The sequence below is a fragment of the Cervus canadensis genome, chromosome 8, assembly GCF_019320065.1.
Source record: "Cervus canadensis isolate Bull #8, Minnesota chromosome 8, ASM1932006v1, whole genome shotgun sequence".
NCBI lineage: Eukaryota > Metazoa > Chordata > Mammalia > Artiodactyla > Cervidae > Cervus > Cervus canadensis.
Window position 1 is genome coordinate 2,777,471 of NC_057393.1, and position 143,600 is coordinate 2,921,070.

At 48.8% G+C, this 143,600-nt stretch overlaps 2 protein-coding genes across 12 annotated transcripts; one reads left to right on the top strand and one right to left on the bottom strand.

Moving 5' to 3' along the window:
* Positions 1-8,402: 8,402 nt before the first annotated feature.
* On the bottom strand, positions 8,403-39,710 carry GLRX3 (glutaredoxin 3). Its single transcript, XM_043475721.1, has 11 exons — positions 39,570-39,710; positions 34,230-34,338; positions 25,975-26,049; positions 25,076-25,277; positions 20,034-20,206; positions 19,512-19,573; positions 17,438-17,495; positions 15,766-15,818; positions 13,476-13,515; positions 13,276-13,368; positions 8,403-8,663 (listed from the first exon to the last, which is right to left on the bottom strand). The coding sequence occupies exons 1-11, from the start codon at positions 39,656-39,658 to the stop codon at positions 8,613-8,615; spliced, it is 1,005 nt and encodes a 334-aa protein (XP_043331656.1). The 5' UTR covers positions 39,659-39,710; the 3' UTR covers positions 8,403-8,612.
* A 19,758-nt stretch (positions 39,711-59,468) lies between these two features.
* Positions 59,469-116,655, top strand: C8H10orf143 (chromosome 8 C10orf143 homolog). Of its 11 annotated transcripts, none has more exons than XM_043476070.1 (5): positions 59,480-60,047; positions 71,970-72,087; positions 76,587-76,760; positions 76,858-76,920; positions 87,314-92,342. In XM_043476070.1, the coding sequence occupies exon 5, from the start codon at positions 88,474-88,476 to the stop codon at positions 89,521-89,523; it is 1,050 nt and encodes a 349-aa protein (XP_043332005.1). In that variant the 5' UTR covers positions 59,480-60,047; positions 71,970-72,087; positions 76,587-76,760; positions 76,858-76,920; positions 87,314-88,473; the 3' UTR covers positions 89,524-92,342. The 11 variants fall into 11 exon arrangements, 9 of the variants coding, with proteins under 9 accessions (XP_043332007.1, XP_043332005.1, XP_043332013.1 ...); XM_043476071.1 differs by lacking the exon at positions 59,480-60,047 and adding an exon at positions 60,362-60,632; XM_043476076.1 differs by lacking the exons at positions 59,480-60,047; positions 87,314-92,342 and adding exons at positions 60,373-60,632; positions 114,499-116,655.
* The last annotated feature ends 26,945 nt before the right edge of the window (positions 116,656-143,600 follow it).

Genomic DNA, 143,600 nt, shown 5'->3' on the forward strand with positions numbered 1-143,600 from the left:
TCCCTGTAGAGCAACGACCGCGGCACACGGGCCGGGGGACGGGGGTCCGGGGGCAGGGACCCGCCCCAGCCAGGCGGGACTGGCCACGCGTTCCGACCTCTGGTTACAGGGCCGGTTTCTGCACGCGTCCTCCTGGGCAGTGCGCCCCCGACCCCGGCCAGGGACGTCCCCAAGGGAGAGGAGACCCCACACCCACCCACCAACCCCGCCAGCACGGACGCGCCCAGGCCAGCCCTTCCAGAAGGCAGGGCGCACAGGGACCCACCCCTCCAGAAGAGGGGCGCACCGGGACTTACCTCTCCAGAGGCAGGGAGCGCCTGGGGTTGACCTCTCCAGAACGGAGTGCACTGGGGTCGAGCCCTCCAGAAAGTGGTCTGCGCAGCGCCCCGCCCCCCTCCCCGCACATGCTCCACGCGCCCCTCCCCGGTGCACCCCCCAAGGGCGCACACCTGTCCCTGTCCCGGGCGGGATGGGCAGGGCCTGCACAAGTCTGGGCACCAGCCCTCGGGGATGGCCAGGGAAACAGGGTGGGAGAGAGGGGCGGCCGGGTGGGGCGATCTGCCACGACCCGGGCAGCTCTCCAAGGGCTAATTCAAGGGCAGGGCTCCGGGTCACTGGCTGGGTGTGTGTGTCAGGTTGAAAGAACACACAGGGTATCTCTGTGTTCCCTAGATTTAGCACTTCGGTGTTTGCACAGAGGGCGGGAGCCTTGCTCCCTCAGCGCCTGCTGCTCCCCAGGCTGCCCCAGGGTGACAGCACCCGGCCGGGCCCACTGGGCAGAGGGGCTCGCCCGGCGCAGAGAGAGGGCCTTGCTGACTGCAGCCACGTGGGGAGCCAAGGGGCTACTGGCCGGCTCCCCAGACTGAGCCCAGCGCTTGCTGGTGATGACCCTGCACTGCACTCCGGAGGTGTGGGGCCTGGGAGCTCAACCACCCCCTTACAGGGGCGACTTTGGCAAATTTCTGCACCTGTTCCCCCCAAGACAAAAACGAGACCTGCGGCACCCATCGGGCCACGCCTCAGCAGCTCCTAACCCGAGAAGCACCAGGCTTCCGCAGACGGGCCTTCAGCAGGGGCAGCCCCTGCGATCCGCGGGGCTCTTCTCCCCACCCCGCACCCGCTCTCCGCCCTGTTAGGCCAGCGCCGGGCCCTGTGCTCAGTCCCCCCCCACCCCCCCGGACACCCGGGAACGTGAATGGCCTCCCTCTGCGGCCCCAGAGAAGGAGCCGAGTCAGTGACTCTGCTCTGTGCAGGATGAGCTCCGGGGCCAGGTGACCCAGGGCCAAACACCAGCCCCCCGGGCACTGCGTGACCTGGAGCAGGTGGCTCACCCTCTCTGCTCAGCGTCCCCAAGTATAACATGGGGCTCATGATGCCCACCTCACAGGGTCATTGTGAGAAGTAAGTGATTCATGGCATCAGATATATAGGACAGGACTTGACACTTGACAGGTAGGTGGGGGCAGCTGTCCTTACACCACGTCACTAACTCAGGGATGCACGCTGAGCCAGGGGCCAGGACCCAGTGACCAGGATGAGGGTAATGTGTGTTTCCCTGGTGAACAGTTTCAGTCAAGTTCAAAGAGAAGACTCAGGAGGCCAGTGGTTACCCCAAGTGGTGCTTTAACAGGATCCCTAAGGAATAATACTGATGCCCCACAGAACACACCCCAAGGCTTCTTTGGCCTTTTCAGGACCCCTGGCAGGCCCACCCTCAGGGAACCCAGGCTGTTCAACACTCCCCTGTCACCTTGAAATTCATCATCACTGTACCTTTGGACTTGGGTTTGCTAAGTGAAGTCCTGTGTGGATGTGAGAGTTGGACTATATTCCTGTATGTATAGCCAGTAGTCATGTATGGATGTGAGAGTCAGACTTTTGTTACGAAAGCTGAGCACCAAAGAATTGATGCTTTTGAACTGTGGTGTTGGAGAAGACTCTTGAGAGTCCCTTGGACTGCAAGGAGATCCAACCAGTCCATGCTAAAAGAAATCAGTCCTGAATATTTGTTGAAAGGACTGATGCTGAAGCTGAAACTCCAATACTTTGGTCACCTGATGCGAAGAGCTGACTCACTGGAAAAGATCCTGATGCTGGGAAAGATTGAAGGGAGGAGAAGGGGACGACAGGATGAGATGGTTGGATAGCATCACCGACTCAATGGACATGAGTTTGCATAAACTCCGGGAGTTGGTGATGGACAGGGAGGCCTGGCGTGCTGTGATTCATGGGGTTGCAAAGAGTCGGACACAACTGAGCAACTGAACTGAAGTCCTACGGGACAAGGGTGTGTGTGTGGACAGGAGGTGCCCACGACATGCATTCATACATGTCCCCTATCCCCCGTTCATACACAGCATGGAATCCCAGTGCCCCATGCACAGGACGCCCTCAAGACTCAGAGCAAGTGCAGGGGAGCGTGTTACACCTATGACCCCAGAGCCCCGAGGCCATGCTTTCCACTCAGACCACAACTTGCTTCGTACACAGAAAGAAGGCAATGGCATTCTAAGAGCCACATGTGACCAGGAACCCTGTCTGCCTTTCTGACCTCCAGGGATTCACATGGGAAACTTGTAATTTGCTCACACAAAATGTGTTGTTTTAGATGATTAAAAATTATCTACAAATGGTATCCATTTAGATGAAGGTGGGGGAGCACAGGAGAGGCCCTTTTGGTCCTAAGTGCTGAGTCCTGGCACCTAATTTTAAAATCCACAGTACTCTTGACGGATGTAAAGTCCTGTCATTTCGGAAGCCCAAGACCTCCGACTGAAGCTGTCGTGTCGAGATGCCCAAAGCACAGTTCCCAGGGCTGGAGTCAGCGTCTTCCTGGTTCAGACCCCGCTGCCAGCGCCGGACCCCTGCAGAGTGACTTAGACACCCTGAAGTCGTCCCCAGAGGATGCCGAGGTCTCAGCTGAGCCGGTGCGTGGCAAGCCCGGCAAACACCCAACACACACCCTCCCCGCTATGGCCCGACTGAGCTGAAACCAGCTGAACTCACATCTTCCGGATCTGAACACCTGTAGATATCGGACAAACCTCTGTGAAAAAGTCCCTGGAGTTCTGAAACCTGTGTGTGGCTACGAACTATAAAACCCTGTCTTTGAAATTACCCATTTTGGTGAATGAGGCAACAACTTATATATCCATTCCAACTCACCATCTGAAATGTGGTATAAAAAATGAATTTATCTGCAAGGTGGCTCAGATGATAAAGAATGTGCCTGCAATGCAGAAGACCCAGGTTCAATCCCTGGGAAGGGAAGATCCCTTGGGGAAGGGAATGGCAACCCACTCCAGTATTCTTGCCTGGAGAATTCCATGGAGAGAGGAGCCTGGTGGGTTGCATGGGGTCTCAAAGAGTCAACACTTTCACCTTCAGGGGAAAAAATGTTTGAATTTTGGTAACATGTATCTATTGTCAAGTTTAAGAAAACTGACTTTCATTAAAAATTAAGCCAGAAATCATGTTTCATATTTCGGCCTTAAGCTTTGAACTTCTGATTTGGCCACGGGATAGGTCTTATTTCTTTAATTCCTTCCAATGAGGCAGGTAATGATCACCTGTGTCAAGTGCTTTAAATGCATTACAGCTGTTTCTGAGGTCAACTAAACTTCTCTGCAGAAGTTTAACCTAACAGAAGCAGAAGATGTTAAGAAGAGGTGGCAGGAATACACAGAACTATACAAAAAAAAGATCTTAATGACTCAGATAACCACGATGGTGTGATCACTCACCTAGAGTCAGACATCCTGGAATGTGAAGTCAAGTGGGCCTTCGGAAGCATCACTACAAACAAAGCTAGTGGAGGTGATGGAATTCCTCCACTGGTTCAGCGGGGTCTGAACCAGTTGAATTATTTCAAATCCTAAAAGATGATGCAGTGAAAATGCTGCACTCAATATGCCAGCAAATTTGGAAAACTGAGCAATGGCCACAGGACTGGAAAAGGTCAGTTTTCATTCCAGTCCCAAAGAAGGGCAATGCCAAAGAACGTTCAAACTACCACACAATTGCACTCATCTCAAACACTAGCAAAGAAATGCTCAAAATTCTCCAAGCTAGGCTTCAACAGTACGTGAACCAGGAACTTCCAGATGTTCAAGCTGGATTTAGAAAAGGCAAAGGAAACGGAAATCAAATTGCCAACATCCACTGGATCATTGAAAAAGCAAGAGAGTTCCAGAAAAACATCTACTTCTGCTTCACTGACTATGCAAAGCCTTTGACTGTTGATCACAACAAATTGTGGGAAATTCTTCAAGAGATGGGAATACCAGACCACCTGACCTGCCTCTTGAGATATCTCTATGCAGGTCAGGAAGCAACAGTTAGAACTGGACATGGAACAACAGACTGGTTCCAAATAGGAAAAGGAGTACATCAAGGCTGTATATTGTCACCCTGCTTATTTAACTTATATGCAGAGTACATCATGAGAAACGCTGGGCTGGAGGAAGCATAAGCTGGAATCAAGATTGTGGGAGAAATATCAATAACCTCAGATATGCAGATGATACCACCCTTACAACAGAAAGTGAAGAGGAACTAAAGAGCCTCTTGATGAAAGTGAAAGAGGAGAGTGAAAAAGTTGGCTTAAAACTCAACATTCAGAAAACTAAGATCATGGCATCCAGTCCCATCACTTCATGGGAAGTAGATGGGGAAACAGTGGAAGCAGTGACAGACTTTCTCTTCTTGGGCTCCAAAATCACTGCAGATGGTGACTGCAGCCATGAAATTAAAAGACGCTTGCTCCTTGGAAGAAAAACTACGACCAACCTAGACAGCATATTAAAAAGCAGAGACATTCAGTTTGCCGACAAAAGTCCATCTAGTCAAAGCTATGATTTTTCCAATTGTCATGTATGGATGTGTGAGTTGGACCATAAATAAATCCGAGTGCTAAAGAGTTGATGCTTTTGAACTGTGGTGTTGGAGAAGATTCTTGAGAATCCTTTGGACTGCAAGGAGATCAAACCAGTCAATCCTAAAGGAAATCAGTCCTGAATATTCATTGGAAAGACTGATGCTGAAGCTGAAGCTCCAATACTTTGGCCATCTGATGTGTAGAACTGACTCATTTGAAAAGACCCTGATGCTGAGAAACACTGAAGGTAGAAGGGGACGACAGAGGATGAGATGGCTGGATGGCATCACCGACTCGATGGACATGGGTTTGAGCAAACTCCAGGAGTTGGTGATGGACAGGGAGGCCTGGCGTGCTACATTCCATGGGGTCACAAAAGGTTGGCCATGACTGAGCAACTGAACTAACTGACTGTAACTTCTCTACATGACTGGAAATTTGTTTTTTTTAAAAAAATGCGATTTTCTAATTATAAAAATTGCTTTTTAAAAAATCAGTCTCTATTTCAAACTCATCAGTAGGTGTCTGAAAATGGAGAATAATTCTTCTTCCTTCCTGAGCAAGTTTTCCATCAGTCAAGATGGGCAGGACCCAAGAACAGCATGGCTGCCCCACTGACCCAGAATGACACGAGGGCTCCATCACCACCAGGGCAAGGTCACTCCCTGTCCTTTAATCTTCCAAGGACCACTGACATTATTAGAGCAAGCTTCAACACATTTGCCTACAGCCTTCTTCAGGTCAATCCTTGGACTACAGGAGTGACAGTGATGGAGGAGGAGGTGGGATGAACTGCCTGCCTGCCTGATGCTTAAGAGAGGGCCAGCCAGAGCAGAGCGTGCTGGCCGGCCACCCCACTTCTCATCACGGGCAGAAAGGCAGCCTGACTCCATCCACCTTGGTGGGGCGGCCTCACGGACGGGGCGAGCCGCAAGTCTCGGGAGTCGTACAATCCTGGAGTCACACGTAAAAGCCCAGCCCTGCACTGGGTCCTGCAGCTAATGAGTCTCGTATTTCCCTGAGTTCCTCACCTGAATTCCTAACTCCTTTCATTGGTTTCATTTTATTTTTCCCATGTCTGCTTAAAAGTAAAATCAAAGTGGTTCTATTGGGATTTTTAAAGTCCATTCCTGCAAACTGCTTCCCCAAGTGGCTACCAATCCCCCAGGAACCCGCGCCGGGAGGCCACCTCAGGGCAGGACCCACGGTCGAGCGGGGCTGCCTGCCCTTCCCCGGTGAGCCCTCCTGGTTCCCGGAAGGGCAACCCGGACGATGGGAGGTTTGCTTCCCCAGGGTCCAGAGACCCAGAGACGAAGTCCTGGCAGCAGGCGCTGCCAGCGGCCTCACACACGCGCGGTGACCCGCTGCTCCTGGGTCCCAGCCCAGCACAAGCCCTCGGCCCAGCAGGCCTCCCTGAATTCCCAAGTGAATTCAAGCACAGGGAGCCGTGCAGAGGCCGTGCTCCCTGGCGGACAGCAGTGATGCTCAGCCTTGCTATCCACACGCACACTGCTCCCCAAGTTCCTGACCTCACTAGAGCCCCCACACAGCACTGAGCCGCAGTCTGCTCCCAACAGAGTTCGGCCTCGGGTAGCATCTGGATGACACCCTGTCGCCTCCCCCACTGAGGTCTCTTGGATGCTAGGAACTACTTTGCCTCCAAAGAGAAGATACCAACTCTGACAAAAGGTGATGACTAGGGCAGGCTCGACTGTTAGGAAATCTCATCGGGGTCGACCTATGGAAGGTGAAGTTCCCCTGGGCACAGGACTCACCTGCCTTACTCCTAAAATACATCCAGAAAGTCAGCAAGGAATGCTATCGGTTTGCACGAAGGTCTCAAGGACTTCCCGACGTCTCGCTGGAAACACCTGCAAGATGGAAATCTGGTCCACTGTTACTCCAACATACCTGGAACCAACGGAGCCAACAACTAGCAGGGCTTAAGAGGTCACCCTCACGTTCAGCACAGGGACAGCTCCCCAAACACTCTCCCAGCTCAAACCGGACGCTCAACAAGGACAATACTGCCAGAGCTCTTCATCACGCCAAGAGTCCCCTGAAGGGAGTCTGTCCTAGAACGCATGCGGCATCTTACATTATCAGAGTAACACCTCTTGAGCAGAAGGGTAGCTCCCTAATTGGAGGGCAGAATTTTTGCTAAAAGTTATGCATTTTATTTGAATATGCAAGAGGAAAAAAAAAAAGATCTTTTCATGTTGCTGTGACAGCAGATACTGTTGCTTGGGATCCAGTGAGGTTAAAACCTGACTTAGTAGAAAATCCAACAGGGCAGACAGCACCCACGGAGAGTGCAGAAGTCACGAAAGTGGTGTGGGGTTTAGACGGTTTGGGATAAAGGAAATCAGGGCCCCTCCATGAGCCACGCACATCCCTGGAGCCGATGGCTTAATAAAATTTCAGTCAAAATCCATCTCCATCTGCATTTTAGAGGTTTTGCTTATACAGTTATTTTCAAAGTGGAAAAACGTAGTTCATAGACTAATGCCCAAAACAGCCGCATCTAAATACACACAGTGGCAAGAAGACACTGAACCATGAGGCGTGTCGTCCTCGTGGCAGGAAGCAAGGCCACGTGTAACTCCCACGGGCACGTCTCTCCTCTCTGCACGCGGAACGGCAGCGAGACGGCCTGTGGCATGAGAGGTGGGAAGTGCCAGCGCCCTGGTGAGCGGAGGCTTCCCTGTGCTGGAGCTGCCTGCGCATCCTCCCGTCTCTCCTGCCCCAACTGCAGCGGCTGCGCCCCTTTCCTGACCAACACCAGCCTTCTGGAGCCTTAGCCACCCAGCGCAACAGGCAGGGAAAAGTCCATGAGGATAACATGTGCCTCAGGTACCAACAGAGTCTGAGAACATCGCAATGGACTCAGCCTTCTGTTTAACACATGCCTGGCAGAGAGACCTAAAGGAGCAACTGTTTTTTCAGTATGTTAGATTCAAAATTCAGTATGTTAGAATCAAAAATACTACTGAAATGTTCATGGACTTCTGGATGTTCTCAACTTATTTAAGGACTAAATCAGTATTTTTAGTGCAAAGATTAGAGTAAGTTGTGATGCGTAACACAACCCAACACCACCATCCTGCTCTCTGCCAGGCTGCCTGTCCTTGGACAAGTTATGAAAGAAATCCGCTGAGAAGTCCCCTTCCCAGAAGGCTCCCAGGTACTACGTTGCTGGGGCTGACACAGCTCCTAAATCTGCAGACGCCAGCACGGACACAGCCATTTCACCAGGGCCCAGCTCAGTGATGCTCAGAAAAAAGCCTGCAGCACAATTTTCTGAGCTGTAAAAAGATCTTCGGCCAGTGAGGGGAGCCATTGGTTTGGTCTGTGAGTGGCTCTAAATGCTGGTGTGGTTCAGATTCTCAAGTTCCTCACTCTCTGAAGACTGTCTATTTCTTAACTGCAAGATGCCCACAGATGATGAAAAAGAGATGAAAAGTGGGGTAGTTACAGTAACTACACGCCTAACATCACTATAAAGACACACTTTTTTATACAATTATTTTTAATTGAACTTGAAGATGTTTATTGCGTTCTAGTTTTGGTGGGAAAAAAAGGTCACATACGTTATTTAGCACAGCCTTGTGAAATACACAAAGCGTAACTGGGGATGAGCATTTTCTCCTCCTAGTCCGTTTCTGAGGACTAAATCCTGAACTGCTTCGCTGGAGGAAGCCTTCCTGCAGTGGGTGGGCACCAAGTCTAACGTTCATTAATTTTCTCCTTTCAGTATAGGCAGCAACTCCCCATTTTCTTTCAGTTCCTAAAAATAAAGAAGGAAACAGTATCATGCAAACATATATATAGAAAATAAAAACATCTATACAATGGCAGATGGCATCTCTATCAGAGAACCCAAAGAAACACCTCACTGGATGCGAACTCCAGTCCCCCAGCACACTCAAACTAAGGGCACCGCCATAAAAACTGGCACACCATCACATTACAAAATTAGAGTTAAAAGATGTTCGAAAACCCACAGATTTTTCAGCATTAGCAAACAACAGCAACTGGAGCAAAACAGTGAAGCTTCCTATTTAAACAATAGCAATTAACAGGGAAAATGAACTTTAAGTGACTGAAGAAACATCAGGTCTACTCAGATACAATGCACACGACACCTGCTGCCCTACAGGTAGTAAAGAGGCTTCATGGTTTCAACGCAACCTGGAAAAGCCAGGCACTGGTATGTAAACTCAAAGGCCGGAAACCATTAAAAAGCTGAGGTATTCACAAAGGGTTTGTGCCTATCTTCCTCTTTCAGATCTAAAATTGGAACACAGCCATCAGGTTTAAAATGTGACGGTGGAGGATAAATAAGATTTTCTAGTCTAAAATAAACAATTTGACAGGACATTTCAGGTTATTCTTAAGCTTCATGAACATCAATCAATAAAACCACTAAAATCCACTGGCACTCTCTCTGGATTAAACCCAGACAGGCAGTTCTTGGGATCTTATACCCATTTAACAAGCAGACATCTGGCGACATCAAGAAGCCATGCACGACCTCGGAGCACACGACTTGGAGGCAGCCGGCCACGCAGCTCGATGGGTGGGTGGGTGGGCGGGCCTGACGTGGGACCGGGACCCAACAGCTCCCTGGCCGGGAGGGGGCACACCACTCCCCTAACTTCCCTGTGTTTCCTCACCTGCTGGGAGGGTGACAGGCAGTGGCGTACGGGAAGCACCTGACTCTCAGCTGATTCTGCATCCCAAACTCTGCAATGCTGCAGAGCCACTGATGTTACCTCTCTGCATCCATACTAACCTATCAACATTTTTATCCAGACATCAGCCTGGCAGTCGCTCAGTCACCACATAATCCATTCACTCATCACCCATTCAACCAAACCAGCACTCACGGCTCCTGCTGAGGAAGCCAGGGGTGAGCCGTCAGCAACACAGCTAAGACTTTAAATGACATAAAGATGAAGCGCCGCCCTCTGCCAGAAGAGACCAACACAGCACATAACATCAAACCCGTTATCTTCTCACAGAACACTGTTACCAATATCACAAACTTCCAGACGTGTAAGTTCTTAGCAGGAGAACACAAGAAGTCATGTAACACACACTGTTACACACCTAAAAGAAGCTGCCCACGCAGCTCAGCTTCAGAGTGAAAAGAGACATCTTGTCTGCATCTCCCCCAGGGCTGCAGTGGCTGAGGGACAGGCCATAAACCTTCAGACAAGAACAGGCTCGGGAGTGTCTGGGCTCTGAACACTGCCTGTCTCACACAAACACAAACAGATACAGAACAACAAATGCAGACCCAGTTTTGCTGCCTCAGGGCTGTTCACAGCTACTATGTTAGACGTTTTCTTCCCTCCAGGAATGAGAGTTTACTGGGGAAATGATTCACTGGCTTCCTCAAGTGTGACATCAAACCTGGAACTCAGCAGGAGACAAAACCTGGGCAACGAAACCGCAGGACCGCAGCCCTGTGACCTGGAAAACCTGCCGGCACTCCGTGCTGAAGGCCCCCAGGGCTGGGCCAGAGCTCTTTCATGGGATGACGGCATCAAGTCAAAAACTTACAGAGGCATCAGCAACCAGACAGCAGGTTATAAGACAACCTGAGGCAGCAGCACTTACTACTTGCTTTCCACTTAAAACATCAAGGACCTGACCTCAGATAACACCCCCCAGCTGGCAAGGCCGAGGAGGGCCTGAGCCCGGGCAGCCCCGCTCACCGCCTCCATGGAGGCTGCACCCCTGCAGCCGCGCCTTCACTGCCGCCCAGGCCCCCCGCCCACACTGCCACCATCCCCCACGCTGCGGTGCCGGGGCCGGGCTCCAGGGGGGCTTCGAGGGTGGGAAAGCTGCAGCTGCCCCCTGCTGTCCTGGGCTGCTGAGGAGAGCTCCAGACACATGGGTGCTACCAGGTGGGGGGCCCTAGGTTCTGGATTTGAAATCCTACAAAGTCATGTCTGTTTAAAATTCACTTAGAATTTACTTAAAGCCAGTATCTAACAGAAGCAAAAGATATTAAGAAGAGGTGGCAAGAATACACAGAAGAACTGTACAAAAAAGATCTTAATGATTCACATAACCACGATGGTGTGATCACTCACCTAGAGCCAAACATCCTAGAATGTGAAGTCAAGTGGACCTTAGGAAGCATCACAACAAACAAAGCTAGTGGATGTGATGGAATTCCAGTTAAGCTATTTCAAATCCTAAAAGATGCTGCTGTGAAAGTGCTGCACTCAATATGCCAGGAAATTTGAAAAACTCTGCAGTGGCCACAGGACTGGAAAAGGTCAGTTTTCATTCCAATCCCAAAGAAAGGCAATGCCAAAGAATGCTCAAACTACTGCACAATTGCACTCGTCTCACACGCTAGTAAAGTAATGCTCAAAATGCTCCAAGCCAGGCTTCAATAATACATGAACCATGAACTTCCAGATGTTCAAGCTGGATGTAGAAAAGGAAGAGGAATCAGAGATCAAATTGCCAACATCCGTTGGGTCATAGAAAAAGCAAGAGAATTCCAGAAAAACATCTACTTCTGCTTTATTGATTACATAAAGTCTTTGTGTAGATTACAATAAACTATGGGAAATTCATCAACAGATGGGAATACCAGACCACCTGACCTGCCTCCTGAGAAATCTGTATGCAGGTCAAGAAGCAACAGTTAGAACCAGACATAGAAAAATGGACTGGTTCAAAATTGAGAAAGGAGTACTTCTCAAGGCTGTATATTGTCACCCTGCTTATTTAACTTATATGCAGAGTACATCATGAAAAATTCCGGGCTGATGAAGCACAAGCTGGAATCAAGATTTCAGGAAGAATGCAGATGATATGCAGATAACACCACCCATATGGCAGACAGTGAAGAGGAACTAAAGAGCCTCTTGATGAAAGTGAAAGAGGAGAGTGAAAAGGCTGGCTTAAAACTCAACATTCAGAAAACTAAGTTCATGGCATCCAGTCCCATCACTTCATGGCAAACAGATGGAGAAACAATGGAAACAGTGACAGATTTTCTTTTCTTGGGCTCCAAAATCATTTTGCGGATAGTGACTACAGTCATGAAATTAAAAGATGCTTTGCTCCCTGGAAGAAAAGCTATGACCAACATAGACAGCATACTAAAAAGCAGAGACATTACTTTGCCGACAAAGATCCATCTACTCAAAGCTATGGTTTTTCCAGTTGTTGTGTATGGATATGACAGTTGGACTATAAAGATAGCTGAGTGCCAAAGAATTGATGCTTTTGAACTGTGTTGTTACAGAAGATCCTTTAGAGTCCCTTGGACTGCAAGGAGATCAAACCAATCAATCTTACAGGAAATCAGTCCTGAATATTCATTGGAAGGACTGATGCTGAAGCTGAAACTGCAATACTTTGGCCACCTGATGCAAAGAACTGACCCCTTGGAAAAGACCCTGATGCTGGGAAAGATTGAAGGCGGGAGGAGAAGAGGACGACAGAGGATGAGATGGTTGGATGGCATCATCGACTCGATGGACATGAGTTTGAGCAAGCTCTGAGGACAGGAAGCATGGTGTGCTACAGTCCATGGGGTCGCTAAGAGTCAGACACAACCAAGCAACTGAACTGAAAGCCAGTCCAACTAGAAAATCCATCATCAAACACGCAGAAGAAACAGAGTCCTTGAAATGCACTGACAGCCTGACAGAGGCCTCCCGCTTCCCAGCATCTGAGGACCAGCGGGGGACCTGGAGACGACCTCACCCAGCCCCGAGGTCCTCAGGCCTCCGTGGCACAGCTAGCAGGGCCAGGCCAGCACTGCGCCCAGGCCCCGGCCCTCAGCCCAGCACTCTTTACTCCATCACGGAGGGCATGTGAGTAAGGCAACTGAAATGACACCAGAAAGTAATATAATTATAGCAATATAAATGTAACAGCACAGGAGAACTTCAGAAGCAGATGTAAAGCAATCATTTCTGACTGAAAAAACCTAAGATTCACAGACAAGAGGAGCCTGAAGGATACAGATACAGACTATGCAAGGAAATTCAAACTACAGACAGTGGGGAAAGAAGCTAAAACATGGAAGAACAGTACAGTGCGAGTGAATCAGGGTTGGAGCCTGGCCACACCCAGAGCTGCTCTGAGCGCCGAGTCTCTCTGCGGGCCCTAGCTGGCAGCTCCTCAGAGCCAGAGCAAAGGACCTAGTGGGTAGGAGAGGCCATACAGTGAGGGGCTGATTCTGACTGGCTCAGGTGAGAGGTAAGAGACAATATATTCTTGGCGGAGAGATGGTAGCTCTGGGCTGGAGCGGTCAGACACAAGGCCAGAAAAGGACACCAAGGACAAGTCCAGTGAAACGACAGTTTTCATACACGCTCAGGCTTTCATTCCTCCAGGCTCCCAGTGATTCCTGACCTCACCTTAACAATGTCCAGTCCTCCGACAAGCTCCCCCTTCACATACAGCTGAGGGTACGTTGGCCAATTGGAGTAAGCTTTTAATCCTTGCCGAACCTACGGAAACAACAGGAACCCTGAAATCATCCTATCAGATTAGAATAAATGACAATCCTAATGGTTAAAACTAAGACAAAAGACAAAACCTAAAACACAGAACTTACTTCTTCATCTTCCAATATATCAAATGTCTCATATTCAATCCTACAAAAAGGAGAAAACATTTTAACAAGAAATACAGTTTTAGACAAAAATTATAAACTGTATTTGGTGTTTCAAAAACAGTCAAGAAAAGTAAAACTGTTTTGTTGCTAACAAAATTTGGGGGAAAACAGAAATTATTTTACTTCTTTATCTGTCTTGTACTTGACAGAATAAGTCATCCCAAGATACAAATTTTTCTGGATTTTCTGCACTTTAGGAGGATGAAACAGCCCTGCAGCGCCCAGGGATGGAGGCTGGGAGTTCACCAGCTGGGGGACACACCCCCACCAGCTCGCCCTCTGGAAATGAGCCTTCCACAGAGCATGACTTACTTTAGAACACACATGCTATTTCCACGATGCATACAACCAGTGAAAGGGTTGTGGCTTTATGCCGTGTAGTGAACGCTACTGGTATAAATGAGTGAAAATTCAACCACATCTACTCAAGAGGATTTCATTACAAGGTGGTCAAGGAATTAGTAAGCATGTGTGACTGGATCCCTGCAGGAAGACTGTGAGTATATGTGCAATTTCAAAACCTGGCCAAAGAAAATGCCACATATGAAAAAAAGAATTTTGTTTTCCATAAAACCAAAGCCATTTTCATAGGGAAATCCTGTTTACTTAATACACAAGTTCCAAAGAAAATGGTCCATAATGCAAGAAGGAGTCAAAAAAAGAACTTGACAGGATAAATCAACAAGCATCAAGAAAGTAATGTTTGGAAGAAGAGCAAAAAAGATTAAAAAAAGAAAAACAGAACCACACAGTGTAAGCCTCCCTTCAAGTTGAACTAAAGAGGCAGATCTCCTAATTGACACAGTATTATAAAAATACTGAGCTCTGGAACTGCCCACTGATATAAGGGATCTAAGAAGTGCGGGGCCGACAGGTACACAGGTATACTGAGTCACGGCTGCCAGTACACCTCCTCAAGTTCCCTGTAAAGGGCGCCTCCCACACCCCAATGCACACTGGGTGCTCAGCTCCTCAGGGCACAGGTGTCTTTCCTATGGAAGGAACAGACAAGAGCAAGGATGGAGGAAAGGAATAGAGCGCTAAAAGCACCCCCCCCCCATATTCCAACAGCTCCAGCAGGATCACAGTCTTCCACGTTAACAGACCCTGGGAGGTGTTCAGCCAGCCTGGAGTCGGGAGGGTACTCTGTCCCAAAGAAGCTCCCTGCTCTGGGGGAACCGGTGCTTTCAATCCAATCCAATCCAATCCAATCCAGCTTAGACAGATACGGGACAGAAAGTAAGTGATGGAGACTTTCCACCAAATACTTAGGCTGTAATGGGCCCAGAACTGTCCCATCCTGGTCTCAGAACCCCAGGGCACTGGCCGATGCTAAGGACAGGTGGCCTGAGGGTGACTCATGGGAGATGTGGCAAAGGGAAGGACGTGACCAGAGGAGAGCCAGCCTCTCCTGCAGCCCAGGGCGGGGTGAGGACGGGGCAGCTGGAGGCCAGAGGACAGCAGCAGCCAGACTCTCCTCTGCGAAGTGTCACAGTCACCTGAATAGAGCGACTGTTCCTCTTTTACCCCCAAAGCTGCCTTTGGGGCTGTTACTCCACCCAGCCCAAGAAGGCCCACACACTTCAAAGGTGACTTTCCCTGTCAAGTCATAGGGTTGGCGAGTCTATCTAAAGCTACAGTTGGAATCCTTACAATACTGAAAAGAGGCAGTTGAGAAGTAATAAGGAAGAAAAATAAGCAAAAACACTGGACAACACAGAACATGAGTTAAGTATCTCTAAATAAGTGGTTTGACCACAATTTCAGTTTTCTTACCTGGCAGCTTCATCGCTGAGATCAAAAGCATGAGCACCACAATCTAATTTGCTACATAACAGATCCAGATAATGGATCCAGATAACGGATCTTCTTGTGCTTCCTGTTTCACAAACTATTTGGAAACTAGAATTTTTTTTTTAAAGAAAATTAAAAACCTATAATACACTTTCCCTAAAATATCTTTATGCATGCTAAGAACTCAGTTAATTTTCCTCTGGGAAAGTAGACAAATGTTATTTCAATGGCTGCCAAAATACCTCCTTTATGTTACCAATAGGTTGACATTGGTCAAAAAAATTCTACTGTGATCTAAGTTAAAGCATTCACAAAACGCTACAGCAAAAATAAACATAAAAATACATGAACAGATGTAACAACTAAGAAGAATCAGTGTCAGAATTGAAAAGTTAGAACTTCTTAAATACACCCTCTGAAAACAAGATTTACTTACCCAGTACTATTTAGTATTTCCAAAATCTGTCTGCTGAAGCCACACTTAGCTTCCTACATTTAGGAAAAAACACAAACTTTAGGGTATACCGCATGCCCACACAGCCCACAAGCACAGCCCTGTCTGAGGCTCTGTCCAGGGGACGGCACTGCAGAAGACGGCCAGCTCCCAGGGCCTCCTCGTACCAGAGCCAACGGAAAGATGAAACCTGCCCCTTCAAGAAGGACCCATCCAGACGTCACCCCAGACGCGCAGCCCCCAGCCTGACTTGGGCTTGTCAGCACTGAAGATGACTGTGTTCTGACACTGTCACCTCGTGATCAAAAACCGCCTGAGTCAAACCCTGCTGCCTCTGCTCTACTTTACGCAGACCCACAGCCGCAACACCTCCTTTCTGCAGTGGTTGGGATCATCCTTTTCCTACTCCCACTTTTTAAACATATGTTTACATTATGGAGTACCAAACTTTTCTGAGGTTATAGAAAAGTCTAACAGTTTTTTTCATGCCAGAGGATCCCAAATCCCAGTCCTATAGAGAAGACTTGGCACCATGTAAACATCTTACCAGCACTCACAATTCCATTCCCAGAATTCATGATTACTTCCTGGGCTTCCAGGAACAAAATATAAAAATCTGCTTTAAATAACCGCCAAGGAAAAGAAAAAAAAAAAAAAAAAGGTGACTGGGAATTATTAACTTCCTCTACTTTGTTTTAATAAATACAGTGAAGCAGTCAAGGAATCTAGGTCCTAATCTAGTGACCCCAATCTGGTAAAGTGTGTATCACCACATCTTCCTAGTTACTGTTACTTCACTGTAACAGCTATGTTTACTAGTTATATAAGCTGTACTACTTATATAAATCTCCCAGAATGACCCTGTGCATACACTAGAGGGGACACTGAAGCTCTGGGGCGAGTGGCTTGCCCAACACACCCCACTGGACAGGTGAGGCAGATGGAACGGCAGTGTCGTGACCGCCTCCGCCCAGCCTTCCAGAGTTCTACTGTCCTCTGCCCAGCCCTGCCCACCTCAGCACCTGGTTAGAACAAAGGAAGGTAACAGAGGCTGGCTTCTAGAGATCACCAATCTAATTCAAATACACAGGTTAGATGGTTTTGATCAACTTATCAGTGGGGGAGAGCTATCAAACTTGGTATTCAGAATGATGCACAATCAACACAACTTTCATCCATGGGAGCGACAAGAACCACCCAATCACAAATAAACACTGTCAAACCGTTCCACTCATTCATCAAACAAGTTCTGAGCCCCCTAGATGCAGCCCTGCATCTTTCTCCATCGCCAGCACTTTAGACCATGGTCCAGAGCTGGAAACCAAGAACTGTGAGGTTCCCGGCCCCGAAGTGCAGGCTCTGGGAGTAGACAGCAGCGAACGGAACCCGTCCAGTGCTGGCAGTGCTGACCACATCCGCTGACAAAGTTTGGCAGCAGCAAGAAATACACCCCGCTGAGATGCTGATGATAAAGTCAAGGAAAATGTAGATTACTTTGTTTGATCTCCATAAGCACCAATTAAGGCCTGGATAACTTCCTGCTACCACTATAGCTTCATTAGCTAAAGCTAGGAAAAAAAGATTTAAGTGTCCCCTTGTTGCAGATGTTAACATCAAAAGAAATTACAAATAAAACCATTTTTGAGTTCTTTACCTGTTTGTTTCCTTTCATAAAGAGCATCACAGAAGCTTTATTTGTCAGTACTTTGAGCCTGAAGAGAGAAAATTGATATGAAAGGGCTCAGCTCAATTATTAAACACCACTTTTGCTCCGCTTCACGGGTACCGTGCACATTTGAGGGACGGCAGGATGAGAGTTCACAGCACTGAGTGTATTAAATAAGCAAATGCACTGACATTTCCCTTTATTTCACTGTCTCCCTAAGCCACTGTAAAACACAATATGGCTTTTTAAGGCAACAAATGTGCCTTCAAATTGCAAATTTAAGCCCATCAACTCACAGAACTAAAAAAATAATAACCAACTCAGTAAGGAATTGCTCAATAAGGGACATACAGACTGAGCCCGCCTGGAATTTCCTGAACTAGACACGTGTGTCCTTTCCCACCATGAGGCCAGCACAGCCCCACACTCTTCACGCCCACAAGGTCCCACCTGGGGGGAGACGCGCTCAGCCTCACTTGCTGAAGTCTAATGCTCTCCTCTCAACTTTATACCATCTTTCAAACCTGATCTAGCTTGCTGTCCAGAACGCCGACCATCTGCACACACCCTGGCGTCCACAGCAGATCTCAGGACCCACCCACATCAGCACCAGGGGCCCCACAGTGGTCACCGCACCGTGTTCTCCTCCTTCCACGTGCTCTGGAGCACTCACGGCTCCAAATCTCCTCCGAGAAAAAAGGTCTCACAAATGAAGTAGACAAATCAAGCACAAAGCTGCGTCACACACACTATCACATGGTGCTTCGGAAGCCAATTTTCAGAAGCCCCCTCTCACTCACCTGGAGCCCCAACTACTGGGATCCAGGGAACCGAAACAGGTCCATCTGTCCCACCACAGAGACGTGGCCAAGGCCAGGAACTTGGGCTCCGACACTGCGCTTTCCAGGAGCCCTTTAAATTATGACTCAAAATGTACTGACTATTACTTTCTATATAATTCTAGCCAGTCATCTTCTGGTGCCTGAACACAGCACATTAGGAAAGAGTGGTCTAATGAAAACAGGGATACAAACAGCAAAGGTGAACTCAACACAGAGGAAAATAAACTAAGAAAATACAAGTGTGTCTGGAGACAGTCTTCTGGGGCCACGCCCCTCCTTGAGCCACCCAGGCTACAGAGCAAACCCTGGCCGAGTGCCACAGGGGCATGCAGCTGCACCTTCCTGTCAGGAAGGCACAGAGGGTGCCCGCCATCTGAGAGCACGTGGCACCTCTAGGTCAGCTCGACACACACGCCAACTACGAGGAGCACTGTACTAACCAAAACAGGTAAGTGAACACTTGCAGGAAATCTTAAAATGTTAAATGAGAAGAAAATTACGAGAGAAAGTTTTACCTTATAAACTCAAGCGCCAACTATGAATGGTTGATATGCTGCTGTATTTCAAAATAAATTGCTTTTTAATCCTCTACATTAATATTTATTATAACTATTTATTACAATTAACATTTATTAAAATTAAAATCCTACAGACCCAAGTCCAAACTTTCTATAAGATAGAATCTTTAAAAGCAGATTGAGACCCTTCATAAGACAGCAGTTTTACAGCTCCAAACAAAAGGTCCTTGAATTTTAAGTTACCACGGTCCTAAGAACGGCAATGAGAAATCCCAGAGTCTCCACACGACCTCCATGCACAGCCTCTGCCTTCCACATTCAACACGTCTCACAGAGCTCTACCAAGATGGAGACAGCAGCCGGCCCGAGGCCACCACGCAGGATACACGAGAAAGCTGAAACCTAACACCAAGACTGGAGGCCAGCTCCAAACTGCAGAGAGCTAAAATCTGGTCATTTCATGGTGACAGTGACATTTCTACAAAAACCAAGAATATCCTCCACATAATCATTAAATTGGTGCAAAATTTTCTCTAGTCCAAATGAGATCTTTCCAAGTTTGCATGGTTAAGTCTGTAACAATTATGACCTTGGCATACAATAGCAAACCTCTGATTTCTACATAGAAAGAGTAATACAAAAATGAAAACTCAAAAATTTTTTTTTTAAATAATAGCAGACTGAAACTTTAAACACACTTACCTTTCCTCTAACTTGGGGGCTTTGGGGCAAATCGTATCTAGTTCTTTAGATGCTTCTAGCTCCTAAAATAAACACATATTTTATTTATACATTTATTATAACAAATCTCCTGGGGCATACCATTATATAAAATATTAGTGAATCACCTATTAGTGAATTCATGGGAGTGAATCAGAAATATTTTATTTATTCCAGATTCAAAAATGTAGATTCTACAAAAATGTATACTTTTGATTTAATACAGCACTTATAAAAGTATGCTTAAATATGAAAATACCAAACTGGTGGCTCAGTGGTAAAGAACCTGCCTGACAATGCAAGAGACACAAGTTCAATCCCAGAGTCGGTAAGATCCCCTGAAGGAAGAAACTGCAACCCACTCCAGTATTCTTGCCTAGAAAATCCCATGGACAGAGAAGCCTGGTGAGCTGCAGTCCATGGGGTTGCAAGAGTCAGATACAACTTAGCGACTAAACAACAATAAACATGAAAATTCTTTACAATGGTCTTCTCAATTCTAACCTTAATTATATCAAGTCCTCCTATGAGCTCTCCAGAAACATAGAGCTGGGGATAGGTGGGCCAATTGGAATAGGTTTTGAGGCCCTGACGAACTTCTTCATCTGAGAAGATATCAAAACTGCTAAACTGAATATTATGTTTGTTAAGAATTTCCACCATCTGCTTGCTGAAACCTGCACAGAGAAAAAGAAAATAAAGAAATTTATTTCTCTCTCTCACGTACACACAATTTTATGTTAATTCAGAGTGTACACTACCTACCGAACACAGACAATCTGCCTCTATTTTACAAATAATTTAATCAGCTTGGCTGACTAGTGTGTAAGGAGGAAACCAATGCCAAGAACCCCTTCTCTGACCTTGAACCACACTATATGTTCAGGTATGGCGTAACTTTTTAACGCACCTGTGGGTTTTTTTAAAAAGTTTGTTTTTTTATCCAAGTTCCTCTTCAATATTAGGTACATTTTCATAGTAGGGGAAACAGTGCCAGCCAATAGCACAGACCTCAAGCCCAGGCAGTCAGCTCCGTTCACCAAGCGGAGGCCCAGTGCAGGTCTGGAGGCCACCTCCCCCTCCCTGCACTTTGCTGTCAGTCGGGAGACTGACCTGGACACCCAGACAGTGCCCCCGCCCCCAGGCCCTGCTGTTCTGTGAATCTGTGAGAATCAGCACTAGGTGGAAGAGAAAACTCTACAACTGCTATTTTCCACTACTAGTGGACCATACTCAGAAACCCAATTCTGAATGGTTTCTATTGTCCTTTTACTACTTCCTATGTATCCATTCCAATAGTTCTCAATTTTCATCATCCCTAAATGGAATAAATTAAAAATCAAGAAAGCAATATGTTCTCTTTTAGTCTAAAATGACATAGCACATTGAATTTCAAAGCTATCTCCTCTACTGCCGTATATGAACTGTCAATAGACTGACAGTATCCTTTCTCATCCAGTGTCGTTACTTGACAGTTTCTTTTCTAAAACTATTTATATTCCCCAAAGCATGTAAGGTGATTTCTTTTTTTTTTTAACCACACTGTAGTGACAATCTTATGTTCCATGATTTTATTACACTTTTGTGACACATTTTTGTTCTGTACTTTTTTGACATCATTTTCTTATTATGACATTACTACTGAAGAATAAGAGTGTGCATATCAGTCTTTTATAAACCTATTTAGTCTTGTCTGAAAAGAGGGTATTTTTCTTCCTATAAGCTATTCTTCCTTATTGTTTTTCAACACTCTGTACTCCACTCTTTCACATTCCATCATTCTTCTTTCCAAACACAGTCGTAATCCATTGGAAAATAACCTACTCTTCAGATTAATTCCTAGAAGGTAATAGCATCTGCAATTATTTTTAAATAAAATCAAATCATGAATAGGCTTTACCTGATGTCATGCAAAAGCACTTTTACTATTAAAACGTGGATCTATTACTGAGCTCCAGACATTTTTAGATCTGCCATTCACTGAGATGAAGTACCAGTGTTTATTTGTATAGCATGTAAGTTGCTTTTCCTACAACTGAAGTGTTAAGTTCATGTACAGCCTGAAGTAAAACACTGATTCTGAAATTTTTTCATTCATCTGGGAGTTCATTAGTAAACAGCTAACGGCTGATTGCTAATGGTTATTCTGTTGCCAATATATTAACTCATTTCTACTGTAACTGACTGAGAAAAAGCTTTATTTTTGCTTTAGGCAATTACATGCAGACTAGAGAGATTGGTAGTGTTTCATTTTTAAGGGTTAAAGTGGCAGACTGAAAATGTTATGCTGAAGGATAAAATAGAAAGCTTTATTTTAATAACAAAATATTTACACACTTGTTTTTTTAAGAAAAATGCATGAATGCAGTAAAAATATTTAGAAGTAGAAAAACCATGTTTAACTGTTATAGAACCACCATTTTTCTCCACAATCATTTCCACTCATGACAGATGACATGAATAAGGAGCCTAACCACCACATTTCATCACTATCTAACAACAATAAAGCCCTAAAGAATGCTTTGGAATCTTTAATGTTTCCATGTCTGATTTAAAAAGTAAAACCCAATTAGATGACTCACTGCAGGAGAAATTTCTGTACCGTAGTTCAAATACCTTTTGCTTTACTAAAAGCGCTATTAGAGGAAACAGATATGAGAACTCACAGAAAACTTAATTAACCTGCAAGATCAAGGATTTATCATTCTGTTTTAAAAGATATGCATCTCAGTGCTCCTCGAAAATCATCCTAGAGCAACAGCCTTCTTTCCTGTCCTCCTGGGCAGCACAGAAAAAGGAAGTCTAACCCTCTGACGACTGAGACCCTATCAGCATGCCAGGCTCCTGAGACACTAACCATGCTACAGGTAGAGCCCAAAAGTTAAGGTTGAGAAGACAGAGATGTGCAATGTGCAGGGGCTGGGCTGAGTCCAAGCAGATCCCAGGGCAGACCCTGAAACGGCTTTCAAGGTTTCCTTGATAGAAAGTTTAAGCGTTATTCATTCATGTTTTTCTGTTTTACTGAAAGCAAGGTGCGGACGCGCTAATCAAAAATCAAGTGTAGCTCTACCCCCACGGGGAGTCCAAAGGGAGTAACGCGTGTCAACAACAGCAGTGCCTTCCAAGCGAGCTCTGCGCAAAGTGTGGGAACACCAGCCACCTGAGTTCATGAGAACTGACGGCCGTTCTCTTATAAAGAAGAGTTTGCCTAGGCCTCACCACTAACGTACCATCAGAAAAGCAAAAGCAATTTTCCACTAAACAAGCTCAGAAAGAAAGAGGGTAAAAGTTGTGTACGTTCCTGTAAGAGGACAATTTCAAGATAAAGACAGTGCACGGAGCCGTGCACACAGACAAGGGCGAACAGTCAGAGCAGCATCAGTGAAGGAGCAGCCGGGCAGAGTCACAGCAGAAGACTCCCGATTAAGCCTTAACTAGGTGCTTTTGTAAAGAATACCAATACTCCAAAATAATCTATTTACTATATGTGAAGAAAGACATGCTGTCACAGAAACCAAAATACTGGGAAACAGAAAAGCCTACTAAAATGTAGTTACAAAAATTCTACATAACATATATATAAAAATAATAAGGAATGAAACTATGTTTATCATATGTATCTAAAAATTGTTTTTATATCTCCTAAGTATTATGTAAATGTATATAATATAGTGTATGTTATAGTGTATAATATAGAGCAATAATATATTGCTCTGACATGTTTCAAAGCTTCTTTTTCATTCTAACTCATTATTTGACAGCCTTCTAAATGCCACTCAGGTGGTTAATATAAAGATGGCTAGAAATACCTCATACATTCAGCCTAATAAAGTAAATGGTAAGCAGAAAAATGATTATTTCTAAGTGTAATTCTATTTTATTTGAATAATCATTCAGCATCTGGATGGCTCTCCAAGGTTGACTCCGACCTTCTGACACTACCAAGGAAGAACTGAAGGCACGAGGACGGTGGCCGACTTGAAGCTCGAGGCATCAGGGCAGGCACAGCCAACAAGCACCCGCTTGCCAGCACCTGGTCTGCGCAGCTTTCCAGGACATCCCCTCCCCTCTGCCGATTCAGACCACCTTCCCCAGCTGCAGGTTCACCACCTGCCAGTTTTACCTGCCAGGTGATCTCTTCATTCAGAAGAGATTAAGAGAGTATCACTGCTCTGTTCCCAAAGAAGATAACACCCCACTGGTTTCACTGTGGGTCTCCTGTGTCTAACCTGTCACGCAGGTTCCTCCGTGCCCTAGAGCCAGTTCTGCATGGTTCAGGCCTGCTGAAGGTCCTGACTAGGACCGATGGGACTGCTGTTGTGAGGTCAGCACAGAGCGTGCCAGAAACGGTGTTCCTGCCTGATGGGGGAGGCGGGCCAGGCGCAGCATCCATTAAAAACAGACAACCAACACGCAGAACCTGTCTGCGGCTCTCTCTGGATAACTCTCACACAGACTGAGTCAGCCTTTCCATACATAAACAGCAGGCAACTAAAATGTAAATGCTGGCAAAGAAAATTTTCAAGCAGAACTAAGAAAGGAACCATTTCTTTAACTAAGACAGAATTCACCATGAAACTTCACATTTAAAACTAGACTTTTTCGTAATTTAATATGTAATTTGCTAACTATATAGGGAAGAACTTACAACTAACTTTATAGTGGAAGTTTGGCTATATTTACAAAGTCACACTGGACATGCAGTAATGATATTGATAACACATTTAATTTCCCTGCCACCTATCTTTAACTAATCCCTCCTGTGTAGTTGAAACCAACACTCTTAGGTTCTCAACAGCATCATCAAAAGGCATTAAATGCTCAATTATGCTGCATAATAATGTTGCGCGAGGCACAGTAAAAAGAAAACAACATAAATTCAATACCAGAGGGGTCAAATAACTCTGAAACTTACTTAAGGACAAAACTCCATGCATATCTGAGGTAAGACAGTAAGAGTGACTATAAGCCACAGAATTAGGAATCTTTAAATCCCGAGAAGCAATGAACTGGAAATGACAGCAATGGGTGAACAGTGTCATCAGACGCTGAGAGACAACAGGAAAGGCAAAAGCATACCGGGTGGACACTGGAACACTACCGTAATTCTGTGCATTTCTGAACTGCTGAATCTGAACCATATGAATAAAAGGAGGCTGCCAAGAAAGAGAAGGTAAGTGTTAAGAGCCAGACTAGCTGAACAGACCAAAGCCTATTAATGGAGACAGCAATATGGTGGCCAGGACTCAACCCCAACTCTGCTACTCAGTGGCTGAGCAAATCGCCTTCACTGGGAATTAGGCAGACAACAAAGGTTTTGAATTAGATGATTTCCAAGATGCCTTTTGGTTCCAACATTCTCCAAGTCTACACTGCAAACAAGTTCTCATCACCTAACTACAGAGTCCACTGGAAATTACAACCTTTCTGCTCTTCTAAGGGTGTCTGATCACAAGCATCGATATAAGATGTCCAGCACAGTCTGCACAGAGCACGTGGTCTCAAGCCCAACCCCCGTGAGGCCATGGCTCACAGCAGCCCCTTACCGCAGCGCGGCTCCTGAGGAGTTCCCTTCATGAACAGCATGCAGGGGGCAGCGTGAGTTAACTTCTTCAGGCGCAGGCTGAGGTCTTCCTTCGGGTGCTCACCACCACTTGGTGAGAAGGAGCCGCTAGACGCATGTCGCTGAACTTTTTTGGTCAACTCTGGGGCATGGGCACCATCTAATCGGTCGATTTTCTGAGAATTCTAAAGTTAAAGAAGTCATTTAGAGTATGTGTACATTCCTTCATCATTTATTTTAGGCTCCAAAATTATAACAAGCACAAGTCCATAGCTCTAGCCAATATTTAAAGAGGTCAACACTATCACGGGAGAAATTTTTTAAAACTCAGATTACAAACTGCCTGCTATACATGTCAATTTTCGAAATAAATAGTTGGTTTCCTTTTTCCTTTTTGCAAACACTGGGAAAGAAGCACTACTCCTCAAACCAGGTCAGAAAGGATCTCCCCACCCCCACTGTGGTCAAGCTGTTATGAAGTATAAAGGAGGTACCTGGGGAACTATGGTGACACCCAGGAGTGCCCTGAAACACAGATTTGCACCCACTTCCTAAGAGAATCATTAATCAAACCAGAAGCGGCCAGATGTTTCATCATATCCAGGCACATGCCCCAACCAATCAATTTCCCAACCAACCAACTTCTGACCCAACTCCAGAAACATTTTGGGTTTACAGTCATGCACTCTGGTGGCTGGACCTCCACAGACCATGTCACTTTTCCAGGACCCCCAGGGCAAGCAAGTAATGAGACTACAAGACAGTGAAGGCGATGAGCAAGCGAACACCCCGTGCTCAGCAATCAGGGGAAAGGGTAGAGGAACCGGCACAGACGGCCCCGCGGTACTGACAAAGCGTCTCCTCCCCCATCTTTATCCTTACCTTGAAAAACAGAAAGGTGGGAACAGAATTAATTTCATATTTTTCAGATACTTCAGGAACAGCTTCTGCTTCCAACTTTAAAATAAAAGAATTTAAGCGTGATTATAAAAAGGTCTTTTCTTTTTAACTACTTCAACATGTAAATCACTTTCACATGCATTATCCCTTCAGGTAGTTGACGGTTTTAAAGAGTACAGTACAAAAGTTTATGACACATTTACATTTAAATGAGACTCACTGGGCTGGCATGTCATCCACTGAGTCTGCGGTGTCAAAACAGGTTCAGAGGTTTTTATTTTGTTGCACATTTCAAAAGATGCCTGGAGGCTGTGAATAAAATTTTTGGTGCACTAGTGACCTAGTAAATTTTCAATCATATGCAGCTACTACTATATTGAAATCCATAAATCACTGACCCCAGTTATGTCATGATTACAGTGCTTATTTTCTGCCCACAGCAATTCTTGCTGTTTGCTCTATTGACTAATTTCAAGAGGCAGTACATCATGACTGACAGTTGCAGCCTTCTGCAAATTATAAAGCAAAAAGGAGTATTTCTTCAATAAACTATTGATGTCTGATAAATTTTACTTTTAACTCCTGAAAGGCTGCTGAACCCTAAGCAGATGGATATCTTGCTAGGTTACTTGCTTCTGGGTCTGTTCATACATTTGAATGCATTTTAAATAAGATGATCACATTCTATTTGAAAATTTCCTTGAAGCCCTTCAACAAGATCTGATGTGATATTTGACACATAAATTTAAACGTATTTAGTAACACGCTCTCTAAATAATGAGAATACAATTACTATAAGCTTTTTATGTGGACTTTATATACTTTGAGAAAAACCAAGATATATTGTGTTTTTCCCTCACAGGACTGTCAATGTAATATAAACTTTTAAAACCAATAAAAATCTGTATCCACATTATACCTATAGGAAATAGAGTTTATTGATAAATTATGTTATTAAAGAGTTTTAAACATATATACACTGTGTTTTTCCAAGAGTAAAAGATTTCCACTGGGCTTAAAATACTCTCTTTATCCAGAGCTTTAACCAATCCATTGTTTCTATCCATAAAAATGACCATGACACAGGGGGAGGCTATCCTATGTCTGTGGCTTGTGTCTTCCATCTCATATATTCTTGGGTGCTCTTTTACCGCCTTAATTCTATTTTCTTTAGAACACCCTTCTGAAACAATATTTTAAATTATTTTCATTTTTAATGTGAGAAACCACATATATTTTAAAATCAATGTCAAGTGTCCAATAAAACTGAAAAAAAGAACAAAGAGAAGGTTAAGCATTTGGAGACAGCTATTCAGAAGACATTCTTTCTAAAGTCTAAGGAACTTCTGTACCATATTCTTTCAGACAATTCCACACTAGACCAAAGAAGAGCAGAAAGGTGGTGACCGAGGCAGCACTAACATCTGGTGAGGGACCCCCACACTCTGGGCACTGGGCCAGGCTCAGTGAAGATCCCCATCGCTTGCACTCCGGGATTCTAACAGAAAAGTAATACAAATCAAAAAACAGGTGCTACTAAGTAGAAGCAAGATAACAGAGTCTTAAACAGAACAAAACAAGTCACATCCTGACTCATAAAATCAAATTCCTATATGCTTTTAAAAGCTGATCTCTTCTCGTATTTCTGCTGGTTTCCAGTAGGGCCCCTTACTGACAACTCTCTGGGAAGCAAATGATGCTCTCAAAATTCCTGCTGAAACCAGGAGGATCACTACACGTGCCTCCCCTCAAATGAGCTCCCAGAAGACGGAGCTTAATAAGACAAAGGCAACAGTGACAGGCAAATCCTCCTGAGTCCAGACCAGGAGGGCCATTAAAGGCAAAGCCGCTCCCCAGAATAGCAAGGGCAGCTGAAGTCTGAAAACCTTCACAGCACTAAAACTCCTTGGAAATATTTCTGTTGGATGTAAAGCAACATAACAGTTATAACAATGAAAGTAGAAGATAAATGCATAAATATTCAAAACTTTTCATTTCAATTTTCTTCTGCATTCTGAAGTGACCAAAGATGGCCAACAAGAGCTACCTTCCTTGGAGGCCTGCTCTGTGCTATACACCAGACTTGTCACAACCTGGAAAGTAGGGGCCGTGTTATCATCTCAGCTCCACAGGGGCCAGGAGAGAGGTCACTCCAGACACAGTTAATTAGCAGCAGAGCTGAGAAACAAACCCATGTCTGTTTGACGACAAACCCCGTGCTTTTCTCATTATGCTTCGGTTACCTTTTCTACCACAACAACTAAGAAACAGCAAATTTAAAAGACACGGTTATACATGACTTCAGGACCAAACAGACATGGACACGTCCGGAATGGATTCCCAGCCAGAATGCCGTGAGGGAACCACGTGCTTCCTACACCGTGAATCTCAAACTCAGACCCTTCCCACCCAGGATGCTGTGTGTCTGTGGAGAGGGGAGGAGGGCACGGGAGCACTACCACAGCAGGATGAATCCAGAGGAAAGGAATCTCCATCATCTCCTTCGATATATCAGGGGTCCCCAAAGACCACCGTGATAGTAATGGCTAAGAGCTATGGTGTATTCTAGGCCAGACAACATTCTGAGTGTGTTCACATACTGGGTTCATTTAATCCTCACAGTGAGTGTGCGAGTGAGTGTTAGTCGCTCAGTCGTGTCTGACTCTCTACAACCCTACGGAGTGTAGCCTGCCAGGCTCCTCTGTCCATGGAATTCTCCAGGCAAGAATACTAGAGTGGGTAGCCAATCTCTTTTCTCCAAGGGAAAGCTTCGCAACCCAAGGATCAAACCCAGGTCCTCTGCATTGCAGGCAGATTCTTCACCCTCTGAGCCCCAGCAGGGATCCTCACAGCAGGTGCTGTCATCACACCTGGTTTCTAGGTCACTACACTGTTGAGCAGGGGAGCGAGGCAGTCTGGCTCCAGGCACACTCCACTCTACACAGCCCTGTTAGCACCTCACCAGACCCAGCAGTTCCTCCTTGTCTGCTCATTTCACTGGCCTTTCAGTCTCACCCAGCAGGCGTGACCACAGCTGCCTTCTCGGACCCCCGCCCCTTGGCCTTCCGTGTCTTCTCTTCCTCTAATTCCGGGACTGAGTGTCTGGCTTCTTCCTTCACCTCTGCCAACCACGACACTGCTGCACACCCCAGGCCTTGGTTCTGCACCTGCTTCTCTTACCTCACTCCTTTTCCTAGAGTGGTCTCAGGCAACACCCTGGCTCTAAGGCTCCAGTATGGCACCACCACCCAACCTCTACCCCGCACAAACCTCTCCTCTCACCTCAAGCCACACACTCGACATCTGCCCACAGATCCCCACTAGATATTTCCCACTGCACCTGTTCCTCCCCAGGGCAGCCCCGATCTCATTTAATCCACCGAGCTGCTCAGATCAAAAGGAGACAACCTTGACTGATCTATTTCCTCCACCCTGACATCCAATCCATCAACAGGTCTCCTGGGTGCCCCCTCTAAACTATAAGCCGACACAGGTGACGACAGCATTTCAACAATCTCCCCACTAACGTCTGAGAAATCTCTCACCTGGCCTAGTCAAACAGCCTCCTAACTGGAAGGCCTGCTCCAAGTCTGCCCCCTTACCCACTTCAAACCATTCTCCATGTGGCAGCCACAGTAATCGACTTAGGAATCAGACTGCATCAGACTGAACTTGCAATAAAACCAAAACTCGACCACAGCCCACAAGGCCACGTGGCCCTCCCTGCCTCTGCAGCTTCCGGTCAGGGCCTCGACCCCTTCCCTCTTCTCCAGCCCCGCTGGCCGCCCACTGCTCTTAAGGTCTGTACCTGCTAAGCCTCTACCTAAAGGCTCTCTGCCAGCTCTTCCAGTGACTGATCTTTGCGTTTTTTAACTTTCACTTGGTAGACACACCCTTTCAGCACAACCTACATAAAAGCACCCCGCCTACCCAAGACCTGCTCTTCACAGCCTGCCTGTTTATTCCTTTTGTTGAACACCATGCCACCTGAAATTACCTTGGTTCTGTGTTACCCATCTACTGTCTATACCCTTACTGTCCTGTATTCCCAATAACTAGCATCCTGTGTGGCATATAATTAAGTGTTCAAGAAACAGAATTCTGAACAAACAGTAGTCACTATTCCTAAGCCAAAAACACAAGTGACTACTTGCCAGTGGCAGCAGTGAGGCTCCAAGGTAAAGGCAAGGATGAGAAAACGACATTTCAACGTAAATCAACTAGACTTCAAAAAAACAAACAAGCAAACAAAAGCACCTGACATTCTGGGACACTCTGTTATACCTCATACAGGGCTTCTTTCTACTCTGTGACGTGCTATAAAAGGTGAATCTTTCAAAGTCAAATTCTTTGTTTGTCAGAAAGTCAAATATAAATTTCAAAACAGTATTTAAATGAACATTTCTAATAACTTTTTATAACACTTTGCCAAACTTTACCCAGTAACAGCTAGTAAACTATGTTATTTTTAAGATTTAACCATCCTACTAGAATTATCTGAGACACGTTTTTACAGTTCCTAAAAAATGGAATCCTACATATGCTCTGTAAGACACCAAATAAACTGATCAATATTCTGACACACAAAAAAAACAAGTTCAGATAGTCAGCTAATACCAGTTATCAGCTGATACCAGTTAGCCGATGCTGATAGCAGTTATACAGCCAGTTAGCCAAAACCTAGTTACACAGCTAGTTGGCACCCTTCTGGAGACTGCCCTACATTTTCTGCTTACACTCACTAATCATACAGATTATTTAGAATTTAAACAGTGTAAGCTACAGAAATTATCTATACTAACTGTACAAACCTTTAGAAATTACAGTGTAAGCTGGTCTTTAAGATGGTTGCACATTTAAGAAAATATCAAACTATAGATTCCTACTTTTTAAGGAATAAAAAAAAAAAATTTAAGTATATAATTCCTTCTGTACCCGATTTCATATCTGAAAATACAATGTGCATAAAATGCAAGAACAGCAGCTACCATACAAACAAGATTAATAGTAAATTAAATACATTAATACAAAATCTCACCAACCAGCTGGTTGCTAAGTCTGACTTCAAGAATAAATTTTTTATACCAAAGTGCAGTATACGGTAAATTGAGTATCAGAGTCTAATAGGACTAAGCTAGAATTTGGGGGAGGGAATAAAGAGGAGAAAGGGCTGGCACGTGAGGTGGGAGCCACCTGCACGAAGAAAAGCAATTTAAAACAAACAAAACAAACACGGTACGGTAAAGGTCCTGACCTCAAGTGTCTCACCACCTAGTCAAGAAGTCAACCAAATAGGAATGAAACAACAGAGCCAATGAAAAGACAAGAGACTCCCTGACAGTCCAACCAATGGAACAGACTAAGTTCAGAAAAAGAGGAAAGGGAAAAAAAAGTCACGGAGGTACACAAAAAAGACATCACACAAAATGGATTTGATTTAAATCATCACGTTGTACACTTTAAATACAATCTTTACTTAAAAAGCAAAAGTCATGATAATATCAAATGTAAGAATTTAAAAATAAATTGCCACTCCTATTTTTTTTTAAATGGCTTTGATTTGAACCATGAATTTGACCAGTGGCCCCAATTTCACCACCCAAAACTATTCTTCCTCTTTCCCACGCCACCACCAGACACTGTATCTTGAAATAGTCTACTGACCAAACAATTTGATTTAATGATAAATGTGTATTCCCATTGTAGTTAAAGTACTAACAAACTGACTTTACATAATTTAAAATGCAAAGACACTTGACATTTTAATTAGCTATTTAATCTTATTCTGAATAAATGTAAGGTTTCTGTGAGACTTCAAGAAACAGAAATACTTCACTATCTCCTCCGAGCCCTTGGAGGTGTGAGAAGGTCAGGGAAAAGCCCAGCCCCAGGACCTGATGGGACGTGGCAGCCAACACAGGTGGACACACATGGCAGGCGGCCTACACGTGGCACCAGGAAGGCGAACACGTCCTTTATCACTGTATCATCTGTCCAGGAAGTGAGGGGATTCAAACGCAGGAAGTGAAAACCTTGCCTTTCAGCAACCTATTCCAATGGGCACAAACAACTGGATTAAAAAAAAAAAAATGTATTCTAGGTTTTTCTCAGATGTTATTTTACCATCTTCTACAAAATAAGGAATTGATCACAAAACTTTAGAATCAAAGTATTAAAACACAGTGTTTAAGATCGTCCTATGCAATGATTCTGTAAATGTAAGTCATAGAATGAACTAATCTCTATACCTCAAGTCAAAACTGCCAAACAACAGCAGTTGTTAAAAAAAAAAAAAAAAAAAAAACACCAAGAAATCAAATCATAAGAAACAGAGAGTTAGAAAATGTCGATTCTATAGACTGGAAGAGTCACAGAGCTCTCACTGAGAAAGCTGTGTTTAGTTGAACCACATGCCCCTCCTCTGGGAAATGCCAGCACCCCTCTTCAGGGACCTCACCTCTCCTGGGCTGGCTACTGCTCAGCACTGTGACCTTTAAATCACCTACCTACATGCAAATCATCTTTGCCTCTGAAGATGTCTAAGAAAAGAAAAACTATGCCACAGAGTGACTTCCCAGAAACTAACACCTGAGCAAACTACCCACGTAAACCTGTCACCCTCTCTGAACAGCAGGTGCAGTCAGGGTCAGGTATCCCCAACAGATGAGGGCTCCCAACCCTTGGCTTGCCGAGACACTTAAGCACTTGAACAACTTAAAATCTCACTGCCAAGTCCAGTACTGATGTGAGAAGTAATCCTATAGTCACTTTAAATAAATCATTCAAATGGCAGCTAAGAACAATGTGTTACCTGAACCAGTAACATGATACACAGAAAAGCAGACTTACAACAATTACCATTGTCTTGATTAATCTTACGATTGAAATGTTTAATCATTTATTTCACTTGTAATCGTTATCTTTTATCACTGACCAAACATGCAGTTTTAATGTCCGCTTCTATTATTTATATTGGACATTTTAAGGTTGTATTCTAAGGTTACATTACACATTTCATTGGAATTTTAAATAAGTCCTTAAATTTTAAAAAGCTAACTATTCTACGTGCTCTATCTGCATAAGGAAACACGGCAAGGATTCATACAAAATTAATACAAGTGTTACTTATGGGATGGGACGGCAGGGCTGGTGGGAAGGAGTAGGCTGGGCCTTCTCAATGGACTTCTTCCTACACTGTTTTGATTTTGAACCATCTATGTGCAATCAATACCTGTTCAAAGGACACATATTTAAACAGAAACTGTCTGAAAAGTGTATCAGCCACTATACAAATAAATTAATGTGTCAGAATTCTGGGTCTTCAGTTTACATAAAAAGTGGCACACAGACAAATACAGTTGATAATCACTTTTAACTCCATATGCTTGCCAACACATCCTCTAGTTATTTTTTTAAAAAGTAAGGCTTTGGGGTTTTGTCTGCTTTCTTAAATCCTACAGATTCAGCTTCTGAATACAGGGTATGCCTCCCTTCCCAAAAGTTCGTTTCTAAAACACTCAACTCACATGTTGGCCATGTTGCCTCAACAAGTCCTGACTGATACATTAAATGTGCTAAAACCAAGCGAGCTTGTCCTTTGTAACTCTCACTCTCCTAGTCCTGCCTAGCCGAGACAGACACCAGGAATGAGGAGCCTGGAGCACCAGAGCAAGGACAAAGAAGGCCACACGCAAAGTGAGCGAAAACAAAGGCAGCCAGGGAGAGGCTGGCTTCCTTCTCCCTCTGCTTCCCCAATGCGACAGAGAGACTCTGGTTTCCCTGCAGGCCTGCATTTACCCGGCCCCTGGCAGCAAGCTCTCCCTACTCCCGTTCCCTGTAGCCCTCACACACCCTTTCTTGAATCACTTTCCATGTCCCACTTAGCTTTTCAATGAAGCAAGTCTTGTTAACATCTCTACTGTATAAAACCACAATTAACCACAATGAGTGATCTCGCCTGCCAGTGCCGACGTAAACCCTCTCCTGACTGCCCATCCTGTCCTCCCACCCAAGCATGTATTCAGGAAAGTGTGGTGAGTTTTACACCACTCCTTGCTTGAAAAATATAAAACCATTTTAAGATGTTTAAGAATAATCTACTGTGAAAATAACAGATCCCAACACTACCTATGAATATGAGGAATCCCACACCACCACTCCTTTCTATGTCAATAAAATGTAGTCTAACCCAAAAATCAGAATTAAATTCCTAAGACAAGACACTGAAAACGCAGTACCTTCACAAACGAGACTTGTGGGTGCTCTTTGGCGAGTTCTGCCATCACATCGTTCATCTGAGCACACTGCGGAGCCCATGGTGCCCAAAAATGGACCACAAGAAGGGACCTGTAAATCCGAAAAACGCAGCTTTTAAAAACAGTAGCTTTAGAAATAAGCGAATAGTGATAGATTAAATTTTATTACCAAGAAACCTTTCAAGGACTGCCTTAATTGTTTTTGTACTGCTAGAATCTTATATTAAACACAGGCTGAAATATGATTTCAAGGTCTTCTTTCGGATGAATTTTCAAATTAATGATATTTTTTGAGTCAATATGTAGCTCACATGAAGTGGTTCTGAACATTCACCCACCTCAACTACTAGCCATGTAAATTAACTCTATTTTGAGACCCTGCAGAAACTAGATTTCTGCAGTCAGGACATAATGTTTGTGAAACATGACTGTATATGCATTACTATTAATGTTAGTATTTTTAAACATGGTATTGTAATAAAGTGATCATAGGAATAGGAATAAAATGTAGCAAATGAAATATATAAGCAGAAAACAAGGAAAAAAACAGAACCGCTTTTTACAGACAAACTTTCTTATATTATCCTACAAAGTATTTTCTAAAAATTGACAGTATGAACAGACAGAATAGTGGACTAATAAACTGCTGATAAAATCCTTAGAAATCTCAGTATGTATCTATTAACTATTTTCATATAAAATTATGTTGGCAAAGATACCTTTAAGTCTAACCTCATACTCAACTGAAAACCCTTCACTTTTACAAAGCTCTAAATTCAAACAGCTGCTTCAGTCGTATGCAAGTCTGGACCCCACGGACTGGAGCCCGCCAGGCTCCTCCATCCACGGGACTCTCCAGGCAAGAAGACTGGAGTGGGCGCCGTGACCTCCCCGACTCAAGGACGAACCTGAGCCTCTTAGGGCTCCTGCACTGGCAGGGGGGTTCTTTACCACCAGCGCCACCTGGGAAGCCCAAATTCAAATACACGCTCTCTCAACTACAAAAAGGCTTCCCTCACAGCTCAGTTGGTAAAGAATCCACCTGCAATGCAGGAGACTGGGGTTCGATTCCTGGGTTGGGGAGATCCCCTGGAGAAGGAAAAGGCTACCTACTCCAGTATTCTGGCCTGGAGAATTCCATGGACTATACAGTTCATGGGGTCACAAAGAGTAGGACACGACTAAGCGACTTTCACTTTCACCTACAAAAAATCTGAAAACTCAAGAAAACACATTGAAAAATATGTTACAAGGAGGAAAAAAACAAGGACAATTAAACCTGGGCAAGAAAAAAAGTAATCAACTGTTAAACCATTAAAACAATACAGCTGAGAAAAGAAGGGGCTTGGTACCTCCAAGTTTCTGGCTTAGTGACTTAGGTAGTGGTGGCACTCACCACGAATCACAGTCCAGAAGCTGGCAACCTGAGAGGAAAGGAAGTCAGTGGGCTGTTAGTGACAGTCGAGCTCAGGAAAGAAGGCCACGCTTAATCCGCAGATCTGCGAATCAAGAGATAGTGGGCACCACACTCATCCACGCCGGAGAATAAAGGGGCCAAGGGCAGAGCCTCTGGGGCTCGTCAACACCAAGTCAAGAGAGACAGAGGGAAAGGAGTCTGGCAGTAGACCAGAGAAGGTTCAGGGGTCTCACAGGAGTCAGGAAGGGAGGGGGACAACCATCAAACGGAGCAAAAAAAGTAATCAGCAGTGGGGAGTCATTTCAGCAGGTGAGAGAAGCAATGTGTGGACCACTGAGCTGAGGATGAGGAAGTAAACTGCTAGGAACCTACTAGGTAAGTGACTGGGCTGTTAACAAAGAGAGAGCAAGGATCCAGACAGATCAAGGGATGGGTTTTTTTCAGTGCAAGAAAATCTTCATAGTTTATTTTGTGAGGGGACAGTGCAAATGAGAGGGAGAGGCTAAAGACATGAGATTCAAGGTGGCAGGACAGGGAAATCTAGAGCAGAGAAGAATTCACCTTGAGAAGAGGACAGTTTCCTCTGGGTCAGGAGCAAAGGAATCAAGAATGGGTAAAGTGAAAAAAAGTGTTAGTTGCTCAGTCGTGCCCAATTCTTTGCAACTCCATGGACTGTAGCCTCTCAGGCTCCTCTGTCCACGTGATTCTCCAGGCAAGAGTACTGGAGTGAGTTGCCATTCCCTTCTCCAGGGGATATTCCTGACCCAGGAATCGAACCCGAACCCAGGTCTCCTGCATTGCAGGTGGATTCTTTACCGTCTGAGCCACCAGGAAGTCCCTAGAGTGGGAAAAGCTACAAGTAAATCTGTTGTGTTGGGGGAGGGGCATGTAGAAGAAGCAGTCTGATGAGGCTACTGAAGTCCTATTTTCTCAGGTAGGAAGCAAGGTCTTGTGCTGAAACAAAGGAAAATGGAGGACAAGGGTCACAGACAGGACCAAAGAAGAAGGGACAGCTGCCTGGGACACAGAAAGCAGGAGGCTCCGAAGGAAGAGCCACCTAAGGCAGGAGAGGAACACAGGGTAAGGCCCCCACTCCATGGGCCCCCACTGTACCTAGAACTCAGAGGAGCACTGGCGCATGGCCAGAGACTATGGAGGAAGTATTGATACTTCACCAATTACTGCTTCCTCTTCCTCTCACGCATGCAGCTGGACATTACCACTTCTTACCAAACTGAAAAATGATTTTTAAAATCATAATATTCAATGATTAAAAAGATAAAGTGAGACAACACTTTCATATCCCACTGGTAAAAGTTCAATTGGAAACTTTCAGAAATTTCTTGTCAAGAATCTATCCTACAGAAGTCATTAAAGAGACAAAGATGTATGTATATGAATACTTCCCCAGTATTCTACATAGCAAGTAACTGTAAAGGGCTATTGGTCAACAATATAGTTTTCTTAGTGATCATAAAATATTATAAAGTCATTAAAAATCATATCTCAAAGAACAATTAATAACAGGAAAATGCTTACAAAGAGTACATTTTAAAAAAATTAAAATAGGTTACAAAACTTTTTAACAGTATGTGCCAACGTATGTAAAAAAGAAAAAGTACACATATACAACTTAAATTCCATCACTACTAATGTGGCTTTGAAGAGTAATTTAACCTAACTTCCACATCTGTGAAACAGCAATAATACCCTGGGAGGTTGGGAAGATCAAACAAAAATATGTAAGCCCTTTAAAAACATTAAAGAATTACATTAATGTTATTTTAAATTATCCACGCTATTCTCATATTTAGATGCTTAACTTCTACTTTCCAATTAAGTGAACAATGCCTAATATCATGAGGACATAAACCTGAAACAAACATAAATGCTGTCACCCTCTCCTGACATCACACTGTTCTCTCCATCTTCATGGATAGCCCAATGTGCAGGGTGCACTGTTTAAGGAAAAACCTTTTAGAGAAGACCGAGGTTCAAACCCTAACTACTGTGCTTCTAAACAAGGTAGTGAACCTTGGTTGTCAGTAAAATAATTAGTGGTCAATAAATGGCTGTCTCTCTGTTATTTCAGATGTCCTGCTCCTGAGGTTAATCCTGTGCAAATAACACCAACTACCATGTATTAAAATCATACAGTATTAAACTATATTAGTTAAATATTTTACAAATGGGCAAAACCTTAATTACTCTGCAAATGGGTATTAATATCCCCACTGTATAGACTAACTGAGGTTTCAATAACACATAAACATGTGATTAAACGACTTAAGCAAAAACCATTTTCAATTTACATGAAATTTTAAAATTGAGAAGCGATGATCTGTCAAACAGACGTTAAATGGCATTAACAAGGCATTTCATATTCTGAAATGCTGCCATTTCCACCAAAAGGAGCACAGATCTGTTCCTTCCCCAGATGCCAAGCACCACTTCCCACGTGCCCATCTAAAGGAATCATTTCAATGTTAATACCATTTGGATGTGTTCTTGCCACTGCTCTGAACTTGGGTCATTTCAGATACAGGCAAGAATGCATCCAAATGGTATTAACATTGAAATTTTAACCGACTGTGACGTCTTACGGACTTTTACGTTAAAAAAAAAAAATGAAACATAGAATCAAAAATGCCAAACACACAAACAGCAAAATAGTCTTCACCCTCACCGGGAGAGGGTGACCGCGTTTATGTTTGCTTCAGGTTTCTGTCCTCATGACGTCAGGCGCTGTTTACTTAAAATGGGTAAACTGAGCGTTTATTAAGGACAGATCCATACAAGCCCGGCTCCTTCCAGAGGCCGCCTCAGGGCCGCATCCCTTTCCATCAATGAGTCAACGTCATTCCCCACGCACCCGCCTCCCGGGGCCCACCTCTTTCAACAATTTACCAAGTGGACCTGAAACGCCAAATGAGCTGTTCTGATGAACACTTTTCGGCACCGCGGCCAGGAAGACAGGGGCTCTCCCCTCTCACCCGCACCCCCACTCCCCCCCGCCCCCTGCCACGCTCCCAGGGAGCTCCCCATCTGTCTCCAACTCAAACTCGGGGCTGCATTCAGGTTCACACGCCCCACCGCCCTGAGCTCCGCGCAGGCTCTTTGCCCCTTGGAGCCTCCGAGCGCTCCCGCCCGCCGGCCACGCGCCGCCCACGGCCCTGACCCCTCTCATCGCAGAGGACACCGAGGCCTCGCCAGGGCGCGAGCACAGGGGAGGCCCTGGGCTAGCAGGGGGCTGAGCGGGGAGCGGGTGCCCAGGCGAGGGCTCGACGTGGAAGCGGAGAGACCCCCCGGAGGCCCCGCGCGCCCGCCAGCGCCGACCCGCAAGTTGGGGGGCGGGGCGGTGTTTCCGGGTATCCCCCAAAAGGGCCCAACGCACCCCGCGGGTCTCCTTCCGACCCCTCCCCCTAGGAGGAGGCAGGCGGGCAAAACCAGAACCGAGGGCGGCGCTCAGGAGACGGGAGAGCCCCGTCCAGCGCCCGGGCAGGCGCGCTCGGCCCGACCACGAGCGCCCTCAGACGCCAACTGCCGGCCCCGCTCGGCCTCCCTGCAGCGTCCGCCCGGGACGACACGGCAAGGGGCCGGGGTCTCCGCGCCCACCCCCGGCCGGGGGCTGGGTCCCCGCGTCGCCGCCCCCCGGGGGGCCGCCGGGCCTGGCGCGCCTTCTGCAGGGCGCCCGAGTCACGGCTCGGGAACCTCGGTCTGCGGATGCTGCTAGTGTAGAGTGTTGTCTGGTGGAATGTTTGGACCAGCTCCCTCACAGGGGCGGGGACCCGGGCTCGGGGTCCGGGCCGCCCAGGCTGGGCCGCGCATGAGGGAGCCGGGCAGTCCGCCCATGAGGCCGGCCCCCGCCGCGTCCCCTCACCCCTGCAGCCCGCCGCCTCGCTTACTTGGCTCTGAGGCGCAGCAGCTCCTCAAACTGCCCGGCTGAGCCGACCTCCACCACGGCCGCCGCTGCCTCAGCCGCCCCCGCCGCCATGCTGCCGCCGCCAGACTAGAGCAATCGAGCGCGGGCGGCCGATGGGGGCGGAGCGCGGGCGGTGGCGCAGGAAGCCCCGCCCCCGGCCGTCCCAGAGGCCCCACCCCCTGGCCCGCCCCGCCCCACCGGGGCCGCGTGCCAGCCCGGAGCTGGTGAACACCCTGGGGCTGCGGCGTCCGGCGGGCCAAGTAGGACCCTGAACCCCGGGGCTCTGGACTCTCAGGAATCCTGACCTCCGGGGCTCCTGGAAGACAGGGCTTCTTGCGATGCTAGCAGCTCCTAAGGCAGCTGGGAGAAGGGTTTATGCGCGCGCGAGTGTGTGTGTGTGTGTGTGTGTGTGTGTGTGTGTGTGTGTGATGTGTGTATTTGAGTGAGTGAAGGCGCTCAGTCGTGTCCGACTCTTTGCGACCTCATGGGCTGCAGCCCGCCAGGCTCCTCTGTCCATGGGATTCTCCAGGCAAGAGTACTGGAGTGGGTTGCCATTTCCTTCTCAGGGGATCTTCCCTACCCAGGGATCGAACCTGAGTCTCCCACCCTGCAGGCAGACTCTCTACCATCTGAGCCACCAGAGAAGCGTGTATTTAACAAGCTGACATTTTAATCCAAAAGGTAGGGATGGAAGAAAGGGAGATCAGGGGAAGGGAGGTTGCGCCCTCTCCGAACCTCACTGCTGACAAGGAATTTCGAATTCGGCCCTGAAGAACCCGAAGCCGAGTCAGCGCATGGCCAACCATCACCCACTGTGAGGTCAGGCCCGGCTCCAGTACCCGCTCACCTCGCCCCGCGCCCCTCTAACCTCAGGCCTCCCCCGGGTCCCCTCGGCATCTCCTGATGCTGACGCTCCAGGCAGTGCCCCCTCGCCACCTCTCCACCACTGCTTCGCACTCCTCTTCGGCCTGGGTGACCTTGTCCATGGTCCCGGTAGCCTTCATCGCCAAGGAAACCTCCCCCAGAGCGCCCTCCCCTGCCCCCGGTGCCCATGGCTAGGGGAGGGCGGGGAAGGATGGTCTCTTTAAGGTTCCCCCCAGACCAGCCCCGGCCGTGTCTCCAAAGCGCCCCTCCTGGATCCCAGGTTCACTACCGCATTGCTTCCACCCAGACACGTGGGGCTCCTCCAGACATGTGGGGTCTTCTGGCTCTGTACCTGGCTGGAGGACAGGCCCCGTGGAGCCACACTCAGGTGAGGGCTCCTGCGCAGCTTGTACTGCGGGCACGCCTCACCCGTCACCGTGTTAAAAGCGTCTGTGCTCTCACATCAAGGGCGGGAATTGTGTCTCCATCCCAGAGCCTGAGTGAGAGCCCGGCACGTGGTAGGTGCTGTGAACCACGCTCTCTACTTGCGACCGGGGGAGGAGGGGCGAAGTGGACTTATGGAGTTTCAGAGACTCATTACCAAAAGAAGTTCATGTAGTGTATCCCGTGAGTAGTCTTTACAGTTATTGCATGTTGAAATATACTGGGTTGTGTGAAATATATTATTAAATTAGATTTACTTCTTTCTGCCCTTTAAATGGGGCTTCCCTAGCAACTCAGTTGGTAAAGAATCAGCCTGCAATGCAGGAGACCCAGGTTCTATCCCTGGGTTGGGAAGGTCCCCTGGAGAAGGAAATGGCAACCCACTCCAATACTCTGGGAAATTCCATGGACAGAGGACCTGGTGGGCTACAGTCCATAGGATCACAAAGAATCGAACACAACTGTGCGACCAGCTTTCACTTTCACCCTTTAAATGTGGTTGCTAGAGATGTTTAAAGTATGCAGGTGACTCATTTTTGGCTCACTCTGTGTTCTCTCCTGGGCAGCATTGTGCCAGTAACTGAAAGGGGCCTTCAGTTACACCTGTGACTCAGCCTGAGAAGATGTAACTGAAGATGGTAAATTACATTATTTAAAATGTAAAAAGAGAGCAACTGTTTTGTATCCTGGCTTTGGTAGTGGATACACAAACCTGAATGTGATCAAAATAGCATAGAACAAAGAAAAAAAAAACACACACAAAAAGTAAAGCTGAGGAAATGGAGGAAGATGGACAGATTGTATGAATATCCATGCACATCCTAATTATGATATTGTACTATAGTGTTTCAAGATGCTGTCCTTGGGGAAAAAACATACACAGAATCTCTTCGTGTTATTTCTTATAAACGCATGCATGCTGAGTCGCTTCAGTCATGTCCAACTCTTTGCAACTCCATGGACTGTAGTCTGTCAGGCTCCTCTGTCCATGGGATTCTCCAGGCAAGAGTACTAGAGTGGGTTGTAACTGCGTGTGACCCTACAATTATTTTTAAATAAAAAGATTATTTTTCTTAAAAAGTAAATAAAATCTAGAGATTGCTATGAAAAATATGCACTGGGAAGACCCAGAGGAATCGGGTGGAGAGGGAGGTGGGAGGGGGGATCGGGATGGGGAACACATGTAACTCCATGGCTGATTTATGTCAATGTATGACAAAACCCACTGCAGTGTTGTGAAGTAATTAGCCTCCAACTAATAAAAATAAATGGAAAAAAAAACAATTTGAACTATAAAAATAAAGAAAGAAAAATGCAACAAAAGGGGAGACAACGGCATGTTGCAACACAAGGTGTTCGCTCTGATGACCATCTTTAAGCAGAATTCTATAAATACAACATATTACTGTATAGGTGAATGTAGCAAAGAAAAAGTCTTCAGAAGGATGTGCCCCAACGAGTTAGGAGCGCTTGCTCCCGGAGAGGGAGAACAGGGGAGTTTTATTATTCATTTATTTGGCTGTGCCAGGTCTTAGTGGTGGCACAGTGCATCTTTGCTCTTCATTGTGGCTCACAAATTTTTAGTTGCATGTGGGATCTAGTTCCCTGACCAGGGATTAAACCCAGGCTCCCTGCATTGGGAGCACAGAATCTTAGCCTCTGACCACCAGGGATGTCCTCTCCTTGGAAGATTCTGCCCTTTATGCAGTTACCACTGTTGACATCAACAAGTCTAATGTTCGGCAGGTGGATCACTGAGCTGTGCAGTAAAGACCACTCCTCGAAGCTCTGAGCCCCAGTCATGTACCAGGGCTTGTCGCATCTGAGCTACAGGTAGATAAGGTTATACACAGCTACAGAGTGCTTTTCAGCTTTCCAAAGCCCTTGCTGTTTCCAGTCCATGATGCAAAAACGTCACTGCCTGTGATACCTAACCAAACTTGGGTCCGCTCGCCTGCCCACGGTAAAGCCAATCTACCGGCCCCAGGTTGCAGGGGGTAGGGGGAAGAAAAGTGAAGCATTTATTGCAGCAAAAGTGCTGCACCCTGCGTCTGTGAATTGACCCCAGTTCAAAGAGAGATATGTAGGTGTGGTTGAGGTGTAATTACATTTAATGACAGCTAACATTTCAGCGCTTCTGAATAAGTGAGGACATATTTTAGCCATCCCATTTTCGAGAGCACATTATTCCCTCTTGGGCCCAAGGGTTACTCCCCAGCAGGGTAGAGTGCTGAGTGCTAGGTGGGCACAGATAACCCAGGCGGAGAAAAACACCTACCTGGCGGCTATAGATGAGGACTTGGAATTGAGTTCCCACCTGGCTAAATCTTTGTGTACCCTATGTCAGCGAGCTGAGAGACACACAGGTTTTTAATGGGCAAAGCACAGCATTGAAAAGTGCCGTTACTCGGGTAAAATGGCATACTTCCTTTGCTTTAAGAGAGAGTCTTAAATCCTAATTACTCCTCTCCCAAAGACCGGTTGAGGATAACCCAACTGGAAGAAACTAATTTCCTCAGGAATTTCACTGTTACAAGATTAATGGAGCCCCCCTGCAGAGAAACAGTAAAACTGTAAGTACAGTAGATTTGCACCTGAAGGATACATGTTTTAATTTCTGTTCTCAAGCTGTGATAACATCTTCTCAAGCTACTGTAAAGGCATAAATGAGCGCCCGCACCTCTGCTGAGAACCTGCCCACACGGAGCTCCCCGGGAGGCATCCTCCCGGACTGGGGCTCAGTCCGCTGGGGTGGCCCCGAGCCGGGTAGGGTGGTGGTGTGACCACAGACCACGGCTGGCCGCAGGCCTGGGAGGGCTGAACAAAGGCTCCTCCCCAGGAGCCCCAAAGGGTCACCCCCATTGGGCTGCCCCAGGGCAGAATCCTGCTGAGGGGCCCCCGGCCTGGAATGAGAACGAGGTAACTAAGAGGTGGATGGTCTGTGTTCTGCCCCTCGGGAGCCCCCAGGGAATTTCACCCCACAATCCACCAGCTTTGGGGGCTCCAAGAATGGGCCTTGGGAAGGTTGCCTCACAAATGATGTTGAGATAAACTGGACACACGGGGTTCCCACCAAGTGACCATGCCTTGCTCTCTGTGGCTCAAGGGCCTCCCCAGCAACTGAGATGCTCCAACTCTCATCCTAATAGCCAAGAACTGGTCTGGGATAGGGAGGTGGACAGGGATGTGAGGTTTCCTCTGTCAACCCTAGGGAGCCCTGCACGCGATCTTGGCAAAGTCTGGCCAATTTTCTGTCCCCTTCCTTACCAGGAACTGCTTTTATTGGAAGAACTCTATGTATATGCTGGCTATAAAGGTTGTTTATGCTGCCATAGCGAGATTTTTATTGGTTGTATTTTTGCTGCACTTGCTTGAAAAATAATTATTTCCAAAGAAAAGAAGAATTACATATCCAGTAAACTAAATAAGACTCATGTTTATTAGGGACCTCTGACAGCTCCTCAAATGTGAAAAAAGATTTCGAAGCAGTGAATGGACAATTTATGGGCAAGTTTATTTGTAAAACAGATTTCAAGACATACTTCATCTTGGCTCCTCCAATAAAAATACATTTCATTTCTTTTCAGAAGTGCATGCTCTCTGATGGTTTCATAGTAATCCCGTTTCCCCTAAGAAGACAGGACAGTGTGGATAAGTGTGTGCCCACTAACCTAATCTAGGACTGGGCTGGATGATTTGGGATTGCTATATGTCAAAGAAAAAAAAAAAAGATGTGACCACATCTCATAAGATGCACTCTAGAAGAAATATATTTATAAGAAATGAAGTTCACAAATCTTGATCTAATTGCTACAATCTTCAAAATCTCTTTAGCCGAAATCATTTTTAAACACACTTCTAGTTGTTGGCAATTTATCAGAGGAAATTCATCTTGAGAGCTGACTGCCCATTTTCCATCCCTTGCATCAATTCTAATCTGTCTTCCTCAGAGGACCAGCCAGGGCGGCAGGTGCGGGTTGTAGAACCAGTTTCCAGGCTGTAGGTGGCACCAGCTGCTTCTTCAGCCTGGGGAAGGAGCATCCTTTGTTGAGTGGTTTCTTTATTCAACCTGGAGACTCCGCAATTCAGGATTAACCCAAACTGATGCTCTATCTTGATGCTCTATCTGTAGAGGCTCTGTCGATCCTGCAAAAACATGCTTCACCCCTGACCTGCCAATTTTTAATACCTTCTCCTGCCTGCTCAGTTCAACCAGCAGTGTATGTGAGGTCCTGTAAAATGTACCGAGTCTGCCCTGTACAGATGAAAGAGGCCGGTACGGGGGCCGGGGCTGGGATGCGCGGTGAGCGAGGAGGAGAAACTCGCACACACACAGCTACGCGCGCCTTTGTCTACCCGATGGTTCCGTTTTCTGCATGACCACCCACATACAGATGTGATGGCACTTGGTTGATCATGAGTGTACAGAGTCACTGTGTACGTTTGTATGCAGCTGTGTGTTGTCTTGAGTCAAACGTTTTGCATATAAACGGTGGTGTGTGTGTGTGCGCGGGTGTGTCTGTGTATTTATTCTCCAGGTTATTTTGGAGTTAATTTTCTGTTGCTGTTTGTAATTCTTGTTTAAGGATACAAATGGCTTTGCTGTCACAAACAAGATCCCTTGTAAAATCCAAGGTAATTCTAAAGAGAGCTAAGAAGTCTTAAGCAGTCAAGCCCCTCGGGCTATGTGGTTCTGAGATGTCCTGTCTCAGAGGGGACCCTTCCACCCTGGAGTTCACAGGCCCTCCGTCCCACTGACCTTGGCACTCTCGTGGGTCGCTTCTGCCTTTAGATCTCTCCTCACAGGGTGGATGTCTGGAGTGTCCGGCAAGCGCTGTGAGCAGAGCTGGCCCTTCTTACTTGTGCAAGCAAGTCAGGGTATGCTGAGAACACACACCCCTTAAAGAATACACCCTACTGTACAGTGCTGGGGGCCAAGCCATGGCCAGTCGGTGATTCTCTCATACGAGGCAGGAGCCATCCCAACCAGGACAGCTAGCTGGTTTAACCAATGACCACAACAATCCTATGTTTGACAAAATGCCTCAAAAATCTGGTACACCTACAAAGGCCTTCTCCCCAGCCTCTCTGTTATCTAAAAGATAACGGTGGCATTTCCCCCAGGTATGGGGCAAAGGAACACCAGGTATCTTTTTTTAATCACCTGATATCTGTATTCTTTTAAGTTTATTTATTTTACGAGGATAATTACTTTGCAACATTGTGCTGGGTTTTGCCATGCATCAGTATGACTCGGAAGTCTGTACTCTTGAAGCTCTCCAGTGCTGTGGGGCAGGCTGCGTGAGCCTTGGCTGGCCACAGGCCCCTGGAGTCCAGCGGCGGGACGGCAGGGACGCTGGTGCTCTCCCGCTGAGCAGCTGTGGGAGCCCCCGGCCCCACGGTGTGGCAGCCGCCGCTCCTGCTGCAGCTCAGGGAGGCGGTGAAATAGTACAATAACCCCGGATGATGGGAGCAGACCTGGATTTGTGTCAGAGTCTGAAAGCCTTCCCAGTTCCCATGCTCTCTCAACTGGCTCATCCACCTCAGATTACAATGGCTGGGATGATTTTCTGTTAAAAAAAGAAAAGAAAGAAAAGAAAAAAATTGCTGACTTTAAATTCCTTCCTCTAGTACCAAACAAACAAGAAAGGAAAAAGCAAACCACTGATTTTTAAATGATACTTAAGCTCTATTGCCCAGTGAAAGTGACCGCTGCTCAGTTGTGTCCGACTCTTTGCGACCCCATGGACTGTAGCCCACCAGGCTCCTCTGTCCTGGAATTCTCCAGGCCAGAATACTGGAGTGGGTAGCCATTCCCTGCTCCAGGGGATCTTCCCGACCTAGCGATCGAACAGAAGTCTCCCGCATTGCAGGCGGATTCTTTACCAGCTGAGCCACCACGAAAGTCCCCTGTAGTGTGTATATAAAATAACTGAGTCGGTTCCTGCCCCATTACTAGCATCCACCGTCCCAAACACACACATTTTGGGGGTTGGTGAGTGCTCTCTTGCATGCATTTCTCACCTTGAAAAGCAAATAAGTTTAACTTATATTCAAAACACATTTTGCACATTTTTTTCTTTATCCAGAGGATTTGAGTTCTACGCTCTTGCCATGTCTGTACCATTGCCACCCATTCTCCTTTTTCTGACCCTTGGTATCCTCATGTCCCTTCCCTATGACTTGGTAGACCTTTGTCTTATTTCAACTTTTGAAATAAAACACAAAAGTCTGAAAAGAGTAAAATAAATCTGGGTCAGGATTTCAGGCTCTCATGATAAAGCAGCCAAACCTCCATCAGAATAAAGGAAAAAACTTAGCGGTGACTCCGTTATTAGCTTAAGCTTAAGTTAGGACCTATTCTTCGCTCCTCTGTATGAAATATGCTTCACTATTTTAATCAGAATAAATATCTCATGTAAACATGTCTATGCCCACATGACCTTCAGACTTTCCAGCTATAACATACGTTCTTTTTTCAGTCCATGGTCTGTTGAGCTATGAGATGATTAACAGGAGATACCTGACGGGGACCGTCTCCTTCCTAAGATAAAAGAAGTCAGGGCCTCCCAGCGGGCAGCCCTTTACGGTGTGGGCCTGAGGGAGGAAGCAAACACGACCCCCAGCCCTGGCTCTGCCAGGCGCCGAGCCCCTCAGAGGTCAGGCCGCAGCGGCCCCGAGGCTGAGAAGGCTGAGGCAAAGCTCCCGGGGCCTCAGGGAGGTCTGCAGCCGTGGCCTGCTGCCCCACGCCCCCAGCCCCTGCACCCCTGAAACCCCTCCTCCTGCACTGCTGTGTCTTATGCCCACTGCCCCAAACTCTCAGGCTTTTCTCTCCAACGGGTGAGGACCGGAGGGGGCTCCTGCCCACCTGGGTGAGAGGCTGGTTTTCCAGTTTCCGCACATCCTCTGTGGTGGCTTCACGGCTAGAAATGACCAGATGCGCGTCACAGGGATTCCTGGCTGCCCTGCTTTTCTTCTCCCCTTGAATCAGGTCTTACCCAGCACCGAGTTATTAATGGGCATAACTGTATTTACCCTACAGAAACATGTCTTTTTATGACGGGACATAATATTAAATAACAGTGTTCTGGAATTCCTGTCCACTGACACAGATAGGGAAGCCGAGTTTAGAAGAATCCCAAGGCCTACTCTGATCCCTAAATGAGATGTTCTGTTTTAAGGACAGTGATAAAAATCTTTAACACTATTTAGCAATCCCTTTGGAAGGATTTGTCTCTTCTTTACCAAAAGATGCAGTATGTGAGTTTGTGTGCCTTTGCTTTTGTTTTATAATTTCAAACAGTCAGAAAAGATGGCATCCACTGGCAATCAATTTATTTTGATTGATAAAAAGGGGTTAATAAAAGCCCCTCAGAAATAAAAAGAAGGTGACTAGTGATATATCTTTCAGGGAGCCTTCTTTTAGCTGCGCATAAACAGAGCAAGCTGTTTTACTTCTCCCCAATAAGTCTTCTCCCCTTGTTTTCTCTACCTACCGAGTCATTTATAATCCTTATTATTTCCAACCCACACGCTAACGCGGCCTCAGTCATATTTCCACAGCCTGGGGGTTTCTCCTTACTATGTTGTGAGAGCCGAGAGGCAAAAACACCCTATAATTTATATGAAAATACGTGCCAAAAATGGATTGTCAAACATAGCCAATGTGACTTCATACACTTGCAAATAAAAAAATTTTAGGATGAAATATAAAACATCGTGCTAAAATTTCCACCTACTGCCGAAACAGCACAGCACAGGAAGTATACGCGTGTCTGGCGTTTAACAGTCATTATGCAGGCTGAGACGCAGAGGTGAGTTAAAGCGAGATAAAATGTGCAAATCCAAAGCTAATGCTTTCGCAAGCACATATGCGGTTTATTAATATTTTAATTTTTCTACAGCACCTATGTAGAAAACACAAAATGACAGACTATAAAATCCCTGCCCACTGTATGTAGCGAGTGTTTACAGTCCCATTATGGGATGGATGGAGGCACACACGTTTTACAGTATCGTACAAACCTCTAATTTGCACTGGTGGTAAAGCCTTTCAAATAATTTTCTATTTTTGATCATCCCTGAAGAGCATATGTACAATGTCAGGGAATAATGTAGGGAAATGGCTTAGATCCCAAAGGTCTCTGTGTAGGGATATTAGATTGAAAGTTGAAAATGGTGGTTTATTATTATTGTTATTATCATTATGATTTGCCTTAATGAAATAAACCTGGATCATTATAAGAATTGCAATTAGAAAAATCTTATACTGAGTCTTGCCATAAAAAATAATAATAACCTGAGCGAAAATAACGTGGAGACAAAACCATGACCCTTAGGAAGATGAACACGTGCTGACTTTCTAGAGAGACGGGCATCCTTCGGACTCTAATCGCCTTGGGGTGGAGCAGCTGTCCATGTGAGTGGGCCCCTCGCGGTACCCGCGTGCTGCCCGCCTGACGAGCAAGGCAGGAGCGGCGGGCTGACGTGGGGCCCTGCAGGCGGTCCTGGCCGGCCACTCTTTAGTAACACTTGGACTGGGGCATGGAAGCATAAGACATGATCACAAAGACAAGAGGTGGACCAGTGGATGGCTTGTGCGTTCTTGTTGTTTCGTTGTCCCACTTAACATCCCAGAAACGTCGGCTGTCTTTAGCGGAAAATAGCCCAGGGCGGGCAGGTGACCCCACAAACCACCTCTGCTGAAGGCGTCCATTCATCGGCTCAGCCCTGCGCACCCTGGCTGGGTCCCCTCTTTGCTCGGCACGGGGGACACAGGTTTTTAGGAAGAGAAGCCCTTGGCCGCACACTCCCAGGCATGAACCACCTTGAGCACAAAGATGGGTGTTCACAATAAAGATTATTCACGTCTGTGCACAGCAGAGGCGCCCCTTGAGGAAGCCCGCGGGGGCTCCGTACCCACCAGCCGTGCCTGGAAACTCCTGCGGGGACACCAAGGCCCCTGGGGCAACTAGCGAGCTCTTTTGTTTGTTGAACTGTTGCTGTCGTTTGGTCAAACTCACTGGGTTTCAGGAAGACCTCCGATGTAATGAGGTTTTCCACAGAACGAAAGGCGAGGGCAGAAGACATCTAGACAGAGGCGTGTCTGTCTGAATTCAGGTCCGCCCTTCAACCTGTGCAGCTGCTTCTCTGAGGCTGACGTCTCTGATTCTTTATCCGAGCCTGAAGGCAGACCTGCAGCGTTACTGTGAAAGTGAAGTTGCTCAGTCGTGTCCGACTCTTTGCGACCCCATGGACTGTAGCCTACAACGCTCCTCCATCCATGGGATTTTCCAGGCAAGAGTACTGGAGTGGGTTGCCATTTCCTTCTCCAGAGGATTTTCCCGACTCAGGGATCGAACCTGGGTCTCCCGCATTTGTAAGCAGACGCTTTACGGTCTGAGCCACCAGGGAAATCCGCAGCGTTGCTGCGAGGATGACGGCAAATCAAGGGTGCAGGAGTGACCACTGAAGATGGTTAAAGACCCGTGGGCGGGGACTTCCCGAACGAGCGCCGACTGCAGGCCAGGCTCTGCCCCCCGGGGAGACCAGCCCTCCGGGAGGGCCCAGGGAACATCCCGGAAAAGAAAGACCCCTGGCTCCCCAGGGACGAGTGCCCTGGCGGAATGGAACCAGGCAGATGGCGTGGGGGTGGGGGCTTCGCTTCTCTCTGCGGGGGATGGTTTCCTTAAGCTCTGGAAAATAAGGAGAGCTATTGCCTGTTTAGGGAGACGGGTTCCAGGCAAAGATGATAAACAGCATTGTCACAGAACATCTAAAGAAATTGTGAATTTCAAAGGAATGAAACAGTCAATAATCTATGCTAGTGCCCAAGGAAGTTCTGGGAACTTTTTTTTAAATAAGAGGGCAAGAAGAAAGGAAAGAGCATTTATTAAATACTATGTGCCAGGCTCTGTGCTTCTGGATATATATATATACATACATACATATATACATACATACATATATACATACATACATATATCTCAATATGTAAAACAGGGGCTGCCCTGGTGGCTGAGCGGTAAAGAATCCACCCGACAGTGCAGGAGACATGGGTTTGATCCCTGGGTTGGGAAAATACCCTGCAGAAGGAAATGGCAACCCACTGCAGTATTATTTTTTACAGACGTCATTAATGACTTAAAGGAGGATGGCTAAGTCAGTGGAAAAGTAGAAGTAATTGTTATAGCCACGCTTTCCGAGAAACAAACTCACTCAGAAGGACAATGCAGATAGTGGAGTGCAGTTTTTTACACCGGCGGGCCCAAGGCAGAGTCTCCTCTTAGCCAAGGGCCCCGACCAGCATTTGTGAAAATCTTTTATACCCCATGTGTACGATGTGTACGTGTCCAAACCCACCACCCCAATTCCCCTGAGACTTACATAAACAAAGGAAGGGTAAATACAACTACAATAACCCCATCATTCACGTGTTATGTGTTCAAACAGTCAATAATCAATAAGCCCGCAGTTACATTCCAAATAGTTAATAACCGATAAGCCTGTGCTTACATTCTGATAGATAGTGTCCGGAGGCAGGGGTGATTAGTGTCTGTTTTCTCTTAGGTGATGAGTAACCTGGATATGATCTTCAAGGTTCCCCTGTCCGGAGGGGGTCTTATCCTTCCATTGTCGTTCCCACGGGCACTAAGCAGAGAGTTCAGAGTCCACTGGAGAGGTGGCCGAGCACGATCAGCACAGACAGGCCTGAGATGGAGTCCAGGCCCTATGAATTCCTTCTTCATAATGACTTTGCAACAGGTGAATCAAAACTTTCTCACCCCCTCCTCACAAGACATACACAGACACACAAGACATGTATGTGTGCACACAACCTCCCACCCATTAGAGAGGCTGCAAATGGCATGCTATCAAAGGCAACCCACAGCTACTCCATGAAGCCCTGACATCCCTGAGAGGCTTTACTCCCATTTTACAGACGAGGAGACTGAGGCTGGGGACAAACACTCCTCTCAGCACACCTCACTAGTTAAGCAGACAGCACCTTTCCAGAATCTTCCTGGACTCCAAATGATCAAGTGCTTGGCTAGGAAAGACTACGGTGAACTGCAAATGTGCCAAGTACCACACATCATGCTGGGCACTATACAGGGTCTCACAGTAAACTTTGAGCGCCCCACTATGGAAGGGACAGTACACACACACACACACACACACACACACACACACATGGTTGTTATTGTTCGGTCACTAAGTCATGTCTGACTCTTTGTGACCTCATAGACTGCAGCACACCAGGCTTCTCTGTCCTCCACTATCCCCCAGAATTTGCTCAGATTCATGTCCATTGAGTCAGTGATGCCATCCAACCATCTCATCCTCTGTCGCCCCTTCTCCTCCTGCCTTCAATCTTTCCCAGCATCAGGGTCGTTTCCAACAAGTCGGTTCTTCACATCATGTGGCCAAAGTATTAGCGCTTCTGCTTGCACATCAGTCCCTCCAATGAATATTCAGGGTTGATTTCCTTTAGGATTGACTGGTTTGATCTCCTTGGTGTTCAAGAGACTCTGAAGAGTCTTTTCCAGCACAATTCAAAAGCATCAATTCATTGGCACTCAGCCTTCTTTGCTTCCCTTGTGGCTCAGCTGGTAAAGAATCAGCCTGCAATGCAGGAGACCTGGGTTGCATTCCTGGGTTGGGAAGATCCCCTGGAGAAGAGAAAAGCTACCCACTCCAGTATTTTGGCCTGGAGAATTCCATGGACTATATAGTTCATGAGGTTGCAAAGAGTTGGACATAACTGAGCGACTTCCACTTGGCTTCAGCCTTCTTTATGGTCCAACTCTCACATCCATATATGACTACTGGAAAAACCATAGCTTTGACTATATGGACATTTTTCGGCAAAGTGATGTCTCTGCTTTTTAACCCACTGTCTAGATTTGTCATAGCTTTCCTTCCAAGGAGCAAGCATCTTTTAATTTCATGGCTGCAATCAATATCCACAGTGATTTTGCAGCCCAAGAAAAGAATATCTGTCACTGCTTCCACTTTTTCCCCTTCTATTTGCCATGCACTGGCAAACACAGACACTCACAGACACACACACACTGCTGCTGCTGCTGCTAAGTCGCTTCAGTCATGTCCAACTCCATGCGACCCCATAGACGGCAGCCCACCAGGCTCTGCTGTCCCTGGGATTCTCCAGGCAAGAACATGGAGTGGGTTGCCATTTCCTTCTCCAATGCATGAAAGTGAAAAGTGAAAGGGAAGTCGTTCAGTCGTGTCCGACTCTTAGCGACCCCATGGACTACAGCCTACCAGGCTCCTCTGTCCGTGGGATTTTCCAGGCAAGAGTACTGGAGTGGGGTGCCATTGCCTTTTCCGGACACACACACACACACACATGCATAAACTGAAGAGTTGATTCGTTGGAAAAGATCCTGATACTGGGAAAGACTGAAGGCAGGAGGAGAAAGGGATGACAGAGGATGAGATGGTTGGATGGCATCACCGACTTTATGGACATGAGTTTGAGCTAACTCTGGGTCATAGTGGAGGACAGTGAAGCCTGGCAAGTGCAGTCCATGGGGTCGCCAAGAGTCGACACAACTGAGCGACTGAACTGAACTGACACTCTGCCCGTAAAACTCTTCATGCCCCTCCCCTGGCCCGAAGAAGCCACCAGGCTGCTGTCTCTGGGAGTCTGACTACTCTACTACTTCACAGAAGTAGAATTCTTTTGCACTTGACCTTTTGTGACCCGCTTATTTCATTTTCCATGATGTCCTTAGGGTTCATTCATGCTGTAACCGGTGCTGGAATTTCCTTTCTTTGAAGACTGAATAATATTCCATTGTATGGATGGATCACATTTTGCTCATGCCTTCACCCACCTGTGGACACCTGGGTTGCTTCCACCCCTTGGCCTTTGTGAACAGTGCTGCTCCCTGCTTTTCATTATTCAGTGTAGATACTCAGAAATGGAATTGCAGGATATGATAATTTTATCTTTAACTTTTTGAGGAAATACCATACTATTTTTAATAGTGTCCACACCATTTTACATTCTCATCTCCACATTCTAGCCAACACCTGTTAGTTTATACCAGCCCTCCTAATGGGTATGGAGAGGTATCTCATTGTGGCTTTGATGTGCGTTTTCCGTAGTGATTAGTGGTGTTGAGTATCTTCTCATGACCGTTTGTATATTATCTTCAGAGAAATGTCTATTCCTGTCCTTTGTGCTTTTTTTAATCAAGATGTCTGAGTTGTAGGAGTTCTTTATGTGTTCTGGATATTAACTCCTTATCAAATACATAGTTTGCAAATATTTACTCCATTTTGTGGGTTGCCTTTCACTGTGCTAATAGCATTTTTTCACAAAAGTTTTACATTTTTATAGAGTTCAACTTACCTTTCTTTTATTGACTGCATTTCTGGCATCATATGCAAGAATCCAATGTCATGAAGCTTTCTCCTTTTTAACTCTGTTATTGTATATAATACATTAGGATAATGAATACTCAAACTATCACTATATTATTTTAAAGTCTTAAATTTTAAGATACTAAGAATTTAAATATACTAGGTAAATAACAGGAGAGGTTAATATACATCTTGTGGTTGGTACCCAAGTGGCCAATGTTTGGTAGTGTGCTACACGGAACTGTATCATTCTAAATATACCAATTGTATTAAAGGAAAAAAGAATCATGACACTTGTTAGAGAATAAGGCAGCCTTAATGCAGGGGAACCACTGGGACAGGTATAGGGACTGCGGAAATGGAATTTTGTGAGAGCAGAAAGAGTGGGTTCAACTCTAAATACAAGGGAAAGTGGGAATTTATAGCCAAGGAGCACGGTAGGGAGAGTGGGGTTGGTGGATGGAAAATTCCTAAGAGGAAACATCATGTATAAGGGGAGATTCTGGCTAAATTAACCTAGCAGGATTCTTGCTGAAAGCAGACCACCACGATCAGACATCCCCTGGGGGATGGTGGAGGATGAGGAGCCCCATCAGATACCAAGGGCGAGGGCTTCCGGCTAAGTGGACTCAGCAGAATTTGTGCCGAAACTGGAAAACGCAGGGATGAGCCTGGGAGCCTGAAGGTCACAGCCAAGTTGATAAGAGAATTCAGAGAAGCCTGGCTAGAATTTGGTCAAGGAGACCACCTGTTCCTTCCTCAGGGACTAAGTTTTTGTGCCCCTATTAGCCAATGTTTGGATCAAGCATCTGAGAAAACAGCCCTAGGTACAAAGAGCAGTGAAATTGAAATGGACGACAAAGCAGGTCATTTAATCTCAACTGCAAGACACACATACAAAGCTTTTAAAGTACAGGTAGTAATACAGGTCTGCAATAGTACTTTATTTTCAATTCTGAAACGCAAAACCTTCTAAGACTTAGGAGTTTTCCCCTAAGTGAAAGTGAAGTGAAAGTCGCTTAGACATGTCCGACTCCTTCCGACCCATGGACTGTATAGTTCATGGAATTCTTCAGGCCAGAATACTGGAGTGGGTTGCCTTTCCTTTCTCCAGGAGATCTTCCCAACCCCAGGATCGAACCCAGGTCTCCTGCATTGCAGGCAGATTCTTTACCAGCTGAGCCACCAGGAATGCACTAAGTTTGGAGCAAACTCATTTGATCTAACATGCTCTGAGACTGAGACTATCTATAGCCTTTATATATCCCACTTCTGGGTAATATTTGTCACTATTCACACATTATTGCTACAGAAATAGTGTCTTTGATTATATGTCGTTCCAGACCCCACTGAAGGTTTCTTGTAGTATATATACTGCCCTTTCAAACAGAATCCAAAATTTCTGAATTCCAAAACCACATCTGGCCCCAAGGTCCCGCACACTCATATTTACTGAGCTCTAACTCACATTTATTGTTCTCTTAGTTTACTGTGTACAATGCAACGATTTTGCATACTGCAAAACGATTACTAGAGTAAGGTATGTTAACACATCCAGTACCTCACATAGTTACATTTTGTGTGTGTGTGGTGTGAGATGTCTTAAAACCTACTCTTAAGCATCTTTCAAATATATAATACAGCACTATTAACTATATAATCACCATGCTGTATATTACAAGCCCAGAACTTAATTACCTTGTCACTGGAAGGTCCCAACGGTTTTTAATACAGGATTCACTAGTAGTCCTAGAAATATTACCAGTAGTATTGAATATTTAGTTTGTATCAGTCATTGTTCTAAGTACTTTATGTAAGTACCTCATTTAATCCTCCCAACACCATGTGAAAGCGAAAGTGTTAGTGGCTCAGTCGTGCCCAGCTCTTTTCGATTTCATGGACTGCAACCCACCGGGCTTCTCTGTCCATGGGATTTTCCAGGCAAGAATACTGGGGTGGTTTGCCACTTCCTTCTTCAGGGGATCTTCCCAACCCAGGGATCAAACCTGGGTCTCCTGAACTGCAGGCAGATTCTTTACCGACTCAGCTACCAGAGAAGCCCATCCTCTTTTACAAATGAGAAAATTGAGGTAATTAGCTATTTAATCTGCTGAATATCATGTAGCAAGTAGCCCAGCTGAGTAGGGCTTCACCACAATGGATAAGGATAGGTCTTTGTAACAAAACAGCTTCCAACTACAGAATAGTACACTTACAGTGACTCAAATATCAGAGATGAAGCAAGAAGCCTGAAGATTGGTGGGCTGCGGGTTTTGTTTGGTTCAGAAGCTGCTTTTGAACTATTAAGAAAGCTGAGCACTGAAGAATTGATGCTTTTGAACTGTGGTGTTGTAGATGACTCTTGAGAGTCCCTCAGACTGCAAGGAGATCCAACCAGTCCATCCTAAAGGAAATCAGTCCTGAATATTCATTGGAAGGACTGATGTTGAAGCTGAAACGCCAATACTTTGGCCCCCTGATGTGAAGAACTGACTCATTGGAAAAGACCCTGATGCTGGGAAAGACTGAAGGCAGGAGAAGGGGACGACAGAGGATGAGATGTTTGGATGGCATCACCGACTCAATGGAAAAAGAGTTTGAGTAAATTCTGGGAGTTGGTGATGGACAGGGAGGCCTGGCGTGCTGCGGTTCATGGGGTCGCAAAGAGTCAGACACGACTGAGTGACTGAACTGAACTGATGGGACCAGATGCCATGATCTTAGTTTTCTGAATGTTGAGTTTTAAGCCAGCTTTTTCACTCTCCTCTTTCACCTTCATCAGTTCAGTTCAGTTCAGTTGTTCAGTCGTGTCTGACTCTTTGCGACCCCATGAACCGCAGCATGCCAGGCCTCCCTGTCCATCACCAACTCCCGGAGTCCACCCAAACCCATGAGTTTTAAGACAGGTTTTTCACTCTCCTCTTTCACTTTCATCAAGAGTCTCTAAATTTAGCTTTTCTTCACTTTCTGCCTATCTGAGGTTATCGATATTTCTCCCAGCAATCTTGATTCCAGCTTGTGCTTCATCCAGCCCAGCGTTTCTCATGATATACTCTGCATAAAAGTTAAATAAACACGGTGACAATATACAGCCTTGATGTACTCCTTTCCTGATTTGGAACCAGTCTGTTGTTCTATGTCCAGTTCTAACTGTTGCTTCCTGTCCTGCATACAGATTTCTCAAGAGGCAGGTCAGGTGGCCTGTTATTCCCATCTCTTTCAGAATTTTCCACAGTTCATTGTGACCCACACAATCAAAGGCTTTGGCATAGCCAATAAAGCAGAAGTAGATGTTTTTCTGGAACTCTCTTGCTTTTTTGATGATCCAATGGATGCTGGCAATGTGCTCTGTGATTTCTCTTCCTTTTCTAAATCCAGCTTGAACATCTGAAAATTCACGGTTCATGTACTCTTGAAGCCTGGCTTGGAGAATTTTGAACATTACTTTGGTAGCGTTTGAGATGAGTAAAATTGTGTGGTAGTTTGAGCATTCTTTGACATTGCCTTTCTTTGGGACTGGAATGAAAACTGATCTTTCCCAGTCCTGTGACTACTGCTGAGTTCTCCTAATTTGCTGACATATTGAGTGTAGCAGTTTCACATCATCTTTTAGGATTTGAAATGGCTCAACTGGAATTCCATCACCTCCACTAGCTTTGTTCATAGTGATGCTTCCTAAGACCCACTTGACTTCACACTCCAGGATGTCTGGCTCTAGGTGAGTGACCACACCATTGTGATTATCTGAGTTGTGAAGATCTTTTTTGTATAGTTCTTCTGTGTATTCTTGCCACCCCTTCTTAATATCTTCTACTTCTGTTAGGTCCATACCATTTCTGTCCTTTATTGTGCCCATCTTTGCATGAAATGTTCCCTTGGTATCTCTAATTTTCTTGAAGAGATCTCTAGTCTTTCCCATTCTATGTTGTCCTCTATTTCTTTGCATTGGTCACTGAGGAAGGCTTTCTTATCTCTCCTTGCTATTCTTTGGAACTCTGAACTCAAATGGGTATATCTTTTCTTTTCTCCTTTGCCTTTTGCTTCTCTTCTTTTCACAGCTATTTGTAAGGCCTCCTCAGACAACCATTTTGCCTTTTTGCATTTCTTTTTCTTGGGGGTGGTCTTGATCCCTACCTCCTGTACAATGTCACAAACCTCTGTCCATAGTTCTTCAGGCACTGTCTATCAGATCTAATCCCTTGAATCTATTTCTCACTTCCACTGTATAATCATAAGGGGTTTGATTTAGGTCATACCTGAATGGTCTAGTGGTTTTCCCTACTTTCTTCACTTTAAGTCTGAATTTGGCAATAAGGAGTCCATGATCTCTGCCACACTCAGCTCTCCGTCCTTACAAGGTGATTAAGGTCTGGGTTTTTAATATACAGCATGGTGATTATAGTTAACATTGCCGTATTGTGTATTTGAAAGATGCTTAAAAGTAGGTACTAAACCGTTTCACACCACACACACACACACACACACACACACAAACAAAATGTAACTATGTGAGGTGTTGGATATGTTAACTGTACCTCATTCTAGTGATCATTTTGCATTATATACATATATCAGCTCATTGCATTGTATAAAGTAAACTAACAGAACAGTAAGTCAGTTAGAGCTCAGTACACACGACTGTGGGGGACCTTGGCGTATATCCCTCTTTAAACAGTAAGGAACATTTGCCCCAGAGACAGCCGTGCCCCAACAGACCCAACAGACCCATCAGCCCATCACTGTCAAAGGATTAGCTTATACCAACTTTAACTAAGCAGAAAGGATCTCGGGCTCCGCACTTTGGTGCAGAACGGAGCGGGGGCTCCGCGGTGGGGTGCACGGTCCAGCCTGGACTGACTGGTGGACTTTTGAGGCTCGGCCCCCTGAGAAGAGGGCGGCGAAGCTGGGCACAGGGCTGGGCCGGGGAGCGACGCCAGGGTTCCGGGGGTGGGACGGCACACGACGCGAATCCCAAACCGCACGACGGCCGCGGGCAGCGCGACCTCGCTTGCCCCTTCCGCACGGCCCGAGGGCCCGGGCAGCTCAGAGCTGCGGCTTCAGAGAACCGGGGGTGTTCCCAGCGCTTCTGGACGAGAAGACACCGTGCCCCGGGCAATACCAGGCTGAAGGACACCAAGCGCCGGGGCGTGGCTTCCTCCCGGAAGCGAGGCGGACTCCCAAGGACTACAACTCCCAGAGACGCCAGCGCTCCTCCCCTCTGATAGGCCCGCTGAGCCACCTATCAGCCAACCAGCGACGGCAGACGGGCTCAGCGACCAATCACAAGAGGGGAGGCGGGCGCTCCTCCAGCCGACCACAGGTCCCAAGTCGAATAGTGGCGAAACACTTAACCGGAGATTCTCTGGAGCCCCAAGGCCGACACAGTGACCGAAAAAGTGACAGAATCAACGACCTAAGGGAGTGACAGTGACTAGAGAAGTAATAGAACTAACGACCTCGGGGGGAAATCCCCTCATGTCTTCAAGGCTCTGGCCTCCGCTACTCCAGCCTGTGGTCGCGCCAGCCAGCGCTCACGGGTTCCCGGCAGCGCCCCGCCCCCAGTCCCTTATTGGCTCCCTTGGGGCACGTGAGATAAGAGGGCGTGGCCTCGGCGGCGCGGGCTGGGGCGGGAGGGCGGCACCTGGCCGCGAGAGGGGGCTGAGAGGCCTGGCCGCCTGGGGCCTGGGGCCGCATGGACACCCTGGCACTGGGCCGATGGCGACGGCGGAGGCCCGAGGATCTGCAGGTCCTGGGGGACGCGGTGAGTCCCCTGGAGCCCGGGCCTCGCGAAGCGGAAGGCGCACGCCCACCGGGTCTGGCGATTCCTGGAGCCTGAAGTGGGAGGAGGCCGGGCCGGGGCTGGCGGCGCGCGCCCGTTTGGGCTGAGCGTAGTGGGCGGGGCCTGGGTGTAGCAGACCGCCCCTCAGGCCGCGCCTGCGCAGAGATGCGGGCCCGGGCGGGCCGAGCACTCCCGCTTGGGCGGGGCACAGTGGACGGGGCCTCGGTGAGGCGGACCGCCCCTCAGACCGCGCCTGCGCACAGATGCGAGCTTGGGCGGGCAGTGTGAGCCCGCTTGGGCGGAGCACAGTGGGCGGGGCCTGGATGGGGCGGCCGCCCCCTCAGGCTGCGCCTGCGCAGAGATGCGGGGTCCTGGAAACCCAGTGATGGTCCCATGTGCTTAGGGCTGTTGCGGAGGCCTCGGAGGTTCTGTGTCCAAAGTCAAGGGCTGTCCCACCTTCTGCGCGCAGCTGTTCCTGAGTCAGACCGCCACGTGCAGGCACTGGGCTGGATGTGGTATGGGTGCCACGCCAGCAGACACTCCAGTCGTTTGCTGCGAGAGCGCAGGGTAAGAGGTGATGGGTAATGGGAGGGCCCCTAAGCAAGCTCGGGGTGGGTGCGTCGTCGAGCCTATGCGAGGCTTGAAGGGAAAATTAGTGTGGGCAGGAAGTGCATAGGTTTTCAGGGAACCGACAGAAGCCCTGTGCGATTGGGAACGGGAGGGCAGAGCCTCTGAGCTGCGCTCTTGTCCAACACCTCTGCCTGCGAATCTCTGGTTCTCACTTCATGTTGTTTACTCCATGGTTCCTTCTAAGAGCAGCAGCCATCTGCCGCTGTACCGAGCAACAGAATTACTTATATGCTTCTACACCTCCCGGCTCCGTGAGCGTGGCGTGTTCCTTCCCAGTTAGCGCAGGCAACCTTTTTCTCCAGTGTTTTGCACAGCCTATGAGGAGTGAGGAGCTTTCTCCCCTGAAGCCTCTTTCCTCGCCACCCACTGCCTCACCATGAGCTAGTGTCACTTATGTTCTTGATGCAGCGCCCGTCTCCCTGGTACCACTTCACAGGGCATAGGCTTAGCTTCTGTAACAGGGAGACTTCAGACCACTCTGGCTCAGACCTGATAGAAGTTTGGTTCTGTGCATAATAGTACAAAGGTGAGCCCAGGGCAGTGGAACAGTTCAGTTCAGTCGCTCAGTCATATCCAACTCTTTGCGACCCCATGGACTGCAGCACGCCAGGTCTCCCTGTCCATCACCAACTCCTGGAGTTTACTCAAACTCATATCCATCGAGTTGGTGATGCCATCCAGCCATCTCATCCTCTGTCGTCCCCTTCTCCTCGCGCCTTCTAGTCATACCGCAGCTAGTGGTACCCAGATGAGAGACATCCACGCACCCAGTCTCGTTCTGTCCGTGGCTTCAGCACCCCCTTGTCCTCCAGACACGTGTGTGTGTTCAACCCCTCAGCTGTGTCTGCTTCTTTGCAAACCTGTGCATTGTGGTCCGCCAGGCTCCTCTGTCCATGGGATTTCCCAGGAATGAATACTGGAGTAGGTTGCCTGCCTCAGAGGATCTTCCTGACCCAGGGATCGAACCCACATCTCCCGTGTCTCCTGCGTTGGCTGGTGGATTCTTTACCACTGAGCCACCTGGGAAGCCCCATCCTCTAGACAGTGGGAAGTAAATAGGAAAGTGACACGATCATCCTGACATTTAAAGGGCTACCCATTTCCACAGAGCAGCTTTGTGGGAAATGAAAGGGATGGTGGTCAGAGGGGAGGCACAATATATAGATCGTGAGAGGTGATGGAGGCTCAGACTGAGGGGAGGGGACGGTGACAGTACACAGACTGTGTGTTCTGGAGGAAGAACTGACTGATCTTGCTGGTGGAGCGGGTGTGGAAGGGAATGTAGAGGGAGGAGTCCAGATGACCCCAGGCTTGTGACTGGAGCACCTGGGTGTGCAGTGGTGATGTCGCTGCCGGAGAGGACGTCTTGGAGACATTTCGCTGAGGTGTGGCAGGTTCTGCCAGTCCTCAAGTGGCCACCATGTGGATTATCAATTTCACAACAACCTGCTATGATGCCCATATTACCAATGAGGAAACCGAAGTACAGAGAGATTAACCAGCTAGCAAGTGGTGGCAGTAGGTCCTAAACCCTTCCAACGCCCTCCAGAACTTGTGTTCTTAACCACTGGGCTCTATAGCTTCCTAAGGGAGCTTGTGGAACTAAAACATGACACTTCAAAACAAAGTCCTTAGTTGGCCATAAACTGATGGAAGGTGTGATGCGCTGCACGGTCAGGGATGGGGAGCCATAGGCCACTGTTGATCAGAGAGAACGGGAAAGACTTAATAGAAGAAACCTTGAGTGTCTTTCAGATTGGAGTTGCTGGGATGAAGTGCCCAGGTTGAGGCTCCAGCACTTCCAAACTGTTACCAGACAAGGGTGAGGGTGTGTAGTGCTGGGGGGTGTCCTGTCCCCTGATCTGATAAAGTTCTTGTTTATGTCATATTGTGTCCTAGTTTTTGATCTGATAATCTGGATTGAGCTTCATAAAGGAGCCAAGTTCTTCCTGCCATTTTCCACTCTCTCATTCTCTGTCTGTCTCTCACACACCCATTCAGAATTCGGTTACTCGGGAAGCGGGAGTCCCTTCATACCTCGGTGACAGCCCAGAACTTAACACAGGTTTAACCTGTGTGTTAAAACCAGCAGAAGAGACTAGGAGCTGACGCCACCAGGACCATCTCTGGAATGAGGATGCTCATGAGTCAGGGTCAGGAGTCTCTCCTGTCTGCTTGTGAGTGTCCTGATCATGGTCAGGTTACTGAGTGTGGTAGCAGTTAAATAACTAACATGTAGCAGTTGAATAGCAGTAGTGCTTATCGTTTCTGTTGCATAGACTTTTAAAAAATTATTTCTTCTGAGCACCTGTTGTGTACCAGCACTGTTCTAGGCTCTGGACGAACAGAAGTGAGGCCTTGCTTAGGTTGACCCCGTGACTGGGCATCCAGTGCCTGGCTTCTTGCAGTCCCCAACCACTGCACTCACCACACCTTTCAGAATGGAAGTGTCAACCCAGAACGCCCGAAAATTCATGTCTACGCCTCAGCCTTTCATCTCCCTGAAGACTTTTTCCAAAAAAGCTCTGTAAAGAGCAGGCCCTCTGGCCAGAGTACAGAGGTTTCAGTAACAAGAACAAAAGCTTACTGTTTGCCCACAGGGTTACCATTTCCAGTGCACTTCAGTCTTTTGTATATTCTTATTTCCATCTGGTTTTATTTTTTGGTTTTCTTCCTGAAGGAATACCTTTAACACACATTCCCTGGTGGCTCAGATCTGCCTGCAATGCAGGAGACATGAGTTTGATCCCTGTGTTGGGAAGTTCCCCTGGAGAAGAGAATGGTAACCTACTCCAGTATTCTTGCCTGGAGAATTTCCTGGATGTAGGAGCCTGGCAGGCTACAGTTAACGGGATTGCAGAGTCGGACACAAGTGAGCGACTTAACATGTTCAGAGTTCGTCTAGGTTGTGCACTGCAGCAGCAATGTCACTGCTGAGTAAAGCCACTAACAGGTCAATATTTCAACATGGAATTTAGCTCATCAGCCCTTATGTGGTTTTGTTTAGCTGTGCTGTGTAGGTTCTTCTGCAGGTCTGCAAGTGGTTAGGTGCACATTCTATCGGCAGACATGTTTTTCCTTACGGGTACACCGATACACAGGTCACGCCTTCAGTCCCAGGGTGAGCACACTTGAGCTTTGTGGGAGGGCAGGTAATTGAGTTGCAGTCCGGAATGTTTCTGATTCAGCTGTTGAAATTTAGGTGTGAATAAATTGTAGAATTCCTACCATTTTCACCAATCCTTGATGTTATGAGTAGCTGCCCTTAAATTAGAGGGCTGATGATATTATATACCCACTTTCTCTGGATAACTTATAGATCCACTTTTGCTAACACTTGAAAGGTTGTCCAGTAGAGCTAGGTGTTCTTGTCAGCAAAACCACTCAGATGTACTGATGTCTATAACTCCATCCAAGTAACCTTGCGGGGTCTAACTTACAAAGTGAGAAATTCAGAGTTAAATTTGCTTGTTCTGCCCCATAGGACATAGGTTTTCTTGCTTATCTGCTCAGTGAGATCCCTACTGTGAAAAACCTAGTGAATAGTAGCTGATGGTGTGGATCCCTGACAAAACCATTTGGCTCTGTCTTTTGGTGACCACTCTTTTAATTCTAAATAATTGCAACCCACTCCTCAAGAAACTATATATTTCTCTCACCTGTTATTTTAGTTTAGAAATTATCCATTGAGCTACTTTGTATTGTCTGGTCTACTCAGTTTAATTGTACTCAGCTATCAAAAGCAGAGTCATTATTTGCCAACAAAGGTCCGTATGGTCAAAGCTATAGTTTTTCCAGTAGTCATGTATGGATATGAGAGTTGTACCATAAAGAAGGCTGAGTGCCAAAGAATTGATGCTTTTAAACTGTGGTGCAGGAGAAGACTCTTGAGAATCCCTTGGACTGCATGGAGATCCAACCAGTCAATCTTAAAGGAAATCAATCCTGAATATTCATTGGAAGGACTGATGCTGAAGCTGAAGCTCCAATACTTTGGCTACCTGATGAGAAGAGTAGACTCATTGGAAAAGACTCTGATGCTGGGAAAGATTGAAGGCAGCAGGAGAAGAGGACGACAGAGGATGAGATGGTTGGATGGCATCACCGACTCGATGGACATGAGTTTGAGCAAGCTCTGGGAGATGGTGATGGACATTGAAGCCTGGCGTGCTACATGCAGTCCAGGGGGTCACAAAGAGTCCGACATGACTGAGCAACTGAACAACAATCCTCCCATCTAGAAAAAAGGAAATTTGTCCATCACTTCATCTTCAGTTGTGACTCTAGTCAGATATTCATGCTGCCAGCTACAGCCTTGATCATTTAGTTTTCAGCAGATTTCTCTGTCCATGACACAGAAGAGTCAAAATGAGGTTAGGTCAGTTAGGAGGCAGTCCTCCTTGGTGTGGGCCCTTTTAGGTGTCTGTTGTGCTCAGCAGTGACCCATGGAGGACTGTGACCAGGTGCCCAGACCAGGCAAGGCACACCAGAGGTGTTCAGCACCCACTCTGTGATCGCTTACCGTGAAGAGTGTGTGTGTGTGTGTTTAACTGAAAAGAAATGGTGGAAGACTTCCGCTGATGCATAAAATCGTGGTATCTTTTAAGTATATATCATTTATCTAGGGAAAGTTATAGATTACCTGGTATAGTGTGCCCCTTCAGGTCAGTCCCCATGGCTATGACTTCTCAGATTTCCCTTTCACACTTACCATCAAGACCACGTGGATTCAAGTTTTAAAATTTTAAGTGTACAATGAAGTGATTTTTCATGAATTTAGCTGTGCAGCCATCACCATAGTGAAGACTGCTTTCTTCAAAAAGATCGCTTGTGCCCATTCGCACCCCCAGGTCCAGTCAATCACCATCTCTACTTCTGTTTCTCTAGATTTGCCTTTTCCGGACATTTGTGTAAACAGAAGTATATAATGTGTGATTTTGCCTCTGACTTCTCTCACTTTTATAATGTTTTTGAGGTTCATCCACAATGAAGCATGTATTAGTTTTTTTATTGTTAAATAATATTCTATTGTGTAGATATACCACGTTTTGTTTATTCATTCATCAGTGGATGAACATTGGGGCTGTTTTTCCTTTTTGGCTGTTATAAATAGTGCTGAAAACTCTGAAGGATCACATAGAGGTCATTGTGTGGACATAAGTTTTCATTACCGCTGGATAGACACCCCTACTGGAATGACTGGTTCCAATGTTAAATTCATGTCTAACTTACTGAAAACTGCCAAACTGCTGTTTAAAGTGGTGGCAGCATTTTACACCCCTTTGTTGCTGTTCAGTCACTCAGTTGTGTCCAGCTCTCTGACCCCATGGCCTGCAGCACGCCAGGCTTCCCTGTCCATCACCATCTCCCAGAGTTTGCTCAAACTCATGTCCATTGAACTGGTGATGCCATCCAACCATCTCATCCTCTGTTGTCACCTTCCCCTCCCGCCTTCTGTCATTCCCAACATCAGGATCTTTTCCAGTCTTTTCACATCAGGTGGCCAGGGTATTGGACCTGAAGCTTCAGCTTCAGCTTCAGCTTCAGCTTCAGTCTTCCCAATGAATGCTCAGGGTTGATTTCCCTTAGGATGGGCTGGTTTGATCTCCTTGATGTCAAAGAGTCTTCTCCAGCACCACAATTCAACAGCATCTGTTCTTCAGTGCTCAGCCTTTTTTATGGTCCAACTTTGCGCCCCTGCTGGCATCCTGAGATGGTTCTGGTTTGTCCACATCTTCCTCACATCTGTCATTTTGACTATAGTCATTCTAGTAGATGTGAAGTTAAGTGTTCTCAGCAATCTAAATTTTTATTTCCCTAATGATGAATATGTGATGTTGAACATCTTTTTTTTGCTTATTAATCATTCATATCTTTTTGGTGGACTGTCTATTCAAATTTTTTGCCCATTGAAAAGCAGCTTTCAGTTCATTCGCTCAGTCGTGTCTGACTCTGTGTGACCCCATGGACTAGAGCACGCCAGCCTTCACTGTCCATTACCAACTCCCAGTAATGGAGCTTGCTCAAACTCTTGTCCATCAAGTCTGTTATACCATCGAACCATCTCATCCTCTGTCGTCCCCTTCTCCTCCTGCCTTCAATCTTTCCCAGATTAAAAAATGGCTTTATTTATGTGTAGTTTTAAATGGGTTTCTGAACTCAGTACTAGTGTGTGTGGTGGAGGCTTCCCCCAGCAGCTCTTGGACACCAGCAGGATGTCTTGGAGTTCAAGTCAGTCCTGACACTGACTGCCCAGAGACGGCCTCTGAGCCCACAGGTAGAGGGCCCAGGCCCCCAAGCCCAACCTCCACTCCAGACGCCAAAGCTTAGGTTGTCACCACTGGCTGTAGGCCAGAGTTTCCCTCCACCCCCCCCTTAGATCCAGTTACCTCTGGAGCAGAACTCCGGCCGCCCGCTGACTCACCAGATTATTAATTGTCTGTAAAAGGGTATCAAAAGACGTGAATCCACAGCCGTAGGAGACATACAAAAGACAAGACCCGGCACAAAGAAGGTCTGTCCTCCTGCAGCCCCGGCCTGCACACCACACCAGCTCAGGGTTCCCCTTCCTGAAAGCGCTCGGAACCCCTCCTCTTGGATTGTCCGGCGGCTTCGTTTTGTGGGCGTGAGTGATAGTGGCCTCTGTGACTCAGCTTCTGTCCCCTCCCCACTGCCCAGAAATCAGAGGGTGGGACTGAAAGTCCCAAGCATCTCTTCTTGGGTGGCTCCTCAGGCAGCCAGTCCCCCCACCCCCCCACCAGGTGCTTTCCAAAAGTCACTTCGTTAACATGAGTAACAGGACACCCATTTCACCTTTATGGCTCTGAAGTGACCTCAGGAACCGAGGACTAGAGACCACATGTTAATAGAAAATACCCACATTGCCCTGGTCGCTTAGAAATTCCAAGGGTTTTGGGAGCTGCAGTCCAGGAACCAAATTTATCTTAAAAATACCTTTTGGTCACCTGAATGACTGTGTGTGTGTGTGTGTGTGTGTGTGTATAATAAATATGTGTTTATTATATGCATACATAAATAATATATATGATAAATGACAGTCTTGCAGATTTGTATCCTAGTGCAGTTCACTCTGAGAGTGCACAGATGAGTGGTTTTAGCGTAGTACGGAGTTGGGTAAATATCATCACAACCTGATTTCAGGACATTTTCATCACCCTGAAAGAAACCTGGTCCCCTGTCCCGCTCCCCCAGCTCTAAGCAACCACCAGTTTACTTTCTGTCTCTGCTGACTTGCCTGTTCTGGCCATTTCATATAAATGGAATCACACAATATTTGGTCTCTTGTGACCGGCTTCTTTCACTTAACATAAGTGGTTCATCTGTACTGAAATATATATCAGTATTTTATTTCTTCTTGTCGCTAAATATTACATCATATGAATAATACCGCATTTTATTTAAGAGTTTCTCAGTTGATGGGCATTCAGGTTGTGTGCTCTTCGGGGATTTTCTGAGGAATGCTGCTGTGAACACTCAGGTACAGGTTTTTTGTGTGGACGTATGTTTTTATCTCCCTTGGGTAGGTGCCTCACTGTGGAATTGCTGAGTTATTAGGTAACTCTGTGCTTAACATTTTGAGGAATCACCAAACTGTTCTGCAAAACAGCTGCACTGTTTAAATTCCCACCAGCAACAAGTGGGGGTTCTATTTTCTCCACATCCTTGCCAACACTTGTTTGGATTATAACCATTCCAGTGGGTGGGACATGGTATCCCGTTGTGGTTTTGATTTGCATTTTTCTAATGATGTCGAACATCTTTTCATGTACTTATTGACCATATGTAAATCTTTGTCAGCAGAATTCCTATTCATATCCTTTGCCTGTTTAAAAAATTGTGCTGTTTGCCATCTTGTTGAGTTGAAAGACTTCTTTCTTTATTCTGGAGACAAGTCTGTTAGCGTGCATATGGTAAGCAGTTTTGGATATTGATGAAATCCAGTTTACGAATTTGTTTCTTTTATGAGTCATGCTTTTTGTGATGGATCTAAAAAATCTTTGCCAAGCCCAAGATCACAGAGATTTTCTCTTATGTTCTCCTCTAAAAATTTAATGCTCTTTGCTCTTACATTTAGCTCTCTGATCCATCCCAAGTTCATCTCTGTGTGTGGTATATGTTAGGGCCCTGAATTCCTCTTTCTGCATATGGACAGAAAGTTAGGCCAGCACCACTTCTTATGAAGACTCTTCTTTCTCCATTGAGTTGTCTTAGCACCCGTGTCAAAAGTTAGTTCACCATAAGCGGAAGGGTTTATCCTGGACTCTCGATTCTGTTCCATTGATTTCCGTGTGTTTCCTGTGCCATTACCACACTGTCTTGATTACTGTAGCTTTATGTTAAGCTTTGATATATTTTTCATACATTATTAAGTTTTTAGTACTTCTTTAATATATGTTTCAGTCTTGTCTGCCCAGTTCGACTGAACGCACGCTGAGCCCCAGCTCTGGCATTTCCAGTTATTGGACTTCAGGCAAGTTAGCTGGGGTTTGTGGACTTCATTTTCTTCACATGCAAAATAGAAATAAAATGTCCTACCTTTCTGACAGCACAGGATTTTGGTTTGTCACTGAAATAACAAATACAGAAATACTCCATGCTGTAGTTTTTTTTTTTTTTATCATTGCAAGGATAGTTTCTAGGTTCTGCCTGTGGTAAGTAGATTTTTTATAATTTAGGTTTATACTGTCCTTGGTAAATTATGCAAGCAAAATTAATGCTCAGTCTAGAGTGTGTGTTTATGTCTTTTCATTTTCATTGGAAGTTAAAGAGTGGTTTTTCTTCTCTTTGCTCCACCACCTTCCTCTGGGGAGCCAGCTTTCATGGAATCATGGTGGTGCCCACGGCTTACCTTGCTTGTCTCCTCATCGGTTGCTTTCTCTTTCCTGAGTGGGACTTGGTCCAGGGTGTGGATGCAAGTCCATGCCCAGGAAGGGGAGGAGTCTTCTGGAAAGGGCAGCTGATGGTGCCCCGCATTCTGATGTTACAGTCACCGTGGCTGAAGCCCCAGGGCACCTGACCACACGGGGTTGAGAGTAGGCGTCCTCGCTTCTGCTGGTTTCTGTTGTTCAGTCTGTGCTGCAGAAAGCAACACCCCCAGGAGCTCAAGGTTGCTTCCCAGTGGCTGCCCCTGAGGGGGAGCTGCGCTCTCTCAGCGACAGTCCTGCTCCTCGGCGCTCGCGGTTCTGCTTCAGAGCTGGTGTGGCCGCGTCAGCTGCTCCAGCAAGAGGGAACTTTCTTTACTGTGACAGATACTAAACTAGACTAGAATGCCTCACTCAGCAACGTTCTGATAACTGGGACTCAGTCAGCATCACACAATTATGATACAGGTGATCTTTAGAATAAATTCCACTGGTCAATAAAAATCCTTAAAATACCTTCAAATGAAAGATGAGATTATTGTGCGTGTATGTGTATAGTTGGAGAATTACCTTTAATTGCATTACCAACTTCTGACAATTTACATTGGTATTCTAACTTAGAGTATATGTGCTTAACATATATTAGCATATATATTACATGTGCTTGACTTAAGGCTTTTCAAGAACCTGCCACTTTCTTGCTGTGCTGATTGAAGAGAATTCACAGGGTGTTTCTGTCAAAGCATTCAAGGAAGTTGACATCTTCTTTCTTTATCCTCCACGTTCTGTTGAGTGCAAAGTCGAGAAATGGGTTTCTAGAGGTGGCATGCTGTCAAATGTCTTCTCTTACTCAACTCTGTTTCTTTTTCAACTCTTCTCTGGCGGGATTGCTGCTTGATAGATCTTCTATAGTTATTAAGTAATGGGATCTTTGTGTTTATTCAAGATTTGAATTTTGTTTACACAGTGCCAGAGTCATTTGTTGTTGTTCAGTCATGTCTGACTCTTTGTGACCCCATGGACTACAGCACGCCAGGCTTCCCTGTCCTTCACCATCTCCCAGAGTTTGCTCAAACTCATGTCCATAGAGTTGATGATGCCATCCAATGATCTCATCCTCTCTTGTCCCCTTCTCTTCCTGTCCTCAGGCTTTCCCAGCATCATGGTCTTTTCCAATGAGTTGCCTCTTCGCATCAAGTGGCCAAAGTATTGGAGCTTCAGCTTCAGCATCCGTCCTTCCAATGAATATTCAGGGTTGATTTCCTTTAGGATTGACTGGTTTCATCTCCTAGTAGTCCAAGGGACTCTCAAGAGTCATCTCCAGCACCACAATTCAAAAGGATCAATTTTTTGGTGCTCAGCCTTCTCTATGGTCCAACTCTCGCATCCTTGCATGACTAATGGAAAAATCATAGCTTTGACTATATAAACCTTTGCTGGTAAAGTAATGTCTCTGCTTTTTAATATGCTGTCTAGGTTGGTCATAGCTTTTCTTCCAAGGAGCAAGCATCTTCTAATTTCATGGCTGCAGTCATTTTCTGCAGTTGGGTGGTAAACCTTCACGTGCCTTGACGAAGACTGGCTGAAGCCTCTCTAGAAGGGAGTGGGAGAGAGCGAGGCATGTAACGCGCGCGTCCTGGACTTCGGTGCCTCTCAGCCCTCCTTTTCCCTTGATCCAGGCCGATCTGTGGCCATTGGAGTATTTGCCGAGTGAATACATGAGTCAGGGTCACGTAGAGCCAGCTTTCACTAATCCCTGTTAAAAGCAGAAAACATGAATGATTTAATCCCGTCGGCCGGCCGAGGGCCACCATGTTCCCTGGAGGAGCCCAGCCCTCGATGACCGACTTGGGGTCAGTGTGGCTTCCCTTCCCCCTGCCACGTGGGGACCCAGCCCCCGCCACCAGAGCCTCTCGAGGAGTGTCCACCGTGGGTGGTCACAGGTCTGCTGACCCGTTGTGCCAGGCCTTGTTTGACCCCACAGAGAAGGAGTTAGAATCCTTCTAACTCATTGAAAAACACAAGAGTGTGTAGACCTCATCGAGAAGCATGCTTCCTGCTCACAGTCACCCGTCCACGCCTGTCTGCTCTCCTTTCTGGCAAGCGGCGTCCCTCAGAGAGGAGCGCGGGGCTGGGACGTGACTGAGGGAGGGGAGCCGCATCCTGCGTGTGGATGACGTGGGGCGTGTTCAGTATCCCCACTTCCCTCTGCCTGGGTTTTCTATGGCCGCGCCTCATGGCATGCAGGAGCTTTGCTCCCCACCCCGCCATCAAACTCAGGCCCCCTGTGGTGGTTGCACCGGGGCTTATGCGCTGGGCCACCAGGCAAGTCTCGCCCAGCTAGTTGGGAGTTGGCAGGAAACCCCTTTACACAGCATGCCTCTTTCTGCAGTGTGAAGGCTGAGCAGATCCTGAGTAACCGGAGATTGCGGTCCTTGGTCTTTTCTCCCTCAACTCTTCCATCCGACCCAGGCGGAACACGGAAGGCAGCACCATTTCCAATCACGAAGGTGATTCGTATGATTATGGCAGTATTTGGCAGTACTTTGATACACTGGAAAATAGCAAGGAAATCAGATTAGTCTTGGAAACTAAACTTAAGGCTTACGTAGCAGAGCCTGGCGTTAAATTTAAAGCAGAAGGACCCTCAGCAGTCCCCAGGACCGGGTGGTGCTTCCTGAGGGGGAGACGTAAGCTGGGGGGGTGTGCCAGCCTCATGTGGACCCGGGTGGTGGGTCGCTGGGGCCCCTCAGCCAGGGTGTTTTCCCTGCAGACTCGGGACCACGTCGTGGAGGTGGGGTGGGGGGCTCTGCTCTCTTCCGTGGTGGTGACAGCGTGTTGGGAGTATTTTACATGATTCATTTCAGGAGGAATAGTGACAATTTAGAAATTCTAGGACATGGTGTCTAGAAGAGGAAGATTCTGGAAAGCCTCTCAGATATGGGAGAGTGAAAGAGAGCAGGAATGCTTGGTCGGAGAGCAGCCTCAGAGGTATCCGAGAGCTGTCTTCACGCATGGGAAAGGACTTTTGTCTTACACACGTCACTCTTTATGTCGCTCAACAGGGAAAAATTAGGATTGTGGGAAGGTGATTTGGCTTCCGTCCATATTTCTAGACGTGTGGTATACACCAGAGCAAGTGCAGGAGGTTTTTTATCTTCATTTTTAAAACTTCATTTCCAAGTAGTTTTAGACTTACAGAAAGGTTGGGAAAAAGCAACTGTAATATAGAGAAGTCACCTGAACAACGTACGTGGTCATAGTACGATCAGCAGACTCCCAGGCTCACCTCGTGCACGATCGTCGCCCAAGCTCCAGCCTTACTCCAGCCTCCCCTGTTTTCCCACCAGCACCCTTTTCCTGTCCTGGATCTCTTCCAGGACCCCACACTGCACTGAGTCCTGCTCACTCTAGTCACTGACGCGTCCTTCCGGGACCCCACACTGCACTGAGTTCTGCTCACTCTCGTCACTGACGCGTCCTTCCAGGACCCCACACTGCACTGAGTCCTGCTCACCCCTCTAGTCACTGACGCGTCCTTCCAGGACCCCACACTGCTGAGTCCCACTCACCCCTTTAGTCACTGACGCGTCCTTCCAGGACCCCACACTGCGCTGAGTCCCACTCACCCCTCTCATCACTGACGCGTCCTTGGTTTCCTGACCCTGGAATTCCTACCGAGCAGCGGTCGGCTCTTTGGCAGAGGACTGTCGGTCCGTTTGTTGCCCAGCATCCTCTGCCATGAGGCTAAGACCACGCCCCTTCTGGCACGAGCATCACGAGGTGATGTTCTGCTTTCTTAGTGCATCTTGTGGGGCTGTGATGTCAAGATGTCTCATTACCGTGATGCTGACCTTGTCTCTGGGTGAAGATGGTTTCATACCCTGTGAAGTTACTGGTCTTTTCTTTATAATTAATAAATACCTTGGGGGAGATATGTTGAAACTGCACTTAAATTATATTTAATTTATAAATTAAATTATAACTATTATAATTATTTATTATAATTAATAAATACCTTGGGGGAGATATGTTGAAACATGAAAATATACGTTGAAACTATATGTAAAACAGTTTTATGTATAAAACTGAAACTTTATAAATTAATAAATACCTTGGGGGAGAAAGCATATTTCTCCTTAAGCCTTTGCCTTCTGAGTTAGCATCTGTTAGTAAATCTTGCCTAAAATATTTTTCACTGTGTGTTCACCTCATGCTGATCTGTCTTTCCCTCACTCGTCTAACACTTACTAATCTTTTTCCTGGTGCCCTTTGATACACCACTGTCACATGTACAGTACTGACCTGTGCTAAAGAAGTTTTCCACTTTCCCTCTCCCTTCATCTCTTGTGTTTTAGTAGAATTATTTCCACCATGTCAGAGGATGTAATATTTGCACACTTGTCTGTCAGCCTAATTCCACCTTTATTTTAAATTTAGTCTGAGATGTACATCTTAATACCTTCAGATGCTTACGAAAAATCCTTACGCTGGAATTCTCCCGGTCATCACTGGTTAGTTAGATGAAGCTTACCTTCACATAGAATCCTCTGGAAGGGCTCATGGGTGTAGGCATCTCTAAGTTCATGTATGTCGAAATTCTATTTCTGTAATCTTGATATTTGAAGGACAGCCTGGTGGATTTTAAATTTTTGGTTCGTGTTTTCTATCACTGAGTTTTAAAAGCATGTTTCTCCATTGTCTCACTTATGTGTTGGCTTTGAAAAGCCTGATGCCTGTCCAGTTCCTTTTCACTCTCTCTCATTGATCTGCACGCCCAGGGGCTTTGAGGATTTTGTCTTCATCTTTGAAGTCTCCTGGTTTTATTAGGATGTCTCAGTGTTGATCATTCTGGGTTAATTTTCCCAGGTACCCTGTGAGCCTTGTCAATTTAAGCTTCAGTCAGTTTTCCCTTTCTGTGAAGTTTTCTCCGGTTATGGTTTTGAGTCAGCTTTGCTGTGTTACTTTGTTTTACTCTTTCCAGAGCTCTGACTTAGAGAACATTTCTTCCTTCTTTGTCTTCCCTTCCTGCTGCTTCATTTTTTTAACCCCCGTTTTTTCTTTATGTCGTTTTCCTTCCCTTGGTTATGCTCCTGCCCTTCTTTGGTGTCCTCTATTAATTTTCACTTGAATTTATCCTCTTCAGTGCATTTTATAATTTATTCCTCATTTCCCTCATTACATCCCTGAACTCGTTCAAGTCTCTTCTTGGTTTCTCCCCATTTTTGTTCTCTCTATTTTTACATTGCTAATTCAGGGTGGTTTTTCATGTCCTCAGATATTTGTCTGAGTGTTTAATTATGTTTTTAAGAGTGTTAGACTTACAATCTCCTTTTGACTCTTGTCTTTTTCAGGAGGAATTTTTATGTTTTGGGGTATTTTTTAAAGATTGCCATCAGGCACCTCTGCTGTTGGTGTGGCTGAGCGCAGGTGGAGGAGGTGTCTGTCTGGTGGTGGACGGGGTGGCTGTGAGCCCCCTGGTATGATGTGCATCCTCACTTGCTGGACCCCAAGCTTGCCCTCTCTCTCCTTCTCACCACCACGCGGCCCCGGGTCACCCGCCCGCCCCTTTGCCCGTGTCCCTCCCAGGAGCCGGGTTCGGAGGAGCACCTCTAAAGCGCTTTGTCCGTTTCCGCCGTGCAGACTTGGAGCCCCGGCTGGCGTCTCGGCTCTGGGGCTCGGGCCCCTCCTCGCTGCGGGCCCGGGCGCGTTTCCCTTGCTGGCGTCCCTGGCCTGTCCCGCTCACAGCGTCTCCTCCTGCCGTTCTCAGGGCAGGGCCGTGTTGCAGGGTGTGGGCTGGCGCGGAGGGGACCCGCACCGGCGTTTGGTGGCTTTCTCTCCCCCTGGCCGTGCTCTCGGATGTCTGCGTTCTCTGATTCAGGTTGCGCCCGGGGCTGTGGTTCTGCACGGTGACTGTGACCTTTCTGGACTTCCTGTGTTCCGGAAGGACTGCGGCGTTGGGGGCGGGGCTGGCTACCTCTGCCCTTGGCTCAGCCTCCCGGAGTCTGCACTGTATTCACCCCAGGGCATTATTCTCTGGTTTAGGGGCTCAGAGGTAGAATTTGCCGTTTTCCTCCTCAGGTGTCTATTCTAAGACGTGTTAGTTAGGGAAGAGTAAAACTAGCACTTGCTACCGGGTTTCCCTATTAGATAAATACATAAAATAAAAAGTCCATTTAGAAAGTAATGAATGAATAATGGAATGGATCGTGAACAGATTTGGCACAAATCATAGCGATGGTTTGCCGGTGACTGCGGAGGGTGTAGGACCACCCGTGAACCAGGGGTGTTTCCTGACTCTGGCGGCACCGTCCGGCAGCGGGGACCCAGGACAGCATGGACCTTCTGTCCCCTGCAGAGGCCGCCTGCCCATCAGCTCTGTCACTGAATACATCCTTACCCCGCGGAGCACAGACTCGGAACTTGGAGGGTCAACCGTTTCCTTCAGCTTTGGAAGACTGCTTTTGTAATTCATCTATAGCTCATGGGAATGCCAAAGCCAAATGCTGCCTTTCCGGAAGGTTATCCCTTATGGGCTGTGTGTGCAGTTTGTGAAATAAATAAAATCAGTCCACTCTTCAGTGTCAGGAAGACAAAGAATTATCCACATGGAATTATTCATATCATATTAAGAAAGTACCTACTTGGCAAAAGTATTGAAGTGCATAACAAGTTTCTTGAACAAAAATTTATAGGTTTTGTACATTCTCAATATCGATAAACCAGTCACAACAGTTTATTATAAGAATTTTGGCCAAAATTGCTTGAAATGACTATTTTAAACTTGTAAAGCTAAGTAAATATCAGACTGTGCTGGAAGTCATGAGGTTAAGTGTAACTGATGGTGGTTATTCCAGGAAGATAAAGTTGGAAGTTGCCTCTCCTAACGTGCTATAAACTTTCCGAGCTCCTCGGGGCTCTGTTTTTGCAGCGAGGTGCTCAGAGGCAGATTCAGTCAGAGCGCCGTGTGCTTTCTGAGGCCATCTAAAGTGAAACTGTGTCGTTGCAGAAGCGGGCGTGCAGGAGGCTGGACGCCGCGGCGCCCGAGCGGGACTACCCCCAGGTGAGGGTGCGCATCGCAGCGTCCGAGGGCAGCAAGGAGCCCGAGTCCCCGGATGCCCAGCGCAGAGGCCGCCTGCCCTCACCACGGCCCAACAGCGACCAGGGCCAGCCAGGCATGGGGGTAGGTTCCTGTTCCCACCAGACCAGCCTTTACCTGTTCAGTGAAAGTGTGAATAACTGCTGCCCTGGCTCATCCGCGGCTCTGATTTGTTGGACAGGGTCCTCCGGATGGCGGAAGGAGCCGGGCCCAGCCTTGCCCGAGGTGCATTGCAGGAGAGTCTGTAAGTGCGTTCCCCTGCTTGCTGTGATGTGAAAGACCTGTCCTTAAATCCTGGATATGTAGAACAAGGGTCGTAGAAACGGCCATTTCGTTCCTAAGGAACTAGGGATGTAAATTAAAAGGTGCAGGTTGATTTTCTTAGCATTCTACTCGGCTGCAAACTGATTTGCTTCCAGCTTGAGACTGAGACTACAAATTGAATATACATTTTAAATTCTTTCTAAAAACAGGCTTTAGAGAAGGCAACAGGTCCTGGAAATGGTTAAAATAGAGCTAATCTGAGGACATCTTAGACAAATGACCTTAACTCATTTACTTAGCCAAATAGGAATCTGTGTTGCTTTTTCTTTTCCCTCCTTAAGCTTTTCTTTCCTATTTGCATACACTTCACATAAATCACAAGTTCCAGAAGGAGAAACACAGCATTCACACCATTAATTCCAAGGAATGGGACGTCTTAATGTTGCCAGAGTGACAGTCTCAGTCCCCTGTGCTGGGCAGAAAATCATGAAGTGTCGTTGTTGCTGTTCAGTCGCTAAGTTGTGTCTGACTCTGCGACCCGGTGAACCCCAAGCACGGGAGGCTTCCCTGTCCTTCACATTAGCATCAAGATACCTTTGTTCCTAAATTTGGTGCTTGTCCTAAAAATAAGTTAATGGCTTTGAAACCTCTGTAATTTTTTTTTTTTTATTTCAAGCTTGCAGTCTTCATACTACAATAAAATAGAATTGTGTATAATTTCCACATAGAAACCAGGAGCGTCTGTGTGTATGTGTGTGAGTATTTTCAGGATTTCCCCATAGAGATCTTCAGAGGAAACACAGGGCTACTTTTGATAAGCAAAAGTTTGAGTCAGTAAATTGCAGAATCTTCACTTGGTGCATTGTACATGACTGTTTTGGGGGGGGGGGGAGCGGGCAGTGATTTTGTTTTAAACAAAGGCCAGTCACCATGGGGCTCTCTGATTACCTGAAGTCCTTAGACAAGTACGAAGACCAAGGCCAGGTGGACCCGCCCGTGGAGACGCGCCTTCCTACTTTGGTCCTCCGTCCTCAGGAAAATTTCCGCAGATCTGTTGTATTCTGTGGTGTGGAGGTGGTGGTGGTTTAGTTGCTAAGTGATGTCTGACTCTTGGGACCCCATGGACTGCAGCCCACCAGGCTTCTTTGACCAGGGGATTCTCCAGGCAAGAAGACTGGAGTGGGTTGCCATGCCCTCCTCCAGGGGAATCTTCCCCACCCAAGGATCGAACCCAGGTCTCCTGCATTGCAGGTGATTCTTCAACTACTGAGCCACCAGTAATCCTGAATAATGTTGAAACCAAAGATCCAGCAACTTACTGTATTTCGGTTGATTCATGTAACTGCCAAACGTGCCCTGGATTTTGATAATTAATATTATGACCCCACTATGGGTAAAGTGCATTATTGCTGGTGACTAACTCGAAACCTTCCTAGTTCTCGTCCCATTTCCATGGAATGTGTCTTTCAAATCCCCCATCTGTTGGGCAAACAGTTGGAACGTAATACGGATTCTTAATGCTCCAAGAGGTTGTCTTCTGGCATGAACAGCTTAAAGGAAAAAAAAATTTGGCTCAAGCAGCTGATTGGATCATTTAAGCTAATGTTCTGTTTGAACAACAGCACCTATTTGATTAGGGTTTTCCTTCCCTTGTGGTTCCCCAAGCTTGCCTCTGTATGTTTCCTAGGAGATGAATCTGTGCGTGGAAAACCTATATTGATATGTAAATATATCATTTTTTTCACTAATGCTCAATATTCTTTTCATCTAAATTTTCAGAAAGTGACTTTAAAAAATCAGTTTCCCTTTATTTGTAGTTATTCTCAATAAAATTTCACCCAGGCTTGGGTGATTTAATATTTACACCCACTATTTCTAAAAGTCTTATGTAAATAAAGATTGAAATGTGAATTTGAAAAGTCACACCTCTTGATATTTGAACAGACTATAGCTGCATATATCTTCTTTTTCTAATAATATGGCTAGTTTCTCTCTTAAGCTTTTAAAATAATAAGACACTATTTTTATATTCCAGAACATTAAGAGGCTCAGTGTTAAATAAAAAGCAAATAGTATTTTTAGAAATGCAAGATCCCAGGGAGAAGTGCTTAACAGTAAATCACCTATGGGCAGCAATTCCAAATTTCAGAAGACTTCATTCAGTGCGGGGCTCCACTCACGGATGCGCCCCGTTCGCACGGAGCGTGCCTGTCCAGGCCCACAGTTCCTGGGGCTGACCCCAGGTGGCGGGCTTGGCTCAAAGAGCAGCAGGGGTCACGCTGGGGGCTGTGTGGGAGCCCTGTGTGTGTGTGTGCATGCTCAGTCGTGTCTGACTGTGACCCCAGGGAGTGTAGCCTGCCAGGCTCCTCTGTCCATGGGATTCTCCAGGCAGAAATTCTGGAGCGGGTTGACGTTTCCTTCCCCAGGGGATCTTCCTGACCCGGAGATTGCACCCACGTTTCCTGCATTGGCAGGCAGGTTCTTCACCATGACGCCCCTCGAGAGACCCGCGGGGAGTCGCTGATGGGAAGCTTACCTTGGTGTCTCGGCTAGCTGGACGCTTTTCCCTGAGAACCTCCTCGGGTCCCCCTTCTCTGCTGTGTTTCTGACCTCAGCAGGTATCATCTGACCCGGTTGGTTCTGCTCGGAATTCTCACGTGGCTGTCTTAGCTCACTGCCTGAATCTGTTGTCTTTCTCCCACGAAGCTTTTCCTGATTGTTATCGTGAGTCCTTGCTTATGTATGCAAGGACTTTTTCCGTAGACCTTCTCAAACTCAGTCCCCAGGCTGACACACGAGCCTCCTCTTTGGCCCGTTGCAGCTCACTGATGTGTCTCAGGGTGATCAGTGTTCAGCTTCAGCTCCTCAGCTCAGTTCAGTTGCTCAGTCGTGTCTGACTCTTTGCAACCCCATGGACTATAGGACTCCAGGCCTCCCTGTCCATCACCAACTCCCGCAGCTTACTCAAACTCCTGTCCATTGTGTCGATGATGCCATCCAACCATCTCATCCTCTGTCGTCCCCTTCTCCTCCCGCCTTCAGTCTTTCCCAGCATCAGGGTCTTTTCAAATGAGTCAGTTCTTCACATCAAGTGGCCAAAGTATTGGAGTTTCAGCTTCAGCATCCGTCCTTCCAATGAATAATTCAGGACTGATTTCCTTTAGGAGGGACTTGTTGGATTTCCTTGCTGTCCAAGGGACTCTTAAGAGTCTTCTCCAACACCACAGTTCAAAAGCATCAAATTCTTCGGCGCTCAGCTTTCTTTATGGTCCAACTCTCACATCCATACATGACTACTGGAAAAACCATAGCCTTGACTAGACAGACCTTTGTTGGCAAAGTAATGTCTCTGCTTTTTAATAAGCTATCTAGGTTAGTCATAGCTTTTCTAGTACAAGTTATTACTAAGAAACAGCTCCTCATCACCCCGCTTACGGTACAGCCAGCTGGGGTGAAGCCATCCCTGACTCTTGGGACGTGGTGTTATGTCACTCAGGGTGTCTGCCGTGCCCCCCAGGTGGGCGGCCCTCTCTGCTGTGCACCATCCATGCTGCAGGGTCAGGGCGATGGTCTCCGCCTGCAGGAGGCTCATTTCCTTCCTTGAGTGGTCCCAAGGCTGGGTCTGCCGTGCAGCTGGCTTCCTTCCTTACTCAGCTCAGCGTTCTTGGCCCAGGGTCTCGTGGTAGCCAAGTGTGCCATAAAATCATGCCCTTCTTAGAAGTTCTTCCCATTAAATGAAATGAGTCCCAGCGAGGCTGTGAGAGGCCTCCGTGATAACCACATGGAGATGCATGAGGGGACATGATCAGGCCGGAAGCCACAGGAAGAACGGGTTCAGGATGCTGGCTGAGGGGGGTGCTGTGCTGTCAGCGCCCCTTTTCAGAGTGGCACCTGCCCCTCATGTGCTGCAGCTCATCAGGGAGGGGGCCGCTCCCAGACTTCACGGGTCAGCGTGGCAGTCACCCTCAGCGCCTTCCCTTCCCTCGTCTCCCTCACCCCAGGCAGCCTCCCCGCCCCTCCTTCCAGGGTCCCAGCTCCTGCTGGGTGGCAGCCCTCGGGCTCTGCGGTCACCCCATCTCTTCCCTTTACCCCCCAGCTGCCCCCCGCCCCAGAGGGGGGCCCCTCCTGGGGGAACACGTGCCTCCCTTCCCCCTGTGGATCCTCTTCTCTCCCGTCATCTGTGACCTTGAAGCCCATATTCCTCTCGTGAGATGCCTCGCCTGAGTCTCTGTTCTAACTGGACCTCACCTGGGCTAACCGGCTAAGGGGTGGACGGATCCTCCTGAGAACAGAAAGCCTGCGGTCTTTAACTAGACCTGGGGTCTTGGTACCCCACAGGCTCAGCATTTGGGAGCCAGTCCCCTCTGCTAGTGTCTATCTCAGGTGATTGAGTTTTTACCCAAGCTGATAGTGAGTTACTATATATGAGCCTACATGCAAAACAATGTTTTGGTTTTGGGGACCCCGCTGTTCCCAATCCCCAACAAATTGATTTGGCTAACAGCCTGTTCATTAGTGTTGAGAGCAAAAACTAAGGGAGCATCTTAACGAGCTGCTACCTTATTCCCTTTTTGACATTAAAACCCATTGTCTGACAGCAGCGTCGGGGGCTGGGAGAAGAGAGGTGGGCGATGTGGGGACAGAAGTGGAGGGTGGGGGGTGGGAGGGGTGGTCCCCAGCCTACCGTCTGGTCCGGGTTTGGTTTCCCCTGCAGGGCAGAGGGAGGCGCCCCAGGATGGTCATTCTGGTTCTAAATGGATGCATGTTTCCCGTGTACTACTACTTATCTCCAAACAGGTGACCTTTAAAGTATTTGCTCTATTTTATTTACCTGTCTGTCTTATTAGCAACTGCTCCCTGCACCCGCAGCATCTATAAATACTGCCATGACCAGGGGCGGGGGAGACGCCGGTGCAGACAGGACTCTGCGTCCCCCTGCCCGTGGTGATGTGAGCAGTGCTGCCTGGCCCGGGGGTCAGGCCCGGAGCCAGGGCCAGGGTGGGCGTGGCAGGCTCTGACGTGGATTAACATGGATGTGTGTGCAGCGGGTCACTTTCTGTGTTTCAGCAGCAGCTGCACCTTATCCGTCCTTTATCCATACGTCCTGAGAGAAGACAGCAGTCACAGAGGGGTCACCGGGAATGTAACTGTTCCTTCCTCAGGAATCAGAGTGCCCCATGCACTTCCCAGAGGTTCGGCAGGGACCCCAGAGGTCACCGGTCAGGTTGCTGATGAGGAACGCGGTCCATGGGGCTAGGTGACCGGCCTGCCCCGCCCCGCGGTTGGTGGGGGCGCCTCTCCTGTGCCCGCTGTCCTGGCTGGTTTGGCCCCGTCACTCCTGCACCAGGCCCGGCGGTGGCCCACTCTGACATGCTCAGAAGCACAGCCGTGAGGCTGCGAGGCTTCGTGGGTGTCCTTCCCCGACCCGTGAGGGCGTCGTGGGCGTCCTTCCCCAATCCGTGAGGGCGTTGTGGGCATCCTTCCCAGACCCGTGAGGGCGTCGTGGGCGTCCTTCCCCAATCCGTGAGGGCGTTGTGGGCATCCTTCCCAGACCCGTGAGGGCGTCGTGGGCGTCCAAGACAGCGCTGAGTCCTCCAGACGCTGGGAGAGGCAGCCGGCCAAGGAGGAGTCTGGCTGTGTAGGTGTAGCCAAATAGACAAATTTGCGTAGACTTCCTGACAGAATCTTCTGGTATAATCTCTGACAGTAAATGTTTCCTCCAAATATGGATGCCAGAGAATGTTAAAAAAAATTTTTTTTTTACTGTGTTGTTGAGATCATTTCAGGTTCTGAAGGAATAGAGAGCTTTCAGGTGACTAAACAATAAAACTAAAACGTCTTTCTTTGGGGATAAAATGTTATACCATGAGGAGACAGTGAAACGGATTTTCGCAGAAAAGCTAATTTTTTTTTTTTTTAAAAAATGAAGTTTAGATTTCCTACAAGCATGTTGGACTAAACTAATGTATGGTACAGAAAAAGACATTAAATACATTGTTAATCGTATTACAAGTGAAGAGAGAGGCAGAACAGTAGGTAGAGACATACTCTGCTGTGGCTATTGTCAGGACCTGGCTTTTGCTGGGTTTGGTCCTAGAGTGGGCCCACAGAGATGTGTACAAAAAGCTAAGCTTTTTGCTTAGCAGAAAGCCAGAGACCACCGGCAGGAGAGTGCACACGTGGCTCAGTCGCTCAGTCCTGTCTGAGCCTGCGACCCCATGGACCGTAGCCCGCCAGGCTCCTCTGTCCATGGGGTTCTCCAGGAAGGAATACTGGGGCGGGTTGCCATTTCCTTCTCCAGGGGATCTTCTGGGTCTCTTGCATTGCAGGCAGATTCTTTACCCACTGAGCCGCCATGCATGGGTCGGCACGTATTTACTCAGTAAATGTACACTTCAGTGAGAACGGCTGATGTCTTACCTGCGGCATTTTGGCTCGTAAGCTATGTGATGGTTTGTGGATATTTGTTACATTGCTGTCTATACTTTTTTGTATTCCTGAAAAGTCCTGGTGAGTCTTGGACCTGATGTATCTGTACGTCTGACATATCATGATGAAACTGAACAGTGTGAAAGAGAATTCTGGAGAGCTGCCGGAGAGGAGCCACTGATAGCCGTGAAGGAACAGTGCTTTGAGTAACAGCAACCCCCCATTAGTTACAGACACCAAGGACCGTGGAATAACGCTCTGCAACGCTAAGGGGACTGTCCCGTGTGAACATGCATCTGTGACATGCTCAGAGCTGCGGAGACCAGTGCAGTGGGAATTCCCTTGCCCTCATAGTAATTCAGTTGCCAGAACTAACTCCAGAAGAGAGAATCCCAATGGAATAATTTGGGAACGTTCTCAAAAGCTACCATCCCAGATGGTTTTATAGGTTAAAAGAAATTCTACATAAAGGAACATACAGATGACTTGCTTTAGAAAAAGAACTACATTGTTTGATCAAAGGAGGAAAAAAAGAAATCAAACTGTCATCTTAATAGAGGCAGAAACTGCTCAGTTACTCCAAACCCCACTCAAAAATAAAACCAGAAATGAGGGTTTATCCTGGTGAGGTTGAAAGGTCTCCACACTTAGGGGGAGCATTTCTTTGGATGAAGAGAGAAACAAGTTTGTTTGCCATCACCACTTCTGCTTGGCAGGGTTTCTAACTCAGACAGTTAAACAAGGAAGAAGAAACAATGGCTGTAAGAATTAGAAGGGGAAGAAAACTAAATTGTTATTTCCTGATATCATCTATATAGAAAATCCAAGCAAATCTGCAGATAAACTACTAAGACTAATATTCAGCAAGATTGTTGACCATAAGATGAGCTAGCAAAAATAGGATGGAGGAGGAGATAAAGAAATTGTGCTCTTTATCCAGTGAAATATTATTCAGCCATAAAAGAGGGAGATGCTGCCATTTCCAGCAACATGGATAGCATCTGGGGGCATTGTGGTAAATGAAATGGGTCAGACAGAAAAAGACAGATTCTGTCTTATACATGGAACCCTAAAAAACAAGAAAAGCTCATAGAACAGATTGGTGGTTGCCAGAGATGGTGCATGAAGGGTGGGAGAAATTGGTGAAGGGAGTCAAAAGGTAAAAATGAAAACAGCAACAAGAATCTGTTTTAAAAGCAGTAGCAGCAGCAGTGGGTAGGTGGGCCCTTTAAGCTCCTCAGACTGTGCAGAGCAGGTTCCTCAGACCTCTTAAGGGTCAGCATCCCTGCTGAGGAGCCAGGCAGTCCCTCCCTTGTAACCCACAGTAGTGAGTTTGAGATAATGCAAATTTCTGTATGAGAACAGCCTGAGTGGATTTTGGAGAGTGTCCTCCATGCCTGCTTTGGAAGTCCAGGAAAGCTGTGCGTACACTTTTTTTTTAGTTTTAAACTCAAGGCTTTTCCTGGAATATACATGCATCCTTACGCCCTATTTTTAGAGTTGCTGTTTGTCCACAGCTCCTCTGTGAAGCTCTTGATCCTTGCGAGTCTGGGGCAGGAGCGTTGTCCGTCACAGCACTGTGGCGGGGGGTCCGCCCCTCAGAAGCCTGGGCCTGGGCCAGGCCTGCGTCTTCCCTCCCAGCGTGAGCCCCTGACTCAGCCTCCGAGGAGCAGAGACGGTCACGGGTGTCACCTTGCTTTCGCCCACCTCCCCCTGGCTCCCATGCTACCCACGTGTCCTGTCCCTGGTCGAGATGCATCGGTTCCCGGGCTTGATCCCTTTGGACATACTCTGGAGGAGACTGACTGGAAACAGCGTGCTGGCTGCCGTTCTGAGCTGCTCACCGGAAGCTGCTGCTGGGCGCCGATGAGTACTAAGCTTTGTCCCCACCTTCCACTTCCGCCCCGGAAGGCTCTCTGTGGACTGGGCTGGGACATGGTCCAGCACCGGGGAGCGTCAGGACCGTCTGGGACGGAGGCAGAACCTGACCTCGGGAATCCAGTCTTCTTTTTCCCTGGTGTGTGCTCTGCGCTCCTCCACTGCTGCAGACTTGCACTGACAAACAGTCCTTCATAACAAGGTGGAAGGCCAGGTTCAAATAGAGGGTTGTGGACTTTCTCGGAGCTCCATGCTGGGACCTGGTGCAGTGAGGGAAAGCTGGCCCCTGGCCCACCCTGTTCCCAGCCCAGGCCCTGTCCTGGCTGCCAGGAGGCCTTAAGCTCAAGCACACAGACGCGTCCTTTCCCGTCCACGTTCCCGCTCCCACCTGCCCACGGTGCACCTTTCAGCCTGCAGCAAGCGTGCCAGTGCTGGGCTCTGATCTCAGGAGCGGGCACCTGGCGGGGAGGCGCTCCCAGCCAGGGGACAGGACCTATTGGCAGGGGTGGGGGGGGGGGGGGCGTCCACGGAGAGGTGCGGCCAGAGGACGTCCTTCAGAAGCTGCGACCCAAGGCAGAGAGGTGCTGTTGAAGTAAGACAGCTTGAGTGGAGCAGGGACTCACAGGTAATAATTAGGGGGAAAAATGCCGTTTTCATGGGTTCTTGTGGACTTGAGCTACGGTCTGAGGTCCTTTAATTTTAACCTGAGAGTCTCATCAGTATTTCTTGTAGGGTAGGTCTGCTAGCGACAGATTTTTTTCTGTTTTTGTTCTGGGAGTGTCTTAATTTCTCATTTTTGAAGGATAGTTCTGTTGGATACAAAATTCTTGGTTGACTTTCAGCACTCTGAATTGGGCTGAGAAATCAGCTGTTAATTTTATCGAGGATCTCTTGATACTACTTGATGTAGCATTTCTTTCTTTCTCCTTTCAAGACTATTTGGTTTTTGACAGTGTTATTCTGATGTACCTAGGTGTCTCCTTGGACCTGAGTCTCTTTTGATCCCAGTATTAGAAACAAAACTCTCTTGAAAAAAAAACACTCTTCTCTTGGTTGGTGGAAAAATAGTGAAATTGTGTTTTATCAAAAGTGTTGTATTTCCCACTATTGCTTTTGATATCACTTTTCCAACCTACTCAGACAGGTGGTGGGCATTCTGATTGTCAACAGTGAGACTAACGTTTAAGGCACAGCTGTCCTCTTCCTTCATGACTTTATTAAATCAGGGGCTCGGTGCCCAGACCCCCCATCAGACGCGCCTCCAGTGGCTGGTCCCTGCCAGTGGCTGCCTCAGAGTCTGAGGACATCAGACCTCACTTCTGCATCAGGGACAGACGTCTGAGCTTTGAGAGGGACGTCAACAAACGACCCTGGGGAGAAAAATGTGATGATTTGGAAACTTGAAGTCGTGTCAGGGAACAGAGATTGGTGAGAGGTTTAAGTGAGTGATTCCTGCAGGTCTTTTGTGTAGAATATTTGAGGTTTTGATCCTCTTTTGGAGGTGTCTGTGTGCCTAGTTGTCCCCTGTCTTATTTGTTCTGCCTCCAGTGTGTCTCCAGATAAACCCCATTCAGACGGGGGTACAGTGGGGTGGCACAGTGACACATCTCAGTCACTTCTGCGTGAAGCTGAGGAGACAGGAGGTCTGCTCCAGGGGCAGGGAGGCCAGGCCCGAGTGGGATCCTCGTGAAGCTGGGTTACTTCCAGCCCTGGGCCCCCTGCGAGGAGCCTGCTGCAGCGCACTTGTGCTGAATCCATATTCAGTATTCAGACATCATTAAAAAAAAAACTAAACTATGAGTTTATAAATGATACTTTGATTCTCTTTTTTCCTCTCTCAGAACTGTAGGAGAGAAGAGAAATAACATTTATGGAGAACATTCTATGTGCCAAGCACTGTAGGAAGTGCTTTAAATATCTTAATTATAGTATTTTATATATGCTCTGTAAATACGTGCTTAGCTCAGAATGCGTGTGAGCTCCGCGGTCTGAAAGGCAGAGCTCTGTGTTGTGAACCTGAAGCCAAGGTAGGTTCATTCCCACGACGCACCGTTTTCTCGTTGTAGGGACATTTTAACCACACGGAAGATCGGTAGAAGAACGCGCTGGGAAAGGAAGGTCCCGGTCATGGTTTCAAGCCCTCGTGCACCAGAGATGTACTCCCCAGGTGGACCTGGCACCTCCTGTTCCGAGGTCCCACCTCCTCACTCCAGAGCCAAAGAGCCTCCAGACCTCACTCCTCCTGAAGCTGCCTTTCCAGTGCAGCCTGCTGGGGAAGATCAACGGCTTTATTTAAAAGTTGAAAGTATCCAGCATCAAGCTTCGTGTGAGGTTTAAGAGTCCGCATCCAGATGTAAAGCCCTGCTCCGTACTTTGCTGTTGTTTCGAGGGTGTATCCAGAGCTGCTTATGTGCTCTTTTTTAATTAAAAGTCTTATTTTTATATTTAAAATGTTTTGTAATCTTACACCGAATTTTACTAAATGTTAGCATCGAGTCTGTTCTGTGTGATTTCCCCAACTGAAGTTACCAGGCGCAAAACCACTTTTATATTAAAATGGGAGTTTCTCATCTTCTCTCGGGTTTTCAGTGTCTGGTCTGACTGTGGAGACTGGTGTGTTCCCAGGATGCCCTTGTCACCTCGAGACAGGTCCCAGCAAAACCCCAGGTGGCAGCTTGTTCACAGGTCCTCTCCCCTCCCAGGGCCGCGGCGGACAAAGGCCCAGCTCTCCGTGTTTCCCTGGGCCATCCACGTGGCCGTGTCCTCTGCCACCAGCCGGCCCACAGCATCCACGTCAGAAGAGCCTGATCCGTAGGCAATTGTGGTGTGCAGTCCTGGGTGAGAGGTTCAGGCTGGACGGACGAGGCCAGAAGACAGGGTGCGGAAAGGAAATGAGCACAACAGCGTCTGTGGGATGGATTACCCGCAGTCACGCGGCACTGCCGGGCCGCAGGACAGAAAGCATTTTCTGCCCCCAGCGTTTTTGGAGCCACTGGACAGTGAACCCCAAATAAGCTTGCAGAGCTGTGACCGGATGGAGAAACGTCCAGGCCGCAGGAGAGAAGGAGCTGAGGCTTGAGACCATAAAAAGTCATTTTTTTAAGAGTGTTAATTTACTTCTCTCTTCTCAAAATGAGATCGACACCTTCATTTGTCTGGAAAACATGACGATGCTTAGATCCCAACCTGGTGTTTTGTGTATAAGCTCTTCCTTTCCCCCCAGATCATGGGGAGAAGGGGTGTCCACGTAGGCACAGCGAGTGTTTGGTCACTGAGGCGGCACATGGGTCACCCCAGCCGTTTACGTGGACTGAAAGCTTTCGGGGGAGAAGAAGCCCCCACGCAGCACCCGGCCGGGTGCAGCCACCCCTGTGGCGGGGCCAGGCGGACACGGGTCAGGACTCACCTCCCCACGCCTACCAGCGTCTCCGCCTCACTCTCAAGTATGCAAGGGTCTGAGGACCGAGGGGCTGTCACTAGTGTGAGACCTGAGTACATGAGGCCTGGTCACCGCTGGGCGTCTGGCTCCCGCCCGTGTGTCACTAGTGTGAGACCTGAGTACATGAGGCCTGGTCACTGCTGGGCGTCTGCTCCCTTCCCATGTGTCACTAGTGTGAGACCTGAGTACATGAGGCCTGGTCACTGCTGGGCGTCTGCTCCCTTCCCATGTGTCACTAGTGTGAGACCTGAGTACATGAGGCCTGGTCACTGCTGGGCGTCTGCTCCCTTCCCATGTGTCACTAGTGTGAGACCTGAGTACATGAGGCCTGGTCACTGCTGGGCGTCTGCTCCCTTCCCATGTGTCACTAGTGTGAGACCTGAGTACATGAGGCCTGGTCACTGCTGGGCGTCTGCTCCCTTCCCATGTGTCACTAGTGTGAGACCTGAGTACATGAGGCCTGGTCACTGCTGGGCGTCTGCTCCCTTCCCATGTGTCACTAGTGTGAGACCTGAGTACATGAGGCCTGGTCACTGCTGGGCGTCTGCTCCCTTCCCATGTGTCACTAGTGTGAGACCTGAGTACATGAGGCCTGGTCACTGCTGGGCGTCTGCTCCCTTCCCATGTGTCACTAGTGTGAGACCTGAGTACATGAGGCCTGGTCACTGCTGGGCGTCTGCTCCCTTCCCATGTGTCACTAGTGTGAGACCTGAGTACATGAGGCCTGGTCACTGCTGGGCGTCTGCTCCCTTCCCATGTGTCACTAGTGTGAGACCTGAGTACATGAGGCCTGGTCACCGCTGGGCGTCTGCTCCCTTCCCATGTGTCACTATGTGAGACCTGAGTACATGAGGCCTGGTCACCGCTGGGCGTCTGCTCCCTTCCCATGTGTCACTAGTGTGAGACCTGAGTACATGAGGCCTGGTCACCGCTGGGCGTCTGGCTCCCGCCCGTGTGTCACTATGTGAGACCTGAGTACATGAGGCCTGGTCACTGCTGGGCGTCTGCTCCCTTCCCATGTGTCACTATGTGAGACCTGAGTACATGAGGCCTGGTCACCGCTGGGCGTCTGCTCCCTTCCCATGTGTCACTATGTGAGACCTGAGTACATGAGGCCTGGTCACTGCTGGGCGTCTGCTCCCTTCCCATGTGTCACTATGTGAGACCTGAGTACATGAGGCCTGGTCACCGCTGGGCGTCTGGCTCCCGCCTGTGTGTCACTAGTGTGAGACCTGAGTACATGAGGCCTGGTCACCGCTGGGCGTCTGCTCCCCGCCCGTGTGTCACTATGTGAGACCTGAGTACACGAGGCCTGGCCACTGCTGGGCGTCTGGCCCCTGCCCCACAGCCCTTCTGAGGCCAGAGCGGTTGGTCTTCTATGGAAAAGCCGCGCACGAGGAGACCTAACAGTGTGATTCCGACGAGAGGGGTGGGTTAAAGCCAGCCGGCATGTGGGAGCCAGCAGCTTTATCCCGAACTCCTGCAGTTCTCAGACGGGAAGGAGAGCATGGCAGAGCTGGTGGGGCCTACGGGACATGGCCTCCATTCTCTGTCAACTCAGAACAGGCCCGCAGTGGAGCGCGCCAAGGGTCTAAGCTTCCGGAACCTTCTCTGTGCCCCTCGGAGCCTGCCATCTGGCCTTCCCGCCCACAGAGATCCCGGGCACAGAAAGCCCGGCGGGGTGACCTGTGGGCATTCCACCCTCCTGGCCTGGCCTTCGCCTGGCTCCGGATTTGCCCCCTAATCATCCCCATCTCTCCCGCCGGCCCACTTCCTTCTGGGCCCTGCAGCCTGAAACGGATGGGGGGAGAGGATGTTTTGGTAAAACTTTCTTAAATGGCATTTTTATCATTATAAAAATATACTTGTTCGTGTAGAAGAGAAGGGAGGGAAACAGCCCATCCCACCCCGCGTGTCCACCCTGGGCTTGCTGGGGGCACCTCCTCCGGATACGGACTTATTTATTTCCGCCAGTGTTACCGAGCGAACAGGCTCCCGCGTCACTGTGGGAAGCCGTCATTTTCAAAGGTGGCAGGGGGCCCTCCCTGGTGGCCCAGTGGTTAAGTCTCCCCCTTCCAGTGCAGTGGGTGTGGATTTGGTCCCTGGTCGGGGAACAAGATTTCCACGTGCTGAAGGGTGCGGCCAACAAAAAATAAGTAAAACTTGTAAAACATGTTATTTCAAAAAAGTGTGTTATCTTCACGGCTCTGACTGCCGTTGGTCGGGAAGGGCTGGCTCTAAGGGTGTAGGTAAGCATCGGAGAGCCGCTCTGTCCTGCGTGGACGTGAGGGGCTGCGAGAGGCAGGAGCGGACCCACGGCCCAGAGACCTAACACAGGGATGCCCTCCCTCGGCACCTCAGTCTGTCAGCCCCACAGGTACAGAAACATCAGGCAACACGCAAAACCTGCACAGATTCCATGAAGCTGGGTTTTGACACACCCGGGACAAGTGTGAAATGTGATTATACCTTTAAAGTGCTCCATCTCTGTGTTCTTGCCAAAAAAGAGGAACACCCCGAGGAAACAGACCAGGCATTTGTGTGTGTGTGTATTAAATACACTTACACGTAAGTTGATACCCATTAAATTTTCCATGCATTCTTTAAACATGATCTGTCATTGCTTTTTGTGTAAAGACGAAAATATCAATACATACCTTTTATCATTTCACAAAATAAGTTTATAATGGATTCTAAACCTTGAAACAACTTACAAAATTCTCAGAAAATTCAGAAGCATGTTAAATGGTTATCACAGACATATTAGCATCACTTGAAATGTTTTGCCTCCTTTTAAAATGTAGTTTAATCTTCAATTTTGTTTTTTATACATATTCCACAAATGTTACCATGGGACTTACCTGGCAGCCCAGTTGTTAACACTCCATGCTTCCAGTGCAGGGGGTGTGGGTTTGATTCCTGGTCAAGGAACTAAGATCCCACATGCCAAGCAGCTCAGCCCCCCCCCCCAAAAAAAGGCACAAAGATACCTCAAATTCCCATAGATAAGTTGGAAATGAAATATGAATATAAAAGTATAAAAATATTACACAGAGGTAACTGATGCTCACATTTCAATGTGTATCTTAACAAAACTTCTTCTGGGTGAGCATACACATCTACCAGCCTGTCCTCTGGATGTTACTGTCATGGACGTCTTCTCACGTCAGCGCGTGTTTAAGCTGTCGTTCTAAAGGTCAGCCTAGGGAGTTCCGTAGTTAGGATTTGGTGCTCTGACTGCCATGGCCTGTCCCTGGTCTGGGAACTGAGATCCTGTAGGCCATGTATCGAGGCAAAAAAGGAAAAAAAAGGTTGGGTTCAGATGCTGCACGGTATTAACTCCACTGACTAGAAACACAGTGTGTTTGCCCACTCACTCCCTAGTGTGAATTTATGTTCTTTTCATTCATTCATTCTTTTTTTCATCTACCTGTTACAAAAATTGCTGGATAAATAGTCTTACATATACAGTTTTATAAGGTCTTTCAACTATATTTGTAAGAGAAGATTCTAGAAGTTGTGCTGCTGGGTCTGCAGGTATACTCAGATTTTCTGCCATCTGGAAAGGTGGTCCCATGTCCCTTCACATTCAACAACGAATAGAACCCACACTTTTTATTATTATTACTAATTTGGAACATCTTGAACACACAGGAAAGTAGGCAGAACCAATAGTACAAAGACCCTGTAGCCTTTGACCTTCTCCAACAAAGGTCACTGTGGCCAGTCCTGCCCGCCTCCTCCACCAACCTGTGCCCTGGGAGCAGATTCTAGCCATAATACTAGTTCTGCTATAATTATTTCCATCTGTCCTCCCAAAGAAGCAGCATAAAAAGCATAACCACAATACAATAGTCAGCCCTCAAACAAAATTTACAATAATTCCTTATTTATGAAATCTCTAGTCTTTGATCAGATCCCTCTGCCTCTTCAATTTCATAGATGGTTGTTTTCATTTTGTTTGGTTTTTCACGATGTGTTTGAGTTGGATGCAGGCAGGGTCCATGTGCCAGACTGGCTGACCCGTCCTGCGTCTCTGATCTAGGGGTCTCCATCCTCCCCCTTTACTCCTATGCAGAGAATTTTCAAGAAGCTAGTTTGTTCATCCAGTCTGTGTCAAAATGTTCCTCTTTGCATCTCCCAAGTTTTACCTACTGCTCTCATCTCTGTCTAGGCTGTCTAGGTTTGTCCTTGCTCCTTTCCTTCCAAAGAGCGTCTTCTAATTTCATGGCTGCAGTCGCCATCCACAGTGATTTTGGACACAAAAGAAAACCTGTCACCGCTAGACAGCGTATTAAAAAGCAGAGACAACACTTTGCCAGCAAAGGTCTGTGTAGTCAGAGCTGTGGTTTTTCCAGTGGTCATGTACAGATGTGCTAATTGGACCATGAGAAAGCTGAGCACCAAGGAACGGATGCTTTCGAGCTGTGGTGCTGGAAAAGACTCTTCAGACTCCTTTGGACACCAAGGAGATCAAACCAGTCAGTCCTAAAGGAAATCAGCCTTGAATATTCATTGGAAGGACTGATGCTGAAGCTGAAGCTCCAATCCTTTGGCCACCTGATGCGAGGAGCTGACTCATTGGAAAAGACCCTGATGCTGGGGAAGATTGAAGGCAGGAGGAGAAGAGGGGACAGATGATGAGATGGCTGGATGGCATCGCTGATTCAGTGGGCCTGGCGATGGTGAAGGACAGGGGTGCTGGTGAGCTGCAGTTCATGGGGTGGCAAAGAGTCAACTCGACTTAGCAACTGAGCAGCAACAGCAGCTTGCCTCAGGTCCCGGTCGGGGAACTGAGATCTTGGTATTTACTATAATTGCTATTGATCCAGAAGCTTGATCAGATTCAATTTTAATTTTTTGGCAAAAGCTCTTTCTTAGTCCCTGCCAGTCTGACCTTTGCACTGACTTTGTGGTTTTAACGTGTGGGTCCCATATTGTGTTTCTAATGTGTATTATCGGCCACGTTTGTCCTTCGTGAATGATCTGTCTTTGGATGTTTTTCTGTTGGGGTGCTTCTCTTTGTTATTTATTTTTAGGAGTTCTTTAAATATTAAGGCTGTTATGTCTGTTTTCCTCTTATTTGTTGCCCATATTTTTACCCCATTTATAATTTTTCACTTTCTTTTCCGTGATGTCTACAGCATCATTTACTGGATGATTTTAGCTGTCATAACTCTTGACCTCCTTTTAGCGAGTTTCTAGCCTTGGAGCCATTCAAGAAAGACCTTCCTTTCCCCCAGATCATGTATGTTACATGAACTGATATGTAAATTATGGCCTACATTTTTGCATGATTCTGATTTCATTTTTTAATTTATTTTTTACGTTTGGCTGCACGGGGTCTTCATTGCTGTGTGCAGGCTTCTCCTGGTTGTGGCATCGGGGGCTTCTCTTGCGGTGTGTGGCCTTCTCATTGTGGTGGTTTCCTGTGGGTCACGGGCTCGAGCACAGGCTCAGTCGTCGTGGCACTCGGGCTTCATTGCTCCTGGCATGTAGGATCTTTTGGACCGGGACAAACTGGTGTGCCCTGCATTGCAAGGCAGATTCTTAACCACTGGACCCCCAGGGCAGCCCCTGACTTCACTTTTAACACATAAAACTTTGTGCTTTAGCTACAGAGTTTTAGGGCATAAAGGGCGTTACATCTAACTTTGTTTTTCTCCAAATATTAACCAATTATTCTTTTTTGGAGGGGAGGTTGTGAAATGTGTAATTGAAGCATAACCTATATAAATGAATTTTCTTTATATATGTAGCAAAAACCAAGAATGGATTTTCTTTATATATGTAGCAAAACAATGGTGCTGAAAGTAATGTTTTCTCTTATTATTTTTAAAAATTTTTATTTTATATTGGAGTATAGTTAATTTACAACATTGTATCAGTTTCAGATGCACACAAAGTGATTCTGTTATACGTATATATGTATCCATCCTCTTTTAGATTCCTTTCCCATTTAGGTTGTTATAGAATTGAGTATAGTTCCTGTGCTGTATAGTAGGTCCTTGTTGTCTGTTTATTTTATGTATAGTAGTGTGTATACGTTAACCCCAAACTCTTAATTTATCCTACCCCCCACCACCTTTCCTCTTTGTTTTGTTGTAGACATAGACTTGTTTTCTGTATCTGTTAAGTCTTTCTTCCAGATAAGTTCATTTGTTATCACTTTTTTAGATCCCGCACAATAGGTGACATCATATGGTGTCTGACTTACTTCACTTCGTATGATCATCTCTAGGCCCACCTGTGTTGCTGTAAATGGTATTCTTTCTTTCTTTTTTTTAAATTGACTCTGACATAGTCCAGCTTGTCTAGTTTTGCTTCTGTTGCCTATGCTTTTGGTTTCATATTATGTGCCATGTGGGGCTTCCCTGATAGCTCAGTTGGTAAAGAATCGGCCTGCAATGCAGAAGACCCCAGTTTGATTCCTGGCTTGGGAAGATCCCCTGGAGAAGGGATCGGCTAACCACTCCAGTATTCTTGGGCTTCCCTTGTGGCTCAGCTGGTAAAGAATCCACTTGCAATGCGGGAGACCTGGGTTTGATCCCTGGGTTGGGAAGATCCCCTGGAGAAGGGAAAGGCTACCCACTCCAGTATTCTGGCCTGGAGAATTCCGTGGACTGTACAGTCCTTAGGGTCACAAAGGGTCGGACACGACTGAGCGACTTTCACTTCGCTACATGACATGCCATGTCATTGCCAAGATCAATATCAAGAAGCTTTTCCCCTATGTCTGCTTCTAGAAGTTTTAGAGTTTTGGATCTTTAATCCATTTTGAGTTGATTGGTGTGTGTGGTATAAGAGTCCAGCTTTATTATTTTGTGTGGGGATATCCAGTTTTCCAGCATCATCTGTTAAAGAGACAGTCCTTTCCCCATTGTGTACTTTTGGCACCTGTGTCAAAAATCACTTGATCTTACGTGCATGGATTTACTTCTGAGCTCTATTCTGTTACATATGTCTGCCCTAATACCAGTATGTAATTTTTTTTATTACATAGCTTTGTAATGTATTTTGAAATCAGAAAGTGTGATGCCTTCAACTAGCATATGAAGAGATGCTCAGCATCACTGATCATCACAGAGATGTGAAGCAGAACCTCAGTGAGATAGCATTAAGCTCCTGCTGGGATGGAGCAATAGGTACTAAGGGTTCACAAAGATGTGGAGAAATTTGAAACTTGCACACTGTTGATAAGAGTGCAAAATGGTGCAGCTACTATGGAAAATAGTATGGAGGTTCATCCAAAAGTTAAAAATAGAGGGACTTCTCTGGCAGTCCAGTGACTGGGACTCTACACTTCCACTGTTGGGGGTGAGAGTTTGATTCCTGGCTGGGGAACTAGGATCATGCATGCCACACAGTGTGGCCAAAAAATAAATTAAAAAACAAATGTAATTGATGCAAAAAAAAATCCATGATGAACCAAAAAAATCAAAATTAAAAAAATTAAAAATAGGACCATCAGATGATCCAGCAATGCCAGTCCTGGGTATACAGCCAAAGGAATGGAGGTCAGGATCTCAAAATGATAGCAGCCCCGTGATCACTGCAGCACTGTTCACAACAGCAAGGCATGGAGGCCAGCTAAATGGCCTTGCGTGGGTGCTCGGTCGCTCAAGTCATGTCTGACTCTGTGATGCCCCATGGACCGTAGCCCTCCAGGCTCCTCTGTCCATGAGATTCTCCTGGCAAGAATACTGGAGTGGCTTGCCATTTCCTCCTCCAGGAGATCTTCCAGACCCAGGAGTCAAACCCACGTCTCCTGCGGCTCCTGCATTGCAGGCAGCCTCTTTACCACTTGAGCCACGGGGGAAGCCCAGTTAAATGGCCATCAACTGATGAATGGATAGAGAATGTGGTACATGCACACAGTGGACTATTACTCAGCCCTAAGAAAGAAGGAAACCCTGCATTATGTGACCACACGGATAACCCTGGAGGATATTATGCTAAGGGAAATACGCCAGTCACAGAAGAATAAATATTGCCTGATTTCAACCAATACGAGGAAACTAAAGAGTCAAGCTCACAGAAGCCAGGAACAGAACGGTGGTTGCAGGCTGCGGGAGGGACACGGTGGGGGGGTGGTTGCCGGGCGGGTAGATTTTTGGATGCACAGAGCGGCTGAGCCCCGGGGCTCTGCTGCACGACGGAGTGCCTGTGTCCACCACACTGCGTGTGTTGCCCGAGACAAGCCCTGGCGAGGCCGGATCCCGTGTTACGTGTTCTCCCCACAATAAAGTTAGAAAGAGCGCAGGGCCCTGGGGGGAGGGCTGCCCTCGCCAGCGGTCTTTGCTCTGAGTGCCGGCGCTGCCCCGCCCCACTGCGTCCCGCATTCCGTGGTGGCCGCTGAAGGCCCCCTCCACCCTCTCCACATGGTCAGCGGCTTCTCCTCGACCGGAGCAGGAGGGCACTTTCCACAAAGCCTCTTTGTCCCCCAGATGGTTCCACTTAGGCCGTGGTTTCCCTGGCATCCGGGGTAATTGACAGAGGCGCTCACGACCCCTGGTCCACAAGCTCAGGCTCTGGAGCTGCCTGGCTGGCCCTTGTGCCCGCCTGGTTCACAGAGCATCCCACGGCCAGCAAGCTGGGCCTGTGACCTCATGTCCAACAGCAGAACCTAACAGATGCACAGACCCCAGTGAGGGCCATCACGGTCTGGGCCCTGTTCTGGGAAAGGCCAGAGGGACCACAGAGCATCCCACGGCCAGCGAGCTGGGCCTCCATCGTCAAGTCCAACAGCAGAACCTAACACAGATGCGCATACCCTAGTGAGGGCTATCACGGTCTGGGCCCTGTTCTGGAAAAGGCCAGAGGTTCCCCCTGGAAGATCTGACTGTGTCCCCAAGACCATGTGAACAACAGCGACGGGCCCAGCTGGTTTGCTCAAAGTCATGTCCTTTGAGTGGGTGATGCCATCTGACCGTCTCATCCCCTGCCGCCCCCTTCTCCTGCTGCCTTTGTGGCTCGGTGATGTTTATAAGTTATGGATGAGGCCAGGCCATGGAGCCTTTGCCCACCGCCCCGTCCATTCCCAGGGCGCCCGGCCACCTCTGGCTACCGGTCCCCTTGCAGAGCCCTGGGGGAGGCTGGCCTTGGAGGGCGAGGGTGGGGTTTGCTCCGGCCGAGTGGAGGCGAGGTTGGGGCTTCGCTCATCGGTGCCCCAGAGCTGGGCAGGGCTCCCGGCACCCAGGCCGCTTCAGTGAGTATCCGCAAAGTCAACAGAAACCAATTTCTTTAAAAACATCACTGATTTATTCTTGGCTGTGCTGGGTCTTGGTTGCCGGGCAGGCGTGTCTCTAGTCGCAGCGAGCGGGGGCTCCTCGTCCCCGTGGTGTGCGGCCTTCTCACTGCGGAGCTCGGTGCGCAGGCTGCAGGCTCACGGCTCCCGGACCCCAGAGCACAGACGGCAGTGTGGCTCACGGGCCGAGCTGCTCCGAGGGATCTTCACGGATCAGGGGTCGATCCCTGACTGTCCTGCATTGGCAGGTGGTTCTTTACCCCTGAGCCGGCAGCGGAGCCCCGGGAACTGATTTCTAACGAGCTTCTGAACGTCAGGAGCCCAGGCCGGCCATGTGTTCGGCTAGCGGGGCTAGGGGCTTGCTGGGAGGGGCCCACCGAGACCAGTCCAGCTCCTGGTCCTGATACCACAGCTCCGACCTCCCGGCCGAGCCCACCACCTGCTTCCTGTCCCCAGACCCTCCCCGCCTCTGTCCAGGGTGATCCTGTCCTGCTGAGAAAAGCCGCACGTGCACACTGCGGAGGCCAGAAACAGCACACGGGGACCAGGGCCAGGTGGTTGGAGGCGGGAGTCCAGGCCGCGCCAGGCGTCCGGACGCCTGCTCATCACTGCCCCGAGGGCTGGGATCAAACGGCGCTAGGAGAGCGTGAGGCCAGGCTGGGCCTCCTCCCCACCCCGGCTGCCCCCAGGGACTCGGCTGGGACCGCGCTGAGGGTGGAGCCCCAGTTCCAGGGCCTAGAGCCGGGGGCCTCTGCGTGGGTGACACAGTCCAGTGACAGCGCGTGTCCCCGGCTCCCTGTGTCATGCGTGAGCTTTCTCCACGATGCACGGGCTGTGTACGCCCGTGAGAAAATCCCGTGGACCCCGGGGACCTGTGTGACTGGGCGGGTCCCAGTGGCCCTCAGAGCCTGAAGCTGACTGAGCTCCCTGCAAGCCTCAGCCTCCCCAGGCCCCCGCGTCTGGAGCCACAGCCAAACCCTCTCACCCTGCACCCCTGTTCGGGGGCCGCAGAGCTGTCCCGGGGCTGCAGCCAGGGCGGGGACGGGGTGGGCGTGCAGGTGTACTGGTCTCGGGCCGGGCAGGGCAGGGCGGTGGGGAAGAGGCTGCCTGCCCCCAATCAACCTGCCCGCCTGTCCGGCGGGCGGGGTGCCCACAGAGGCAGGTTGCCCCCTCAGCCTTGGTGGGCAGGGCCCAGAGAGGGGCCACGGCCAGACCAGCCTTCTCTCCCCTCCCTGCCCCGCAGCCGCCTCAGGGAGCCGGCAGCCCACCACAGAGCTCGTCTGTGATGAGCCCCGAGGTGAAGGCGGAGAACCCGGGCACCAGAGTGGAGGAGACGGGCCGGGGCGCCCGGGCGCCTGACGAGAGCGGAAACTTTTTCTCTGGGCTTCTAGGGCACAGAGGTGGTCTGCTGCGTGCCCCACGGGTCCAAAGAGGGGAGGCACACCTGTTCTTCAGAAGAACTGCGTCCTTCCCCTGGAGCTAATTCTGAAGAAACGCTTCGAGTGGATGCTTGTGTAAGTGACGTGGGCAGGAGGTGGGGAACATCCCCACCTGGGGCACCAGCGCGTGTGTGCTCAGGCATTCAGTCATGTCCGACTCTTCTGTGACCCCGTGGACTGTAGCCCAGCAGGCTTCTCTGTCTATGGGATTTCCCAGGCAAGAATACTGGAGGGCGTTGCCATGCCCTCCTCCAGGGCGTCTTCCCGATGCAGGGATTGAACCCACGTCTCCTGTGTCTCTTGCATTGGCAGGCAGATTCTTTACCATTGCATCACCTGGGGCACCAGAGGGCTGAGTTAAATATACACACAGGGAAGAGTGGCCAGGGCGTCGCCAGTCCCAGCGACAGGGGTTAGAGGAAGTGGGTGGGGCCGCTCCCCTCCCCAAATCCCCCCAGCTTTCTGGGGTCTGCTTTGTAATGGCAGCTAGAGCCTGGAAGCCTGGAAGGAGGGCTGGTGTCTGGGTTACTTATAAACGGGAGATCCAGGCAGGTACAGAGCTGTGGGCACTGCCCAGGCTTGAGGCAGCCCCTGGGAAGCATACAGCTGCTGGAGGCCCTGGTCTCCCCCGTTTTCCTGGCTGTGTCCCCACCAGGCACACAGCCTTGAGAAGAGCCTCCAGGGTCCTGTGGGGACACTCAGGAGGAGAGAGAAAGAGCAGACTACCCTTATTCCCCGGGCGGCGGTAAGATCATGGTCCCTGATGGACACTTGAGCTGCACGACAATGCACGTGCCAGCTTTGTCCCCACCTGACAGGTGAGAACGTCAAGCCCAGAGAGGCAGCGGAGTGCACCTGTGGGTCATCTGAGGTCACGCAGCGGGTCGGGTGGCTGCTCCTGGAGCCCACCTGGGTATCAGCAGGTGTGCGGGCCACCCGCAAGGTGGCGATGTGACGAGCCCCCTGGATAAGAGTGTGTGTGCCTTTCCTTGCAGTTGCAGAGTTTTACTGCCTGTCATTTAGAACACAGGGCAAGTGTGCACAAGTGTGCATGCACGCACACACACACCCCGCCCCGAGATGTGATTCACACTGCCCACCGCCCTGCCCTGGAAAGGTAAGGGGACTCCCCGTGGGAGACTGACTGGCCTCTCCCCGGAGACCCGAGGCCCCAGGCGGTGCGGAGGGCACTGACTGAACGACCTTCTCGTCTTTGTCTAACGCTCACGCCGGGTTGGCACAGGTGGGGCTGCCAGCGGCCTCGATGCTAGGGAAACGCGCCCAGTGCGCGGCAGGGGCGGCTGGCAGACGGCGCCGCCCGTGACTTATAGGAGGATGGCAGCCTTACATACTTAAAAGGAGCGTGGCCGGCTTCCTATCTGAAGTATGTTTCCCCGGAGAGACCACCACCATTTGATCTATTTTTGATTAAAATGTAAAAATTAAAAATTAAATCAAATGGTAGTATAAGTCCTTGGGGAAAACACACTTCAGTTATGAAGTATTCCCTACAGTAACCTTGAGACTCTTATGGCAGCATTGTCTCATCTGTAGGTGGTCTTTTTATGTCACACGTAATTAAAATAAATTGCGGTGAGCTCCACCGAACGCCTGCCTTCGGATGTATGGCCTGCAGGCTGGGCCCCTCGGGCGCGTCTTGGTGGGGGAGGCACCAGCCAAGGGGCCCAGCAGGGTTGCCCAGCCAGCCCAGGACCCAAGGGTGCCCAGTGCAGCCCCTTCCCTGCTGAACCCCCTCGAGCAGTCTCATCCCACCCCTGTCGGATGAGGGATCGCGCCCTTCCCACTCAAGGAGCCGCAGCACAATTCCTGTACCATCACCAGATAACGGATGCCGCCCCAGAAACCAAAGCAGGTGCAATTGGATTTCCTAGGAAAATGTGCTTTGCAGAATCTAATCTACAACTGATTTGTATCAAACTACTTTATCAGTCTGCCTGGGAATACAGGAGTGCATCTGATAGGTTTAGGGGATGGTCACCTAGTAAACGAGACACACCAGTGTTTGCATCTGTGATCCCCGCCACTCTTGGACATAGCTTTCTGAGTCGTGACTTCACCTCCATCGTGTGGGTGTGACTGGGCATGCTGGGGCTGCCTCATCACACTTCCTTGTTTGCATTCATTTGTTTTGAAGCCTCTGCTTCGAATGAAAATTCCCCAGAAGAAAAACGTTTCTGGAATGAAGGTCTTCACGCAGCTCCCATCATTTCTGTGCCATGGGTTCTAAGCAAACGATTCCGGCTCAGAGTGGGTGGAGTGCTGCAGAAATGCTGAGTCCAGTGTTGGAGCGCAGGAGGGCTGTGGCTGCCCCTGTGGTCCGCGCACTCGGGTGGGGCCCATGCTGTTTTAATTACCGACTAGTGCCAGACACCTGACACACGCAGAGTCCCCCTTCTGTTCTCAAACGAGCTGGCGGCATGGCCTGGCCCACGGGAAGCAGTCACGGCTGTCGTGGTTTGGGAAGGCCCTCTCCTGAGGAACACGGGGTGAGCCTTGCAAGCAGGAAGGGGGACACCGTTAGTGCAAGTTCAAGGCGAGGTGCCTCCCTCACGGCCTGCCCTGCAGGGAAGGCCGTCAGAGCCCCCAGGAGCCAGGCCTGGGCTGATGGAGCTGGCCCCCGCCCTCCAGGAAAGCCAAACCTTCCGAATGGGGTCCGAGACTTTCTTCAGGGGGTGGGCTTTGATCACCTGGGCAGGCCCCCTACCCTGCCCACAGCCTAATTACCCCTGGAGCCCACGGAGAAGAGGGGGCAGAGGATGCCACTTTGGGGGCCTGGCCAGCTGGCATGACCAGCCCTCTGTGGGGCGGGCGCTGGGACACAGCATGTCCAGCTGAGCCTCGGCCACTGACAGGAGGAATGCACTTATACTTACCCATTTACAGACTCTTGTAAGAATGTACCTTCAATCCAACTGGTGGATTTTGCATTTTCTCGTGCATTTCCTCAGGCAGTTTCCTTGCTTCCTTCCAAACCGCCCTACCTGGTTAACACTTGCAGGGTGACCTTTGCATCTACCTGGCGACTCCGAGCACTTTTTCTGACTTAACCCCAACACTGGTCCAGCCCTGACTTCCGAGGCGATGGCCTCCCTCATGCTGGGCCAGCTCTGTCTCATGTTTACCCCCCACCCGATGCCCATGGATGCCTCCACCTAGGGCGTGTGTATGAGTGTGCATGTGTGCACACATGAGTGAGTGCACTAACGCTGTGTCCTGGATGTCCTTTCTGTGGGCATAGCTCATCAGCACAGATCTGGCTCATTATTTTAAGACCCACGTATTATTACATCGATTATATGAGCAATAATTCATGCTGCTGACATCCTATTGATAAACGCTTGGGTTTTTGCTATAGCTATATCTTGTAAGTTTAAAAATAAAAGTCAGATCTATTAGATATTTTACTATCAACTTAGCAAGAAGTTTTAAAAAGCAAAACACTCAGTGCTGGTGAAGATGTTGGAAAATAGGCATTCAATCCTTTTGATAGCAAAGAAAAGTGTTACAGTCATTTTGGAAGACAATTTGGCAAAATCTTTTAATGTGTAAAATGCTCCTACTCTTGACTCAATTCTTCACCCTCCTAAAAAATTGATTCTGTGCACAGGTTTATGCCCAAAACTGCATTCTGAGCCTTTGGAAGGGACCACTGTCTTCTTTCCCTTCTGGGGTCAAACATCCTATGTGGGGACAATGACACCTGTCAAGGCCCCTGGAGGTTTCAGTTTGTGAAGCCTCCTGCATTTGAGATGTCCTGTCTCTGTCTCAAACACAGCATCATCCTGGCAAGATGTCAGCCTGGAAGCCTGTCTCCTTCCAAGTGGAACAGATTTCCCCAACTCTGCCCTTTGGTGGCAGGAAGGGATGAGAGCACGTAGGCGGTCACAGCATCCCCCACCCACCCCAGGAGGCCTCACGGAGGTCTGACCAAGACCCAAGTATCTCTTTGCATGTCAGCGCGTGCCCAGGAATGGTGCTCTGGACCAGGAGGCCATGCTGTGACCCCCAGCCCCCCACAGCCCTCAGGGATCCTCTCCGTGGGCCTCCAGCTCATTCCCATGGTCTTTTCTCCTGTTCTTTTGAAGAAGGCCCATTACCATGGGATGCAGGCAGCGTGGGCCCGGCCAAGGGAGAATCAGCACAGACCTCCATTGCTGTCATTTCTAGTAAGGAGAATTTGATGCCGGTACAGAATTTGAAGTCCATGAACCAAATGACCCACTGCCTGAGATGTTTTGCAAAAGCAGCCTTGTCACGACCTTCACCTTGGAGAAACCCCAGTGTTCACATGTGCCTTGCACTGCAGAGACCAGCAGATGTTAGCACACAGTCATGATAGCTCCTTGTGGACTGCCTGGCCCAGGCTGGCTGGTAGGGTGGCCTTTAGCTCAAAAGGGACTAGGGGCTGATGATGCAGGGACCCGGGCCTTCTATGCTGCTGGCAGCTGAGTTTCCCAGCATTCCCTAAAGAAGGAGGCACCCAGGCTCAGACTTCTCATGCCTTCATCCGTGTGTCCACTCTCACCCTCACCCCATGAAGAGGGAGAGAGGCAGAGGACAGGAGGCCATCCTGGGCACGCTGACCGGCTAAGTTGTCGAGAGACTGGAGCTCCCAGGCTGCCTCCTGCTGACCATGGACTGCTTCCCCAGGACAGCCAATGTCTCATCCCAAGTTCTGTACCATCAAGGCTGGTACATCTTGCCCCGTCTCTGAATGAATCATGCTCATTGGCGCTCTGGGGATGGCAAACTGATGGTAGCCCACTCTCTTCCTTAAAGGCATCCAGAGTGCCCTGGGGAAGGCCACGGATCCAAACACAGAGTGTGAAAATCCAAGAGGTCTCCTTGAGGTAAAAGGCCTCCTTATCGTCCACGGTGTCTGGACGAGGAAACAGGCCCAGGTGGGGAGCTGACGTCCAGGGTCCCCCAGATGGGCAGATGGGACACAGCATCACTGAGCTAGGCTCTGGCCACCAAGGTGGCCAAGTGCGTGGATCCATCTTCACCCGAGGGTTTCCTGGGGCCCGTGACTCTCAGTGTTAACAGGGATGTTCCAGGCAAAGCGGCCCCAGCTGGTCATTAGGCAGCACCTCCCAAGCTCCTCCCCAGATGCTGCCTGCCGTGGGGCTGTCCCCATGTGTCCCCCTCCCCCTGAGCTCAGAGGCCCCCAGGGCATCACTTCTTTCTGGGCTGCCATCTCTGCTTCCTCCCTTTGTCAAAGCCTGGCATGGAAGGGCACACACGGTCAGGGTGCTCTGAGCCACACCGGACTGACTTAGGCAGGGCTAGGAGACAGTAATAGGGGGCCGCCCAGGCCAAATTCACAAACTGGGCTGTCCAGGGCTAAGGCAGGAACTCAACTTTGTTTGGCCCAGCGGGGGTGGGAAGCGTACCCTCCAGGGCACCCCATTGCCCTCCCCACTTGCCCTGTGGGCCTTGGTATCCTATCATTTACACTGAGCAAAAAAAAAAAAAAAACAACTGAAAGTGTTAGTTGCTCAGTCCTGTCCCACTCTTTGTGACCCCAAGGACTGTAGCCCACCAGGCTCCTCTGTCCATGGGATTCTCCAGGCAAGAATACTAGAGTGGGTAGCCAATCCCTTCTCTAGGAGACCTTCCCAGCCCAGGGACTGAACCTGCGTGTCCTACATTGCAGGCAGATTCTTTACCATCTGAGCCCAGGTAAAGCCTGGGAAGCCCCAAAATGATCATGCTAGCTACCAAAACAACCCACACAGATCATCTCCCTCCCAGACTTCCTGCCTGTGTCCAGAGGCAAAGTCTGGAGGGAAAGTCACTGCAGGTGAAGATGGACCTTGGCAGCAGCCATAGGGACCCTGCTGGCTGAGCTGACACCTGGGCAGGAGCTGGTGGCCAGGACAGGACTCACGGGCCAGCGGGCTTTTCCCGACCTGCCTTCTTCTCTAACGAGCACGTTTCTCTTCTGACGAACAACACACGACTGAAGATTCATTCCTCAAAAACAAATGAGAAGGTCTGAACCAGAAACTTCAGTCTGGACCCCCTCCAGGCCCCCCGCTGGCCTGGACGCCTGAGGACCCGGTCCTTCCTCTTTGCCTGGACCCAGTGGAACTGGCGCCCGTGTTTCTCCCTGTCACGAAAGAATTAAAGACAGCATCTTGGGTTGGAAGCAATTGTGGAGGGTGGAAGTTTCTGGCCTGGCAAATAAATTGGATTTAAGTATATTACAGTCCTAATCTTTTTCTGCCTCTCTCCAGACGGTCTCTGTACATGGAAAAATGAGAATGTATTCGCAGACAAAGCGTGACCTGAGGGAGAAGCCTGCCGGAATCTGGATTTTCAATAACATAAGACAATAAAGCTTAGACTTCTAACCTGCTGCAATATGGTCCAAGTATAAAGAGCTTAGCTGCTAATAAAAGGGAAGGGGCTCCCCCTCATATCTGCAGATCCAGACCCCCCAGAAGGACACTTCATAAAGATCATAACGGGTTAGCCGGGATCATGCAGACACGGGCCCCTTGTTGACCGATTGTCTGACAGTTGTCACCTACGGGTCTGATATTAATAAGTCCCGCGATGATTTCCTTGGGGTATTTTTGTCCCTTTAATTGCACATCCTCCTGTTGTGACCTACACTGGGCAACACGCTGGGCTACAGTTACCTGGTGGCAAGATACATGCGAACATGCAGCAGCCCCTCCTGAGTGAGGGGTGACTCGGCAGCAGCCAGACTGTGGGGAGGCCAGGCTCTCGGGACATAGGACAAAGCTGACTGCCTCCTCCCAGAAGGTCAAGCACTCTGACTCCTTTTTTCAGAAAATGGGAGCTGGTGAAATTCAGGATTTTAAGTGATCCGTCTCTGATTTTGTTTATCAAATATTTTACCAGGGGATGAATGGGTTGCCAAGCTGGTCCCTAGACAGTGTAATTGAGGCAAATTGCATAAATATGCTTCATCAATATGGTTGCATGAATCAAGCCTGGTTGAAAGTGTTCTTTGACTTTAAAATGAGCCAGCAACATGGCTACAGAGAATTGTAACAGCCAGCAGGCTTTCTGCCTGTCCATCCCCTCCCGCCCATCCACCGGACTCTCTGGAGGCTCAGGGCTGGCCCATGCTCTTCAACATTGTCTGCCCTTTAAAACCTCTGATGGCTCAGATGCTAAAGAATCTGCCTGCAATGCAGGAGACCCAGGTTTGATCCCTGGGTGGGGAAGATCCCCTGGAGAAGGAAATGACATTGAAGCCCAGTTTTCCAAAGCATTCCAATTCTGTTCATTCCAGGTGTTGCTTCTTCCCTCCACCTGCCCCTCAGAAGAGCCAACCCCATTCCATAGACGGCACAGCCCTCGAAGTTTTCATTTCTGTGGCTGTTCCCTGAGGTGGGCTGTTTAGCTGTCTTAAAGCCGGGCTATCCTCTGGGGGCTCAGACACTGTATAGTGACTCACACCCACATGGAGTCACAACTGCTTCTCTGTCTTGCCATCAAATATAGACCACTGAGACGTGGGTGGAGACAGCTGCTGATGAGCAAGGAGCCCCCCTCTCAGGTGAGGTGCCAGGCAGGGCTTTTAAACAGGCTCCAGCTCTGCTGCTGGGTGCCTCAAAGAGAGCTGCCTGCCTCTGAGTCAGGCTCTTGGGGCTCCCAGGAGGCAGTGCTGAGCTACAGACGGAGCCCGCAGAGTCATCTGGACCCCTCTGTCCAACACGGGAACTGTCCCACTTGGCACTTTTGGATCTGTGATGGGAGGTTATGAGATCTGGTGGTGTTCGTGACCTACTGGGCTTAGAGGACCAGAGCCTAACACCTAAACTGGGCTCCTGGTCAGACAGGCTGACGTGGGAAGTGGGCACCAGATGCGCCATTCAGTAGCTCCATGGCTGCATCTCCCAGAGCCTGCTTCCTTACCAGAATATGGGGGGTAGCATGGGACTGCTGAGTGCATCAACTGAATTAACTACAGTCTTTAAAGAGAGGGTGGTCCTTAGCCTTTGAAGGGTGGTGTAACAGGATGAATTCCTTCCTTCTCAGAATGTATATACTGAAGTCCTAACTACTAGTAATTCAGAATGTGATTCTATTTGGAGAAAGAGTCTTTAAGTTATTTTGGATTCAGTTCGGTTCAGTTCAGTTCCTCAGTCGTGTCAGATTAAATGAGGTTAATTAGGGTGGGTCCCCATCCAATGCAACTGTTGTCCTTATAAGAAAAGATTGGGAAACAGACATACACACAGGGAAAACACACACATGGGGAAAAGATGGCCATCTATTGGGTTGGCCAAAAAGTTGTTTTAGATTTTTCTGTTAGGTGTTACGGAAAAACCCAAATCAAATTTTTTGGCTAACCCAATACATGCCAAGAAAGAGAGACCTCAGAAAAAAACCAAACCTGTTGACACCTTACTTTTGGACTTTGAGCTTCTAGAACAGTGACATAATTTTCTGTTGTTTAAGCCACAAAATGGTGGCAGCCTGAGCAGACCAAAAAAGGCAGGTTTGCTCACAGCTGGCTCTGCCCTCGGCCTAGAGAGTTGAATTTTACTCCTTAATCTCTTCTGAAGGTGTTTCTACCCGTCACTAAGTTACCTGCTCAGAGGCCCCCCAGCTTTGTGACAGGTGTACAAAACACCTCTGCTTTAGAAACAAGCATACAGGTATAGCCAAGTAAACTCCTACTGGACCTAACCCTCTTGCACATAAAGACTACAAATTCTGCAAAATAAGAAAAAACTCTACCCAAATCTCTGACTGACCCCTGAACCATGCATGTTTGTGGCAGACTCAAGGCAGTTTAGCTAAAATAAAATATCTGCACTGTGATTTGAGTTGATGCTAAAGACATAAAGTTTGCAGTTTGAGTCCAATCATGTTAATTGCATACCAAAACAAAAAACAGAAAAATCAACATTCTCTGGAGGATTAGAATAGACTCCAGGATTTCTGCAACATAACAGTCCCAACACATGGTGTTCAGGATACAATCTAAAATCACTTGATATACGATAAAAAAAAACACAGGAAGATGTGACCTGGTCTCAAGATAAAGTCAACCAACTGAGAATAATTCTGAGATGATCCTAAGATGTTGGAATTAGGAGATGACTGTTAAGTTATTAAGTTACTCAATTAAGTAAAGAAAAATATGCTGTCAGTGGAAGAAGAGATAAGAAATCTCAACTAAGGAATAGAAATGTAAAAATCAGAACCACAAAGAAATTCTAGAACTGAAAAATTACAATATTTGAAATTAAAAATGGAGGAGATTGGCTTATTACCAGAATGGAGATAACAGACTAAAGAATCAGTGAACTTCACTATAGATGAATATCAACAATCTAATCTGAAGAAGAGAGAGAAAATAGATTGAAAATAATGAAGGAATTATTATTGGAAACATCTAGGACAGAATCAAAAGGTCTAACACATGAAATTTGAGTCCCAAGAGGAGACAAAACATGGACATGTAGGAGAAAAAGTCTTCAAAGTTATAGTGGCCAAGAAATTTCCTAAATTAAGTGAAAGACATAAATTTGAGTTTCAGAAAGCTCAGTGAACCCCAAATAGGAAAAATACAAATAAAATCATGTCTAAACTGAAAACCAAAAGAAAGAGGAGATTGCTGAAGCAGCCAAAGAAACACTATACACAGATACCATCTGAGCCACTAGGGAAGACAAATCTACAGGCATTGTATATGCGTATGTACATAAACTATGGAAAATATGATTTGAATGACTGCAGACTTCCCATTGGAACTATGGAAGCCAGAAGGCAGTGGAATGACGCGTCTAATGCTGAAAGACAAACCCATCAACCTAGGAGTCTGTAACCAGGGACAGCGTCCTTCAAAAAGGAAAACATTTGCAGATTAAATAACACTTGGAGAATTTATTGCTATTTATGAGAAATACTAAAAGAAGTTCTTTAAGGGAAAAGATACCAGTTAGGAATTTGGATTTTAGGGCAGTAACAAAGAATGTCAAAACTGGGAAATACATGGGTAAATGTAAATGAATTTTGAAATCTTCATTTCTTTATATGACTGTTTAAAGCAAAGAATTATAACATTGTTTTCTGCAGTTTATTATGTCTATGGATATAATACACATGACAACAATAGATTAAAGGTCTGGGGGCACATATGGACCTATTAAGTTATAAGGTGTCTACATTTTACATAGGCTGGCACAGTATTAACTCTAACTAGACTGAAATTCAAGGAGGTATTGTGTATATTTTAATCCCCAAGCAACGACTAATAGTCTAAGGTATAGTGTTAGTTGCTCAGTCGTGTCTGACTCTTTGTGACCCCTGGACTGCAGCCCACCAGGCTCCTCTGTCCATGAGATTCTCCAGGCAAGAATACTGACATGGGTTGCCATTTCCTTCTCCAGGGGATCTTCCTGACCTAGGGATCAAATGCAGGTCTCCTGCATTGCAGGCAGATTCTTTACCATCTGAGCCACCAGGGTGAGGTATGGAGGTACAGGTGAAACACATAGATAATTGAAATAGACTTTTTTTAAAAAATATTCAAATAATCCAGAAGAAGGCAGAAAATGAGGAACAGAGGAGCACAAAACAAAGGCAACAAAGAGAAAATAAATAATAAACTAGTAGACTTAAATCCAACCACATGAAAAATTACATTAAATTTTAGTGAACTAATCATGCCAGTTTTTCCAGTGGTCATGTATGGATGTGAGAGTTGGACTGTGAAGAAAGCTGAGCACAGAAAAATTGATGCTTTTGAACTATGGTGTTGGAGAAGACTCTTGATAGTCCCCTGGACTGCAAGGAGATCCAACCAGTCCATCCTGAAGGAGATCAGTCCTGGGTGTTCATTGGAAGGACTGATGCTGAAGCTGAAACTCCAATACTTTGGCCACCTTATGTGAAGAGTTGACTCATTTGAAAAGACCCTGATGCTGGGAGGTATTGGGCAGGAGGAGAAGGGGACGACAGTGGATGAGATGGCTGGATGGCATCACCGACTCGATGGACATGGGTTTGAGTAAACTCTGGGAGTTGGTGATGGACAGGGAGGCCTGGCGTGCTGCAATTCATGGGGTCACAAAGAATCGGGCATGACTGAGTGACTGAACTGACTGAATCATGCCAATTAAAAGCCAGGAGTTGTCAGAATGGACTTTAAAAAGCAAGACCCACACCTCATACTCACTAGGGTGCTATAGTCAAAAACCCAGAAAGTGACAGGTTGCAATGATGTGAAGAAATTAGAATCCTTGTGCACCATTAGTGGGCAGCTGTTTACAATGTAAAACATTGTGATTACTCAAAACTTAAAAATTGAGTTACCATATGATCCAGCAATTCCTCTTCTGCATATATCCCGAAAAGGACAGAAGTCAAGGGCGTGAACAGATACTTGTGCTATATTCACAGCACCATTATTCACAGCAGCCAAATGAGGGTGACGGCCCATCTGTCCATCGGTGGAGGAAGGGAGACACGAAACATGGTACGCTTGACATGTACATGGTACGTTACATATAAGGAAACACTCTTCAGCCTTAAAAAGAAAAGAAATCCTGACACAGCCTACAACACAGATGAACCTTGAAGACCTTATGCTGTTTCCCTTACAGCCCCGAGTACTGAGTGAGGGGTGTGCACACCCCTCCAACACGCTCGGAGCCCCGAGGGGCAGACACATCAGGCCGAGTCCTCTTCTCGCGTGCCATTACCTGCCTTGGCTAAAGACAGGAAGGAAAACCCCAGACTGAGGACTGGGGCTCTCCCCTTCACCCCATCCCTCTGTGTCCCAGGGCACAGCCCCCAGGAACTCCCTGGCCTGGGCAGGCCTGGCCACTGCTGCCCAGCCCCTCTGGTCTCTGCTGCGGGCTGCACCTGGGATGCTGCCTGTGAACCTGGGGTGCTGAGCCCGAGCAAGCCAGCTGGGGGGCGAGCCTGGGAGCGGGGCCAGCTCCCGTAATGTTGCCGGGCATCCGTCCCTGATACATGGCCAGAGCTTGTCTCCCAGGGAGGGGGTTGCAGGGGTCAGCCCACCACTCTGCCTGACCTGGGGCACAGGGGTCAGAGCAGGAAAGCGGGCAGAGACACTACCTATGGACAGGCGGTGATCGGGGTGCAAGCTCAGAGTCCACGTGCCTGACGAGCCCAGAGTCCAGAGTTCTGGGGATGTTCCTCCTTCTGTCTTGTACGGCTGTCTTGAGTTCTATTTTGTGTGATTTTAGTGTAACCTCGCCAGGTCTCTTTGCATCCTGGTTTCAGGGTAGGTCTTTTTCCATTGCTTTATGCTCAGCCCAAGTTTTCATATTTCAAGTAACTATTTTAAAGGAACCTATTTAAGATGACTGTTACAGCTGGGTCTTGCTATTTTAAATTTATTTTTAATTATGGGGAAATACACTTAACATCCTGGAAGAGGGCATGGCAGCCCAGTCCAGTATTCTTGCCTGGGGAATCCCGTGGACAGAGGAGCCTGGTGGGCTACGATCCATGGGGTCGCAAAGAGTTGGATGCGACTGAGCTATTGAGCCCACACACACACTTAACCTCAAAGTCCAGCATCTTCGGTGTAATTTACCAGGCCTGAGTATATTCACATGACTGTGCAGTCAGTCTCCAAAACTGCTCATCTTGCAAAAGGAAAACTCTGTTCCCACGAATAAACCCCCGCTTTCTCCATCGCCCTGCAGCCCCCCAGACCACCATTCCACGTTCATCTCACAACCCCGAGGGCTGTGAGCGTGGTGGACAACACGAAGGAACTGAGGATGAGAGCCTGCGGCTCTCCCCTCACTCAGGACCCCTTAGTCCTGTGAGCAGTCAGGACGCTGGGAGTCACCATGCCCCGCTGTTCTGTATGGTTGGCCGATGTCACACGGGAACGTGCCTCCTGTGACAGACAGTGGTGGTCTCCGGCGCATCTTGGGCCTGGAGTCCTTGTCACGGGCGCTTGTTCACACTTGGTGGTCTGGGGCTTCACGGGACCTCCTTTATGGCCAGTGAGTGTCAGGTGTGGGCAAATCCCCAGGCAAGCCCTCCCCTGGCCAGGAACATCGCTGGAGGAGGAGGTAAGCCTGGAGGACCCCAGCACACAGTCCTGGCTCACTGGGGTCCCCTCCGTGCATCCGTGGGACCAGCGGGCCTGTTTCTCGTTGAGGCCCACAGGCAATGTTTCAGCTGCTGACTGCCGGTTCCCTGCTCCATTTCTGTATTTCTATGTGCGCGGGGAGGTCTTTATCACCTTAACAGAACGCTGAATTACCTGCTCCGCCTCCCACCGGCATCCACACCTGAACGCTGGGAATGTTTGCACAAATCCTTGGGAGCTTGAGGGGGAAATATTTCAAATTAGGGGAACGTTCCAGTAATTGGGAGCATTTGGACTCCCCAGCCTCATCCACACAACCCTTTCCAAGTGCGAGGAAAAATCTTCCTCATGAACATCCCTTGGAATTGCCTGACAGAGAATTCTCTGCAAGAGCGTGGGGGTGCCTCCTAGGTTTTGTGGGTGAAGGACTCGAAGCGCTCAGAGATCAGAACCCTCTGCTGTGAACCAGGCAAGCAGTGTGAAGCCTGAGGAGCACGGCCAACGCCCTGGACATGACACCCGTGACCTGTCCACGTGAGGTCATGACATCTTCTCCCCGGCGACCCACCGTCAGGGCTGTGAACAGATACTGTTCTCCCGTGAGACCATCGGGCACAACTTGAGCACCTGAGCCACGTTCTGGAGAGAGACAGCATCGTTCTCACGCCCGGGGAGGCGGGGGGGGGGGTGGCTTCCAAAAACGTCCATAGCGTCCCTCGACCTGTCGACATAGATTTTGAAACACTTATACCCATCTTGGAAGATGGCAGAAAATCAACGAATCTATTTTTAAAACTGAATGTTAAGGACAAATAAGATCAGGGAGGCTTGGGTATTTGTGTGCTAGGGCAGCTGGAACAAAGGGCCACAGGCTGGGGGCTTAAGCAAAATAAAATGGGTCTTCTCACAGTGCAAGCGGCAGGAAGGTCAAGGTCAAGGTGGAGGCAGGGCTGGGACCCCGAGGCCTCTCTCCCTGCCTTGTGGACGCCGCCTTCTCCTGCGTCCTCACATGTCTCTTCTCTCTGTTCCCGTGTCTCTTCGGATAAGGACGCCAGTCCTGGTGGATGACCCCATGACCTCCTGTAACCTCAGTCATCCCCTTGAAAGTCCCGGCTCCTGGCAGGGATGCCAGGGCCACCTTGGACAGGCCAGGCCTCCATCACCTGACCCAGCAAATGGGGCTCAGAGCAGGAGAGATGAACCCACCCAGGCCACAGGAGTCTGCAGCACGGCTGACGTACGTCAAGCACGTGATCAACAGCAACAGTTCAGATCCCGGCTTTGCCAGCGAAGCCCCACCTGCTATTTCCTTAAGTGCGTCCGAGGTTTGCTCCCCCCGTGAGCGGACTTGGCCACCCACTCAGGAGATGCCTCTCTGGCCAGGCGTGGAGGTGGCGGGGGCCAGGGTCACCACCAGGCGCTCAGCGGCCGAGGGATGCAGATGTGGACTCAGGCGCTGACGTCCTCCGAGACCGTCACTGAAGTGCCCTCTGCACAAGGCAAGGGGAATCCAGAGGAAGAAGCCTTCCTTAAAACAACAATCTCTTCTCTCTCGGTCTCGAGGGCAGAAGTCCTGGGGTGGCAGGGCCGGGACCCTCTGGACGCTGCTCGGGTCCTTCCTGCCGCCCCCGTTTCCGCGGGTCACAGCTGCCTCCGCCGTCGCGCGGCCGTCTCCCCTGTGTGTTCTGTCCCTTTGTGTGCCTGTCTTCTCCTTACAAAGACATGAGTCGCTGGATTTGGGGCCCCCCAAATCCACTCTGGGTCCAGAATGATGACATCTTAACCAATTACACCTGCAGAGATCTATGTCTGAGCATCATCACCTCCAAGGTGCTGGGTAGATGTGAGAGGTTTGGGGAGACTCTGTTCAATCTGTGCAGGAAGTTTGTTGTGAAGAGCAGCCCCCTTTGCCCCAGCGTGGGGGGGACTTTATTTCTCACTCCACTGTTCACCCCTGAAATACCCCAAAGCTGTATGTGATATTAAGGAAGTCACATGTTTTCTGAAGGTGTTTCTTTTCTTGCTTCTTTCCCTAGGGACAGAAGGCGAGCAGGTGCTTTCTCCCCCGGGCAGGGGAGGCGAAACCGAGCCCGGGACGGCAGGCCCGCAGATCAGAAGGGAGTCTCCTGAGGCTGTGAGCCCCCAGCCGCTCCTGGCCCCTTCTCACCTCTGCATTTACCGTGCCTTCAGCCACTCAGGTTAGATCGCGCTTATTTATCAGGACTTAATAGGACTCGTTTGTCTGCAAGTGGTTGGAATGAAATGGGAGCTGGCTGAGCAGCCAGGCGCTTATTGCAAGGACCTGGAACCATCTCTAAGAGCCACTTGGCCCTGGAAGAGCAAGAATGAGTCAGGCCTGGAAGCAACACCCACGGCCACCAGTGCCTCTGGTCCCTCCGGACGCCTCTCTGCACCTGCACTTGGCTTCCTTCACCCTTGCTTCCCATCAGCCTTCCCCATATGATGGCCAGCGGTCCCCGAGTGGGTCTACAGCGCTCATAGACCAAAACCTCAGGGCAGAGACTCATCAGCCAGGTCCCCCAGCACCCCCACCCCATCGTCAGAGGGCAGTTGAGGACAAGGAATTGCCCGTGGAAAGGTGAGGGACTGGCAGGTAAATCTGGAAGGTCTGCTTCCCTCCACTGTCACTCAGGGCTCGCTTGGCTCTGGGATAGCACTTGGAAGCCATCAGGCTAATGTTTGGGCTTCGCTGGTGGCTCAGACGGTAAAGGATCTGCCTGAAGTGCAGGAGACCCGGGTTCAATCCCTGGGTTGGGAAGATCCCCTGGAGGAGGGCATGGCAATCCACTCCAGTATTCTTGCCTGGAGAATCCCCATGGACAGAGGAGCCTGGTGGGTTACAGTCCATGTGGTCAGAGTTGGACACAACTGAGTGACTAAGCATAGCACAGGCTAATGTCGGTCACTTGGAAATCCTTTCTGTGGAGGCCTGGGCAAGTGCCTGGCGTGGAGCCAAAGTCAGATGCTGGAGCTGTCTGGCCCACGTGGAGCCGTGAGAGTTGCCAACGTGCTGGGTCCAACAGGTCCTCCCAGGCCCCGCAGGCGTCCAAGACAGGGGCTGCAGTGAGAGCTGTTCTGTAGACCCAGAAAGTCTGTGCCCTCGGAGGGCCATCCCCGCCTGACTGGCCAGCTTGCCCTGGACCAGTACCACAGCCCTCCCTGCTCCCTGGACTGGGGGTTCCTGGACCACCAGAGATGATGCCCTTTCATGAAGTCAACCTCACGTCCCCACGCACTCTTCAAAGGCAGCAGAACCCAGCTGTTGACCTCCTGGAAGAGAAGGGGAGATGGGGAGAGCGGGGGAGGAGAGGTGATGCTGAGATCTCAGGAGGAGCACGGATGGGGAGGGGGCGGGGCCCGTGCAGGCCGAGGGGTGAGCAGAAAGGGGAGGGAACTGCCCCAGAGGAGGGCCGCCTGGGGCCTCTGTGCACGGAGCCCGAAATGGCAGAGCTTCAGCGGGGATTTTGATGACCTGGCTTTCCTGGTAGCTCAGCTGGGAAAGAATCCGCCTGCAACGCAGGAGACCCTGGTTTGATTCCTGGGTTGGGATGATCCCCTGGAGAAGGGACAGGCTACCCACTCCAGTATTCTGGCCTGGAGAATTCCATGGACTATACATACAGTCGCAAAGAGCCGGACATGACGGGGTGACTTTCACTTTCACTCACTAGGCCAACAGTAAATGAGGGTTTGTTGGCTCGAGCTGGAGAGTCAGACATGCTGGCTTCAGGCCCGGAATGACCCACATCAGGGTTTGGCAAACTCTGGCCCTTGGGACAAGTCTGTTCTTGTAAATGCGTTGTCACCGGAGCATGACTGAAGACACGCAGGTGTCCTCCGTGTCTGCTTTCTGCTTCCACACGACAGAGGCCGGGCTGAGGAGTTGTGCCAAAGACCGTCGACTGGCAGAATCTGAAACACGTGTCACTCGGCCCTTTCCCTGACAGCTTTGTTCACCCCAGCTCCAGAGCTGTGCCCTCCAACAGCGTGACGCTGGAAAGGAGTCTTATCTGAACGAAGATGGGCTGTAAGTATCAGCCACGCACCAGATCCACACACTCAGTATGAAGACAAGGGTGTAAAAAGCTCATTGAGAATTTTTGCATATGTTTGCATATTAAGGCGACATATTTTAATACGTTGGGTTAAATGAAATATAGTATCAAAAATAATTTCACCTGCTTCTTTTTATACTTTTCGTGTGGCTACTGGGGAATTTTCAGCTGTGCCTGTGGCTCTTGTTGCGTTCTTTTCCCTAATATTTATTTACTTATTTTGGCTGCCCCAGACCTGAGTTGGGGTACACAGGATCTTTTAGTTGTGGCGCTCGGACTCTTAGCAGTGACGTGTGGGATCCAGCTCCCTGACCGGGGATCGAGCTGGGGCTCTGCACGGGGAGCATGGCGTCTCAGCCACCGGGCCACCAGGGACGTGCCTACTCTGGTTGTGTGGGTTGTGCTTTTATCAGAGGGCGTTGGTTCAGACTCCACACCTCTCTCCCACCTCCCGGGGGGTTTTCCCATGTGCGGTGGAGGAGAGGGCTGCCAGCGTCATCTTCTCAAATCGCAGACGGCAGTGGGCCGGGAGGTCAGTGCAGTGGGTCACTGCCAGAAGCTTCAGACAATGAAGTAGAATAAAACAGAAAACGTCCAGCAGTGAGTCACACACTAAAGGTACTGGTTTGCAAGACCTTTGTTAATTAAGAATCTTTCTACTCATCAGTCTGAGTGCTAGAAGTTGTACGATGTATCTTCTGGGGATGGGCTCCAGGACGTCTGTACGTACCTGATCCAAGGATGCTCACAGCCCTTATATACAATGGAATCCTACTTGTAATTGATTCGATCTACAGATCCCAAACCCATGGATCTGGAGGGCTCTACGATGATTTTATGAACAACTAAGAAAGAAAACGCATGACTAAACTGTGATGAAAGGCATTAACGACAGACATTTGCAACCCCAGCATCAGTCCCAACAGCTTCTGGTGCTCTGAGTTCCTCATTGACTCCGAGGCCTCGGCCATTTCTCCTGCCTCGGGCTGCATTGCTGGGAGCGGTACGGTCAGTCCTTCAGCACCTGTCCCGGTCACCAAACACGACCCAGCCTGGTCTCCTCGTGGGCCTCTTCCGTCATTCAGGTTCCTAAAGTGCTGGGTGGTTGTTTGGCAAAAGAAACATGGGACCTCCCCGTCATTCTCCCAACGATGAGTATTTGCTTTGCTAATACTGTAATTCTGGATTCAGTACCCAATTTGAATCAGCTGCCCTGCTTGGGTACTTTTCTGCATAGTCAAAGTCCTTTCATCCCAATGCTGAATCACTATTAGGAAGAAGGAAATTCACCCCACATGGTACCACAAAGGGGGACAACTCGAGTGAGGAGGGTGCCAGGCAGCAGTTCACTGCGAGACTGTGCCTTTGATTGTAAGACAGTGCATGTCAGAGATGCTACAATGTGGAAAGTGCATCTGAGAATAGAGAGTATGTGGCTCAGATGGTAAAGAATCCGCCAGCAATGTGGGAGACCTGGGTTCGATCCCTGAGCTGGGAAGATCCCCTGGAGGAGGGCATGGCAACCCACTCAGTATTCTTGCCTGGAGAATCCCTGTAGACAGAGGAGCCTGGCGGGCTACAGCCCACAGGGTTGCAAGGAGTCGGGCACAAGAGAGCGACCACGCAGAGCACACACAGAAGCATCAGTATGTGAGGATAGCCCAGCATAAAACGCATTTCCTGCTGGGCATTGTGTTGAAAAGGTGTCGAGTAGTGTGTTCACATTTAACGCAGAAAGTGGGGTGGGGCCCACACTCGTGAGTTCTCTCGCAGGCCATGTGTGACGTCCGCTTGTTCTTTCAATGGTCCAGGGGGCTTATGCAGCAGGTAGTACGTGCAGGCTGCCCCGAGGAGCAGAGGGCAGCATCGGGTCGGGAGAGGAGAAGCCCCGAGTGCAGCAGCAGCCTTTGAACATCCTGGAGGCATGGGGGTGGGGCGGGCGACATCGCTTAAGATGCTTCATGGCCAGGTGACATCATTTCCAGGGGGACACCCGGGTATAAGCGATGCTGTGCAGAGCCAGCAGGGAGTACCTGATGGGTCAGCTAACTAACCAACCTGCCAGTTAACTAGCCCTGCGTGCTGGCTCCCCCCGCCACCCAGCCCTGAGCTGCTTGTGGTCAGCAAAGGTCCCACGGAAACAGCTCTGAGTATCCATGTACCTGAATCGAGGCCTCCGAGACTCTGACCAGCCCCTGAGTCCTCTTTCCTTTATTGTCCTTCTGGGGTGCATCTCCCAGTGGCCCAGGATGTTGGGGGCCCAGCTGCCTGCAAGTCCTCTTTGCACAGAGGTCTGGCCAGCGGTCCGCCCTGCCTTGCCCACATGGCAGGAGCCACCGGGGTCTTAGGCATGGAGACCCTGGGTTTCCTGTGGTGGTGAAGCCTGAGGGATCTTAGAACTGAGCTGGTACTTTCTCTGCGGCTGGGGGCACAAAGCGGGCAGAGCCTCATTTCCCATCATCCCAGGGGATGGTGTCCGGTCCCCCCAACCCCACCATCCTCCCTGCGTGCCCACTGACTTCCAGAAGAGGCAGCCCAGTTCTGACACATCTATGGTGGTGAGCAGAGAGTACACAGCTTTGCAACGAGGTTGGGAAGTTTGGGGCAACAGATTTAATCAATTTTGTATTAAGATATAACACAGCTGCTCTCGTTTGCATTTCACAGTGCTATTTAGAACAGATGTTAAACACTTAATGATGAATATTTAGATATGGCGATGCATTTGACACCTACCGTTAAAGACGAGAGCTTCCCACGCAGGGATGTCCTCCTGAAGCAGGGGTTTCGGGGTTCCGCAGTGAACTCTCCAATGGGCCAGGGGGATGAAGATCTCAAAGATGCTCTGTACCCTCTTCCTCTGCAGACGGCTCCTGAGGGCCCGACTGACCACCCAGGCTGCTCCTGCCCAGCACCCCACCTCGTTCAGATGAAGCATCGGCGGGTTTTCCTGACTGGCAAAGTTGTCCTAGAAAGGCACCCTGCCCCTCGCAGACTGACTGGGGGAAGCCAAAACAAAGTGTGAACTCCAAGAGTCTCCTACGTATTATGATGTTCTATGCTCCGTGGAACACTGCAGTGCGCTTGTTATGGTTTATTTCATAAGTAGATGCACCTTAAGAACAATTTATTCCTATATTAATACCTCTTAAGGGAGACATCATCAGCCTGACTAGAAAGCATGATTATGGTAAAGTCCTGGGGAAGACCTGGCAAAGCGAGGCAGCAAAATCAATAAAGAAGTAAAGCTGCTCGCGGCACATTCGCGGAAGGGCTCGAGGGGGCACCCCACCGTGCCACTGAGTCTGCTCGTGGGGTGCCCAGCCCAGCACCCCCTCGCCCCCTGATGCCCGTCTACAGCACATGGGAACCGAAGTTGGCTGAGGGCCCAGCCACGTGTGGGGGCTGACGCCACCTTCCCCCATGGCCTCAGCGAGGATCCTGCGAGACGGTGGGCAGAGAGCCTCGCCCAGCCCGGCTGACCTGCCTGGCTTGCCCCAGGGAAGGGGGCAGGACGGGTTGGAACCCGCCCTCTGCCTGAAAAGGGTCCTGTCTGCGCCTCTCATCGCTGGAGGCTGGACCCAGCGACCCACTTTCCAGCTGCGTGGCCTCAGATGAACGTCTGAAGCCCTCCATGCCTCGGTTTCCTCATCTATGAACCCAGACGACCCTCAGCGCCCTGTGGGGAGGGTTGAGGGGGTTCATCACAGAGACACGCCCAGAGGGGCACCTGCGCGGGATGAGCACCCCGTGCGGAAGCTGGCAGCCTCGGCCGGGGACAGCCGTTCCGTCTCTGGGCCGCAGAGTCCTCGTCTGCACAGCAGTGATCGTAATCCCAGCGTCGTCAGCAGACACTTAGGCCTGAGCTGGCTGGCAAGGCCAGCCTGTGGCTGACACCGCGTGGGGAAGAGGGCTCGCCTGGTCTCGGCTCCCGAGACGGAGCCCCAGCCCACACTGGGCACCCCACTCCCATTGCCGCCTAAGCCTTCAGGCTCATTTGCCTGGAAGGAGGCAGGCCTGCCGCAGCCTCACCAGAAAGGCTCATTTGGAAAATGGAAATGCGTATCCTAACCCCATTTGTCACATTATCAGCGCTCATGACAGCCGCGTGGCACTATCCAAAGGAAAGATTTAGACCTAACGGGGAAAAATCAGTTAAAATTGACATATCCATTAGAAGATTTTAGAACTGAAAACATATTCTTCGCAGAGTGTTAGGATGACTTCTTAGGTGATGCTAAATCAATATCTCATACTTGGGAGGAATCCATTATTTTGTTTTACGAGAACCGTCTGGTTCCGAAATTCTATCCTGGTCTGTCATTCCTAAACCACCCCAGGAAGGCCCAGATGAATCCTGCAATACATCAGCCATGGTTCCAACTTGAAACCCCCTCGAAAGGAGAAAAGATGAGGTGGAAGGCAGATGATTTCAAGGTGCCCCCTCCTCACCAAGGGGCCAAGCTCTCCCAACCTGCATCCTCGGCGTGACGCCATCAGGGGACCCAGCTCCCGGCTCCAGGCCCACGTCCACCCTCTGGGCCTCTGATCCATCAGGGCTGCAACCTCCTGCCCTTGCGGTTTCAGCTGCTCTGGTCGTCAACAAGCATGAGAGACAATGGATCCCAGCGTGGGGCTGATCACACCGACGGAGGGGAGAGGGACTCCCGCAGCCCAGGAGGTGGAGGGACAGGACAGGGGCAGGGTCTGGAGAGGAGGAAAGGCAGGAGGCCCCCCAGACCCAGCGGCCTCCCGGCCCGGCCCCCTGCCCCCAACCCCCAACCCCAGGGCTGCGGCCTGAACCCAGCAGCGGGCTGCGGTTAACGCACTTGACAGGAAAATGGAAAAGGTTTCCTTATAATTCTTCCCTCTGAAGGGATGTTTTCACTCAAATCCAAGGTCTCACCGCATCGCTGGAACACAGGAGCCTAGGTATAAAACGTAAGCCTTTGCAGGAACCGCTTGTTTTGATAAGCATCAGCTTTCCAAGGGAGGCAGGGCGGGGCGGGGCTGAGGCCGGCTCTGGCTCCCGTGTGCACTCGGCATGTCCCCGGCCGGCACCGGCTCACGCACCGTCTTGTCCCCGCGTTGAGGACAGTCCTGCCCTCGCAGGGGCCGTGGGGGCAGGCGGCCGGGCTTGGCTCCCTGTCGGTATGTGGTGGTGAGCTCTGGCCACAGTTCTCCCTGCTGTTTTCCACCCGCTGGCTGGTCAGTGACCCGAGGTTGGTGGCCTCCACTGGCCGGCCCCGAGGCCCTGCGCAGGAGGTGGCGCTGTCTGATCGCCCCAGGGTGCCCAGTCTCCCTCTTCACACGGTGATCTCAGCTGAAGCTGCCCCCCAGATGGAGGGGCCTTGGAGGCCCCGAGTTGCTGGGGTTCGGTCAGGCTGTCCAGACGGGCCCAGGAACAGCTCGAGAAGAGAACAAAACCTTGACTGTCACTGCACCACTGTGCCTCCTGCCTGGGCCCCCGAGTCCCATCCTCAAGACTGCGGGTCCCTGGGTCTAAGGAAGAATGTAGGAGGGGAGATGGGAGCCGGAGAGACCCTCCCTTGGACGGGGGCCCGGGAGCGACTCTGGAGCCAGAAAGCTTCCGAAAGGCCCGCGTGTGGGTCCTGCCCCGCACTGGGGCCCGCCCCGCGGCCTCAGCAAGGAGCTGGGCACCCGTGAACCTGGACGGCCTCTCGGGGGTGGGCCCCGTGCACCACCTGCCTCTGCTTCTGCCTGACATGTTCACTGTCTGTCAGTGTTCTTCTTTTGGTTTTGTAAAGATGTCTGTATGTATCTGTGGCTGCCGGGTCTTCTTCGCTGCACCAGGGCCCTCTCGAGTTGCAGAGGACAGGGCTGCTCCCGAGCTGTGGCGCACGGGCTTCTCGCTGCAGAGCCTTCTCCTGTGGCCGAGCGCTGGCTCTAGGGCGCGGCCTTCAGCCGTTGCCGCCTGTGGACTCTGTCACTGGGCTCCGGGCTCCGAGCTCAGGCTCGGTCATTGTACGCAGACTGAGCTGCTCTGCGGCCTGTGGAGTCTTCCCGGACCAGGGATCAAACCCGTGCCTACTGCACGGGCAAGCGGATTCTTCACCACTGAACCACCAAGGAAGCCCTGAAGTATATTTTAAATCAACAGAAATGTAACTCTCTCACAGCCCTGAGGTTGGAGCTTAAACTCAGGGTCCTGCAGGGCCATGATCCTCCGCAGGCTCTGGGGAGGAGGCCTTGTCCCGCTTCTGGGGGGCCGGCTGTCCCTGGCATCCCTGGCCTGTGGCCACTACACTCCTGCCTCTGCCTCTGTCCTCATATGCCTCCCCCCCGTGCTGTGATCTGAACCAAACCTCCCCCTGGGTCCCTCTAGGAGGAGGCATGACGGCATCTAGGGCCACCCGGATGGTTCAAGATAAGCCTCTCCTCTCACGAACCTATTCTTAATTTTTTGGCCTCCCTGGGTCTTCCCTGCAGCCTGCAGGCTCTCTAGTTGAGGCCCACAGGCTTAGCTGTCCCATGACATGCGGGACCTTAACTCCCCAACCAGGAATCAAACCTGCGTCCCCTACATTGGAAGGTGGATTCTTCACCACTGGGCCACCAGGGAAGTCCCATCAAGAACCTTGATGGCATCTTTTCCCATAGAAAGTACTGGTCACCTGTTTGCTGTGTGAGGTCCCAGCCCAGGAAACTGTGATGAGGGGCCCAGGATGGGACCTCAGGGCGAGGAGTGGATGGGAGCCTCCCTGACTGGGACCTTAGGGCCAGGAGTGGATGGGAACCTCCTCCCTGACTCCAGGTCAGCCAGGGCAGGGGCCGCTGTTCAGCCTGCGTGAGCCTGTGCCTCCAGCCCAGGGGCGAAACCGTGGCAACATTGGTCCTCACTACCCGTCCGGCTCTGAGCCCCACCTCTGCGCTGGGGGGCAGGGATCCAATCCTGTCCCTGGGCCCCGACAGCCAGTGAGAGCCGCCACCACGGCCCCCAAGCTCTGCATCCATGTCCCAGCCGTCCCCATCTCTGGCACCAGGGGCCAGTTTCGTGGACGATGAGTCTCCCACGGACTGGGGGTGAGGGATGGTTTGGGGGTGATTCAGGCGGTTACATCTCTCGGGCGCCTCCATTCTGGTGGGGGCAATCTCAGGATATACTGTCCTGACTTTAGGGCTGGAGCTCACACTCCTGTGAGAATCTGATGCCGAGGCTGAGCTGACGGAGGCAGAGCTCAGGTGGCGATGTGAGCGCTGGGGAGCGGCTGTAAATCCAGATGAAGCTTCGCTCACTCACCAGCCACTCACCTCCTGCTCCATAGTCTGCTTCCCTGGGGTCCGGGGACCCCGGAAATGCCTGGAGTTCTTGCCCGGCCACCAAGCCTTCTGTCCTCCTGGGGCAGTGACCGCCATGTATACTAGCTGGCACCCCCGGCATCCTCAGTGTGGGAGGGGGCGCCCTCACAGGACCCGGGACACTTGGGGCCCAGCTGTGCGGGATGGGAGACCCCCCGGACCTCACCACCCGAACAACTGTCAGCCTCCTGCCCTGAGATGTCTGGAGAATCCTTGGTGCCCCTTCTCCTACCAATTCCGGGAGCTCCTGGTGTCCCGTCAGTAAACGGCCTCTGTCGGAGTCTTGCAACCAAACCCCCACCTGAGAGCAGCGCTGTCACCTCCTTTGGGTTTGAGCTAGAGTTCAGTTCAGGTCAGTTCAGGTCAGGTCAGTCGCTCAGTTGTGTCCAACTCTTTGTGACCCCATGGACTGAAGCATGCCAGGCCTCCTGTCCATCACCAACTCCCAGAGTTTGCTCAAACTCATGTCCATTGTGTCAGTGATTTCAGCTTCAGCATCAGTCCTTCCAATGAACATTCAGGACTGATCTCCTTTAGGATGGACTGGTTGGATCTCCTTGCAGTCCAAGGGACTCTCAAGAGTCTCCTCCAACACCACAGTTCAAAAGCATCAATTCTTTGGCATTCAGCCTTCTTTATAGTCCAACTCTCACATCCATACATGACCACAGGAGAAACCATAGCTTTGACTAGACGGACCTTTGTCTGCAAAGTAATGGCTCTGCTTTTTAATATGCTGTCTAGGTTGGTCATAACTTTTCTTCCAAGCAGCAAGTGTGCTTTAATTTCATGGCTGCAGTCACCATCTGTAGTAATTTTGGAGCCCAAGAAGTTAAGAGTAAATTTATCTTTTTTTTTTTTGCAACCTGAAGAGGCCCACCTAAAACGCCTGCCACGTGCTGGGAACTGTATACAGTGGCATCACTGCTGTCCAGGGCAGCACATGAGCACATGCGCTGTTTTCCACTCTGACCTCGTGAGTCTTCTTACCTAAGACACCAGCCTGGACCCACGTGAAGTGAGGACCACAGCCCACCGACAGGGTGAGTTCTCACCAGCCCCAGGCCTGCGTCTGAGTTACCTGCACCAAGAAAAAGGGATGACCTTCCTGTCTAATACATCTTTTAGTTACCCCTCCAAGGACGTGGTTTATACCCAGAACCTTTCAACAATGAACGGATTGATAAGGAACCCAGTTCAGCTTCATCACAAACAACTGCAAGGCCATCTAGAAACTGGACGAGTTGGCCAAGGTTATTTGGGAGATCGTACGTGCATTTTTCCAGAAGCTCACGAGCACTTTCTGAGGTTCTGAGGACCTCGCTCTCCCAGCCTGATGGGCACACAGAGGGCAGTCACTGCAGCAAAGCCCACGTGGCTGCCTGCTTTATTAAAAAGCAGGAAGAGAATATCAGTGAATTGCAGAACAGCAAACCTCCCTGTCCCTTACCATCTCCTGAAACTTGCCCAAGTTCATGTCCATTGCGTCGGTGATGCCATCCAGTCATCTCATCCTCTGAAGCCCCCTTCTCCTCCTGCCCTCAACCTTTCCCAGCATCAGGGACTTTTCCAGTGAGTCAACTGTTTGCATCAGATGACCAAAATATTGGAGTTTCAGCTTCAGCATCAGTCCTTCCGATGAGTATTCAGGGTTGATTTCCTTTAAGATTGACTGGTTTGATCTCCTTGCTGTCCAAAAGACTCTCAGGAGCCTTCTTCAGCATCACAGTTTGAAGGCATCAATTCTTTGGTGCTCTGCCTTCTTAATGGTCCAGCTCTCACAACCGTATGTGACCACTGGGAAGACCACAACCTTGACTACATGGACCTTTGTCGGCAGAGTAATGTCTCTGCTTTTCAACACATTGTCTAGGTTTGTCATGGCTTTCCTGCCAAGAAGCAATCATCTTCTGATTTCACGGCTGATACACCACCCACAGTGTTTTTAGAGTCCAAGGAGAGGAAATCCGTCACTACTTCCTCCTTTGCCCCTTCTGTTTGCCGTGAAGTGATGGGGCGGGATGCCACGATCTTAGTTGTTTTAATATTTAGTTTTAAGCCGGCTCTTTCACTCTCCTCCTTCACCCTCATCAAGGGGCTCTTTAGTTCCTCCTCTTTCTGCCGTCAGAGGGGTATCATTCGGATATCCGAGGTTGTTGATGTTTCTCCCGCCTATCTTGATTCCAGCTTGTGACTGATTTCATTCCTTTTTATGGCTGAATAATACCCCACTGTATGGATGTATCCCATTTTGTGAGTGCATTCCTGTCTGTGCAGACGTCCTTCTTTCTTCTCGTGTGTACGCCTCACGGGGACCCTATGTTCCCGCAACCCCTGGGCTCCATGCCCCCAGCACGCCTAGGGTGCCTTGCTTTCGCCCGGCCTTGTGGAGCTGTGCCGCTGTGCCCTTGGCGTGGAGGTCCCAGCCGAGGCTGTGTGCCACGCTCGGCCCTCCAGCGTGCATTCCTCGCCTCTGGTGCTCAGCGACCAGCCTGGCTCTTCTGGGACAGTCAAGGGGGCGGCCGCTCTGAGTGCCCTCACCACGCGGCACTGGCCTCTGAGCAGGTTACAGCCTGACTTAGGTTCTCCTCCTGATAGATGTCCCGCTTGTGTCTGTTGTTTGTGAGGATAAGCTAAGCAATAGCAAAAGGCTCCCCAACCATGGCAGCGTAGAGTAACCCAGGTCATCTCTGGCTCATGAATGGGTCTAGGCGAGCCAGACAGCTGAGAGGGTCCCGGGCTGGCCCATCTCCTTCTACACCAGCTCTTCAGCCGCCCGGAAGGGGAAGCAAATGGTGACTGACTCTAGCACTTTGGCCCTTAAAACACCTGCCAGGAAGTGGCCCACGACTTACCTTCGCAGGGCCATGGCAAAAGTCAAAGCGGCGTGCCACATGTGAGCCTGGAGGTCTGGCCAAGTGGTGCCCAGGACTCCTCAGGTACCAGAGGCGACACCCGGCTCCGGCATGCTTGGCGCCTCTGGTTAGACAGAGCCGGGTTCATTCTGTTTAGTGTTTCTCTTTTATTTTCACTGAAGTATAGTTGCTAGACAATAGTATCTAACTTACAGGTGTACAATATTGTTATTCATCATTTTTAAAGGTTATACTCCATTTATAGTTTTTATATAAGTGTTATTTATATAATATAGTTGTTTATATTATATAGTTATTCCCCACATTGTACAATATATCCTTGTAGCTTATATTAATACTATATTATTATTACTTTTAAAAAGCTGCTGACCACTAGTTTATTCTCTAGATCTGTGTGTCTGCTCCTTTTTTGTTTTATTCACTGGCTTGTTGTATTTTTAGCTCTTTCTTACCAGAGCTGAGAAGGAATCCATCACTTTCCAAATATTGTATCAAGTTCCTTATGGCCTTTTTTTAAAAAAAAAATTATTTTATTGAACTACAGTTGATTTACAAGGTTGTGTTGATTTCTGCTGTACGGCAAAATGCTTCAGTTATACACATATACACATTCTTTTTCATCTTCTTTTCCACTACGGCTTATCCCAGGATGTTGAATATAGTTCCGTGTGCTCGGCAGTAAGAGCTTGTTGTCTATGCATTCTCTGTGTAAGAGTTTGCATCTGCTAACCCCAGTCCATCCCTCTGCCACCTCCTTTCCCCTTGGCAACCACAAGTTTGTTCCCTGAATCTGTTTCTGTTTCATAGATGAGTTTATTTGGGCTGCATTTTAGATTCAACATCAGTGATGTCATATGATATTTGTTCTTTGACTGACTTCACTTAGTATGGCAATCTCTAGATCCATCCATGGTGCTATAAAAGGCATTGTTTTATCTTTTATAGCTGCATACTATTCCACTGTGTGTGTGTACCACATCTTCTTTAGCCATTCATCTGTCGATGGACACGTAGGTTGTTTTCACGTCTTGGCTGTCGTGTATGGTGCTTCTATGAACACAAGGGTACATATATCTTTTCAAATTAGAGTTTGTGTCTTCCCAGGTGGCACCAGTGGTAAAGAACCCACCTCCCAACGCACAAGACATGGAGGTGATGGTTTGATCCCTGGGTTGGGAAGATCTTCTAGAGGAGAGCATGGCAACCCACTCCAATGTTCTGCCTGGAGAATCCGTGGACAGAGGAGCCTGGTGGGCTACAGTCCATGGGGTCACACAGAGTCAGACACATGCAGCAACTTAGCATGCACTCACACATGCCCAGGAGTGGGGTTGCCATATGGCAACCCTATTTTTAGTTTTTTTTAGGAACCTCCAGACTGTTCTCCATAGTGGCTGCACCAACTCGCATTCCCACCAACAGTGTAGGGCCGTGGCCTTTTCTCCACACCCTCTCCAGCATTTGTTATTTGTAGATTTTTAAAAATTGATAGCCATTCTGTCTGGTGTGACGTGGTACCTCACTGTAGTTTTACTTGCATTTCTCTAACAATTAGTGATGTTGAGCATCTTCTCATGTGCCTCTTAACTTCCTGTATGTCTTCTCTGGAGAAGGGTATTTAAGTCTTCTGCCCATTTTTCAGTTGGGGTGTTTTTCATTGTTGTTCTTGAGTATAAGAGCTGTTTGTATACTTTTCATTGTTGTTGTTGAGTTGTATGAGCTGTTTGTATATTTTGGAAATGAGTCTCTTGTCAGTTGCGTCATTTCCAAATATTTTCTCCCAGTCTATATGGCCTATTTTTAAAGAAAGAGGCAGGACCCGCCATTTTAAGATACACTGAACACTTACACATTGCTCTGTCTGCTGCACTTGTCCTAGTCCCGTGGGTCTAGCTCACTGGGAAGCCCTCCATCCTTTGAGGACACTTACCAGGTGGTCCCCGAAGCCGCATCTGGTCCACCAGGTACACTTTCCTGGACACTGCTGACTGCACAGGGGAGGGGAGACATCAAACTGACCAGACTACCCCTGGGTTCTTCCTCCTTCTTCCTTTTGGGCAAAGAACCCTGTGAGTTCCGGCTGACACGGTGACACAGGGGGCAGCTGCTGTGGACCAGAGCCGGAGGCACCCCGTGGGAGGCGGCTGCCACGCTGGGTGCCCTTGTCCAGCCCAGGACTGTCGGCCCTTCTTCCGTTGTTGAGAATCACACTTGGCTTCCAGGACATGTGACCCGGGGCCATAGGCTGGTGGCTTCCAATAACAGAAGTGTGTCCTCCCCCAGCTCAGGAGGCCCGAGTCCAGAAGCAGGTGTGGGCAGGCCCACTCTCCCTCTGGAGGCTCCAGGGGAGCATCCTTCCTGTCTCCCCCCGCCACTGGTGGTTCTAAGTGGGCCCTGGGCTTCCTTCGTCACTCCAGTCTCTGCCTCTGTCCACACACTGCACGGGCAGCAGAGTCTCCAACACCTGTCATTGGACTGATACACATCTTTGCACACTTAACCAATTATTTCCTTAGCCTCAGTTCCTAGAAGTTAAACTACTGGACTTTTGACCACATCCTCCAGTTGGCCCATGGAAAATGGTGCAAGATCCCCAAACCAACCCCACCATTACTGCCTGTCTCTCTCTTTGTCCCCTCCCCCTCCCCCTCCTCCCTGTGTCCCCGCCCCCTCCTCCCACCTCCTCCTCCCCACGTCCCCTTCCCCTCCCGCTCCTCCCCAGGTCCCCTTCCCCCTTCCCCCTCCTCCTTCTCTTCTTGCCACTCCTCCTTTTTCAGTTCTCCTGGCTGAGGGGTAAGAAAGTTAATTTGCTGTTTTATTCGATGGTTTTTCATTTCTCCTTTGGTAAGGTTTCTTTATATTCTTTATCCTCTTTTTTTCTATTGAGATATTTAGGAATTTTTCTTATTAACTTGAGAATGTTTCTCTTTATTAAAAATGCCAGCTCTTCGGTCTTCTGTATCTATCGTAGATATTTTTCCCTAGTTGAGACAAACTTTCTTCCGGTGAGACATTCTAGGAGAGGCGTGGGGCATGAATCCTCGTTTAGGGATGCCAGGTGACATAATGGACATGAATGTCTCTCATTGCAGCTTTCAGACCCTTCGGATGGCCGTTTTTTATATGGACCCTCTATAAAGTCCAGGGGAATAAGACTAAATCATGAACAAGCGAAGACATTTTTATAAGAAACAAGGACATTGACGTCTGTGCCCATGGCTTTCCCCCCACATTTTTAAAAATTATAAAAGTAATACACACAAAGTACAAATATTAAATCTGTGTAGACAGACAGATATGAAGTGAAAAAGAAATGTTTGCCGCCCCATTCCCTTTCTCAGGAGAGAACCATTTTAACAGTTTATGTTTTCAGATCTTGTTACCACCGTAATTCTAAATAAAATGCTTCCACTTCTGCCCCTGCACTTGTCAATTTTAAACAATTTCCATTTGACTTCTCAGTATGAAAGAGAAGTTTAAGCCGTTTTGACTTCCTCCACTTCCACTAAATTTTGGTATGTTATTTATAGCCCTCCTGTGTTTTCACAGATAGCTTCGACTCCCATGCATGGCCCAGCCTTGGACACACCCTCCCGTCTCCCTTCTGTGTCAGAGGAAGAAGGGGGGCCCCCTCTCTCCACACTGTCCCCCCCGCCTATGTCAGTGGTGCTCTGACATTTACACTGTCCCGCTGTCCTTTCTCCGCAAAAAGTCGTGAACACGTGCTAATGCTGGCACCACTGGGTGGCAAACAATACAGACAATAGCTAACTTCCAAGTAGAGAGAGGCAAACCATAAGCAAACTTGCTAAGCAAAATCTGCAGTGTAGCAGGTGGTGGTGAGAGCTATGGAGAAAACTAAAGCCTGGAAAAGAGGGGAGGAAGCGAGGCGTTGCGATTTAATACACCGATGGCGGAGGGTTTGTATCACTTCCTCTCTGGCCTCAATCTGTCATCAGTCTCTCCCCTGTAACGGCCACTGTGTTGACTCTGTAATTCTAAAGCCAGTAACATATATTATGATGTTATAAATACTATTCCTTTCCTATACCACTAAACCCGGCTGCCGGCAGGGGGATGATCCAAGACCCATGTTGAAACAGATGTATGGTTTTTACAGGCTATCAACCACTCCAGATCTTGTCAGGATGCTTCATCGGAGCCCATGACACTCATTGGTAACTCTTTACCCTGGCATTGCTGGCTGCCTTTTTTTCCCCACATCGATGGAACAAGCATGCTTTCCTCGCCACGGCAGGAAGGTCAGCCAGCTTCCCTTCTGTGGGTTAGAACTGGCTGTTCTCCAGGCCCTCGGACTAGAATTTATTTTCATGTTGCACACTTGGGTTAACACCACTATTTCCTTGAATCCTAGTTCCTTCTTTTTCTTGAATTCTTTCTGCTGTTGCTGTTGTTGGCTTTTTGGAGTGCATCCTCAAGCACGTCTATCTCAGACAGGGCACAAAAGGAGAATTAACAGATTACTTCTCCCAGATTTGCATATCTGGGAGCTCTGTCCCCAAATGTAATCGCTGGTCTGGCTGAGGACAGATTCTGAGTCCAAAACATGCTCCTCGTGACTTTAAAGTTCGACTCCGCTGTGTTCTGGGACCCACTGTGACTGACGGGAGTCTCTCGCTGAGTCCCCTGTGGTTAGCCTCGCCCCTCCCTCTCTAAGCACTGCAGAGATGTGTTAATCTTTGATATCCTGAAATTCCACAAGACTGGGACCGAGTCTGAGTCTCCTTTTGGGCGGAGAAATCAGAATCTCACAGGACCAGCAGGGTTGGTGGGCCTGAAAGGTGACCACAGCCACTCTGACTGTGAGAGAGTCTGAGCAGAGTGAACAGACTCATCCTGGGTGTGGGTGGCTGCTAGGCTGACTGCTCCCGGGAGGGGTGAGGAAGAGGTATTTCTTTCACTCACTTATTATTTTTTAAATTAGTATTTTATGTTGGAATGTACTTGATTAACAGTATGCAGGTTGCAGGTATACGGCAAAGTGATTCAATTATACACATACGTGTATCTATTCTTTTTCGAGTCCTTTTCTCATTTAGGTTATTACAGAATATCGGGCAGGGTTCTCTGTGCTATACCTATACGTATAGGTCCTTACTGGTTACCTGTTTCAAAGACAGCAGTGTGTATATCTCATTCCCAACCTCCAGTCTCTCCCTGCCCACTACCCTTCCCCCCTGCTAACCATAAGTTTATTCTCTAAGTCTGTGAGTCTGTTTCTATTGTGTTAATAAGTTCATTTGTATCTTTTTTTAATATTCTGCATATAAAGGATATCATATGTTTGTCTTTCTCCAACTGACATACTTCACTCAGTGTGATAATCTCCAGATCTGTCCACGTTGCTGCAAACGGCATTATTCCATCCTTTCAAACGGCTGAGTGATATTCCATTGTCTGTGTATCACATCTCCTTTGTTCATTCCTCAGTCAATGGACAGAAGTTGTTTCCATGTCTTGGCTATTGTAAACAGTGCTGCAATGAACATTGGGGTGCTTATATCCTTTTGAAACATGGTTTTCTCAGATATATACCAGGAGTGGGACTGCTGTATCAAATGGCAGTTCTATTTTTAGTTTTTAAAGGAACTTCTGTATTGTTCTCCACAGCGGCTATAGCAATTTGCATTCCCATCAATAGTGTGGACTTCCCTGGTAGCTCAGCTGGTAAAGAATCTGCCTGCAATATGGGAGACCTGGGTTTGATCCCTGGATTGAGAAGATACCCTGAAGAAGGGAATGACTACCTATTCCAGTAGAATTGCCTAGAGAATTCCATGGAGAGAGGAGCCTGACAGGCTACAGTCCATGGGGTTGCAAAGAGTCAGACACGACTAAGCGACTTTAACTTTCACTTTCTTTCACCAATAGTGTAGGAGGGTTCCCTCTTCTCCACACCCTTTCCAGCATTTACTGGTTTTAGACTTTCTGATCATGGTCATTCCGACTGGTGTGAGGTCATATCTCATGTAGTTTTGACTTGGGTTTCTCTAATAATTTAGTGATGCTGGGCCTCTTTCCAACTGTCTGTTGGCAATCTGTATGTTTTCTTTAGAGAAATGTCTATAGAGGTCTTCTGCTCATTTTTTAATTTTTATTTTATTTTTTATGTTGAGCTGCATGAGCTGTTTGTAAATTTTGAAAGTTAATTCCTTGTCAGTCGCATCATTTGCAAATATTTTCTCCCATTGTCTTTTCATCTAGTATATGGTGTCCTTTGCTTTGCAAAAGATTTTGAGTTTAATTAGGTCCTATTTATTTACTTTGTCTTTATTTCCATTACTCTAGGAGACAGATCAAAAAGATGTTGCCATAATTTATCTCAAAGAGTTGTTCTGCGCATCTTTTCCCTTAAAGTTTTATAGTATCCAGTCTTACACTGAGGTCTTTAATCCGTTTTGATTTTATTTTTGTGCATGGTGTTAATGTTCTAATTTCATTATTTTACATGTAGCTGTCCAGTTTTCCTAGCACTACTTATTGAAGAGACTGTCTTTTCTCCATTATACAGTCTTGCCTCCCTTTTCATAGACTAATTGCCCATAGATGTGTGGGTTTATTTCTGGCTTTCTATCCTGTCCCATTGATCTATGAATAGATGTCTGTTTTGTGCCAGCGCCATACTGTTTTGATGCTGTAACTTTGCCGCATAGTGTGGGGCCAGGGTAATGGATTCCTCCAGCTCATTTTTCTGTCTCAAGATTGCTTTGACCATTCAGGGACTTCTGTGTCTCCATACAAATTGTTTAAAAAAAATTGGTCTAGTTCTGTGAAAACTGCCACTGGTAATTTGATAGGGATTGCGTTGAATCTGTAGATTGCCTTGTGTAGGAGAGAGGAGGTACTCTTTGTGGTAAAAGGAGAGTTGCAAAGCCTAAGGCAGCACTGATTTTGTATCCGTATGGAGGTCTCCCATGGCAGGGGGCCCTGGCTTTCACCACAGCACCCGCACACTCTGTTCCCTTGCTGCCCGCAGCACATTCTCCTGCTCAACCAGGATGAGTCAGCAGCCCAGGGCCCTAGTTGGGACGGGTGCCAGACCAGCCATGCCGGAAGAACAAAGCATGCTACCCAGGAGGAGCTCAGACCACGTGGTCAAGCCCATGACATGGGCTGTGAGCAGCTGTGAAGTCAGGGATGTTTCAGAGGGAAGGTGCCATCAGGTGGCAGGATTGGAGCTGTGACAGTTACCACTGGTACCTGATGTTGGCACTGCCAAGGTCCCGGGGGAAGTTGCAGCTCAGGCCAGCGAGCCCTGATCCCGGCTGGCTCTGGGCCCCCAAGGCCTCAGATCCTGGCATCACGCTGGTGGAGGTGGAATCTGGTTCACGTGAAATCAGACTTTAGAACAAGACCCCAGACCTCAGGTGGCTCAGATGGTAAAGTGTCTGCCTGCAGTGCAGGGGACCCGGGTTCGATCCCTGGGTCAGGAAGATACCCTGGAGAAGGAAATGGCAACCCAGTCCACTATTCTTGCCTGGAGAATCCCATGGACAGAGGAGCCTGGTGGGCTACAGTCCATGGGGTCACAAAGAGTTGGACACGACTGAGCACCTTCATTGTCCAGATCTCGTATCTGTCCACTGACTTGTGCGCCCCTCCTTCTGGGCTCCCCACCACAAGGCAAACAGCGGAACAGGGCGGCTCCTGTGGGAATGGCCTGAGCATCTGACGTTAGCATCCTTGTCCTCATAGCTGCTTCCATTCTCCTCCCGGGAACCCGGGCACTGAGCTCCGCGTCTGCAGTGGTCTGACGGGCACTGGCAGAGCCTGGGGGACCAGAGGCCAGGTAGGGGTGCACGGTGCTCGGGCACGCGCTTGTAGGTGTATTGGGAGGCCGCTTGGTGGGTCTAGAAGAGGCTTCCTCTTTGGCATCCCTGGACCTCTCTGCTGCACTGACCCATCACCTGGGCCACCAGGGCCTGGAGACCAGCTTTGCTCTCCCCCTGGCCCCACGTTGCTCCTTCCATCCGGGTCACCCCCCGGGACTTCAGTGCAGGCTGGATGCCTCGCCTCACCGTGGAGGCCCAGCCTGGCCGAAGGGCAGACGGAGGAGGGGATCCCCGCACACTTTAAGGGCAGCTGTGTCCCCTGGCCCGAGAGTGCCTGCCATGGGCGTCTGGAGGCCGGCCCTGGCCTGGGAACCCAGCCCGGGCCAGAGAGCCTGAGTCGGGGCCAGCAGGGCCCATCACGCCCTTCAGGACGGCCGGGGCAGCTGGCCTCTCCTCTGCCAGGCCGGGGGCTGCTGGGGGGTCTCGGCCCTGACCTGTGGCCACCACTTCCGAACAGGAAAGCCCGTCCTCTCTCCCTGTGCCCAGGCGAAGGGAGCCTTTCTGCTCAGGGCCACAGGAAGAGGCCGGGCCCCTGGAGGGGGGGGACCCGGACTCACCAGGGGGACAAACACGTGGGCTCTGGGATGACGGCTGTAACCCCCACCTCCCCACAGGGGGCGGTGGCGCACGGTCCTCGGGCGCTGCTCGGAGGTGCTTGGGAGGCCTCTTGGTGGGTCTAGAAGAGGCTTCCTCTTTGGCCTCCCTGGACCTCTGCGCTGCACTAGGACCAGGGCCGCCCGAGGACCGCAGGCCTGGGCTGAGCTCCTGAGCTGAGGGCGGTCAGGAGCAGGGGCGGGGCGTGGCCCTCACAGGTCGGGGCCCAATTCGTACCCTGGAATAGTCCTCAGCCATCAATAGGCCGGGGCCCCTCCCCGCCCCAGCCTGGACGACCTGCAAATCTGCGGTACAAAGGGCAAGGAGCTGGACCGACGGCCACGCCTTACGCGGCCTCGTTCGCACCAAGTGTCCAGGGCTGCAGGTCCACAGATGCAAACAGCAGACTGATGAGGACCACGGGCTGGCGGGGGGCGTTCAGAGGGAGCCTGACGCACATCACATCTTTTCAAGGGTCCATCTGAACAACCATCGATTTGAGACTGGAGGTGGTTGGAACGCCCCCTCCCAGAGCCCTGACAGGAGCAGAAGGGATTATACAGGGAAGACCTGGAAGGCAGGGGAGTTTGGCCACAGCTTAACCAGCCGCCTCGCTTTGGAGACACTTGCTGCCTGTTCATGGGTTGTGTTTCCAGGTCTCATCTTCTCAGGTTGGCCTGTGGTGACTTGGCTTAGGCGGTGGATGGCTCCTGGGGTGCCTGGCATCAGAGCCACCATCTGATGGCCTCCCGTGTAATTACTATCATGGGGGTTGGGGGGCAGTGCTTTATGGGTGCAGGGTTTCCTCCCGGGGCTTGAAAACGCTCTAGAACTGGATAGAGGGAGTGGGGTACAACGCTTGTGAATACACTTTTTGTTGTTCAATTGCTAAGTTGTGTCCAACTCCTTGCAACCCCATGGACTGCAGCAGGCCAGGCTCACCCATCCTTCACTATCTCCCAGAGTTCTCTCAGACCCATGTCCATTGCGTCGGTGATGCCATCCAACCATCTCATCCTCTGTCATCCCCTTCTCCTCCCACCTTCGACCTTTCCCAGCATCAGGGTCTTTCCCAATGAGCCAGTTTTTCACATCAGGTGGCCAAAGTATTGGAGCTTCAGGTTTAGCGTCAGCCCTTCCAGTGAATTTTCAGGGTTAATTTCCTTTAGGATTGACTAGTTTGATCTCCTTACTGTCCAAGGGACTCTCAAGAGTCTTCTCCAACACCACAGTTCAAAAGCATCAGTTCTTCAGGGCTCAGCTTTCTTTATGGTCCAGCTCTCACATCCATACATGACTACTGGAAAAACCATAGCTTTGACTAGATAGAACTTTGTTGGCAAAGTTATGTCTCTGCTTTTTAATACGCTGTCTGGGTTTGTCATAACTTTTCTTCCAGGGAGCATGTCTTTTAATGTCATGGCTTCAGTCACTGTCCACAGTGATTTTGGAGTTCAAGAAAATAAAATCTGCACTGTTTCTACATTTACCCCATCTATTGGCCATGAAGTGATGGGACCAGATGCCATGATCTTAGTGTTATGAAATGTTGAGTTTTAAGCCAGCTTTTTCACTCTCTTCTTTCACTTTCATCAAAAGGCTCTTTAGTTCCTCTTTGCTTTCTGCCATAAGGGTGGTATCATCTGAGGTTATTGATATTTCCCCCAGCAATTGATTCCAGCTTGTGCTTCCCTCCAGCCCGGCATTTCTCATGATGTACTCTGCATAGAAGTTAAATAAGCAGGGTGATAATATACTGCCTTGACGTACTCCTTTCCCGACTTGGAACCAGTCCATTGTTCCATGTTCCAGTTCAAACTGTTGCTTCTTGACCTGCATACAGATTTCTCAGGAGGCAGGTAAGGTGGTCTGGTATTCCTCTCTTTAAGAAGTTTCCACAGTTTGCTGTGATCCACACAAAGTATTTAGCGTAGTCCATAAAGCAGAAGTAGATGTTTATTTGGAATTCCCTTGCTTCTTCTATGATCCAACAGATGTTGGCAATTTGATCTCTGCTTTCTCTGCCTTTTCTAAATTCAGCTTGTACATTTAGAAGATCTTGGTTCACGTACTGTTGAATCCTAGCTTGCAGGGTTTTTGAGCATTACCTTGCTTGCATGGGAAATGCAGTTGTGCGGGAGTTTGAACTTTCTTTGACTTGCACTAAAAGCTACTGAATTGTGTGCTTTAAATGGTTAAAATGGCTGGTTTTAGGTTACCTAAATTTTATCTCAATTTATAAAAACACTCAGTAGCCTAGCCATGGGCTTGGGGACAGACCTCGGGGCCACAGAAACCTGGGCCCAGGGCTGCTGGACACGGGGCGTGAAGGAGAGGCAATGGGCTCCCGAGAGGGCAGAAGCGGCCCGCACCCCTGGGTCCTGCCGCACCGCGCGCAGCCTGTGTCCAGGCCTGCTGGTCACCTGGGAGGCCTGAGCTCGCTGTCAGAGCAATGGCCTGGGATTCTTGTGAGGGCTAAGGGGTCAGCCGCAGGACCTTGGACGCGTGCCCCAAGAGCCCACATGGCCAGGCGTTGCTCAGGCCGAGCACAACGGGGACCCCGGGCGCCTCATCCTCCCGCTGGGACAGACCTGCTCCTGGGACAGAAGGAAGGACAGGCCAAGGCTGGAACAGTCAGCGGCTCAGGCCAGGCAGCCAGCTCTTCCCACCCTGGGCGAAGCTAGTGAAAAAGCTGCTCCTGATCGGAACCCAAAGCGCTTCAGGCTGGTCACTGCCTTCCTAGAAACCAAGCTTGCAGAAAGCAGCAGTGCTGCAGCCAGAGACTCGGGCACCAGGGGTTCCCTGAAGCTGTGTGTGACACAGAAGAGCGCGCAGCGTCTGTGCGTCCGTCAGTACGCGGCAGGCACGTCCGCATGACACAGAATCGGGTAACATCAGAGCATTAAGATACATTAGTTATCAAGACGCCCACAAAACATTAAACAAAAAGCCAGGCAGTGGATATTATTAAGTGCCTACCACATGCCACGCCAACGTATTAGACTGGGGAACAACCATGGGGGCCAAGACACAGAGTCACCCCCCTCCCCGTCACAGGACATATTCCAGCAGAGAAGACAGACAGACTCCAAGCAGAGAGGAGGACCCGAGACTGTAACAGCCTGTTGAGGTCTCATCTGTAAGAGGCTGCTTTTCAGTGTTTTAAAAATAATAGAAGGAGAAGCAGGCCTGTGATGGGGACGGAGGTGTTAGGCCTGGAGGCACCAGGTGACGAGTGGTCATGTCCAGGGTGAAAGGTGCTGGTGGGCCCGTGGTGGTCGCTGGGCCAGGGCTCAAGTCTCAGGGGTCAGAGAGCACTTTGGAGGTGGCTGTGAATGGAGTTGCCTGGACGGAAGCGGGTGAGGTGCGGGTGGGTGATAGAGGTCTGGGGACCACTGGCATTTCAGAGAGAAGGGACCTGAGTCAAGGAGCCTTGGCAGGGAGGCTGAGGGGACACAGCACCCATGGCAGCACCAGGCGCTCGCCGGTCAGTGAACGAAGGCGAGGCGTGACCCCAGCTGACCTCAAACCCACAGGGGCACCAGAGGTCTCCGGGCAAGCTGGATGGGCCTGGGGCCCGGTCAGCACAAAGGTGGAGGAGGAAGGGGTGGGGGTGAGGGTGATGTCCAGGTGCCAGCGTGTACGACAGGGCGGGAGGCTCAGCCGTAGTTCAGACATCCCTGGCGGTTCAGGTTTAGGACAAGAATGATGTGTTCAGACTAAGACAGGACAGGTGTCCGGGTCCTGTTTGGAGGGGATGGGGTCTGGCTGGAGCTGTGGACTGGGGAGCGTGACGGCTGCCTCACGGCTGCCCCGAGGACGTCAGGTCCCAACCCTGGAGCCTGTCGTCGTGCCTTAGAAGGGACAAGGGTGCTTGCACAGTTTTGAGTCAAAGACCTGGAAAGGTTAAGTTATCCTGGACTGTCAGGACAAGGCCTAAACACGGCCGCCTCTCCTTAGAGGAGGGAGGCAGAAAGGAGGTGTTTTGCAGAGAGGAGGAGGAGGCCATCTGAGTGCGTATGCTGAGATCAGAGGGGGCGGCCTGGAGCCAAGGGAGCCCGGCCCCCGGGGCGAGCAAGGAACAAGCCGTGCCCCTTCCCCCCGAGCCCCCAGGTGCCTCGGCCTCGCTGGCACCTGGCTTTAGCCTGGTGGTACTGATTTCTGCCTTCCGGCCCCCAGAGCTGTTCCCCCAGGGAGCAAATTCCTGTTGCTTTCAGGCACCCAGTTTGGGGCGATTTGTTATGGCTGTCCTGGGACACTCCCGGACTCAGCGGTGCTGGGCATGAGCAGTGCCCAGAAGCTCCTGGGAGCTCATCTCCGGGTACATCTCTCACAAATGGACAAGGACTGGGCTGTACCTGGGAGCCAGGCGGGACAGCAGGGTGTCGGCGGGGGAGGCCTGAGTGTGCGTCGTGCAGCCCCACAGGCCTCGGGGCTCAGGCCTGCAAGGCAAGCCCGTGTCTTCCCGCCGATCCCCCGTACCTGAAGCCGCCCCCTGGGAGCTGGTCCTCTGGCCCATCCCGCAGGCGGGCTCAGGCGGGGCCCGTGGCCAGGTCACTCCAGGGAGGGCACTTGCCCCGTGGGTGCTGAGCACCGTGGGTGGGCAGGAGTGGCTCTGCCCCAGTGAGAGGAGGCTGTGGGCTCTGGATGCAGTGGGCAGCAAGGGCCCAGCAGCGGCCGGGAGGGAGGGCACCACCCGCGCGGGGCCCAGACTGAAGGGCCTGCGGGGCGGGGCTGGGGGCCTGAGGGCCGGCTCGCTCCCTCTGCTGCAATCACGCCCCAGGCTGGAGCCCCCGGAGCTGTCTGCCCCTGCGCAGGCTTGCTGTCCTCCTCTAACACAGAACAAGCGCGTCCACCCCGCGGGGCTCTGGTGGGAACCGGAAGGCACACCGCAGGCGCGCAGGAAACAGCGCCGATCCTCACGGCTTCTTAACCGGGCCGTTTATGTTGAGTCAGCGTGGGTTCCCGTGCGGTGGTGAACAGCACGCAGAGCCCAGGCCCGCTCTGCCCGTCTTCCTCCGTGACGACATCGTGGCGACATCTCGCCCAGCTGTGGGCAGCATCAGGGGTGGGACGCCCGCGGCGACCGGGCAGGGCCCCGGGCCTTCCCACCAGCCGGGGCCGCGCCCTGCCCTGCCACCGGGCTCCCCACCCTGGGAACCCCGCTGGGTCACCTTCCCCGTAACTGTGTGCGTTTATTTCTGGACTCTCCCTGAAGTACCACCGACCCCTGTGTTTGTTTTTAATGACAGGCGCGCTGCTTTAATTTCTGTAGCTTTGTAGGATAGTTTGAAATCAGGACAGGGGTATGATACCTCCAGCTGCTTCTTTCTCAAGACTGTTTTGGCTATTGGGGATCATTTGTGTTTCCATATAAATATTAGAATTATTTGTTCTAGTTCTGTGAAAAATGCCATTGGTGTTTTGATAGGGATTGATCTGAATCTGTGGATTGCCTTGGGTAGTATGGCCATTTTAAGAATATTAATTTTTCCAATGCATGAGCACAATATATCTTTCCATTTGTATCATCTTCAATTTCTTTCATCAATATCTTATAGCTTTCAGAGTCCTTTACCTCCTTGGTTAGATTTATTCTGATATATTTTATTCTTTTTGGTGCAAATATAAATTAGGTTGTTTCTTAATATCACTTTCTGATGGTTCGTTTTTAGTGTATAAAAACACAAGATATTTCTGTGTATTAATTTTTTATCCTGCAATTTTGCTAAATTCATTTATTAATTTCAGATGTTTTTCATAGTGTCTTTAGAATTTTCTCTCTGTTTAGTATCATGTCATTGTCCAACAGTGACAGTTTTGCCTTTCTTCAGATTTGTATTATTATTTTTTTATTGCCTGATTACTGTGACTAGGAATTCCAATGCTATGTTGAATAAGGGTTGAGAATGGGCATACTTCGGCATACTAGTCATGTCCTGGTCTTAGACAGGACACTAAACGTCTTAGAAAATGCTTTCAGCTTTTTACTATTGAGTATAATGTTGGCTGTAGGTTTGTCATATATGGCCTTTTAAAAATGTTGAGATATGTTCCCTCTTTTTCCACTTGGTTGAGAGTTTTTATGGCAAGTTAAAGCTGAATTATGTCAAAAGCTTTTTCTGCACCTATTGAGATGACTAGATGATTTTTATTCTTCAACTTGTTAATGTGGTGTGTGGATTGTGGGTATACAGTAAGCCCCCTCAATACGAATGACTTCTGTTCTGAGAACCTGCTTGTAAGTCCAATCTGTGTGTAAGTCCAACAAAGTTAGCCTAGGTACCCAACTAACACACTCAGCTATATAGTATATATAGTATTGTACTGTAATAAGTTTGTACTACTTTTCACACAAACAAGGCATTAAAAACACAGAACAGCATTGAAACATGTATATTATCTATAGTGAAACAGATCACCAGCCCAGGTTGGATGCATGAGACAAGTGCTCGGGCCTGGTGCACTGGGAAGACCCAGAGGAATCGGGTGGAGAGGTGGGAGGGGGGATCAGGATGGGGAATACATGTAACTCCAAGGCTGATTCATGTCAGTGTATGACAAAACCCACTACAATATTGTAAAGTAATTAGCCTCCAACTGATAAAAATAAATGAAAAAAAAAACACAGAAAGTAAAACATATTTGATATTCCAGTACAGTACCTTGAAAAGTACAATCAGTTCAGTTGCTCAGTTGTGTCCGACTCTTTGCGACCTCATGGACTGCGGCATGCCAGGCCTCCCTGTCCATCACCAGCTCCTGGAGTTTGCTCAGACTCATGTCCATCGAGTCAGTGGTGCCTTCCAACCATCTCATCCTCTGTCGTCCCCTTCTCCTCCCGCCTTCAATCTTTCCCAGCATCAGGGTCTTTTCCAATGAGTCAGTTTTTCGCATCAGGTGGCCAAAGTATTGCAGCTTCAGCATCAGTCCTTCAGATGAACATTCAGGACTGATCTCCTCAAGGATGGACTGGTTGGATCTCCTTGCAGTCCAAGGGACTCTCAAGAGTCTTCTCCAACACCACAGTTCAAAAGCATCAATCCTTCAGCGCTCAGCTTTCTTTATGGTCCAACTCTCACATCCATGCATGACTACTGGGAATACCATAGCTTTGACTAGATGGACTTTCCCAGCAAAGTGATGTCTCTGCTTTTTAACATGCTACGTAGGTTGGTCATAGCTTTTCTTCTAAGGAGCAAGCATCTTTTAATTTCATGACTACAGTCACCATCTACAGTGATTTTGGAGCTGAAGAAAAGAAAGTCTGTCACTGTTTCCATTGTTTCCCCATCTAGTTGCCATGAAGTGATGGAACCAGATGCCGAGATATTCATTTTTTGAATGTTGAGTTTTAAGCCAGCTTTTTCACTCTCCTCTTTCACTTTCATCAAGAGCCTCTTTAGTTCCTCTTCCATTTCTGACATAAGGGTGGTGTTGTCTGCATATCTGAGGTTATTGATAGTTCTCCCTGAAATCTTGATTCCAGCTTGTGCTTCATCCAGCCTGGCATTTCTCATGATGTACTCTGCATATAAGTTAAATAAGCAGGGTGACAATATACAGCCTTGACATACTCCTTTCCTGACGTGGAACCAGTCCATTGTTCCACATCCAGTTCTAACTGTTACTTCTTGACCTGCATACAGATTTCTCAGGAGGTCTGGTATTCCTCTCTTTAAGAATTTTCCACAGTTTGTTGTGATCCACACAAAGACTTTGGCATAGTAAATAAAGCAGAAGTAGATGTTTTTCTGGAATTCTCCTGCTTTTTCTATGATCCAATGGATGTTGCAGTTCGACCTCTGGTTCCTCTGCCTTTTCTAAGTCCAATGAACACCTGGAAGGTCTTGGTTCATGCACTGTTGAAGCCTAGCTTGGAGAATTTTGAGCATTACTTTGCTAGTGTGTGAGATGAGTGCAGTTGGGCAGCAGTTTGAACATTCCTTGGAGTTGCCTTTCTTTGGGATGAAGTATTTTACTTTGAAAAGTACAGCAGTGCCAGCTATATCACTGCTGCTCTTACACTTGCTTTTGGACGTCCTGGGGTTGAAATAGAGATACTGCACCATTGTTCTCTATACAGTGCTACACAATAAAGTACACCAAAGCACAAGCATCTGGGGATGCACACACGTGACAGGGCACGTCAGACACGTGAACTGACATGTGATGGGATCTGTGAGCGCTTGTTTCCATCTTTGCAAGTTCAAAACTTGAAGGTTTATATGTAGGGAACTTAGACATATCCTACCTGATCATAGTGTATGATCCATTCCATGTATTTTTTATTTCAGTTTGCTAGTATTTTGTTGAGAATTTTTATATCTATGTTCAACAGTGTTATTGGCCTGTAATTTTCTTTCTTTATGGAATCTTTGTCTGGTTTTAGTATCAGGGTGATGCTGGCTTCATAGAG

Excerpts from the sequence above, each read along its gene's own strand:
- C8H10orf143 (XM_043476072.1), top strand. The coding sequence starts at position 88,474 with ATGGGGAGAAGGGGTGTCCACGTAGGCACAGCGAGTGTTTGGTCACTG.
- GLRX3 (XM_043475721.1), bottom strand. The coding sequence starts at position 39,658 with ATGGCGGCGGGGGCGGCTGAGGCAGCGGCGGCCGTGGTGGAGGTCGGC. Across the intron at positions 17,496-19,511 it reads GCCCCCAAGTTAGAGGAAAG|GCTCAAAGTACTGACAAATA; the intron begins GTAAGTGTGTTT and ends TTCTCTCTTCAG. Across the intron at positions 8,664-13,275 it reads GAGGACTGGACATTGTTAAG|GAACTGAAAGAAAATGGGGA; the intron begins GTGAGGTCAGGA and ends CTTTATTTTTAG.